At 38.6% G+C, this 144,179-nt stretch overlaps 6 protein-coding genes and 3 pseudogenes across 6 annotated transcripts; 2 read left to right on the top strand and 7 right to left on the bottom strand.

The window, feature by feature from the left end:
• Nucleotides 1-20,988: 20,988 nt before the first annotated feature.
• LOC114218721 (olfactory receptor 51I2-like) lies at nucleotides 20,989-22,000 on the bottom strand (annotated as a pseudogene).
• Nucleotides 22,001-38,681: 16,681 nt separating this feature from the next.
• On the bottom strand, nucleotides 38,682-40,656 carry LOC114218720 (olfactory receptor 51E2). Its single transcript, XM_088017793.1, has 2 exons — nucleotides 40,641-40,656; nucleotides 38,682-39,658 (listed from the first exon to the last, which is right to left on the bottom strand). The coding sequence occupies exon 2, from the start codon at nucleotides 39,651-39,653 to the stop codon at nucleotides 38,682-38,684; it is 972 nt and encodes a 323-aa protein (XP_087873919.1). The 5' UTR covers nucleotides 39,654-39,658; nucleotides 40,641-40,656.
• A 1,425-nt stretch (nucleotides 40,657-42,081) lies between these two features.
• Nucleotides 42,082-47,700, bottom strand: LOC114218618 (olfactory receptor OR51C1-like; annotated as a pseudogene).
• A 20,148-nt stretch (nucleotides 47,701-67,848) lies between these two features.
• LOC114218722 (olfactory receptor OR51C1-like) lies at nucleotides 67,849-68,793 on the top strand. Its single transcript, XM_028115960.2, is given in 1 exon segment — nucleotides 67,849-68,793. A coding segment is annotated over 1 exon segment (945 nt).
• A 9,563-nt stretch (nucleotides 68,794-78,356) lies between these two features.
• On the bottom strand, nucleotides 78,357-79,308 carry LOC114218785 (olfactory receptor OR51C1-like; annotated as a pseudogene).
• A 7,562-nt stretch (nucleotides 79,309-86,870) lies between these two features.
• LOC114218619 (olfactory receptor OR51C1-like) lies at nucleotides 86,871-102,639 on the bottom strand. Its single transcript, XM_028115785.2, has 2 exons — nucleotides 102,522-102,639; nucleotides 86,871-87,859 (listed from the first exon to the last, which is right to left on the bottom strand). Exons 1-2 carry the CDS (start codon nucleotides 102,637-102,639, stop codon nucleotides 86,871-86,873), a joined length of 1,107 nt encoding a protein of 368 aa, XP_027971586.2.
• Nucleotides 102,640-103,633: 994 nt separating this feature from the next.
• On the bottom strand, nucleotides 103,634-104,579 carry OR51F1 (olfactory receptor family 51 subfamily F member 1). The gene is given in 2 exon segments (XM_028116054.2): nucleotides 103,634-104,492; nucleotides 104,494-104,579. Coding segments are annotated over 2 exon segments (945 nt in total).
• Nucleotides 104,580-124,011: 19,432 nt separating this feature from the next.
• OR52R1 (olfactory receptor family 52 subfamily R member 1) lies at nucleotides 124,012-124,955 on the bottom strand. The gene is given in 2 exon segments (XM_028115762.2): nucleotides 124,012-124,541; nucleotides 124,544-124,955. Coding segments are annotated over 2 exon segments (942 nt in total).
• Nucleotides 124,956-141,941: 16,986 nt separating this feature from the next.
• LOC114218767 (olfactory receptor 51F2) lies at nucleotides 141,942-142,882 on the top strand. The gene is given in 2 exon segments (XM_028116031.1): nucleotides 141,942-142,785; nucleotides 142,788-142,882. Coding segments are annotated over 2 exon segments (939 nt in total).
• Nucleotides 142,883-144,179: the final 1,297 nt, after the last annotated feature.

The raw sequence follows: 144,179 nt of genomic DNA, 5'->3' as shown, positions 1-144,179 counted from the left end.
TTTTGGCATCTTAGCCTACATTTGATATAGTCTATATTTTGTATTTTAGCCATTTTAGTAGGTTTGTAAGAGTATCTCATTGCGCTTTCATTATGACCCTAATAAATAGTGATGTTTCACATCTTTTCATGTGCTTATTTGCCATTTGTAAATCTTTGCCACTTTTCTATTGGGTTGTTTTGTTATTGTTGAGTTTGGACTTTTTAAAAATATATGTTGCACATAAATCCTTTATCAGATACTACTTTACACTTCCCGCCAGTCTGTGGCTTGTCTTTTGCTTCTCTTAATGGTCTTAAAAAAATCAAACATTCTTAATTGACAAAGTCCAGTTTATCAAATTGTTCTTTCATAGCATACACTTTTGATGTTGTATTTAAAAACTCATCACCCCAATCCATACACATACACATGCACAAAAATCCATGTTCTTTTTCATCCCCTAGAAACATTATAGTTTTGGGTTTTACATTTAGCTCTGTGATCTATTTTGTGTTAATTTTTGTATATAGTGTAAAGTATGGATCAAAGTTAATTTATTTCCATATGGATATCTGGTTATTTTAATGCCACTGGACCATCCATGGTCAACTATATTGTTTTTGTATCTTTGTAGAAAATCAGTTATCTACATATGTATGGGTCCCATTCTAGACTCTTTGTTCAATTCACTGACCTATTTTCTATTTTTTATGTTAATACCACGTTGTTTTGACTACTGTAGCTTTGTAAGATATCTTGCAATCAGTATTGTTAATCCTTTCACTTTGTTCTTCATTTTCAAAGCTGACTGACTGTACTTTCATAGGAATTTTAGCAGCAGTTTTAAAATTTATATAAAATAGTCTTTTGGAATTTTTATTTGAATTGTACTGAATTGATATAGGTCACTTTAGAGAGAATTGACATTGTTGAGTTTTCCAATTCACGAACACAATATATCTCTTCATTTTTAGGGTCTCCCTCAATTTCTTTCAGAAATGTTTTGTAGTTTCATTATACAGGTTTTTCATGTCTCTCATCAGACTTATCTGTATTTCATATTTTGATGCTATTATAAATGGTATTTAATTAACATTTATGATTATCCATTATGCTAGTGTACAGAACTATAATTGATTTCTTTACATTAGTCCTGAATCTTGAACTTTGCTAAACTCAATCATTATTTCTACAAGCTTTTTGTATATTGCATTAGATTTTCTACATAGGTGATCATGTTGCTTGTGAACAAAGACAGTTTTACTTTTTTCTTTCAAATTTGGATACATTTAATTGATTAGTTTGTTTTATTGCATTGGCAAGACATGCCAGGATATTGTGAATAGAAGTGATAAGTGTCCCATGATCTTAGGGGGAAAACATCTGTTTTACTATTAAGTATGTTCTATTAATTCTTAAGAGAGATATTGAAATATATAACTATAATTTTATATTTGTCTATTGCTTCATGTAGTTATGTCACTTTATCCTTCAAGTATTTTGAAATTTTCTTAATAGGTGTTTAAATATTTAGCATTTTTAATTTTCTCAATGAATTATCATTATGAAGTGACCTTTATTTGTGGTAATATTCTTTACTCTGAAGTCTACATTGTCTGATATTAATAAAGCCATTTTAGCTTTCTTGTAATTAATGTAATCATGATATATACTTCCATTCCATTCCTTACATCTATTTGTGTCTTTTGGTTTGGAGTGCCTTTTTTTATAGACAGGATATTGTCACATCTTTCATTTTTATCTGATTTGATGATATATGTATTTTAATTGGGGTATCACATTTGTTTTCTATTTGTACCTTCTGTTTTTCCTACCTTTTGCCTTTTTTTCTTTCTTTTGGTTAACTGAATACTTTTAATGGTTCCATGTCATCTCCTTTATGGTTTGTTATCTATCACTGTTTTGTTATTTTTTAAAAAATTTTATTTATTTATTTGACAGAGAGAGATACAGCGAGAGAGGGAATGCAAGCAGGGGGAGTGGGAGAGGGAGAAGCAGGGCCTTACCGTGGAACAGGGAGCCCAATGTGGGGCAGGGGCTTAAGGACTGAGCCACCCATGCGCCCCACTGTTTTGTTATTTTAATGGCTGCTTAAGGTTTATAATATATATTAACTTATCACAGCCTACCTTCATTTAAACATTTAATGTATAGAAGAATTTTACAATACTGTATTTCCATTTCTGTGCTCCCAATCTTTGTGCAGTTGTTGTATATACTGCTTTTATATATTTTATAAACCCCACACTAAATTATTGTTATTTTCGTTTAAACAATTATCTTTAAAGAGGTTTGAATAATAAAAAAACAACTTTATGTATTTACCCATGTAGTTACAATTTTTACTGCCCTGCATTTCTTTGTGTAGATGTACATTATTTCTATCTGGTATTATTTTTCTCTGCTTGAAGAGTTTCTTTATCATACGTTGTGATGTAGTCTGCCGATAATGAATTATTTCAGCTTTCGTGTACCTAAAACATCTTTATCTTGAGCTTCTTGCATCTATGAATTTATAGGTTTATAGTCTGTATCAAATTTGGAAAACTTCTGGCCCCTATTTTTTGTCTCCTGCCCTCCATTGAGGACTCCAATCACATGTAATTAGGCCACTTGAAGTTCTCCCACTGCTCACTGAGTCTGTGGTGTTTTTTTTTTTTTTGACAGAGAGAGAGAGTACAAGCAGGGGGAGTGGCAGGCAGGGACAGAGGCAGAGGGAGAAGTAGGCTCCCTGCTCATCAGGGAGCCCAATGTGGGGCAACATCCCAGGACGCCAGGCTCGTGACCTGAGCCGAAGGCAGATGCTTAACTGTCTGAGCCACCCAGGTGCCCCAAGTCTGTGTTTGTTTTTTAAATATTGCTTTTTATCTCTGTGTTTCCTTTTGAATAGTTTCTAATTCTGTGTCTTCAAGTTTACTAATCATTTCTTCCACAACGTATCTCCATCCAGTGAGTTTTATGTCTCATACATTGCAGTTTTTATCACTAGAAGTTTAATTTCAATTTTATTTTTTTTTTAAGATTTTACTTATTTATTTATTTATTTTTCCTCTTTATTATTATGTTAATCACCATACATTACATCATTAGTTTTTGATGTAGTGTTCCATGATTCATTGTTTGTGCATAACACCCAGTGGTCCACGCAGAACGTGCCCTCTTTAATACCCATCACCAGGCTAACCCATCCCCCCACCCCCCTTCCCTCTAGAACCCTCAGTTTGTTTTTCAGAGTCCATCGTCTCTCATGCTTCATCTCCCCCTCTGACTTACTCCCCTTCATTTAAGATTTTATTTATTTATTTGACAAAGAGAGTGAGAACAGGAGTTGGAGGGGGAGGGGCAGAGGGAGAGGGAGAAGCAGACTCCCCACTGAGCAGGGAGCTGGACATAGGGCTAGATCCCAGGATATTGACCAGAGCAGAAGGCAGACACTTAACCTACTGAACCACCCAGGCACCCCTGATTTCAATTTTAAAAAATATCTTTCATGTCTCTACTTAATTTTTTAAGCTATTTAATGCAATTATAGTTATCATCTTAATATCTTTATCTTGTAGTTCTAAAACTTTCAGTTCAGATCAGTTTTAATTCTCTTCATTATGGGTCATTTTTCTTCTTTGCATGTCTGGCAATTTGATCATTTGTAAGACTGTGCAGATTTTACTTTGGTTCTGCGTATTTTTGTATCCCTATAGATATTCTTCTGCTTTGTTCAGGGAATCAGTCAAGTTACTTGTACATAGTTAGGTCACTTGGGTCTTGCTTTTAAGATTTGTTAGGTGGGACTAGAGCAGTGCTCAGTCTAAGGTTCATTATTGCCCACTACTGAGGCAAGATCCTTCTGCATTCTTTACTTAGCACCCTGTGAATCTTGAAGTTTTCCAGTCTGGCTGGTGGAAACAAATCACTATTCTCGGCCCTGTATGAGCACTGGATAGTGTTACCTTTCATCTTTCAGGTGGGTCTTTCCCCAGCTTTAGGTAGCTTGCTCACATGCATGTGTTGATCAGGACCTCAGCTAACGGAGGACCCTCTACATCTCTGAAGTTCTCTCTCTGTATAGATCTCTCATCTTTGATACTCTCTCTTCAAATCTAGCTGGCTTGATCTTACTGAACTCTTCATCTCCATGTCCTTAACTTAGGGTGTCCTCTGGACTCTGCCTGGGTTCTCCTTCCCTGCATTGCAACATGGAAACTTTCTTAGGGCAGGAAGCTGGGGAATCCACAGGGTTTCACCTTATTTGTTTCCCATATCTCAGGGCTCACTTCATTGCCTGATGCCCACTGTCTTGCAAACTATTGTTTATGTATATTGTCCATTTCTTGGTTCCTTCAGGGGGATGTTACTTCTTGCTACTCCATTTTGGCCAGAGGTAGAAATCCCTGGGATGGATCGATCTATCTATCTATCTTTATCTATCTATCTATCTATCTATCTATCTATCTATCTATCTATCTATCTACATTTGAAGTCTTCACACAGCCTAAGTTTGGGAGGTTTAGGGAAACAGCAGAGATGGGGGTGATGGCAGCGAGTGTCAGGCTGCAGGGTCTGCAGGTACATGGAGCTCTTGTTGTCACTGGTTTTGATATGGTTTGAGATGGAATGGCCTGATTTGACATGGTCTATTTTTGCATAGTTTGAGTTAGGGTGCTCTGGGTTGTAAATTTAAAACTTAGAGTTGTAAAGCGGATAAGTAGACAAGGAGAAGCAACTAAAATTTACTTTGCTTTATTTATAGACTTTAAAAAAAGTATTTAAATATGTAAGGTATTTAGTTTTACATTAAAATTGTTCTCTAGCTCTCTAAAATATTCTTTCACTATTTTCGCCCTTGAGAGAGAAACCAGATGGCATTGGTCTTATATGGTTGGTGTTGGAGGTAGGGGAGGGTTAAGGAAACCACATCTTCCTTCCTCAGCCAGAAGTTCAGAAACCCAAGGCCAGGGAGTGGAAGATAGCATGGTCCCCAGGGATCCATGTTATGAGTTAGCTAGACACAGGGCCCAGGGCCTGGGAGACAAAGAAAATGTAGCCGTAGAGCTTTGGGGAAAGGCGGATGGGTCCACTTGGATCCAGACTCAGCAAGGACCCAAGCAGGGGCCACCAACAGGAAGAAGGCAGAGGACAGAGAAAGCTTCAGGAAGAAGAGGGGCTAGTACTTAATTGTGGGGCCTCACTGAAAGCTTGTTCTGTTTTTCCTCTGGCTGAGTTAATGAGCCTGGGAAGAAACTTGGAGAAAAGCTCCTCATGAAGTCCATGGCCACACAAATGAGTTTCTTTTAGCTTTTCTTACTCATCCCCCTAACTTTACATTGGGAACTGGCCAATATCCTGGCTGGCGCAGGGCCCATCTGGGGAGGACTCTAGAGACCCTCTCTACCCGCTGCCCCTCCTTCCCCATACCCGAGGTACACTTTCCCAGGACACAGAAGCCAAGAAGGACACCAGACCCACAGTTGGCTACTGAGGAGTACCCGCTGATAGACCCTCCGGGCAGCACCTCCACCCACCCCAGGAAGGAGAAGCAGAAGGAGGGAGGAGGTAAGACAGAGAATAAATAACCCTGACTAAGGAGGCCCAAAGGAGGGGGTGGAGACAGAGAGTGCTGAACTTCAGCACAGACTGCCAAACCTCTTTGGGAAGATGACTGGAGAAAAAGACACACATTTCTTCCAGGCCATTGAGGTGAGTGCAGGAGACAAGGGGGTATGCACAGGTGTGTGCGTTTCTTGCAGCTAGGGAATTCCCATTAGACTTGCCAAGTGAAGGAGAAAGCAGGCTGTGATGAACCAGAAGTACAGGGGTAGAGCCAAGGAGCATGAAGGAGGCTCCTGACTCAAAGGACAGTGTTAGCAGTTTCTATGTGGGGTGAAGGGAAGCACGGGCAGTGGTAGATGCTGCCTATGGGTAGTTTTCAAGCAATTTTTAGTGATCAGTTTCCTGGGGGTGCCCATCTAGGTCTTGGCAGGAGTTGACCTAAATGAAGGTGAAGGGGCAGAAAGCAGACGGGGTTGGGGTTGGGTTAGAGTTAGTTTGGGGTTTGTGTGTCAACAGGACCAGTCCCAGGTTGTTAGAGTGGTTGAAGCTTAGTTTGTGATTGGGGGTTTAGGGCCCATTCTATAATCTGTATCAGGAGTCATTCTGTGGCTGATATTGGGACTTAGCAGTCCTCCTGCGGCTCTGGTCCTGACTCAGTCTGTGCCTCGGGTCAGGGTCCAGTCTTCATCTCATATAAAAAGTGCATTACCACCTACACTGTGACTTCCCCTGCTGTGCATTCTGTTCCCCAGCCCCACTGAACCACTTGCAGCTTTCCAAACAAGGTGTGTTCTCTCTCTCTGGGTCTTCAAATTTGCCAGTGGCACTTTTTTTTTTTTAAAGATAGATTTATTTATTTATTTATTTATTTATTTGAGAGAGAGAGAGAGAGAGAGCGAGCAGAGGGAGAGAGAGCACGAGCTGGGGGTGGGGGCAGAGGGAAGGGGAGAAGCCCTGCTCAAGGGCTCCATCCCAGGACCCCAGGATCATGACCTGAGCTGCAGGCAGATGCTGCTTGACCATCTGAGCCACCCAAGTGCCCTGCCAGTGTGCACTTTTAACAAATTAAATCCGGTCTGTTGCTTTAGTTCCCCCAGGTGATTCAGAATTACATGAAAGCCCTTTTCATGTCCTGCAAGCCACTACATGATCTGGCCCCTTCCCTCCTTTCTGACCTCATCTTCTAAAACTCTCCTGTGTTCTCGATACTCTGGCTACATTGACCTTCTTTCTGTTCTGTGAATCCCCAGAAGGCCTTCTCCTTTTATTGTCTCCTCAGCTCTTTCCCTAGATCTCAGAATGGCTGGCATGTTCTTTTTTTTTTTTTTTGGCATGTTCTTATCATACAGCTCTCAGCTCATATGTCACGTCCTCAGAGAGGCTGTCACTGAGGCCCTCTCAAATATGGGTGCCCTCCCTCCCTGTGCTTCTCTGTCCTCTCACTCCATCCTATCTGAGGTGCACTTATCTTTACCTGATATATTCTTGCTTATTTATTTGTTTACTTTTTGTTATTTCCCTCCTAGTGCATGAGCTCCATGAAAGCAGTGATCTTTTCTGTTTCATCCACTGTTTTATCTCTAGTTTTGGCACATGGTAGGTACTTAGTATGTTATTACTGTCTAACTGAATGCTGCTATCCCCATACTCTCCACCCTGCCTGGTTAACTGTGACTGGCCCCGCAAGCCTTGGCATAGAGGTCACCTCCTCAGGGAAGCCCTCTGGGCCTGACAACTTGGTAAGCTATTGTCTGCTTTGCTCCTGAGGCCCGTACTTACCAACATGTTGTGATAGCTGCATGATTTGTCTCAATTTCTCTCCACCCCTGGAGTTCTGAGCTGTGCCTTGTTTACTCTGTGTCTCATTATCTCCAGTGCTTAGCATAGGTTCTGGTACATGGCAGTCAATCGATAATTACTGGAAAAACATCAGTATATCAATCAAAGCCCAAGATCAGGCTTTTTCACTGAACCACATTTCCCTGTGTGCAGGTAACAGAGTAGCTCTGATGGGCACTGTTTACCAGGTCAAGCTTTGCAGGTCTGTGGGACTTTTATTGACTCTGGTCCTATGTGGGACGTGGAGGGGCAGGAACCTGAATCCCTGGAGCTCTATTTGGGGGTGATTTTGGAGGGTTGGGCTGACTTGAATGAGTAGAGTGAGGCTCCCAGCCTGTAGTGAGGCTCTACATTTTTTGAGTTGGAAAAATGAGAGAGTACAATTTCTGTTCTCATTTTGGCCATTCTAAAATGAGTGGCCAAGGCCCTGCAAAGGTTCGTATGCTTTATCAAATCCAGGCAAAGAAGGGGGGACAGAGGATGTGGATGATTTGGGGTGGAAGTGATTCTGGGGCTAACACACTCATGGAGTATTAAGGAAAGTGCCCCCCCCCCCCCAATGAACTGAGTTATGAGATCCTACAGTTCTTGCCCACCCCTGAAGTCTACCTTCCCTCTCTGGGCCTGGGAGTAGGAGCCAGAGGCTCCCAGGTATTCTGGGCTCTCTCCAAGGGCATTCTCTTCCAGATGTTCCCACAGAGGCTGGCAGGGGCACCAGAGGTCCCTACCACACTGCTCTAGGCATGGAGCATTCTGTGTGTTTAGCCCAGACAATGGCAATGACTATGAATCTTCTTCCACTCCCTCCTTGTTCCCCTTCCCTGCTGCACATAAGTGGGCAGAGTTGGTCAGGTTGTTCTGAGTCCTGGAGAGGCCCTCTAGACTCATGGGTTCTCCAAGTTTGGATTTCTTGGAGATTAACATTAAAATAGTCCTTATAAAACATTGGTCCATTCTGAAGGAGACTGGGAGAGGGCAGGGCAGTAGCCTGGCCTATTGGAAAGCATATGGATTTGGCACTGAGAGCCCTAATTAACTTTCAACATCCTTATCAGTCAAGTGGGATTAATAATACTTGTCTGACAGGTTGATGAGAGGCTCTAATTATATAAGAAGAAAGTACTGGGTAGAGGATAAAGTTTTTTAACCTCCACTGTGGGACCTACCCAAAGTCACAGCCAGAGGAGTTGGGGCTGAAAGGAGAGTGCCCAAGTCCTAGTCCAGGAGGGTCCTCTTCATTGCCCTCTTGAGTTTCCTTCCAAGGGTCTATCTGGGCCAGGTGTCCTACTTACCAGGCCATTCTACCCTGCCTCTTGGGAAGATTTCATTGCTTTCAGAAGGTGCAGCACAATTAAGGGCAGCCTAGATTAGGAGAAAATGTATAGGCCTTGAGGTTAGACAGTCCAGGTTAAATTTCTGCTTTTCTAGTCAACTGTTCAACCCTGGGAACATTATTTAATCCCTTGGGACCCAGTTTTCTGAGCTATAATATAGAGAAGATACACAGAATTCCTATCATGCAGAATTGTTCTTAGGTTAGAGATCATCTTTTTACGGTGTCCAACGTTTTGTAGACACTCAGTGATTTCTGTTATCATAAAAAGCAATAAAATCAGTGTTGGGAGTGACTTCATTATTATTCTCTTGGATCAGAATAAATAGAGCTTGTAGCCGCTGGTCTACCTCTCTGACTGCCTTTCCATGGGTCTCTGAGAAAGAGGGATTTTGGAGAGCTCTTGGGAAGAACGTGAGGATGGGCTGGTCATGGGTCTGGAAGCCAGGAGGAAGGAATGAGGATTGAAGGCCTCAAAGTGTATTTCTGCTCTGTGTAGCTGGCAGCTTCTGCTCCCTCCATCCTCAAGAAAGGGCCAAGATGTCCTTCACAGCTCTCCAAGGCACATGATTGGGATTTGCTGAGATAGTGTGAGTTTTTCAGAGAAAATCCCAGGCCTATTCCCTGGGGCTAGGGTAGCGCAGGCTTTCAAAAAAAAAAAAAAAAAAAAAAGGAAAGAAAAAAGACTTTGTTTATTTTTCCTTGAGTATGTTTTATTTTCAAAATGGAGTGATTTAGTTCTCATTTCCCCCAGAGCTCCAAATGTTCTCTCTCTGAGTGCTGAGTGCGTGCAAATTGTTTTAAATACCAACAGTCCCATTCAGGCTGGATGACATGGGTTTCCTCTGCCTGCCTCCTGGCAGGACTGTGGGAGATGGGGATGCTTCAGGGCTTGTGCCTTCTGGCTGGTCCCCCTACCATTCCTTCATTTTCCTTTTGCTGGAGTGTTCTGTGTCCCAGCCTGATATTTTCCACCAACAGTAGCTACTTACTTTATACTGCTGAGGTGTCTCCCTTCCTGGGCAACTGAGTCCTCCTGTCTGATATCTCCACATCAGTGCTTTGCTATTGTGAGAGATCGACTGCTAGTTAGTGTGTGTGTGTGTGTGTGTGCATGAGTGTGTGCCTAAGGTGGAGTGGCAATTTAGGTGACAAATAGGGGAAAATGAAATTTTTTGGCAACTTTGTACATACTCAGGGACCTTGTTCCCCATTTTAATGGAAAAAATTTAAAAAGTGTGTTGTATACTGTGATATGGGTTTTACAATGCCTTTTGACAGGTCTTACCTTATAATTTTGCAGCAGCATTACAAGGTTGTTATTGTCCTCTGCATTTATTCTGAGCTGAGGCTTGAGTTTCCAGCCCCAGAAATCTGCTTACCAGATTTGGCTTTCTTGACCCTGAGAGGTAATAGGGTGGAATATGCCAATCCATGATTCTTTCCCAGTTTTTCTTTTTCTTTTTTTTTTTTAAAGATTTTATTTATTTATTCATGAGAGACAGAGAGAGAGAGAGGCAGAGGGAGAAGCAGGCTCCCAAGGAGCAGGGAGCCCGATGCGGGACTTGATCCCAGGACCCTGGGATCATGACCTGAGCCGAAGGCAGATGCTTAACCATCTGAGCCACCCAGGCACCCTTTCCCAGTTTTTCTTAAGGTGGCTCATTGTGATCCCATTCTACCATGTCTGTTCATGTGAAATTTTTGGATGTGTAGATATCTGGCCTTCCGGAGTAGCAGAGCCTTCTTGCTGATGTCTGCAGAGGAGGGATCCTAGGTCATCCTGTCTCTTGGGCATAAACCGTTCTGCATGCCTACTTTGCATTTATGTAGAGCCAAGCCTTTGTACCTGCCTTGTTCTCCACATATTCTTCTCATGTCTTCTGGCTCCCTGAGTAAGAAAGCCCTTTTCTGTTTGATCCTAAAGATTCTTGTTCTAAAATTAAGACTATCTTGCACTGACCTAAACATTCTTTCATTCTTCTCCAGAGTCTCTATAGTTCATACAACTGGCAGTCCTTCTTGCCTCCTTGGCTGTGCTATCCTCATTAGATGTGTATTGAGGGATTCTTCTCACTTTCATTTTCAATAAATGTTAACTAAATACTAAATAATAAATATGGTAGGATTCCTGCCATTCAGGAATCCATAATTCATGGGAAAATAAATATAGCAATAATTATAGTTCAGGACTGTAGATGCTTGAGAAGAGACCTAAACAAAGTTCTTTGGGAGCACAGAGCAAGAAATATTTCGTTATACCCAGGGGTAGAAGCTTAGCAAAACAGCATAGGAGAGACACAGTAGACCAGGGTGTGAAAGATGAGTAAGATTTTGCTTAGTGGGAAGTCAAGGAGGGGGATCTGGGAAGATCTTGATGAAGGGATGAGAAGTAAAAAAGACAAAAAGACATAGAAGCATGGATTGCTTCTATGTCCATAGAATGGACATGCATTCTAATGTGGCTGGAGCACAAGGGTCATGGTCAGCAGTGGTGAGAGAGAAACCTAGGGCTGGATGCTGGAAGACAGACTTTTTGCCACAACTTAACAGTTTGATCTTTTTTTTCTAGAATTAATGTGGAACTTTGAGAGTATTTTTTTTTTTAAAGCAATAGATAGTGAGCTGATTTCATTTGCTTGGAAGATTGTTGGGATTGTACAGATAAAGAAAGATGCACTGGAGGCATGAGAGACAGACTCAGGGTCTCTGAGCTTGTGTGGCTGTTCAGCCCACCCCACAGAAGAAAGGACATACTAGAGGAAAACAGTTAATAACAACAGATGTAAATATTTGCACACTTACTATGTGTCAGGCATTGTGTTAAATGCTTTATACTCATCATCTCACTGAATCCTCATATTGAGCTCTGTTAGGCAGCAACTATTATCCTCATTTTAATGATGGAGAAACTGAGGCTCAGAAAGGTTAAATGATTTGCCTAGATGGCACAATGAAGTTATCCACTGGAATATGAATCCAGGATTGATTTCAAAGCTCATAGTCTTAACAACCATACAATACTGCCTCAGAAAGAGTTTGTGTTTTGGACTGCTTGAGAGAGAGGTGATTCCTTTCTTTAAGACTTTAGAATTACGAATCTGGATCACAAAAGACAATTCAAACTTCCTAAACAGATTTAGGAATCAGTAGTTTATGCATAACAAATGGATTTATTGAAAGGGACAAGATGACCAGGGTAGAGGGTATAGAACAAGAGGAGAACTAAGGATAAAATTCTGAGAGCATTATTATCTAAAAGTATGCTTAAGGGTCAAGGAGAGGAGGCTGAAGATCCAGAAAGGAGACCAAGATCAGAGTGAGATTAGGAGCAGCAGGAGGAGGAGGGAGAAATTTTTAAGAAGGAGGGAACTCCTCACAGTGTCATAGGTTACAGAGAGGTCAGTACAGAAGATTTAAGGCACTGATGACTTTGGCTTCTTTGCCTCAAATTCTAGGTTAAATATGGCTCCTTATACCTTCTCCCTCCAGCAGTTTGAATTAAACTCTCACTCTCTGTTCTAAATCTTGTGCTTCCGATGTTTTGCTCTCTGCCTGGTCTGAGGGAACCCCTGTGTAATAGCTCAATGATGGTACAAAGATTACTGACACATCCTGAGCCCAGTGAATGGTGGAAGTCCTTTCTGATGCTGGCCATGAGCTCTTCTTCACACTCAACTGCTCTCTGGTAACTTGTCTTAGTATTTCACTTGTTTTCAAGATTGACTTTAGAGGTGGGATTAATAATTAGAACTGGGCCCTGAGTTACAAATGGTGGTTAGGTTGAGTTTAGAATAGAATCAGAGTTTGGATAGGCAATGAAGTTAGAGTTTGGGTCAGAGAATAGGACATCAGGGTGGAGGGGAAAAAAGCATGGTATTGAGATCCTGGAGGATCTGACAATGGCTTGTTTTTGTATTCCAGCCTCTACCTGCGTGGCACTGGTTGAGGCTCAGCTTCTTCACTATGGTGGATCCCAATAGCAATGAATCCAGTGCCACATATTTTATTTTAATAGGCCTTCCAGGCTTGGAAGAAGCTCAGTTCTGGTTAGCCTTCCCATTGTGCTCCCTGTACCTTATTGCTGTGCTAGGTAACCTGACAATCATCTACATTGTCCGGACTGAGCACAGCCTCGTGAACCCATGTATATTTTTCTTTGCATGCTTGATATGTTCAGGTGAATGGTGACCAACAGAACTAGGAACATAAACTAGAGTCAGTGCAGGCTTTGGTCATTCTGGATGGAGGAACAGCCTCTTACCCAGTAGTACCCTGACATAGGGATTGAGAGAAAGAGAGAATGAGAGAGAGAGAGAGAAAGAGAAGAGACGGATGTTGGTTCTTAGTGGGAAAGCAGTATATGATGACTGTAAACAAACTTCTATACTCTCAAAATATAAAAGAAAAATATAATAAATTCCAGTAAACTTGTCACGTTAAAAGACAAACATTTTTTTTATTATTATTATGTTAGTCCCATACACTACGTAATTGTTAACATTTTGGTGTTTATTTGTCCAGATTTTTTTTTAAGTAGGCTCCATGCCCAGTGTGGAACCCAATGAGGGGCCTGAACCCACAACCCTGAGATCAAGACCTGAGCTGAAATCAAGAGTTGGACGCTTAACCAACTGAGCCACTGAGGAGCCCCTCTCCAGATTTTTTTATAAGTGTTTGTATGCATGCTTCTGTATGGGCATATGATGAATGTGTGTATCTGTTTTATATTTGAAAAAAATATATTTGAAAGCCTATTAGAGACATGGATAATAAACAGATGAATCAGACCCATTTTAAAATTTTTTCTAAAGATGCAGCAATTATCCTAGATTTTAGAAGGGATTCCAAGTCTGTGATAGTTAATATGCTCAGGATAAGCTTCGTGGATTTGATCTTAATTGACTTAACCATTTTATGAGTATAAACACACACACACCACCACCACCACCACCACCACCACCCCTACAACCATCTTCCTTATGTAATTTCTTAATAAATACTAAATGCCAGATACAGAGACAAAACCATAGCAGGACTCTTTGACTTCTAGATCAGATTTCTGGTCACTTACTTCATGAATACTCACTGAGTCACCTGGAAGGGCCTGAAGTTAAGAACTAGAATGAAAGGGATAGGCTGCCTCTTTTAGGAGATTTGGCTGGAAGTTAGGGTACGTTCTGGACAAAGACCTTCATCATGTGCCTTTCACATGGGTATCCTTTTACCTTCCCCATTTCCTTTGTTTGGACATTGCTGTCTCTGTCCCTACTATCTAAGCCACTTGGATCTTTGTTGGGTCCTGGAGAAGTCTGAATAATATTAAATCTCGTCTATAAGTGACTCATTTTTTATGTTTATTTGGAAATGTTTCATAAACATGCCTTGTGTTCTCCATTCTGACTACTAGTGCTCTAGTCCAGCTACTCACTTCTTGCTTGGAGGATTGCTATACCTCCACATTTGTCTCCTTGCCTTGAACATTTTTGCACTAGTCCTAAATCCCATGTAGTTTGCAGAAGTTTTTTCAAACACAATTTTGATTATCTTGCTCCCCTACTTAAAATCTGCTGAGGGTCTTTTATTGCCTGCCATATAGCATTACTTCTTAGAATGACAATAGGCCATTCTTTTTCACTTTTATACCTGTTCCCATCTTATTTTTTCAGTGTAATATCTCTAAATTTTCCACATAGTGAGTTTTTCAGCTGCTTTATAGTACTTGCTCTCAATGGTTTCATGCACTTTTAAATCCGTTTCACTCTGTTTCCTTTGAATTGCCTTTTGCCATTTTTTTCTTTTTAGTAACACCTTATAAAATGAAGGTCTTTATCATTTGTCAGGCCAAAAGAAACATTTTCTCTTCAGTGTCCCCAGACCTTTTGGCTCATACTTTAAAACAGGACCATTTATAGTTCAGAAAAGTTTGGGTGAGACTTCCGTATCATATATGTTCAAGGCTCCCTTGGGTATGATGGACATACATGTGTAGGGTTTACCCTTCCACTGTCTTGCCTTTAAGATAGACAGACCTGAATTTGGGAAAAGACCATATTAAACCATTGGTTTAGGATTTCAGAGTTGATGTATATTGTTTATCTCTTAAGGTACCGTAGTCCCCCCTTATCCACAGGGGATACATTCCAAGACCCTCATTGGATGCCTGAAACTGCAGATAATATCAAACCCTGTATATACTCTACTATATTTTTTTCCTATATATACATACCTATGATATAGCTTGACTTATAAGTTAGGTACAGCATGAGGTTAGCAACATAACTAATAATAATATAGAACAATTATAATATACCATAATAAAAGTTATGTGAATATGGTATCTCTTTCTCAAAATATCTTATTGTACTGTACTCACCTTCCTTCTTGTGATGATGTGAGATGATAAAATGCCTACAGGATAAGATGAAGTGAGGTGACTGATGTATGCATTGCAATGTAGCATTAGGCAACTATTGACTTTCTGATGACGTGTCAGAAGGAGGTTCATCTGCTTCCCGATGCAGTTGACTGCGGGTAACTGAAGCCATGGAAAGTGAAACTGTGGGTAAGGGGGGGTTACTGTATTCTCACAACAACTTCTTATCCATTCCCCTCACATCTCAGAGCTTTCTTTATGTTAAACTTGATCCAAAGGGAATGAAGCTGATGCAGAATCAGATTATAGTTTGCCTTTTCCACTCCTAAGGAAGCTTACAGGGATACAGGGCTTTTAATTCTAAGAAAGTTAAAGAATGGGGGGATCGAGAATCTGGATATCTGAAATGGAGACTTAGAAGAGGATTCAATTTTTGGTGTTTGACTTCCCCATGAAAACGGCCAGGCAACACTTCATCATGGAAACTGCTAGTTAAAGGAGCCTTCTTGGAAAAATGGACATTCCTGAGAGAGGTTACAGGAAGAGTCAGTGCTGAGGCAGGTGGCACCATATCACCATGTCATGAGCCAGAATCACCTAATTAACACATTTATGTATTCTCTTATTCAATGTAAAGTAAGAACTATTTGGGGGGGGGCATAAACAAATAGAGAAGAATATGACAGAGAACCTCACCTTAGGGAGCTTTCATTTACTACATATTCTCTCAGCAATAACCATGTGAGCTTGCTCCTTGACCCCAAAGTATTCTTTATAATGTCTGTCACTTAGAACAGAGTTGGGGTGGATGAGAGAAAGTCCACTTTAGACCAGAGGTCCCAGGGTAGTTTACATAGGAAGTAGAGCTGCTCTTTTTCCAGGGTCTTCTTCCCAGACATGTCCAGAGCCCTGACTTACTTCTAAACCCATTTCCTCCCTCTCCTTCTCTTATTCTTCCTTTTCATTTTTTTCACCACCATGATTGACAGGAAATCTGTTCCCTACCTTAATTTTTAAGCTGTTCTCATGAGTTACTGTTCTGTATTAAAATATAGACATACAAATGTAGGGAGAAGCCACACTTTCAAAGGTAGGGAGTGTGGAATTTCAAAGGTAAAAATTGCTTCTAGTGAAAATCACCCAGAAAAAGTATCTTTAGAAAAGGGGATGATGGGAAGGAAGATTCTAAGGAGTGAAAGATGTATCACCCTTTCTTGATCCAGACTTAAGATGTTTTTGGTCTTCCAAGAAATTTTCCATCTCATCTAAGTTGTGAAATTTATTGGCATAATATTTTCTTATAATCCTTTTAATATCTGCGAGGTCACCACTCTCATTCCTGGTATTGATAATTTGTGTCTTCTCTTTTCTTTCCTGTTCAGTTTGCCAGGAGGCTTATCAATCTTAATGAAATAGATTTTGGTTTCATTGATTTTCATTATTGTTTTCCTTTTTCTCTTTTGTTGATTTTCTCTCTTATTATTTTCTTTCTTCTGCTTATATTGGTTTTAATTTTCTCTTCGTTTTCTAGGTTCTTAAGGTGGAAGCTGAGGTTACTGGGGTCTTTTTTCTTATACAGGTCCTGTAGTGCTATACATTTCTTTCTAACTACTTGCATCTCACAAATTCGATATGTTTCGTTTTCATTCAGTTCAAAATAATTAGTGATTCCCCTTTTCATTTTTGCTTTGACCTGTAGTTATTGTAGATTCTGATTCAGGAGGCCTGGCATAGGGCTCAGCAAGCTATAAATTTAAAAAGGCTCCATAAATAATTCTGATAGCACGGTCTGGGAGCCATTTGGATGCCTTCAAGGGAATTCAGGCTCAGAGTGTCCATAATCAAGCTCATGATATTCTTTACCCAACTAAATTTCTCTATTCATGTTTCGTATTTCAGTTAATGATACCACCATTTACCTTGAAGTGTCCCAAACTAGCAGTCATCCTTGGCCTTTCCTTTTTCTTTTCTTAGCCTTCATATTTGATCCAAAATCAAGTTATATAATTTCTACTTATATAAGTTTGAACCCATCTCTTTCTCTTTATTTCCACACACCTCATCCAAGTTTCCACAAAATCTCAACTATTTCAGTGGCCTTCTAACTGGTAAATTTGCATGCCAGATAGCTTTAATTTAATCTGTTCTCTACAACACAATATAAAATGCTGTTTTAAAAATAAATGTGCTTGGGTCAAAACAACCCTCATCCATGATTAACACATTAATTATTTTCCATATTTCTCATTGGTTCTCATTTATGTTTTCATACTTGTCTTGAACCATAGGTTCTTTGCTCTTTGACTTCCAGTCACACCACTTTTCATTCCATTCCTTTACTGTACCATGCTTCCCCTTCTACAAGCTCTTTGGAGACAAGGCTTTCTTTGCCTAATATACCTTTCCCTAAATACTCTCCTTTTTCTTACTTTCTCTTCAAAATTTGGACATCCTAATTATCATTTTTTGAGAAAAGCCATTCCTAATCCTTTGAACAGGTCAGGTATCCTGATTGTGTACGTTCATAGAAACATCCATTAATTAATCCATTTATTTAGTCACTGTGGTAGGCAGAATTCTAAACACCCCACGGAAATATCCTGTTCTAGTTCCCCAAACCTTTGAATATGTGAAATATCACTTATGGGATTGTGTTATTATATGGCATAGCTGACCTTAAGATAGGTGGGCTTGAGCCCGTATGAGTCCTTAGAAGAAGAAACATTTCTGCAACTAGCTGGTGACAGAACTCAGAGATACTCAAAGCATGAGAAGGTTGTGATGCATTGTTGCTGGCTTGGTGATGAAAGGGGTCATGTGAGCAGCTTTATGGAGCTGAGGAAGGCCAATAGACAACAGTTGCACAACCTCAAGGAACTGGCTTCTGCCAACAGCCCAAATGAATATGGAAACAGATTCTTCTCCAAGGCTTCAGGATAAGAACCCAGGTGGCTGACACCTTCGTTTTGGCCTTATGAGACCCCCATTTAGAGAACCTCACAAAGCCCATCCATATCTCTGACCTGCAGAATGTTAAGTAATAAATGGATGCTGTTTTAAGATGCTAATTTTTTAAATACTTTTTTTGCAGCAATGGAAAACTAATACAGTCATTGAATACATTTTTAGTGCTATTAACATTAAGTGCTATTAAAATGAGTGCAAACCTTGCCTTGAGAATACAATGCAGAACAAAGGTGGCTCAGACTCTTCTTTCATTGAATTTATAGTCTACTAGGGGAGGAGGATCCTAAATGTCCTTAATGTCATTGCAAATTTACATTTATTTGGGTACATATTTAGTCTAGTTCCCAAAACCTTTGAATATGGTAAAATGCCACTCCTGTGATTGTGTTATGTTAGATGGCACAGTTGAGTTTAAGATAGGGAGTTTATATCCAGATAAGCCTGAGATAATTACAAGAGCCTTTAAAAGAAGACACATTTCTGTGGCTGGTGACAGAAGAAGTCAGAGATATTTAATTGATGTGTATTCCTTCCATTAAAAAAAAAAAAAAAACAACCCCGCATATTGGACCTACCTGGGTGCCATAGAGCAAAAAAAAAAAAAAAACCAAAAAACAAAAAACCCCACAACATTATATTATGCATTTTCAGAGGCTGTTTCATTTGAATTAGAATTTTAGGTAGTTATTTACTCGTGTCAATTTGGAGATTTTGATTTTAAAGTTTTACTATCCATCCGGCTTCCTTTGTTGCTGATGAGAATTCTGATGTTAATAATTTTCTGTATTTTGTAGATGACTTTTTTTTTCTTTCTGAGAATTCAATGAAATTCTATAATAAAATATAAGAAAAAATCGTTTGATTTTGGTACCTTTGTATTCTCATTACCTAGCAGAGTTCCTGGCACATAGGGGTCACTAAAGAAAAAAAAAAACAACTTTTTGTTAAAACGTAAAATGTAAAATGCTCCCAAGTTGGATAGCTGATTAGTATAGAGACAGGTTTGACAGATTTTGAGTAAGGTTTGTTTCCTGACTCTAAATTTTGTGTTCTTAACCACTATAACACATGAGTCTACTTACCCAGTGCAGACACTATATACTAAGGTCTTGTAATATTGAACCTCATACTTTTGGGAGAAATAGGGGGGTGGTTAAGAAGAAAGACACACAACCCCTTTCAGCTTCACTTTGTAAGGTACACTTGAGGTGCACAAGGATGGCTCAGTCAGTTCAATGTCTGACTTGTGATTTTAGCTCAGGTCATGATCTCAGGTCCTGGGGTCAAGCCCCTCATTGGGCTTCATGTTCAGTGGGGAGTCTGCTTGGATTCTCTCCATCTCCCTGTCCCTCTGCCCCTCCTTCACTCATGTGCGTTCTCTCTCTAAAATAGATAAATCTTGAAAAAAGGAAGGTATACTCAAGCAGAAATATATTAACACATCTTAGTAATGTAATTTTTTTTTCCTACAAAAGCTCTTTATGGAGCCAGAGTATTTCACTGAGATGTGAAGGGCATAAATTCTGGGAAAATGGCCTGGGAGATCCTGTACGGTGAAAAAGTAGGAAACCTTCACTAGGTGAGGGACTTTAGTTCAATCTGTTGGTTTGCACTTCTCATATCTCCAGGTCAGCTATCCAAGCTCAACTGGAAACCTTTTCACAGACTTTGCAATTATTTTTATGTATTGTTTTCTCTGAAAGACCAGAGGCTCCTTGGAGTAAACATTTCCAAATTATCTCTTAATTAATCTATTGCTCTTTTCCCCATTCAAATTCATGTATACATTCAAAAGAATTATTAAGCAGCTATTATTCCACAGACACCACTAGAAACTGAGTATATTTTGGCACTCTTGCTTGGGGTTTACAGTCTAGTCGAGGGACAGACTATTGCACATGTACATATATTGCATAGGAGACAAGCACAGTCCAGTGAATAATGTAGAAAAGAAAATTGGACAGGATTTTCTGAGAAATTAAGCTTCTACTTGACTAATGAGAAGCGAAGGTAGAAATGATACATAGATAAGGGGGACGGGGGGAGATGAGAACATTACAGGCAGAGTAAATGGTGTATGAGAAGACCCTGAGACCAGATAAGAGCTTAAGCTGATAGTCTTTTTGGCTCCAGTCTGGCTTATATGTCAACACACTTCTAACCTGCAATTCATACTCCTAACTTATTTTATAGTAAAAAATATTTAATAAATGATTCATACGTTTTTGGACAAACCAATCTACTCAGTATAGTATGCGTAGTTCTGTACAATTCTGTACAATTTGTACAACCTTTCTGGCTTCATCCTGTACCACTCCCTCTTCAAACTCTATGCCACGGTCACCCTTGTATAGACATAACAAGTGGTAGCGGGGTAAAGAAGTTCAGGAATGCTTATCTTTTCACAAACACATTTACTTCTTCGAAACATGGAGTCTTTTTTTTTGATGTTGCTCTTTCTTCCTAGGTTTTTCTCTTTCTTACTGAATTCCTACTTTGCCTAGAAAAACCCTATACATTTTTCAAGATGAAATTAAAAGCATTCTTTCCTTTGTTGAGGTTTGTCTGATCTTCCCAGGCAAATTCTGGCAACTACTAATTTGCAGTTCCTCTAGTAATCTCTTGCACAGAACTTTATTATGGTACTTGTATTCTGGTTCTGTATTTACCTGCCTTTGTCCTGATACAAGATTGTGTTTGTGGAGAGAAAGGATCATGTTTAATATATTTTTCAGTCTAATCCTCAGCACTGTTTCCAGTACAAAGTAAATGGCGACTGTAAATTTGCAACATGAATAATCCTGATGGTCTTCCCACTAGCCTTGGCTAGGAGTTTTCAGGGCTTGCTGAGGGTAGCAGTTTCCTGCAAGGAACAGGAAGTTTCTTTTATGGTACCCAGGCCCTGTTATATTTCATAGTTTCATCAGCCTTGGTCTTTCCTCTTTAGCATCCTAATCATGGCCTCCCTGATGGGCTTGGATTTCACACTATTGATGATGGGGTTGAGCACAGGGGGCATCACCAGGTATGTATAGGCAACCAGGGCATGACAATGGGGGGTAGGTGCCTCCCAAAATGGTGTATCATGGACATGGTAATGCCTGGGATGAAGAAGACAAAGACAGCCAGGATATGGGAGACACATGTGTTGAAGGCTCGGATGCATTCAACACAGTCCTAGCACTGTGAGATGCCAGTCCTAGCACTGTGTGTAGGATGAGAGCATACGAGAGGACAATGAGCAGAGAATCTATGCCACCAGTGGACAATACCACATAAAGCCCATAGAGGATGTTTATGGTGATGTCAGCACAGGCTCTTCTCATCACATCAGGATGGAAACAGAATGAGTGGGACAAGAGGATCTTGTTAGGGCAGAAGTTCAGACGTTTAAGCAGGAAGGGCACTGGGAAGAGAGAAAGGGTAGCACGGGCCACAATGGCCAGGCCAATCCTAATGATGACATTATTGGTGAGGATAGCTGCACAGTGAAGAGGGTTGGAGATGGCCACAAAGCGGTCAAATGATATGGCCAGGAGCACCGACGACTCCACCACAGAGAAGGAGTGGAGGAAGAACATCTGGACCAGGCAGGCATTGAAACCTATGAGCCGATGGTCAAACCAGAGCACAGCTAGGGTGGTGGGCAGTGTGGACAGGGTGAGGCCCACATCGGTGAGGGCCAGCATGGACAGAAAGTAGTACATGGGTTGGTGCAGGCTGGGAGTTCTCCCCACAGCCAAGAGGATCAGGCAGTTTCCAGTGAGGGCCACAGTGTACATGGAGGAGAAGGGGATGGAGATCCATCCATGAACAGCCTCCAGCCCTGGGATGCCAATCATCAGGAAGGCATGTGGCTGGAAGAAGATGTTGACATAGGACTGGGAAGGGAGCATCTTTGGAAAGCAGTTGAGGTCTCCAGAAAGATCTGGCCTCTTCAGTCAGGGAAGAAAAATAAGGATAAAATCATTGGAAAATATACCAGCTCTGATATTAGGTGACATGCGTTACTACATATTAGCAAATATGAAATGTAAAGGGATTTAAAAATGTACTCCATCTAAAAGTCAACTAGAGAATAACTATAATTTAAATCTATTGACTACAACAGTGTCATTTTATAGTATAAAACACTGATTTCTTCATATATTGAAGAAAGCAGTGCTTTCTTTAAGAATGTGAGAAGATCCTAAGAAGCCTAATAAAAAATGCTTTATTTTAAACAAGAAGCAGTGGTCTCATGGAAGTAAATTGCAAACATATGATGGAAGCCTGAAGGGTTGATGGCATGGGCTTGTTATCTTTCTTTACTTGGATTCACTTTTAAATTTCCAAAGAAACAGATAAGTAAATAAACAAAAAACTCTCTAAAGATAGGTCAACAAAAACAACATAAGGGAACAGTCACTGGAATATATATATATATATATATTTTTTTTTTTTTTTAAAGATTTTATTTGACAGAGAGAGAGACAGCGAGGGAGGGAACACAAGCAGGGGGAGTGGGAGAGGGAGAAGCAGGCTCTCCGCCAAGCAGGGAGCCCAATGTGGGGCTTGATCTCAGGACCCTGGGATTATGACCCAAGCCAAAGGCAGACACTTAACAGCTGAGCCACCCAGGCGCCCCACTGAAATATCTTTTAACAAAGATTTAAGAAAAACACCAAAAGTAAATCCGAGAGCTAAAAGGGGTTTTACTATGAATGCTGGGTGTACAGTTTTGCCATATCTAGCCAATGTGATAAACTCACTCTGAAGGTAAGAATGACTTTTTTTTTTTCCTTTGGGGGAGGTGACAGCATTGGCTCTCTAAAAAAGATTGCATATATTCTAGTAGAATATTTTAAAGGAGAATACAATGAACTTTTGTATTCATAATAAATATAGTTTTGACAGTGTCAGTTCTGTCATCCTCCATTTCTTCTCTCTCAAACACTATTTTGAACAAAAATTAATCCCTGGTAGAGCTCATCCCATTGGAGGATGAGTAACAGAAAAATTCCAACATAGAATTTGTGCAGACATGTTATATAAAAATTAAAAGGGATCAACATGTTAAAGATATGTAAAAATACTCTTTGAAATAAGGAATTATTAAGGAAGGAGAAGAAAATTCTGGATAAAAATTTTATAAATAAATAAAGAAATCATGAACCAAATTAAAATTTTTGATATTAGGGTATAAAAATGAGTTGATGATAAAAAAAGTGAATACCAAAATGGTAAGCCAAAGAAAATAACATGAGAAAAATAGTCCAACATCCAGAAATACTTTTATGGGATAATTGGGGAAATATAAATCCTGGTTGAATTCTTGATGATCTTTTATTTTGGTGTGATTATAATACTATGGCTGTGTTTTAAGATTTGAAAATATTTGTAAAATAAGGAAGGACATTATATTGACTTAAAAATAATTGGGGGAGTGGGGGCCACCTATGGTAGGAATTGTGTAGTGCCAAGATGCCAAGAGTGGCTATGAGCTGATGATTTTGGTAGCTAGGGATGGGTTATATAGAGATCAAGTTTGTCTCCTCTCTAATTTTGAGGGACGATTTTATTATTTTTCATAATAAAATATTAATAAATCAACAGTTTTACTCTATGAAAAGTGACAACATTTAATGGGAAAAGTTTTCTAATTAAACATGGTGAATTGCACACAAATCTTTACTCTCTCCAAAATATCATTTAAATGATAGTAAAAATTAAAAAAAAATATCTGACAGTGGCAGAAGAACAGGATGGGATATAAGGTATATCAACAATAGGAAGAGTGGAAAGAAACTGGCAGAAATAGAAGATTAAGTTCGTAGAGAGGAGGTTATGCCACATATCCACATCAAAAGAACTAAGGAGTTGGAGTTGATAAAGGCAAGAGTAAGGAATGGGATTGAAAACAGGATGATTTTCTAGGGAACAGCTATATGATTCCTTCTCCTGTCCCTTGCATTCTTGCAGAAGACCGGTTACTTTCTGGAAAAATTCTCCCAGCAAGGTTCTGGACTCAGAGATGCCAGACAGAAATGAAAGATGGACAATATTGAAAACAAAGGAACTGAGGAAAGGTGAGACTTCCCAGCTGTTTTTCACCACTTGGATCACAGAGTCCTGGTAATCAGAATTACTCTGTACCACCATAGGGCCACTATGGGAAGCCAGACCAGTGTGACAGAGAATGCCTATGGAGAAATGCCAGTCCAGACAAGGAGAAGGACAGCTGAGATGCTGAACCAGAGCTCAGATGACCTCAGAAAGCCAGATGGGAAGAGCACTTGGCACATTTTCTCATTCACTTTCTGGAGAGATGATGAGGGACATCTCTCCCGGAATGTGGTCTGAGCTTTAAACTCCCTGAACCTCAGGTAGACAGCCTCCTTCAGGCCATCTTCTCCAAGCAGGAGATGGGACTAGTATCTCTCATGGTCCAAGACTTATTACTTCTCTTTCTTCTGTGTTACTTGCAGACCCTTCCCACTGTTATCTCCATCTGAGGCTAAGGTGCTGGCGGCCACCCATCTGGGAAGTGGAGAAGGGGATGTGTTGGGGCCCCAGGTTACTCACCCTGACTGTTGTTCCAGGCTGCTCTACCACTCCACATCCTGCAAGAGCCCAGGATATCTTTGTGGCAGAGGGATTGAATTTTATCTCACTACACAGGGACATCTTGGCAGCAGTGCCTATCTCCAAGGGAGGCCCGGCTTGGACCACTGAGGAGTCACTCTGCTCAGATCCCTGGGGAATGGAAAAGTTAAGGTTAGCTTTGGAATCAGGGGAAGCATTTGGCGGAACTAAACAGTAAGGGGACAAGGGAGAGACTGAATCATGGATTCTACAATATCCCACCACGTTGAAATGGTTATATTCAGAGACTATCAGCTTCAATAACCCATCTGCATTTGAGATCCTTCTAAGACGATATTCCTGAAGCCTCCTGTTGACCAGGCCCCAGGATCAGTCCTGCAGAAACTCTTAGTCTTTCTAGAGGGTAGAGATATGGAGTCAAAAGTTGTGGCGTAACCCAGCCTGAGGGAATCAGGGAAGGCATCCTAGAGGAGAGGGAGTGGACTTCTGAAAGGCCACAGACCTGTTCCAAACTCTCAGCACTTGTTCTAGGACAGACACCAGGACTTTGAGCTTGCAGCTCCAGCCTAGGGCTGGCACGGATTCTTCCCACACTCAGCCTGGGGCTGACCTGCTGAATAAAGTTCAAAAAGGAGGGAACTTGGACAGTGGAAAGAACATGTACTACAGAGCCAGGCAGACAAGGGTTTGGATTCTTGCTCTGTTTTCCTCACCACACACAAGCTCTGTCTCCATTCTTTCTTACTTTCTGGAGAGTTCTGCCACAAATTCGCCTCAGCTCCTTCCTCAATCTGACTGTGGTCATTCACCTGGAGCTGCTTTCTAGGGATACCTTGACTTTTCTCCTCTTTGATTTTGGCTGCACTCTCCCAGCTGAACTGGGCCCAGCCTGTCTACCTTTCTCCCCCTGAGATGATGGATAAACTTAGGGGAAAAAAAATCACACACCTTTGAAATCTTTATCAAAATGAATTTGTGGTCATTGACTGAGCTGAGACTTTTGCATCACTCCGTAATTTCTTTCAGTTTTTAAATTGTCACCATTCTTCTCAAGCTGTTTACTCAACCTGCCAAAATCTTCTCCTAGCAGCTAATTTGACATTGCTCCTGACTTCTCATGAGAAATGGAGGCCATCAAGTGTGCCTTCTCTTAAGGTTCTTGCTCAACCCATCTGCTGTCTTACCCACTTCCACTCCAACAGCTACATCCTGGCAGGGAGACCATTTAATGGCACATGGTGCTTCATGTCAGCCTCCTCTCCATCCTCTAACCACTTCGTTGGGTGCCCATCACGTACGGCCCCCCCCCAAAAAAAATTCTGAATGACACAGCATGTAACCTAAAACTCTTTAAGATATTTTTATTATTTATTTATTTATTTTTTTAAGTTTTTATTTTAATTTCAGGTACTTAACATACAGTGTTATATTAGTTTCAGGTGTACAAAATAGTGATTCAACAATTCCATACATCATCCGGTGATCATCACAAAAACTGCACTCCTTAGTCCATGTCACCTATTTCACCCATCCCACCCACCTCTTCTCTGGTAACCATCAGGTTATCAGTTTGTTCTCTGTAATTAAGAGTCTGTTCTTGATTTATCTCTCCTTTCCTTTGCCTATTTGTTTTGTTTCTTAAATTCCACATAGGAGTGAAATCGTATGGTACTTATCTTTCTCGGACTTATTTTGCTTAGCATTATATTCTCAGGTTCCTTCTATGTTGTTGCAAATGGCAAGATATCATTTTTTTTATGCTGAGTAATATAATATATATAATATATATATACCACATCTTCTTTATCTATTCATCAATCAACGGACACTTGGGCTGCTTCCATATCTTCGCTATTATAAATAATGCTGCTATAAACATCGGGTGCATGTATCCCTTTGAGTTAGTGTTTTTGTATTCTTTGGGTAAATACCCAGTAGTATGATTGTTAGATCATAGGGTAGCTCTACTTTTAAACTTTTTGAGGAACCTCCATACTATTTTCCACAGTGGCTGCACCAGTTTGCATTCTCACCAACAGGGCAAGAGGGTTCCTTTTTCTCTACATCCTCACCAATACCTGTTGTTTCCTTTCAGGCATTCTCGCAGGTGTGAGGTGATATTGCAGTTTTGATTTGCATTTCCCTGATGATGAGTGATGATGAGCATCTTTTCATGTGTCTGTTGGCCATCTGGATGGAGAAATGTCTGCTTATGTCTTCTGCTTATTTTTTAATTGGATTATTTGGTTTTGGGGTGTTGAGTTTTATAAGTTCTTTATATATTTTGGATACTAACCCTTTATCAGATATGTCATTTGCAAATTCTCCCATTCTGTAGGTTGTCTTTTAGTTTTCTTGATTGTTTCCTTCACTGTGCAGAAACTTTTTATTTTGATGAAGTCTCAATAGTTACTTTTGCTTTTGTTTCCCTTGCCTCAGGAGACCTATGTAGAAAAAATTTGCTATGGCCAGTGTCAAAGAAATTACTGTCTATGCTCTCTTCTAGGATTTTTATGTTTTCAGGTCTTATATTTAGGTCTTTAATCCATTTTGAATTTATTTTTGTGTATGGTGTAAGAAAATGATCCAGTTTCATTCTCTTGCATGTTACTGTCTTGTTTTCCCAACACCATTTGTTGAAGAAACTGTCCTTTTCCCATTGGATATTCTTTCCTGCTTTGTCAAAGATTAATTGACCATATAGTTGTGGGTTTATTTCTGGGTTTTCTATTCTGTTCCATTGATCTGTGTGCCTGGTTTTGCACTAGTATCATACTGTTTTGATTACTACAGCTTTGTAATGTAACTTGAAGTCTGGAATTGTGATGCCTCCAGCTTTGCTTTTCTTTTTTAAGATTTCTTTAGCTATTTGGGGTCTTCTGTGATTCTACACAAATTTTAGAGTTGTTTTGTTCTAGTTCTGTGAAAAATGCTGATGGTATTTTGGGATAATGATTGCAGTAAATGTATAGATTGCTTTGGGTAGTATAGATACTTTAACAATATTTGGTCTTCTAATCCACGAGCATGGATTGTCTTTCTGTCATCTTCAGTTTCTTTCATCAGTGTTTTATAGTTTTCAGAGTACAGGTCTTTTACCTCTTTGTTTAGGTTTATTTCTAGGTATCTTATTATTTTGGGTGCCATTGTAAATGGGATTGTTTTCTTAATTTCACTTTCTGCTGCTTCATTATTGGTGTATAGATATGCAACAGAATCATAATGAACGTTGGGTATTATATAAGACTGATGAATCACAGACCTGTACTCCTGAAACAAATAATACATTATTTGTTAACTAATTGAATTTAAATTTTAAAAAATAAATTTTATGATAAAAAAAGAAATGCAACAGATTTCTTTACATTGATTTTTTATCCTGCAACTCTACTAAATTAGTTTATCAGTTCTAGCAGTTTTTGGGTGGAGTCTTTAGGGTTTTCTGTATAGAGTATCATGTCATCTGCAATTAGTGAAAGTTTTACTTCTTCCTTATTGATTTGGATCTCTCTCTCTCTCTTTTTTTTTTGTCTGATTGCTATGGCTAGGACTTCTTGTACTATGTTGAATCGAAGTGCTGAGAGTGGACATCCTTGCCTTATTCCTGACCTTAGGGGAAAAGCTCTCAGTTTTTCTCTATTGTGGATGATGTTAGCTGTGAGTTTTTCCACATATGGCCTTTATTATGTTGAGGTATGTTCCCTCTAAACCTACTTTGTTGAGGGTTTTTATCATGAATGGAAGTTGTACTTTGCCAAATGCTTTTTCTGCATCTGTTGAAATGATCATATGGTTCTTATCCTTTCTCTTATTGATGTGGTGTATCACGTTGGTTGATTTACAAATACTGAACCACTCTGCAACACAGGAATAAATCCCACTTGATTGTGGTGAGTGATTTTTTTAAATGTATTGTTGAATTCAGTTTGCCTTTATTTTGTTGAAGATTTTTGCATTTGTGTTCATCAGGGATATTGGCCTGTAGTTCTTTTTTAGTGGAGTCTTTATCTGGTTTTGATATCAGGGTAGTGCTGACTTCATAGAATGAATTTGGAAGTTTTCCATCCATTTCTGTTTTTGGAAAAGTTTGAGAAGAATAGGTATTAACTCTTCTTTAAATGTTTGGTAGAATTCACCTGTGAAGCCGTCTGGTCTTGGACTTTTTTTTGATTACTGATTCAGTTTCTTTACTGGTTATTTGTTCACATTTTCTATTTCTTCCTGTTTCTGTTTTGGTAGTTTATGTTTCTAGGAATTTATCCATTTTTTCTAGGTTGTGCAATTTGTTGACATATGGTTTTTCATAATATTCTCTTATAGTTGTTTGTATTTCTGTGGTGTTAGTTGTTATTTCTTCTCTCTCATTTGTGATTTTATTTATTTGAGTCCTTTTCTTTTTTTCTTGCTAAGTCTGGCTGGAGGTTTATCAATTTTACTGACTTTTTCAAAGAACCAGCTCCTGGTTTCATTGATCTGTTCTACTGTTTTGTTTTGTTGTTTGTATTATCATTTATTTCTTCTCTAATCTTTATTATTTCCTTACTTCTGCTGGGTTAAGGTTTTGTTTAATTTTCTTTTTCTAGATTCTTTACGTGTAAGGTTAGGTTGTTTACTTGATATTTTTTTTGCTTCTTGAGGTAGGCCTGTATTGCTATAAACTTCCGTCTTAGAATCACTTTTCCTGTATCCCAAAGATTTTGGACCATCATGTTTTCATTTTCATTTGTTTGTATGTACTTTTTAATTTCTTTTATTTCCTGGTTATGCATTCATTGTTTAGTAGCATGTTATTTAACCTGCATGTATTTGTGGTCTTTCCAGACTTTTTCTTGTGGTTGACTTCTACTTTCATAGCACTATGTTCAGAAAAGATGCATGGTATGATTTTAATCTTTAATTTGTTGAGGCTTGTTTTGTGGACTAATATGTGATCTCTTCTGGAAAATGTTCTGTATGTACTTGAAAAGAATGTGTATTCTTCTGTTTTAGGGTGGAGGGTTCTGAATATATTTGTCAAATCCAACTGTTCCAGTGTGTCATTTAAAGCCATTTTGTTTTCTCATTGATTTTTGTTGTCCACTGATGTAAGTGGAGTGTTAAAGTCCCCTACTGTTGTATTCTTATTGATTAGCTCCTTTATGTTTATTATTAACTGTTTTCTGTATCAGGGTATTCCCATGCTGGGTGCATAAATATTTACAACTGTTTGGTCTTCTTGATAGAGCTTCTATCCTGAAGAAGAGGTCCTGGAGTGCCCCGCAGTGCAGTGTCCCCTATTCCCCAGAGCCTGGCACTCCTGGGAGTGTCTCCAGTGTGCGTGGCATGTGCTCTGCTGGTGTGTCCTGGCCCCTCAATCCTGCAGGCCAGTCATCTGCAGAGCCCTCCTTGCCTGTTGTGGGCAGTGTTTGGTCCCTGGCCTGAATGTGGTGCATTTTAACTAGGTGTGTTCTTGTCTGTTTGTGAAATGAGGCCTGTTGCCACAGCCACAGGAACCATAGCTCTGCAAAACTCTCTTGTCAGAAGACAAGGTGTGAATAGGGGTTTGGGCAGGTCTTCTGGGGAAAGTGGCCCCCCCTTCTGGGACTGAGGCAAGTGTGACCGGGAAGGGTAGTTCTGGCCGAGTGAGGGGGCAGGGCTTGGTGGAAGCAAGTGTTGGGTGTCAGCACTGTGCTGGTTCCCACTGGTGGCTAGTGCTTATGCTGAGGGGTGGGGGAGGGAAATGGTGCTGACCAGTTCCTTTGTTCTAGCAGGGGTCTCCCCTTGATTGCTGTCTCTCTGGGACATGCTCTGAGAAGAGCAAATAACCTCCCCACTGTGTGCCACTGGCGCTCTTGAGATCGCTGTTTCCATGCTGTATGTCTGTGGGCTGTGTGCCTCTTCTCTAAGAGCACCCCCCCAGTACCCTCCAGGCTCTTCCCAAGCCAAACATGCTGACCTTTAAAACTTCAGGCTTTAAGCCCCACTGGTTGCAGGAACTCATGAAATTCAGCCCCTCTCTCACTTTCCAAGCCAACTGCTATGGGGCTTCATTTTCCCCGTGTGCTGCACTGTGCGCTGGTCTGTCTCTCACCCTTCTCTGTGACCCTGGCTCTCTCCCCACTGCAGCAGCCACGATCTGTTTCTCCCCAGACCGTGTCTCTGCACTTCCTACCTTCTTCAGTGTTGCCTCTTCTCCACCTTTAGTTGTGGAGTTTGTTCTGCCAGTCTTCAGGTTCATTCCTGTGGTATTTAGGATGATTTGATAGTTATCTACTTGTGTTAGTGGGATGGGGTTCATCTAGAGTCCTCCTACTCCAACAGCATCTTACAACTTTATTGACTCTTTAAGATATTTTTTCATGCTTTTTATTTTGAGATTTTGTAGATTCACATGCAGTTGTAATATTTAATATAGAGATCCCATGTACCCTTCACCCAGTTCCTCCAATGGTAGCATCTTGCAAAACAATAATGCAGTATTAAAATAAAGATATCAACATTGCTACAGCGAAGATGCGGAACACTTCCAGAGCCACGAGGATCCCTCATGTTGTCCTTTTATAGCCCCGTCCACTTTTCTCCCTCCCATCCGCCGTTTAGTCTCTGGCAATCACTAATGTGTTCTATAGCTCTATAATTTTGTCATTCAAGAATGTCATATAAATGAAATCATACAATATGTAATCTTTTGAGATTGTTTGGGTTTTTTTTTTCCCACTGCATCATTCTCTGGAGATTTGTCCAGCTTATTCTGTGTGTGAAGAGTTCATTCCTTTTAAGTGCTGAGTAGTATTTACAGGGTATGGTTGTACCACAGTTTGTTTAACCATTCTCCTGCTGAAGAACATCTGTGTTTCCAGTTTTGGGCTATTATGCATAAAGCTGCTATAAACATTTGTGTGAAAGCTTTTGGTGAACATAACTCTTCATTTCCCTGGGATGAATGCCTGGGAGTACAAATGCTCAGCCATATGTTAGTCGCATGTTTAGTATTTTTAGAAACTGCCAAAATGTTTTCCAGAGTGGCTGGCTATACCATTTTACATTCAACCAGCACTGTATGAATGATCCAGTTTCCCCATATCCTTGCCAGCATTTGATGTTTTCACCTTTTTTTTTTTAAGCCATTCTGTTGTGTAGTGATACTTCGCTGTCCTTTTAATTTTTATTTCCTCCTAGCTAATAACTTTGAACTTTTTATGTGTTTATTTGCATCTGTTTCTTTTTCCATAAAATGTCTTTCCATGTCTTTTGCCTATTTCTAATTAGATTTTTTTCTAGTTGAGTTTTCAGAGTTCTTTATCTGTTCTAGATACTCGGCCTTTCTTAGATATGTAATTTGCAAATATATTCTCCCACTCTGTAGATTGTTTTTTCATCCTCTTAACTGAGTCTTTGACACACAAGCAGTTTTTAATTTTAATAAATCTTAATCTGCCAATATTTCCTTAAAAGAATCATACTTTTGGTGACAAGACTAAGAACACTTTGCCCTCTATCCTGAAGATTTTCTCCTAAGTTTTTCCAAAAGTTTTAGATTTATGCTTACATTATTTTTTTTTTACATGCAAGTCAGTGGTCAATTTTGAGTTAGTTTATATATGTATTGAGGTACAATTAACAAATTCATTTGTAATATATTTAAAGGCTACAGTGTGATGATTGGTATATACTGTAAAAGGATTCCCACCATTGAGTTTATTAACACATCCATCACCTCACATATTTAGTCTTTTTCTTTCTTTTTCTTTCTTTCTTTCTTTCTTTCTTTCTTTCTTTCTTTCTTTCTTTCTTTCTTTCTTTCTTTCTTTTTCTTCTTTCTTTCCTTTTTTCTTCCTTTTCTTTCTTTCTGAGAACATTTAAGTTCTATTCTCTCAGCAAATTTTAATTATCCAATATAGTATTATCAACTGTAGTCACCATGTTATACTTAGATCCTCAACATTTATTCTTCTTATATAACTGAAAGTCTATATTCTTTTACCAACTTCCCTATTTCCCCATCCACAGCCTCTGGCAACAGCCATTCTGCTTTCTGTTTCTATGAATTTGACTTATTTTCTTCTTGATCAAACATATAAGTGGTACTATGCAGTATTTATCTTTCTCTGTCTTGCATATTTCATGTAGCATCATGGCCTTTAGATCCCTCCATCTTGTTGCGAATGGCAGGATTTCCTTCTTTTTTAAGGCTGAATATTCCATGCCTTTTCTTGTTTCTGTATCTTAGCTATAGGGAATGATATTGCAATGAATATGGGAGTACAGGTATTTCCTTGAGATAATGATGTCTTTTCCTTTGGATATATATCCAGACAGAAGTGGAATTGCTGAATCATATATAGCATATTATTAAAAATAATTTTTAATTATTTTCATTCTGTTTTTCATAGTGACTGTACTAGTTGATGTTCCCACCAAAAATGTACAAGTGTTTCTTTTTCTCCACATCTTTGTCAACACTTGTTATCTCTTGTTTTTGGATAATATCTGACACCCGCTGTAATATCCACTATCGTTTATTTTTGTATTCCTTTCACCTTTTACAGGGCCCAGAACATTATAAATGATTCTTGAATATTTAACTTTGAATGATATAAAAAATGGACATTGGGCATGAATTTTCACATGGGCTGGGAGAATTGGTGGTGACCACCATCGGAAAGAATCTCAGATATGTGATGCTGGTAATCTCTGGTTGTAAATACTTATTGACAGTAAATCTTTTCTTCTAATAACAAAAAAAGCTTGGGGAAATGTCTGTCCCCAGAAACAAATAAATTTATGTTCTGTCCTTATTTCTTGTCACTCTAATCTGGAGTAAATGATTTGCTGCTCAGAGATGGGGGCTAAATGAAATTGCTGGGGATGGGAGCTGTCCTGCTTATCAGGCAACCTCAGACTCTGGCTCTCAAGGGGAATTGGCTACCTAAACTAGTGCCCTCCACTGACCAGGCCAACATAAACATGACTGGGAACAGGGCAGTGTTTTTATGATCTTCAGTCCCTGGAGATCCTTGTTCACTGGGAAAGATACTCTCACTTCAGTGAGTACTTGCTTAAGACCCAGAGGCCTCTCATGGCAGGCGCTGCCTGGGACCACCTGTATGAACTGACTCACCTCCCCAAGTTCCCAGAGGGCCTCTTCCTGTAAGCCCTTCTAGATCAATGGGAACCAAAAGGCAAACACTCTCCCAGGACTGTGTCCACGTGAACAAGGAATAAGCAATGGCCAGAACACCCCCTTTAGTTTGCCACCTTCTAGAAAGCAATCACATTTTCCTGGGACAGCTTTGAAAACTATGGCCTTCTGTTGTTTTTCCTCCTTTGGTGCATGAGATAAATCATTTCAATCCCGTTTGAATCCCAGTTGAATCTTACTTCCCCCACTCACTACACTTAGTCCTGGTATAGGTGAGAGAGAGAGAGACCCAGTTCTTAAACTCCAAGCTTCCAGGCTAATGACTAAGTAGATGAGTGTTTAAGAAAAATCTGTGGCTTGCTTGCGACAGGCAGAAACTCACATCTCTATCCCCTCAATATCACTGTGAGGCAGGGATTGTCACCCGCCACCTCCTCCATGGTAATAATGAGTACTTATTGAGTTCGTACTATGTACTAAATTCTGTGCTAAGCATTATGTGTGGATTGTTGCACATAATTCTCACAAAACCCTGAAGGGTAGATATGGTTATCGTCCCTAATAAACAGAGGAGGAAAACAAGCCTCACAGAGGGTGAATTGGCTTGATGAGTCAGAACTGTTTGCTCTTCCTATTGGATTGAGCTTCCTTTTAGAGAGTTTGTGCATATTTTCTGGGGTGGAAAATCCCCATCTTTGAGAGCAGTTTTGAGTTTTAGAAGAGCCTTTAATGGCAGAATCAGGGGTAGGAGATCGAGTTGATAAATACTGTTTGGGCAAATAGCAGGTGTGGCCTCAGGGAAGGGACTTGGCTTTCACTTGTGAGGCAGAAGGCTGTTTCCAGGAGTCCCTGCAGGGTTCCAGCCTTGCAGGCCCTTTGGAATTGTTCAAGGCTTCTCAGTGTTCAGAGCACATAATATTCAAAATAGGATGGGATTTAGAGAGTATCTAATTTAATCACCATGTTTTATAGAGTTAATTCAGAGAGATTTATGTTCATTAGAAAAGGTCACCCACCTAGAGGTAGAATAGGAACTATAGCTCAGAGCTCATAAATCCCATTCTAGGGCTCTTTCCTTCCCTTAATACAGGAGATTAAATATTGTCCTCTTTGGGTACTTTTATACAAGGGTATTTTCTTAAACCCAATATATCCAAAATATAATCATTTCAACATGTTCTTTTTTTTTTTAAGTTTATTTATTTATTTATTTATTTATTTAGAGTTTGAGCTGGGAGAGGAGCAGAGGGGGAGGGAAAAGGAAGGGGGAAGAATCTTAAGCAGACTGTGCTGAGTGCTGAGCCCAACATGGGGCTCTATCTCACAGCCTTGAGATCATGACCTGAGCTGAAACCAAGAGTCGGATGCTTAATTGACTGAGCCCCCCGGCTGCTCCTCAACATGTTCTTGATAAAAAATTGATGATGATAATGAAAATTTTACCTTTTTTCTTTCATGATTATTTATTGTGGTAAAATAAATATAACATGAAATTTACCATTTTAAGAATTTTTTAAATTCTTAAAATGCAATTTTGTAGCATTAAATTAGTTGTACATTGTTGTGCAACCATCACCACTATCCATGTCTGGAACTTTCTGGTCAGTCCAAATTGAAACTATGTACTCATTAAAAACACCTCATCCTCCCCCGCCCCAGCCCCTGGTAACCTCTATCCTGCTTTCTATCTCTATGAATTTGCCTGTCCTACATCTTTCATATAAATGGAATCACACAATATTTGTCCTTTAGCTTATTTCACTTAGCATAATATTCTCAGGGTTTATCTATATTGTCAAATGTATCTAAATTTTATTCCTTTTTATGTCTGAATAATATTCTATTGTATGTATATACCGTCTTTTGTTTATCTATTTCTCTGTCGATGAACACTTGGGTCATTTCCACTTTTTTGGCTATTGCGAATATAGTGTTGCTATGAATATTGGCAAACAAGTCTTTGAACTACTTTTTAAAAAGTATTTATTTATGAGAGAAAGAGAGAGAGAGAGGAGGAACAGAGGGGGAGGGAGAGGGACAAGCAGACTATATGCTGGGCTTGATCCCAGGACCCCGAGATCATGACCTGAGCTGAAACCAAGAGTCGTATGCTTCACTGATCTAGCCACCTAGGTGTCCCTGAACTACTTTTAAAAAAATGAAAATCTTATTTCGCTTAGCATAAGTCAGTCAGAGAAAGACAAATACCATACGATTTCACTCATATGTGGAATTTAAGAAACAAAAAAAATGAGCAAAGGAAGAGGGAGAGACAAGCCAAGAAACAGACTCTTAAGTATAGAGAACAAACTAATGGTTACCAGAGGAGAGGTGGGTGGGGGAATGGGTGAAACAGGTGATGGGGACTAAGGAGGGCACTTGCGATGAGCACTGGGTGTTGTATGGAAGTGCTGAATCACTGTATTGTATGCCTGAAACCGATATTACACTGTATGTTAACTAACTGGAATTTAAATAAAAACTTAAAAAAACGAAAGCAGTGTTTAAAAGAAAAAAATGAAAATCTTAGGGCAGAGGGAAGGGTGGGGGAGATGGCAATAGAATATGAATAAGTTGGGCTGCACTGGGATACTGTGAGAGATTTAAAAGCAAAACATGCATGCTTTATTAAACTGTCGATCTGGCTATGCTCTTAGGCATATGGGGGTAGGCAGGAGGGTATGATTTAAGGTTGAGTAATGCACAGGAAGATAGAAGAGGATGGAGGTTATAGGGAGAGACTTACTGAGGCTCAATCTAATAAAAAAATAAAAATTATTTGGGGTAAGTCCTGATACCTGAATCTCTACTTTTATAGAGCATGGACATCTCTTTGTTTCTTTAGGGAAGTCACCCATTTCCTCCATCCTCTCTCTTTCATTCAGCCTATTCTATCTGCGTTGATTAGCTGCATGACTTTGGAGGCCACTTTACTACCTTTGAGCAAGGAATCACAATTGGATGCTTACAGATACATATACTGCGAAGGCCCTTCTGCAGGAGAGAGGTTGAGTGTCTGAGGTTCCTTCTCCTAAGAAAGAGCCCACAGGTTGGAGTCTCCCCCATAGTTTATCCACCCAAGTCCCCCACCCAAGATTTGTTCAGTGAAGCTTCTAAGGGAACCCGATGATTGAAGTCAGATTTCAGCTTCTCATGAAATCTGATTTCAACCATACAATGGAAATATCCCACCTTGATGCATTCAGCATCTTTACAGTTGTGCAAACAGTACCTGGGGTGGGAAAGTAGACTAGGGAATCTCCTGTATCTTCAAATCTGAGTTTATAGGATTCTATAAGTATAAAAGCAGTATGTATAACACTTAGCAAAATTTAAAATAAAATTTTATTATATCTTATACCTGAATTAAAAACCAGACATTCAAAATATTTGACAGGTACAGAATATACTTAAAAAAGGGAAATATGATTGAGAATATATAAGAGATAAATAGACAAAAATATTCTTAATCTGGGAAGAAGCAGGCTGTGGAACATGAAAGGTGGCTATAAAACCTGAACAGTATTCTGGATTTGTTACTCATGAGGGCAGGGTTATGTCTCAACACAAATACATTCATCTTATAAGGCACACAGCAGAGAGAAAACAGGATTTGCACAGGCTGAGGAAATAAATGGCAGATGTTAAAAAGGAAGCAATATAACATGGAAATTAAGTAACTGTGTTTGGTTATCAAATTCAGTTTCAAATCTTGGCACAGCACCCACAAACTGTGTGGCTTAGTTATCTTGTTAATGAAAGTCTCATTTCTCTCACTTGTAATGGGAGGCAAAAATGGTACTTACTCCAAAAAGTTGTGAAAATCAGATAAAACCACTAAAGCACTTAGCATAGTGCCTAGAACATGATAAGCACTCAAGACATGTTCATTGGCATTACTGTGTAGAGCTTAGATAAATTCCCAGATAATGCATAGTAAACCAACAGTGAGGTCTGTGACAAGCTTTGTTTTATGTAAATTGTCAGTTTCATTTTCTTCATTTTGAAAGTTGCACATCAGCTAAACAAGATCTCCATAATAAAGACATTTAGAAAGTAAAAACAAAAATGAGTCACTATTAATTTGAGCACATTTCCTTCAAGGCAGAGGTGCTTTTCAAGTTAGTTTCAATCATGTGTCCTTATTGTTTATTTTTTAACATTATATGCATGTTTCATTTTATAGCAGGTTCTTTAAAAGTCACACAATATTCCTTTTATATAGATTATTCCACATAATATTCCATTAAATAAATGGACCATACTTGAGTTTACTATTCCTTACTTTTATATATTATATCCTAGTATTTTTAATATGATTTCTCTAAATAATTGTGTAACCAATATATTTTATGAAAAACCTGCTTTCTGCACTTAGGGATATTTTGTTAGGATAGATTTCCAAAAGTGAGAATATAGCATTAAAGCATAGAACCTTTAAAATTTCTTGCTACATATGCCAATTATACCATCACCTTTGATGGTCATGAATTTATATTTCAACATTGTGAATTTTCATTAATAAAAACTGCTAATTTAATAGACAAAAATGCTGCCTAATTATTGTTTTAATATATGATTTCTCAGATTACTAGTCAGGTAGAATAATTTTCCCCTTGTTAAAAAGCCAGTTGTATTTTTTGTCACTCTTCTCTATGTTTTTTTACTACATATTGGGATATTGGTGGTTTTTCTAATTTAAACTTTTGGTACAATAATAATATCAATAACATTTTGACCTATGGAAGGAAATAATGGTGGCCTCCAAACTTTCACCCCAAGCAGAGGCAGAATTCGGAGGCCACAGCTGAGAAAATCATCGATACGCTTATAGGCAACTAGAATTAAGCTAGCATTAGGAAATCCTTATGTCACGCCATTAAAAATAACGGAGAGTGGAGTGGTAAGGATCACCTGTTCTCCACAGCCTGAGGGTCCTTGTCATAGCTGATCTTGAACATAGCTAGCACCCGAGTTCTGATCTGTTTGGTCTTGGCACCGTAGATGATGGGATTGATCACAGGAGGCAGAAGTAGATAAACATCACCCATGAGAACATGTACAATGGGATCAAGGCTGTTTCCAAAACGGTGTACCACTGAGAGGCCAATGAGAGGAACATAGAAGGCTAACACCACACCGATGTGTGACACACAGGTTCCAAAAGCCTTGGCCCGCTCTGACTTGGAAGGCAGTTGTAGAACTGTTCGTATAATCAGAAAATAGGACAAGGAGATGAAGAGGACATCCACACCCATAACCAACAGAATGGCAGTAAGACCATAGATCACATTGGGCAACGTGTCTGCATAGGCCAGCTTCATCATATCCTGGTGCACACAGTAGGAGTGTGAGAGCACATTGGAGTGGCAGAAGGCCAGCCGCTTGATGAGCAGAGGCAGTGGGATAAAGAAGAGGGATCCACGGACCACAGCCACCACGCCAATCTGGGCTGTTACTGTATTGTTGAGCACTGCTGCATGGCGCAGTGGGTGGCAGATGGCTATATAACGGTCAAAGGCCATGGCCAGCAGGATAGTGGACTCAATAGCTGAGAGAGCATGAATAAAAAACATCTGGGTAATGCAGGCATCAAAGGTAATCTCCCGGGAATCAAACCAGAAGAGGGCGAGGATCTTGGGCATGGTGGATGTGGACAAGGCCAGGTCAATGGCTGCCAGCATGCAGAGAAAGAGGTACATGGGAGCATGTAGGCTGCGCTCTGTCCTTATGATGAAGACCACGATGCAGTTTCCAAACACTGCCACGGCATACATTGAAAGCAGGGGGAAGCCGATCCAAAAATGGGCTGCTTCTAATCCTGGGATACCAATAAGTACAAAGGTTGTATGTGTGAAGTTGCAGGAACTCATAGCTGGCATCAAGAAGGGGGTGCTGGAGAGGGTGAGGTCACCCTGGCAGCCTGCTAGCCTGCTAGGACATGGAGCACAATCAGAGAGGCCAACCCTGGAAACCTGGGAACTGAATGCACCTTAGCTCTCCCTCTCGTACTCTCCCTTCTCACTCTTCCAAGCCCTTTAGGCTCTTTCATAAGCTCTGAAGCCCTCTTCCAAAGGGAAAGAGGATAGTTCAAACTCATTTATCAATTGCCCCTCTCAAGGTCCATTTACATTAAAATTTTTTATTTATTTATTTACTTTATTAGAGAGAGCAAGCACAAGTGGAGGGAGGAGCAGAGGGAGAGGGATAAGCAGACTCAGCGCTGAGTGCGGAGCCCAACATGGGGTTTGATCCCAGGACCCCAAGATCATTACCTGAGCTGAAACAAAGACTGGAATGCCCAACTGACCGAGCCACTCAGGCACCTCCCATTTACATTTTAAAAACGGAACCTGGGGAAAACAATGCTTATCCCAAAATGTATCCTTTCCAAATTCCTTTGGACTCCTTCTGGCCCACACCTTCATTACCTGGATATTGGGTTGTCCTTTTCTCAGATAGGTGTTAACAGATACCCTACTGAGAACCCTTTCCAGGTATGTTCTCTTTTCTTTTCTTTCCTTCAATTATTCATTCATTTTATAAGCATCTACTTATATGACCTACTATGTACAAGGCTATTTGCTAGATGCTCATGATACAGAGATGAGAGACACATCTTTTGACCTTCAGATGCCCTACCTATCGTGGAAGATAGACAAGTAACCCAATTATTAGAGTTTTGGAATAAGTGTTAGCTTAAGGTGTGCATTTAATGCATGGGAGGGGGAGAGGCATGATCAGGGGAACCTTCCTGGCAAAGATAAGCCTTTTGTTCAGTCTTCAAACATGAGTAGGAATTAGACAGAGAAGGGAATAATGGGTATATGAAGCCAGTGGGGATAGGGAATTTTTTTTTTCCTTCAAATTTTCAGGATTCTGGATCCCCAGGTCTAAGGTCAGCAAGGGGAAAAAGAAACACAAAAATGGCAGTTTTTAAAAGATGAGAAAAAAACCTAAGAAAAAAAGACCACAAGTCAATCTGTTAAGTAAAAAAAAGAAATGCCTTTGGAGGTCATCAAATGAAAGGGAGTGGCTCCCTCCAGTGACTTATCTAGAGAGGAAGGTGCTGGCAGGGTGTGTGGCTTCCAGCGGATCCTAGCTGCCTGGCATGGTCCCTTGTGAAGGCTTTTCTCTTTGCTCATGGCTGATGTGTTTCTCCACACCTGAAAGCTGCCTCCAGGCCACAGTCCTTTCCCCAAGGAGAACTTGGGTCGAGTCTTGATACTCCCAGAGCTTGTCTTTCCTGGAAACTCTGCCAACAAGCCATTCATGTTAGGGAAAGCTTTTCGTTTTTGGAAGCCCAGCATTCCTCTGCCCCTGCCCTGCCACCCAAACACCTAGGATCTGACCTCATCAAACACTTTCTCTTCTAGGCTCCTTAGGTACCCTGGTCTTTAGAGCTAATTGTTTCTAAAGAGCTAAAGGCTTGGCTTTAAGAAGAAGGACCTCTGAATCTTGGGAATTAACTCTGCAGGTGTCTTCATCGGTGGTAGTTATGTAAAACTGTTCATCTCCCCAGGATTCTTCTTCACTCCTCATCTGGGTCCATACTGCAGCTGGGAGATTCTCTTTCATTTGGTTTTAGGGGAGAGGGTTTGGAGACCAGCAGTCTTAAAATATAGTGTGATAAAATAGGAACTAAAAGATTTGACTTGGATTATCCCCATCATGGATAAGCAAGGAAGAACAAATCCAAGATTCAAAGGTCACAGAATTCACACCTCTGACCACTATTTGCTCTTCTCCCTATCCTCAGATCTTATGCAAAGACATAATAGCTTTATGTGAGACAAATGTGAGATCCCAAATTCGGCCACAAGCTGCTATCAGAGAATGAGAAGCCCTTTTAATAGGCATATAATTGCATCCTTCAGTGAGATAAAAGATAGCTTATGTCTTGTATCCATCCAACCATCTATGTATCTGTCATGGGTAGCTTAGGGAGAGAGATTCAGAAATCTAAACAAGTCAGGCTGAAAAGTATGGGTAATGCTAAGGAAACTTCCCTGGAGGGAGGCCAGCTCACTTGACCTCTGTGTCCAAGAGAAATGGGGCCCTTACAGTTTGTTGGCAGGATAAACAACAGTTCAGAATGAACAGTGACGGGTGAAATGATAGATTTAGGACTTTACACTTTACACTGTTCATTACTTCTATTCTTATGTCTCTGTCTCCTCATCTGTAAAATAAAGGGTCAAGCTAGTTGATGTTCTAAATATATTCCAGCTTTAATTTTAAATTTTTGTTTCATGATCACCAGTTTTGTTTTAAATTGACAATGTAGGCCATCTCTAGAATTCTGTGATTCTATGTATCTTTGGAATGGAGAATTTTTATCACAGCTCTGCATATCTGGTCTTCACACTGTAGATGATGGGGTTCATTACAGGAGAGATCAGGAGGTACGTGTTAGCAATCATTGTATGAACATAGGCTGGGGCTCGTTTCCCAAATCTGTGAACAAAGGACAGACTGATCAATGGAAAGTAGAAAATAGCAACAGCCCCAGTATGGGAGATACATGTGCTGAAGGCTTTCTTCCTCTCTTCTGGGGATGCAATGCTGAGGACAGTCTTAATAATCAAAATGTAAGAAAGGAGGATGAGGATTGAGTCCACCCCAACAGTAGAGATCATGGCAGTCAACCCAACTGCATTGCTGATCCTGCTGTCTGTACACGAGAGCTTCATTACATCAGGGGGGAAGTAGTAGGAGTGGTGGAGCACGTGGCTGTGGCAGAAGGACAGTCTTTTAAAAAGAAGTGCAACCCTTGGTGTCAGCCTTAGTGTCCCCCTGATGACAATTGCCCCTCCAATTTGAGCTATTCTGGAATCAGTTAAAATGGTGGCATACCTGAGTGGATTAGAGATGGCCACAAAACGATCAAAGGCCATGGCCAACAGCACTGAGGATTCCATGATAGTGAAGAGTTTAATAAGGAACATCTGTGACAAGCAGGCATTAAAGCTGATTTCCCTGACGTCGAACCAGAATATACCCAGAATATACCCAACATGGTAACTAGGGTGGATACGGACAGGCTGAGGTCAGTGGTGGACAGCATGGAGAGGAAATAATACACGGGTTCGTGGAGGCTGGGCTGGGTGACAATGGCAAAGAGGATCAGGCTGTTTCCCGAGAGGGCGGTTATGTAGAGAAAGCAGAAGGGAATGGAGATCCAGGTGTGGAAGGCTTCCAGCCCGGGAACACCAGTTCACAGGAAAATGGTGGAAGTAGATGTGGTATTCCCGAAGTTTGAAATGCTGGATTAAAAATACAGAGTTCCAAGATGAAACTCTGGAACAACAACAAAACTGCATTTTTTTGTATTAATCCAATTACAAATAATTTTATTCAACCAAAAACTAACTGAAGACAAATATTTATATACTATGTAAAAATGAATTTCTCATTGAAATTGATAAAGGAATCATTAAGATTTCAACTGCTGTAGTAGGTACCATTCTTTTTCTTATATGTACCTCAGCCCATCATTTTTCTTTCCTGGGACCCTTTGCTGGTAGCTACGTTCATACTATGTGACCTTTCCTTCCATTTCTCCAGCCAGAGATGACTGGATGAAGGGAAGTCACTTTACTCAAGATTGGTCAATTATATTTCACCTTTTCTGGATTTTCAAATTGTGATAAAGAGGTAGCAGGTTAGTTTTTCCATATAGTTGGCATCAGAGAAAAGTAGACTGGGACTGTGGAGCAGCAATACTACATTGGCCTCAAGTGTAGAAAGCAGAGAAGCTTATAGACAATTTGGGAAGCCAGAAAATATTGAGAGAGATACTTATGATACAAAACACATATGACACGCTAATAGATGGCTTAGGCAGCAGTGCAGTCATGTGCAGATTGTCTATGGTATCTAACCTTGAAAGTGACACCTGCAGTGTAGCGTCTGGTGTCTCATTTGGGAAGTGGAGTTAGAACACAGACCTACCACCTTAGAGGCCTCTGTCCCCTCCCCCCATATGATATAGCATGCTGCCTTATACAGATAGAGTTCTCTCTTCATCTGCCTGAAGACTGGTTGTTCTCCATTTTGTTAAGACATCCTTTTTAGGAGATATTTAATAGAATTTTACTGTTTTGCCTTGGAGGGAAAGATATACCTTTACTGTGAACATTACTTTTCATTTTTCAGTGAGTACAGAATTTCAGGCTCTTCAGATGGGTATGTATGAGTTGAAAGGGGAGTCTTGGGAAAGCAGACATTAGGGCTGTGACTGGAAAGGGTTCAGTCAGTAAGGTAACTGTTCCTCAGGGGAGCCTAAAAGTTTTCCAGATCACTCACGTTCACCCAGATAAAGTACCTCAAGGATTCCCTAAAGAAATCTTAGTTTAAAAAAATTGGGAAATATTTAATTGAAATCAATGAAAAATTAGAGGAAAAAGAAGTGCTAAGTTACATGAATTGACCCAGTAAGTAAACTATAACTTTAGACTCTACAGTTCAGAGTCGTAAGAATGTCCTCAGGGAACCAATGAAATTACTGTTAGAAATGTATGATCAAACCTCCTAATGGGAATAAGAGTTGACAGAAAGGAAACATTCATTAAGAAAGGGAGCATTTTCTTTTTGGCACTGCTTCTGGTGCCTGTTTATTGAGTGTCATGAATACAACTGACATTATGCTGAAATGAATTGGATACAGACTTGCTCAACTGGCATGCATTTCAGTTAATTATGAAAGTTTGAAAGTTAACAAGTTTTACAAATTTGATGTTTAACAAGTTCTGTTAGCGCTTTTCATAAATATATTGATTTCTGAAAACATTTTTAGTAATTATAGTTTTTAAAAATACATATTGATCAGAAAGGCAAACTAAAACTCTACTTTTTAAATGAATAGTACTTATGATAATTTAAAAAAAGGGGGTTCACCTCTCACGTTCCACAAGTCTTTGACCTGTTTATTTACTATTAATTTCCAGAACCTGGGTCTCAACCTTTGAGGTTAACAACTTCCTGGGGTCCATGGGAGCTAGACTAATTATGAAAAAGTTCATAATTGCACACACAGTTCAATTGTGTGTAAAAGGCTTAGGGTATCTGGAGAAGTCTTCTTAGGAAAATCAGTGCTTGAAAGATTGCTATGTTTTGTGTAAATAGAAATGAAGTATTCCAAGGCTACTAGAATAGCATATGTGAAAGTGTTGAGCCAGAATGAACTCTTAAAGAGTTTAAAATCAAGTGAGGGAGAAAGAATAGCACTGTTTATAAATAACTTCAACATCTAGGGTACAGTGGTGAATGACAAAAAAGGGTTATGGGGTTGCAGAGTGCCTCCATATCTGTCACTTATGTCTAGCTATTATGAAGATTTTCATGATGCTTGTCGCTATGACATGCAATGATTGAGTTGTAACTTTTGTTACGGAGTGCTAGGAAATTTTATAAGAGATCTTTTTTTTTTTTAATTGCTATTGGAACAATTTCTCTTTCATCCTAATTTCTTCATGGCTCCCTTTACATTATTTTATTAATTTAAACAATTTATTCATTACACATTTTCATTCTTGTCAGTTTTTTCCCCTTCCCTTTCTTGTTGAGGGATCAGAAGAAAAACATAATGTGTAGGCTGAACTGATCTGAATTGAGTCTGGCAGAAGAGAACTCCCTAAAATTCCTTCCTTTCCATTGCTCTACAACTGTGTCTTCCCGTACCCTCTCCTCATCCATGCTGGGTGCAAACACAGAAGATTCCTTATTGGTTTTCATAGCCACTAACTCCATCTAAGCTCTTGATCACCCATCACCAACGCTTAGTTCATTTCAGTATCAAACTGGGAGCTCACTGGGTATTGTGTCAGCACTAAGGATATGAAGCAGATAAAATGACAGTGCTTTGGTGCCTGAGAAAACCAGAGAGGTTGTCAACACCTCATCTTTTTAAGGCTGAAAACTGTATCTTTAATAAGAGCGCAGTGACTCCTATGAAAATGAAAAATTACCAGTTTGAGGAACAACTACTGCATGCCAGGCACACTGCATATAAGAGGATTCAGAGACAAATACCTCTAGCTGTAGAGTGCGTTGGATGAGGTATTTCTAAGTGATAAGACAGGATAGTTTGGAGCGACAGATTCTGAGTGTGTGTATACATGAATGTGTCTGTGTGTGTCAAGAAGAATTAGTTCCAAGAACTCTTAACTGAGTAGATGAATTAGAACTGTGTAATATTTTGATGGGTGGATGTGAGTTTACAAGGATTAAAAGCAGGAAAAGGGTGTTCTTGACATAGATAAAAACATAAGCAGAAACCAAATGAAGTAATAACAGGGTTGGTTGGACAACTTACAAGAAAATTAAAATGCTGGAGCCTTAAATATGATGCTGGGTGATGTGGGAGCTGAGCAAGAGAAATCAGCCGGGCCAGGACATGAACATCTTGCATTCCATGGAAAGGAGAGGGAACTTCAATTTTAGTTGCAGAACATCAAGAGCTAGGCATTTCCAAATATTTTATGAATAACTAAACAAATCATTCTTCATTTGTTCCCTTAACCCTAACAAAATTCCTTTCCTTCTTTAGTATCTTAGATAGTACCAGTGGCTCCCTTTCCGCAGCTTCAATTCTCAAGTTATACCCCAAACCATTAATGAAAGCTTCCCACACATTTATGTAGATGTTGTCAACATGACATTCAGTTCAACTAAGATATATTGACCATCTTTCTTAATTGGCCCCTGTGCTTTGTTAGTATGGGAAATAAGAGACAAGCCCTGTTTCTCCCTCAATTTCCTGCCTTATCTTTTATAATGACAAAACGTATTATTTGAAAGACAGTCTGCCTGTGTTTATTATCCCTTTACCTTCAGTAATAATCTGGGTTCTTTCTCTAATGACTCTGAGGAAATTCTCCAACTCATGTCACCAATGACTTTCTAAATACCAAGTCCAAAAATTATCTTCAGATTTGTTTTCCTCTCTCTCATCTCAAATTTTCACAGTTTTAGGCACCTTTTCTTTGTCTTTTCTTTAGGCAATTTCTCCTTCACTAGCTTCAGTGATAGTTATTCTGTGTTTTTATTTTATTTCTTTATTGAACAGTATTTTTGTTCTGTCTTTTCAGTTGTGGTATTCTTTAGGAGTCCTTTTCTTTCAGGAAGCCCCTGTTTTTTTTTTTTTTAATTTTATTTTATTATGTTATGTTAGTCACCATCATACATCATTAGTTTTTGATGTAGTGACCCACGATTCATAGAAGCCCCTGTTTTTTTCTTGCTCTCCAGTATACTCTCCTTGGGATATCTTAGTTTTTCCCACAGCTTTAAATAGCACTTATATTCAGATGACACGTGAATCTGAAATCTAATTATAGATTCTCCTGCGTTCTATATTTCAAAAGTTAACAGGATCTTTGAAGCCATGGCAAAATGTCTGGGCTGAAACTTGAAGGCAGTCATGAATCCTGGAACTAGAGTGAGGTGATCAAGTAGGCGATTTGAAAAACTAATGGACAGCAGTTTGAAGAACAGGTCAAAGCTCTCTGCTTAGTGCCAGTGGAAAAAAAAATGAATAAACTAACTACCCTTGAGGCATACTCCCACCCATAATCCCTCAGATACCCCAATCACAATATGAGCCAAATGGATCTCATTCCTTCCCCCATTCCAAACCCGACTCTCTCTCCTATGCCTCATTTGTCTGTAAATGACATCAAACTAACAAATCATCTAATCAGAGTTACTGCCCTCACATACGCACATACACACACTCTTCTCCCTCTCTCTCATCCCCTACATGCCAATGTTCATTAAATACTTAATGATTTTACTTCTAAAATGTCAAAAACTGGAGAATCCAGAGTTTTCTATTTGAGGGCCGAGTAATAGCAATGTGGTTCATAGTGGGTGCTTGAAGCTGTACTTCATTGTGCTTTCCTTAATTGAACAGACTTACCCGTTCATATCAAAGAATAAAGGGGGACTAATGGATTTATCAGGGGGAGGTACTAAAATTCCCCCAAACTACTCTGTGCTGCTATCACCCTGGAATCTGTTCAATCCCTCCTCTCCAATCCACGTACAACCTTCCTTTTCTCTTAGAAGATATAAGCTATAGTCTCCTAATTAATTTTCCTGTCCTCCCAGATCACAGTGATGCTCTTCTTTCATTGAACTGTTATGAGCTATGGCTTCTATGTCTTTAACTCCTGAACAACCATATAGCATTATCAATATTGTCCAAGCCATTGCTAATGGCATCGCTATAACATGTGACTGATCTGGGTTCAGGTCCTTGCTTAGACACTAACTAGTTTTGAGAATTTTTGTAGCAATAATAAAAAATATTACTCATAACAACAGCTACCATTTATTGGAATTTGTTCTGTGAAAGTTACAGAGCTAAGCATTTGAGAAGCATTCTTTTAATTCATATTACAACATCATTTGGCAAGTAGTACTAAATTCACTTTGATTCCCCTTTTCTGGTAACCGAGTATGAGAGAGGTTATGAAACATATTCGGAATCACACACAGCTAGTGAATGTCAGAATTAGGATTTTAAACCTAATTTTTAAAAAAAAAAATTCCCACACTTATGCTCCCCAAAACTATGGTTTCATGTATAAGTAGTGTAAACTTTCTTTGATCAAATTTCCTCATCTATAGGTAGACTATATACTGCACCTAATACAGTGCCTCGCATGCAGTAAGTGTTCAAAATTGGTATTTTTTTTAAGTTTTAGTAAGAATAATTGGGCTTAGAAATGCGTTATTCAGCTCCTGACAACCTCTTTGGTTTTCTCAAGCACCAAACCACTAACTATGATAACTTATATAGCACCCTAATTAAGCCATTTGCTTAACAAACCACAAACTGTGCAACCCACATGGGGCAGACAAAATGCCCTTTCTCTGCAGGGTTCCTGAGAATAAATAATTCTAAAAATTCTGCTGTCCACCTCAGCCCACCATCTCACTATCTCATCTAATTCTGAACATTGTGAGGAAATTCTTGCTGTGGATAAGAAAGTTTGGCTCACCTAGAGTCAAGTCTTTTCATCGAACAAAACAGTTTTACTTACAGAGTTTGTACAGCAGTTCTACTTGTCCCTCTCAGGCTGACTGAGAAGGTTGAGGAGACTTCAGATTCCAGGGGGAGGACCGAGCTTATGAGGAGACTTGTTCCAGCCTGAATGGAGACAGACACAGAGCTGAGAGGCCCATTCCTGGTGGTGGTGTCACTCACTGTGTCTCCAGGGGTATGGTGGTTCCCAGAAGACTTCTTTTGCCTTATACAGTCTTTGTTTGTTCCATTACGTAATTACTTATTGTGGTCATGTGCTTTATAGGCTGATGTAATTTTTTTTTGTCCTTGTGCCCTTTTATTGAAGTGATTTTTTGTAAAAATAATTTTAAGACATAATTCATATATCATAAAATTCACCCATTTAAAATGTACAATGCAATAGTTTATAGTAAATTTACCGAGTTGTACAAGCATCATCATGGTCTACTTTTAGAAAATTTTATTACTGCAAAAAGAAATCCCATGCCCCTAAGCAGTCACTCTAAAGAGTATTTTAAAAAATGAAATATTATACCAAATTGCTAAAAGGAATCTCCTCTGGTGAGTGCAAATCACATTCCACTCAGTAACTCGTTATCATCTATAACTATTTATGGCAGTCCTGTTTCATTAGTCTGTGCTTTTTAGCAGCCTGTCACTTATAACTAGGAAAAAAAATAATTTACTCATCTATACATATATCCAGTAAATATTGCATAAGACTATCCTATATTCCGAACATCATGCTAACTGCTGGAGATTAAAAAAAAGGGGGCGTACAACATAGTTCTTACTGTCCACGGTCTCTTGGTTTAGTTTAGAAACACACAGTTAACTGATAATTACCAATACTGATAATCAATGATAATATTCTCTTAGAGGCATGAACCAAGTACTTGGAGAATGTCATAGGTAAAAATCTCAGTCTACAATTAGGTGTGCAGAAAATACATTTTTAATTTATTTTTTCATAATTTAACCTATTTTATGTTTTGAATCCCAGACCACTAACTGGAAGGAAACTAACAACAATAATTTGAGATTCTCCCCACTTTTGTTTAAATTTTGAGGATCTTACATTGTACCAAGGACTTTGAGTATGTGGGTGATGGATCTGGCCAACGATGCAATCTGAAAAGAGGTGGCAATTGCTCTCTCTAGTCTTCAGTAAATAGAGTGCCCACAAATTGCTATAGACTGCCATCTTCTCTACTTACGGTCCCTTTAGATCCTCAGTGGTCCCACCATTATTGGACCACTCTAGAGCATATGAGTCTTGAAGTCTACCCTTCATTTCTGTCTCTTACACTCTGCATATAAGTCTTCAGATCCTAATATCTTTGAAACTATTACTGGAATGTAATCACTCTTCATCACCTCCAAAAATACCTCCTTTTTCCAAGGTGTCATTATCTCTTACTTGGATAATTTCAGTAGTTTCCAAACTAGTCTCCTTGCTTCCATCCTTATCTCTCCCTACCACCCAGTCTATTTCACCACAGAAAATATCTTGGCCTGAAATACTTTATTCTTTATAATGTAACAACAACACTTTATCATGCATTCTGTGCCCAAGGTATTATGGAGTGTTTTTGGTAGAGAAAATAGTGCCCCTCAAAGTTGTCCATGTCCTAATACCTGGAACCGATGAATATGTTACGTTTACAGGGCAGAAGGGATTTTGCAGATGTGATTGACCTTGAAGACCTTGAGATGAGATTATCCTGAATCATCTGGGTGGGTTCATTCTAATCACATGAGTTCTTAAAAGTGGAGAACCAGAGAGGTGGCAGCCTCAGAAGGATTTGATCCACCATTGCTAACTTTGAAGATGGCAGAGCGAGGGAGATCATGAGCCAAGGAATGTGGGCAATCTCTAGAAGGAGAAAAGGCAAGGGTATTGTTCTTCCTTATGCCCTCTAGAAAATAATGCAGCCCTGTTGATGCCTTGATTTTAGCTCAGTGAGATTCATATCAGTTTCTGACTTACTCAACTGTAAGATAATAAATTTGATGGAAGAATCCCTTATTACTTTGATTCATTACAGTTACCAAGGATTAGAGAATATAAGTAACTTACTTAGGTCTCTCAGTTAATAAGTGTCACAACCACTATTTAAAGCTTGGGCTATTGGAAACCCGATCAGGTTTTATTTTTTTATTTTTTTGCTTTTTTACTGTTTTATTGTTATGTTAATCACCATACATTACATCAACCCTATCAGGTTTTAAAACTCATTCTCTAGATAATCTTCACATGCTCATTCATCTACCACTAATTCCAATTCAAATTGTTCTAACCCGACAGCATGTGCGCATGCTTATGTGCTAGCCTGGATGTTAACACACGGTTACCTGTGTATGCTTACATTTTGTATATGAAGTTTGGTCTGTTATAGCTCCTTACAGTGGACTTCTTGAGACCTTTGGAAGCATTTTCTCTACTAGTCTGGGCAAATTCTAGGGCAGTGACTGCATTCCCATCAGTCTCAGAAACTTCTTGGGGATTATGTTTATTTATCCCTTGGCCAAAAGAATGTTACTTTTTCTCACAGCAATAGAGTTATAATAATATTATAGTATACTCTGAGCCAGAGCTTGGTGCATGCGCATGGAACTATTGTGCATAGTGGTAGAGCACTGACACACATTGTACTCATACTTCCAAATTACAGTCCTTCTCACTGCCCTACTCTCGTGCCAGCCCAGCAGAACAGTAGCTGGTAATTCAATTCAACCTTCTGAAAGTCTGAGCAAAATACCCCTCAATAAAATCACTTAGCAACAGGAATATGCCGTTATCAATCTGTCAGTATCAATACCATTGAACCTGGGAAACATACCACAGTCTGTGACATTACTGGACTTCATATTAATGTTTTCCAAACTTCGTAACCCAAACAGGGAGAACAGAATTAGAAACAAGAAAAAATGTGCCATAGGGACTTGCAATAAATGTTATTTATTGAATGTCAGTATTTTACTACAGTAAACAGTAAAATATCCTTGCCTGTCAAATTAGCAAAAATTTTTAAAGTTTTTATTTCTTTGAGAGAAAGAGAGAAAGAGCACAGAGGGAGAGTGAGAGGGAGAAGGAGGCTCCCCGCTGAGCAGGGAGCCTGACATGGGCCTGATCCCAGGACCCTGAGATCATGACCGGAGCTGAAGGCAGACACCTAACTGACTGAGCCACCCAGGTGCCCCCAAATTAGCAAATTTTTAAGAAACTTATAATACACAGTGTTATGTTGCTGTGTTATCATGGACTAAGCCCTGTTTTACAGTATTTGTATGAACTTCCTGAAAGTGTATTTTCCAGTATCTTGTTGGCTTAAAAGGTCCATTATGTTCTATTTCTAGAAATTTATCCAGAGGAAAAAAATAGAGATACAGGCCACATTTTATATAGAGGAACATTTATTGCAGTATTATCCACAGTAGTAAAACATGTAGGTAACAAAAATTCTCAATGACACAGAAATAAATATTTTTTCTGGTCATAGGCTAAGACCTTTAAAATTCACACAGGGAGCAGCTGATGTGGATAGTCATCTTGAATCAGGAAATGGGAAAACAGAATTCAGGACTGAGAGTTTTCTAAGGGAGTAAATAGTGTAGATTCTGAAAGAAACAGTCTGAGACAGGAGCAAGAGGCAAATCAGATAATCGAGGGTTAATATATCCAAATTGTAGAAGCAAACCTAAAAGCAAGCAAAGAATAACAATAACAACAAAACCTGGTTCCTGCCTCAGTAACTGTGTTTAGAAACAATCTATTTGCTATTTACAAAAAATAACTAAGGTCCTGCAACTCCTACTGGCCCTCCAGGGTCTGGTGACAGTCTCTTTCTCTTCTCCTGGATTCAGTCATGTTGAATTACCAGTAGTTCTACCCTATTCATTTGGCCAAAATTAACCACTCAATTTTAGTGGATAAAGAAATGTAGCTCTTCCTTTCCTCTCTTTATCATCTCCTTCTGGCTATTCCTATTATTCCTATTTATCCCATTCCTCTCTGCTCTCCCCATGTCTTATACATGCTTCCATCAACATTATTCATGCATTCATTTATCATTACAAAAATATTGTATGCATACTATACATCTGTTACTGAGTAAGATTTGAGGGTGTAATAACAGTGAACACAATGGATATTGCCCCAGATGTTACAGAGTTTAGTGGAGGATAAAATTAAGTATGTGGGAAATTACAGTACTGTGTTATAGTTACTTTAAAGGAGGAAAATTAGTAGATTTCTGCTACTAGGGCTCCTGGGTGGCTCAGTTGTTTAAGCGACTGCCTTCGGCTCAGGTCATGATCCTGGAGTCCTGGGATCGAGTCCCGCATCGGGCTCCCTGTTCGGCAGGGAGTCTGCTTCTCCCTCTGACCCTCTTCCCTCTCGTGCTCTCTATCTCTCATTCTCTCTCTCTCTCAAATAAATAAATAAAATCTTTTTTTTTAAAAAGATTTCTGCTACTAAAAAACCAATAGTATTGGCATCACATGGAAGCTTGTGAGAAATGTAGACTATCAGATATACTGAGTCATCATCTGCATTTTTGCAAGATACCTAAGGGACTTATGTGACATTCAAGTTTGAGAAGCACCGATGTAGATCAAATGGATGTTGAGACCTTGACCTATATGGTCAAGGGAGGCTCGCCAAATATAATTGCTAAAGTGAGATCTGAGGAAATAAGGACCTCCTGAAGGGAGTTAGGGATGAGAATAGTAACATAGAGGGTAGGGTGAGGAGCTGATAAAGGTTAGGGAAATGTTGCGGGCATGGGCAGCAGCTGTGGTGTTTTATTCCATAGGCACCCTGAACATACTATGGGGGAACTGTAACGCAAGAGAGCTAAAAAACAAACACAAACACAAAACAAAACAAAAACAGAGGAAAATAAAACACTCCACAATATTCAGCTTCCATTAATTTATCTTTAATTTTCAAATCATAAAATCTTAGAACAAGTTATTTTAATTTTAATATAATGTAAGCTTTATGTCAGTAAAAAATAAAATCTTTTTTTTTTTATTATGTTAGTCACATCATTAGTTTTTGATGTGGTGTTCCATGATTCATTGTGGATAACACCCAGTGCTCATTGCAACACGTGCCCTTCTTAATACCCGTCACTGGGCTAACCCATTCCCCCACCCCCCGACACCCTCAGTTTGTTTCCTGGAGTCCAGAGTCTCTATGGTTCGTCTCCCCCTCTGATTTCCCCCCCTTTAGTTTTCCCTTCCTTCATTTAGGGAGTTGAAGATAAATTCAACAGGGTTAAGCAGAGAGAGTGGAAAGACAGTGCTTTTAGGTTAGAGCCAAAAGGGCTGCAAAGCAGATTCCTCAGGGAACTGAGAAGCCAAAGGATTGGAAGCAGGGTGATGCCCTAATCAGATTTGTTTTACTATGGTGGCTCTCTTACCTGTCAGAAACGTGATCTTCTTGTGGGTAGAGACTATACCTTTTCTTCTTGATATCTGGAGCATAGTATCTGATACATGTCAGTCACTAAACAATAATTTATTAAGATTGCTATCTTAATGAAAAAAATAATTGTAATGGCAAGCAATAACAATAAATATTAACAGTTGTTAATAACCTATTATGAATGAGTACAAAGTGTATTGTGCTGACTTTTCTGTGGATTGATACTGGGTCACTTAGTTTATTATGAAAAGTACATCTATGAGGCAGATATAATTATTTTCCCCATGTAAAAATGAAGAAATGCAAGTGAAGTGGTTACATAATTGGCCCAAGGTCACACTTTTGGTGACAGAGCTGAGCTTTGGAGCCTGGGCTGGTTCTAAATACTTTGATTTTAACCAATGCTTGTTAACTCTAAATGGATAGGTGAGTGCAGAGAAGGTATTCAAAATATTCAAGCCCTGGGACAGGCCAGTTAGAAGAGACACTCTGTCAACAGAATGAACATTGGTTATTATGCCCTTTGTTTGTGTGTCCACTAATCATTAAACTTGGGTTATTGAATGGTTTAAATCCCTCAGTTTGCACTGGAAAAGAACCAGATGTTCTCCTAACAATATACCATCTCCTGCAGCCCTGCTCATGGACCAGTGCTCTTTAGATTGGAATGCTTAGCATGGCTAGCAAGGTTTTCACATGCATATCCCTGTAATTGCCTGGGCATCCCCCTTTGCTTCTGTATCTTGGAAACATCTGTTTGAATTGTGCATTTTCTTCCCCTGAGTCTCAGTCGTTTCATGGCAACCTTACCCAGGGCTGTGAAAATGTCTACCCCATCTGTTGAAGTGCTTTCTGTGGGAAGACTATTTTTCTATTAGTCCCAAAGATCCTAAATGGATAGCATACTTTATCAGGTTTTGGACGAACTCCTGGAATGAACTGTGTCTTTCCAGACTTTCCTGGGGATCTAGAATCTTGTGACAGAAGAAAAAAAAAATTAAACAGGATAATTAAGGCCTCTGCAGCAATGCTAATCACAATAAATCATTCTCTTTTTCTGTATAGCAGATCTTTGCAAGGCAATGTCCTCTTGGCGCATAGCTTTTTAATGCCAAGAAGTATGTTTAATTAGTTACTGTTCTTGAAACTACCAACCCTCTCAATTTGCCAGTAATTGTGTAAGGTTATATTAATGGCCAAAGGTTGGAGGCTACTTATGAGTATCCACATTTTTAACAGAAGCTGTCTGCCAAACATGGTTAATGTCTCCACCACAGAGCTGAATGTATTAGTGTCAGTTTTAGACCAGTTATCAGAGCACCCTAGTGCCTTTGTAAGATTGCAAGGGACATACAAGGGACTCACAAGATTTTGTGTTCTTTTTTAGTTGCTTTTTGTTTTTTGTTTTTACTAGACCATTTTTTTTTAAAGATTTTATTTATTTATTTGACAGAGAGAGACACAGCGAGAGAGGGAACAGAAGCAAGGGGAGTGGGAGAGAGAGAAGCAGGCTTCCCACTGAACAGGGAGCCCAATGCGGGGCTCAATCCCAGGACCCTGGGATCATGACCTGAGCTGAAGGCAGATGCTTAATGACTGAGCCACCCAGGTGCCCCTAGACTATTCTTTTTAAAAATTTTTTTTAACTTAAATTCAGTTAACCAATGTATAGTACATCATTAGTTTCAGATGTAGTGTTCAATAATTTATCAGTTGTGTATAACACACAGTTCTTCAAAGAAGTTTAGGTTCACAGCAAATTGAGTGGAAGGGACAGAGATTTCCCATATATCGCCTGTGCCCACATATCCATAGCCTCCCACCATTACCAACATCCCCTACCAGAGTGTTTCATTTCTCACAATTGATGAACCTTCACTGACACATCATTATCACTTGAAGTCCATAGTTTACATTAGGGTTCACTCTTGGTGTTGTGCATTCCATGGGTTTGGACAAATTTATAATGACCGTGTATTCACCATTATATAGTATCACATGGAGTATTTTCATTGCCCTAAAAATCCTTAATGTGCTGCCTATTAATTCCTCAAGGACTCTTCCCTAGCCCCAGGCAAGCCACTGATCATTTTACTGTCTGCATAGTTTGCCTTTTCCAGAATGTTACATAGTTGGAATTATACAGTATGTTGCCTTTTCTGACTGGCTTCTTTCACTTAATAATATGCATTTAGGTTTACTTCCTGACTTTTCATGGCTTAATAACTAATTTCTTTTTAGTACTGAAAATATTCCATTTTGTGGTTATATCATACTTTATTTATCCGCACCTACTCAAGGACATCCTGGTTGCTCCCAAATTCTGACAATTATGAATAAAAGCTACTGTAAATATCCGTGTGCATTTTTTGTGTAGATATGTTTTCAACTCCTTTGGGTATGTATATAAGGAATGCAATTGCTGGATTGTATGGTAAGAATATGTTTAGTTTTATAAGAAACTTCCAGACTGTCTTCTTAGGTGTCTGTACCATTTTGCATTTCCACCAGCAATGAATGGGAGTTCTTGTTGCTCCACTTCCTTGCCAGGATTTGGCAGTGTTGTCAATGTTCTGGATTTTGGCCATTCTAAAGTCATTATTGTTTTAATTTGCATTGCCCTGATGACATATATGATGCAGAACATCTTTTCATATGCTTGTTTGCTGAATCACTTTCTTTTAAGTTATCATTTTGTATGCGTGTGTACAAGTTAGCAACACTCCCAAGATATTCTTAATGCCCAGGGACAGTCATGGACTCTGAACCAAATACTATTGCACTAGCCTCAGTGAATGTATTTATTCAGCAACTCCTTTCCTACCTGGTTCAATGTCATGATTTCTGTGACACTGGCAAATGCCTGGTGAGCAAACTCATGGGTGATCCATTAAATGCTGCTTCTCTCTTACTTTTACCCTGTGCAAAGCTTTCCTTTATAAACTTTACAGCTAGCTGTTCAGGGGTCAGAAAGCTCTTGAATGAGACTAGACCCCTGGAATCTCCAGGATTTTTCTTTGGTGCAGTAAGAGTGAAGCTAGACTGCACAGAAATTGCCCTTCATGGTCTGTTTTTCAGGGCACAAAGGGTTAGTGGGACACAGGTGCGTAGAGTTCTCTCCTAGGAGTTTGATTCTCTTTTGGGAAAATGGCTCTTACCAGGCAACTTCTGGGCCCCTTATAAAGGCTGCTTTTCTGAGAGCTGATACCTGAGTATTCTCTATGAGTTTTCTTGGCAAAAGAGAACTTTGGTGTTGGTTTAAGGGGACAGGACTGATCAGGGAGTGTTTCCCTAGCCTTAGGACAGAAGGATCTTTCTTCCCATAAGTTTGTGAGGTTGAGATAATCTCTCTCTCTGGCTTTAAAAGATTCTCTGCTGCCACCTGGGATGACTCTTCAAAGAGCAGGGCATAGGAGCAAATGACCTACCTTTCCAGGCTCAAGATTTCTTCTTTGCATGAGATCAGTGTTTTAGTGCATTGAAATCTTTTCTGAATACATCAAGAACTGTGCAGTCTTCAGATAGTTTATGAAACCAACAGGTCAGAGGAAATTGGTGAACTTGGTAGTACATATTCAACTAATTCATATGTTATATATATTCATGTATTATATCAATATAAAAACAATGTAATAAAATGTACATTAAAGTCATGAAGTTATGAGCATTCAACATATTTTAAAAATTGATTTCCTTTTATTTTTTATTATTTTTTATTTTTATTTCTTAAAGATTTTATTTATTTATTTGACAGAGAGAGAGGTAGTGAGAGCAGGAACACAAGCAGGGGGAGTGGGAGAGGGAGAAGCAGGCCTCCCACTGAGCTGGTAGCCTAATGTGGGGCTTGATCCCAGGACCCTGGGATCATGACCTGAGCCGAAGGCGGACGCTTAATGACTGAGCCACCCAGGTGCCCCCAAATTAAATTCCCTTTAAATAAGTAGTGGCAAGACAGAATTTGAAGTCAGAACAGAGTTTAATTCTTGGATTTGCCATTGTCATGTTGGATAAATGTGAGGAAGCAAATGATCCCTCTGAGCCTTGGTTTTCTAATCTTAGCTTCAGTTTTCTCAAGTGTAAAAAGGAGCTCATAAGACCCAGTGCATTTTGTGATAGTGATGGATGCAAAGCTTTGTAGTGGGGGCAGTTATATGTTCTTGGTAGCCTGGTTACAAGGATGTGTAAGTCATACAAGCCCTTGTCTTGTCTTGGAAGAATTCTCCATTGGGAAGAAAGAGACATTTAAGTATATCTTTCCATGAATAGTTATTTAATATTTGCTCATTAGTTTTAGTGCAAGAAGACCCAAGAGGGGTTAATACTCATAGAATTAAAAAAAAAGTTATTCTTTTCCCACAAGCTTTACTAATGGGGTTTCCTGTATTAGAATAGTCCTACTCTGTTTCCCTTTCAAAAAGAGACCTTTAGAAGCATGCGAAGGAGTGGAAAGAGGATTCAGAGAAAGAAATACAATGAAGTAAATTGTTTGTTACATAGTAGGCATTTAATACATTATCACTATTGGTATTACATAGAAGACTAGTTTGGATACTTAGATAATCCACTGGGGTCTCTTAATTTATTTAACTATAATAAAAAGAGCATTAACTTGAGACCCTGCTTCCTCATCTTCAAAATAAAGAGGATATGATTTAAGGTCCTTACAACTTCACATAGAAAAATTTATTTTTATCACCGGGTCTGTCTTTGAGCAAAGTCATAGTACCAAGGATAAATACCAGATTTTTTTTTTTAAAGATTTTATTTATTTATTTGAGAGAGAGAGAATGAGAGATAGAGAGCACGAGAGGGAAGAGGGTCAGAGGGAGAAGCAGGCAGCCCGATGTGGGACTCGATCCCGGGACTCCAGGATCATGACCTGAGCCGAAGGCAGTCGCTTAACCAACTGAGCCACCCAGGCGCCCAGATAAATACCAGATTAATCAGAAAAATGTTAGCTGATCTCCTGTTTTAATATATGCCCATATGGTTATGAACTTTATTCATAATTCGAAGGGGCTGTCAGGAATCACAATATATGCCTGATATTAAGTGTCTAAGGGCCTATTACTGTTATCAGATACAATGAATTCATTCATTGAACAGATACTCTTAGAAACTGTTTTGCCAGGCATTTTTCCTGGCTCTGAGATCACAGGTCTGAGAAAAACTGATGAGAGCCTTGTGTTTTCTTACCTGGGGGTTATTTTCCCTTAGTGGCATGCCTCTGCGGTCCCATCACTAGGTGCTGCTACTGTCTTTTTTGAAAATACTGCTATTCTCCAGTGCTCTTTCTTCTGACCTCCTTTTCACTGTTCCTGTGACTTTAAACCAGAACATCAGTTAGACAACTCATAAGCCTTATTATCAAGGCAGGAGTCCCTTTGTAGGGAAAGTAAAGGTAAGTACATAATCCAGTTCTTGCATGGAGGTCACAGGTGAAAAAGTCAGGTTTGTCTTCCAACTGAGGTCCAAGCATTGACACAAAACTCATGGATTTTATTTTGTTATACATTGCCCCTCAATTCAAATTTTCTAACCATTAATTTTTTTATTGAACTTTTTTCTCTTTTCTTCTCTTCAAAGGCTGTCTTCATGTAATGAATTATTCCCACTCTAGCCAAAGCCACTGCCTGTTCATATAACAGAATGAAACTCATCAAGTTGACTTACACTTAGATATATTCCTTCCCAGAGTTATGGACAGATGTCTCTTCTTAGAGTACCAGATCTAATTCTAATTCTGTCCACTGCACTCACTGACATTTTGTAGATATTTAAATACTTGTTGAGTGAATACATACATGAATGAATAAAAGAGGAGCGTATACCTTAAAAACCAAGCATTATTTCTGTAGATTAAAATTAGGGTGTCAGGAAACTTAGGACAAGAATCAGTATAGAAAGTATGAACATAAGAGATTCAAATTTCATGAATTCTCAGGAAAAGTTTTGAAAATGGAGAACTTTGAAGATGAGGAAACATATATATTTTTTTCTTTGAGTATAGTTGACACAATATTACATTAGTTTCAGGTGTACAGTTAGTGATTTGACAAGTTTATACATTATGCTATGTTCGCCACAAGTATAGCCACCATCTCTCCTGTTACATCGCTATTGCAATATTACTGATTGTATTCCTTATGCTGTGCCTTTTATTCCCGTGACTTACTCATTCCATAGCTGGAAGTCTGTATCTCTTTCTCCCCCTCACCCATTATTCCAATTCCCCACTCCCCTGCCCCTCTGCCAACCATCAGTTTGTTCTCTGCATTTATAAGTCTGCTTCTGCTTTTTGTTTATTCATTTGGTTTTTTTTTAGATTCCATTTATGAGTAGAATCATATGGTATTTACCTTTCTCAGTCTGACTTATTTCACTTAACAGAAAACTCTCTAGGTTCATCCATGTCATCTCAAATGGCATGATCTCAACCTTTTTTAAGGCTGTGTAATATTTTAGTGTGTGTACATACTGCATTTTCCTTATCCATTCATCTATTGATGGACACTTAGGTTGCGTCCATATCTTGGCTATTGTAAATAATGCTACAATAAACATAGGGGTGCATATATCTTTTCAAATTAGTGTTTTCATTTTCTCTGGGTAGATACCCAATAATGGAGTTATTGGATCATGTTATTTCTATTTCTAACTTTTTGAGGAACCTAAATACTATTTTCCAAACAATCTGATTAAAAAATGGGTGGGGGACCTGAATAGACATCTTTCCAAAGAAGACATCCAGATGACCAACAGACCCATGAAAAAATGCTCAACATCACTCATCATCAGGGAAATGCAAATCGAAACCACAATGAGATATCACCTCATACCTGTTAGAATGGCTAAAATCAGAAAACAAGAAACAACAAGTGTTTGTGAGGATGTGGAGACAAGGCACCCTGCCCCCTCAGTGCACTGTTTGTGGGAATGTAAATTGGGAAACCATATGTTCAAATTTTAAAAACATAAATGTATTAGAGAATGTTTTTAGGAAAGCAACAATGTTGACTTATGCTTCAATAAGAAATTACATATCATTTTGCATGCAAGAGTTATATGTATACTAATAAAATTTAAAGTATATTTCTTTTCCTTCTTTATAAAGTGATATAATTCACAGAAAAATACCTAAGTATACTTTTTTCTTTTTTAATCTTACAGGCAATACTTTTCACTCCTTTTTAGCTGTGCTTTCCTGTGAATTCAACATCATCAAACACAGAGGTCCATGTATTTTCAGATTTTTCTTTTGTTTATAGACTTATGAAACAATGCTTACTCATGACTATCTGAGCCAATGTTGAAAATAATAGTCTGGTTCATCTGATCTTCATCAGATAAACCAGAATATTTGAAAGAGTAAGTGATTGAGTGTTCTGCCAAAACCACATGAGCTCATTGAGGTTCTGTTTGAGAATGTTTCTGATTGATATTTCACTATAACTGATGTATTGTGGCTTACATGTAAAATTTAAGATTTGTATCATTCAGGTTGATATTGTACCAAACAGGGAACTGCAATATATTATGTAGCCTCAGACAAGATGCCTGAAATCTTCAGTTGCTTCTCAAGGATGTAGAAATGCCTTTTTCTAGGAAAGGAGAAAGGTTAAATTCCATTCTGTGCAATTTCTATTACGTTATTTAGACTTCAAGGCTTTAGAATGCCTGTAAGATCTTCTGTGGCATAGATTCTGCCTCCCTATTTAGCTGTACTTGCCACCTGCTCTCTCGTTTGTACACAGGGTTCCAGACGTGCTGACCATGTTACTCCTGGTTTTCCAGTGTTCTCTTCTCCCATGTCTCCATCAGACCGGGTGCTGACCTGGATAATACATTCTCTTTCTTCTGTGGTCTCACTGTAATTATGCCCTGTTGTAATCAGTGAGTTTGATGCCTCTTTCCTCACTAGCTTGTGAGCCCTGGGGAAAGTGACTCTGTCCTATTTTCTGTATTATCAGTAACAAAATCCTGGAATGCGATGGATACTTAAAGTGTTCTATGAAAGAATCAATGGAGCTTTTCTCCCCCCATGAATGAAGAGGTCTCTTAAAAATGTACAAGATTCACACAACTGATGTTAGAGGAAGATACATTCATCTTCTGGGTGTGGAGGTAAGGTAGGGACAGGAGTGAGCTTGTACATAGAGCAGGTGTTTTGTTTTGGAATTTTTACTCACAAATTTACTTTTAGCAAAATTTTACCATGATACAAGGTCAAGCCTCTATAATACTAGTCCCTGCATGGAAATGACAAAAGTAAGTGTAGTAAAGTAGAAAGGGAGGGAAGTCATGAGGTAGAATGAACGCTTGGGAAACTATACTCTAGGGGCCACAGAGAAGTCCACCGGGGGTTTTCTGATTAGGAGATTTCATGCAGCCTGAGTCATGGCTCCTTATATATGCTATCTATCCCTGAGGAGAAAGCCTCCCCAGCTCCTCAAGCCCTTTTCTGGCAAACGGGGCAGGAAAGAACAAGCTCCATACTTTGTAAGTAAAACTGCTGAATTCAGGGAAAACAGCAAGCTTTACACACACTGGTTTCCTTCAGAACGAGGAAGATCTAATTCATTGCAAAAAGCTCTCCTTGGCTTCTCAGGAAAACTATGAAAAGTTTTTTGCTGAAATCTGTATTCAGGTACATTATATTCTGACTGATGGGGTTCAGTCGATCTGTGGACCACATATCTTGGTGCTTGGAGCAGGTTGTTGGCATGTCCTTGCAATTGTGAGTTTTCTGGTTAGTTGTTCTGCATTTCAAAATCATTGAACAGCTGTCACCACCCACCACCCCATCCCTATTTACCTTTCTCATCCCCATTTACCATTGTTAAATGTTTCCCATGTACTAGTTAGCACGTTAAATCCTTCACAAATGCTATCTCACTTAATCCTTACAGTTAATGCTGTTGGTAAACTTAATTTTACAGAGGTAGAACCTAATATGAAGTGCTTCTTTGGAGAACCTCAGCTAGCTGGTGGCAGAGCCAACATTTTTTTTTTTTATTATGTTATGTTAGTCACCATACATTACATCATTAGTTTTTGATGTAGTGTTCCATGATTCATTGTTTGCGTATAACACCCAGTGCTCCACGCAGAATGTACCCTCTTTAATACCCATCACCAGGCCAACCCATCCTCCCACCCCCTCCCCTCTAGAAACCCCAGTTTGCTTTTCAGAGTCCATAGTCTCTCATGGTTCATCTCCCCCTCCGATTTCCCCCCCTTCATTCTTCCCCTCCTGCTATCTTCTTCTTCTTCTTCTTTTTTTTTTTAACATATAATGTATTATTTGCTTCAGAGGTACAGATCTGTGATCCAACAGTCTTGCACACTTTACAGTGCTCACCATAGCACATACCCTCCCCAATGTCTATCACCCAGCCACCCCATCCCACCCACCCCCCACCACTCCAGCAACCCTCAGTTTGTTTCCTGAGATTAAGAATTCCTCATATCAGTGAGGTCATATGATAACATGTCTTTCTCTGATTCAGAGCCAACATTTAAAACTATATTTGCCTTACCCTGCAACCATATTAGTGACTTTCTGTAATTAAAGGAGAGAGTTAACTCAAGGTAGTCCTGCACAGGACCTGCGGAATGCTCTTACAATGGGACTGGAATATTGTTTTCGTATAAGAGAGAATTACTATCAAGAAATGAGGGAGGCACATAGAAAGTTACCCTAAAATAGTAGCACAAGTCTTTCATTAAAAAAAACCCAACACACACACACACACACACACACACACACACACACACACACCCCTCATTTTATAGGACTAAAAGAGTTCACTGAGATTCTTCCAATAGTCACCTGTGTAATCTGAGGCCACACAACCTGAATTAAATGCACAAGGCTGTAATGTGTTGAGATCCTGATATATTTCCAGAATCCCTTGTCGGTTTACAACTCTTGGATTTAATTTTATCAAAAAATACCTATTGATTTCCCACACTGCACAATACAGGGCATGGTAACAGGAATATAATGATGAAAAGCAATGGTCTACCTGCCAGTAGCTGATTTCAGTTGGAGAGGCATATTTTCAGATAACTTATGATCATGCAATGGAATTAATGCTATTCTAGATGTATAAATAAAAAAGAATGTTACTCCAGAGGAATAAGTAATTATTTCTGCCTTGACGTAGAGAAAGTGATGCCACAAAATGCTTCCTAAAGATAATATACTAATGTTGAATTTATGAATGGATCCATGGAGCAAACAACATGTCTAAAGAATTTAGGCTCACTCAAAGAAGAGTGGGAGGTATATGAATTAAACAAAGCACAGCCCTGTGAAATAACTTGCTATATTTGGTAGTTTGGTGAAGTAGGAAAGGTCCAGGCTGATCATATCAAAAGGTCCCTTGGGTAGGAAAGAGGTTGGGCAGCAGGAAAAGTAGATTTCAGTCAGATTGGGAAGATCCTTGACTGCTGTAATAAAGGGGGAAAGAGTTTTGACTTCATGCTGAAGGCAATGAAGGCCTCTGTATGAAGATGTATTTTTGAGAGATCATGCTGGCATCAATATGGAGAAAGTATGTAAACACTTGAAACTCAGGGCAGGGAAATTACATATGAGAAAATTGCTGTAGTTCCTGCAAAAACTAATGAGACTGTTATTACAATAGAGGTGATAGAAGTGGAGGGTAAGGATGGTCAGTCAAAGGACATTTTAGAAGTCAAACCCATAAAGGTTTGTAGATTGGCTGGCTTAGACAGTTGTGGTAGGCAGCATTCTAAAAGGGCCCTCACGATGGCTGTCCTCTATGAGTACAGTGCAGTATGCAACCCACCCCTTGAGTGTGAGTGGGCCTCTGAATGTGATGGGATGTGTTGCGTTGTATATATATGGCAAAGAGACTTTGCAGATGTCAGTAGGGTTTGTGATGACTTGATGTTGAGTTAATCAAAAGGGGGTTTATTCTGCTGGGCCTGCCCCAATCATGTGAGCCTTTAAAAGAGACAAGAAGCAGCAGAGAGATTCCTCTGCTGGATTGGAAGTTGGCCCCTGTCATGTGGTGAGAGGTCTACATGACTGGGTGGACGGCAGTCTCTGGGAGCTGAGAACAACCTCCAGTCCACGGCCAGCCAGAAAGAGGAGACCTCAATTCTATGCCACAAGGAATGCAATGCTGCCAACAGCCTTGATGGGTCTGGAAGGGACGCTGACCTCTGGATGAGCACAGTCCTGGCTGAAAGCCAGATTTTAGCCTTGTGAGACCCTGAGCAGAGATCGTGCTGATGCTCTGCTCAGATGTCTGACTTGCTGAAATGTGAGGTAATGAATGTCTTGTTTCGAACCATGACTGTGCTAGGTTTTTATGCAGCAATAGAATGCAACAGAGTATGCTTCAGTCCGAGAAAAAGCAAATTTCAGTGATAGGTGTGAACCATTTAAGAGAGAAATGAGGATAGACAAATGTTCAGTAAGTTGTTGGTAAAGGGAAGGAGATATGTGCAACAGGAAAGAGGCCATGTTATGATTAGGTTGAGAAAGAAGTTGAAATATTTATAGACTGTGGTAATGGCACAAATGAAAATAAACACATTTTAATAAAGAAGGAAAATTGGTGGGGTTATTTCACAGGGCAGAAAGACATCTATGTATTTTTTATTTTTTCAGTGTTTAGAAAAAATCCAAATTCCTTACCCTTTGATGGTGATAAAATAATTCTGTACTGGATTCTTGCTACCTTTAAACACTTTTAGCACTTTGTATCTCAGATCTTCATGACATTTCTAAGATATCTGAAATGACACTTGGACATGCTTAGGATACTGTCATGGTGATTTTTACTTATCATCCCTGCACAAGTGTTCTTCATGTGCTCAAGGAAGCCTCTCTTGACCTTTCCCCGACATGATGTTCTAATATAGTCAACCTGTGTATTTTAAACACAAACTCATTATTTTATATATCACATTGCATTTTATTTGCTCATTTACATTTTTGTTTTTCTAAGTATCTTATCCTTTTTTAAGTATCCTTGATGGCAGGTGCCATGTTTAATTTGGTTCTGTATCTCTCTATTGGTTTTCAGCATGCATTCAGTAATTTGATGTTAAACTATACAAATATCTAGAATTGATTTAGAGGCAACATAGTAGGTAGGGTTGTCTTTGGAAGTGAGCAAGAGTTCTTCTTCTTCTGAATCATGTAAGAATGAAGAAGAGAATCTTAGCTGTGGAGGAAGAAGGGAATATGAAGAAGAATATGAAGAAGTTATTAACCAGCAGTCATTGCCAAAATCAGACTTAGATAATATTTTCATCTTTTGTCTCAGCTCAGACAATAAGACCCATGACTAAGGGGGAGTGGCATGCAAATAGATGTGGGAGAGGAAGGAAAAGAAATGATTATATAATATTTTAAATTTAATTTTTAAAAATATAATAGCTGGCACTAGGTGACATTTATATCACAGTGAAATACCCCCTGAGTTTTTCATATACATTAACTAATTTAATCCTTATAATAATTCTATGGGGTATGTGTGTTATTATTACTTTAGAGATGGAGAAGTTCAGGGCACACATAATTTAGGAACTTATCATGTGAGTAACTTAGCCAATATATGTATCAGTCCATGTTGTGAATGCATCAGCATGTAGAATATGCAGTCCTAAAAAATTGATTTGGGATGTCAAATAAAAATTTATAACATCCAAGTATCCATAATACCTTTTTTAAAGATTTTATTTATTTATTTTTTTAAAGATTTTATTTATTTATTTGACAGAGAGAGACACAGCGAGAGAAGGAACACAAGTAGGGGGAGCAGGAGAGGGAGAAGCAGGCTTCCCGCTGAGCAGGGAGCCCGACGTGGGGCTCAATCCCAGGACCCTGGGATCATGACCTGAGCTGAAGGCAGACACTTAACTGACTGAGCCACCCAGGCGCCCTTAATACTTACCTTTGAGACCTTCTGTACTCAAATAGTTCTGTTTGTAATTATCTTGATGGCTTATGCTAGTTATGTGATATGAAAGTTAATTAGATACAGTTCAAGTTATGATACTACAAATAAACTGTATGTCCATACAGGATATTATTACAACTACTAACAGCTACCAGATAGTAGGGGCTCAACGAATGTAGGCTATTATGACTGGAGATATTCAACCTACTTCAAAAAACATATCCAGGAGATGAAGAGAACATTCTTTTTGGAACCTCAGAAGCCAATTTACTTGATTGACTATATCAGAATCCCTACATGTACTGTTTGTTGTTCATCTAAGATTTCATACAACCCAATATACATATTTCGAAAAGTATTGACTGTATCCACGTAAAGTCAGGAAGTGATCTGCTTAACAATGATTTTAATTAAGATGGTCATTGCTAGATTTGTTTATATACAAATTCTGTATCCTCACATAATTGTTCATTTCCTGTTTTCTGCTTCTTTATTAGATGTGATCTTAGTTTCCTTCCTTTATTTTTTAACCAATCTTCATAAACTCTTTCTATAATACAGATGTTGTCCTTTATAAATGTTTACTAGGTGAAATAATTACTTTCAGGTCAAATTCATTTTAAAGAAATACAGTTTATCATTGCAGGATGCAGTTTGAATTCAACATGTTAACTTTCCAGAATACCGCGTCCTCTTCCATCATTTTCCTGCTAACTGGTGTTCCCGGGCTGGAAGCCTTCCACACCTGGATCTCCATTCCCTTCTGCTTTCTCTACATAACCACCCTCTCGGGAAACAGCCTGATCCTCTTTGCCATTGTCACCCAGCCCAGCCTCCACGAACCCATGCATTATTTCCTCTCCATGCTGTCCACCACTGACCTCAGCCTGTCTGTATCCACCCTAGTTACCATGTTGGGTATATTCTGGTTCGACGTCAGGGAGATCAGCTTTAATGCCTGCTTGTCACAGATGTTTTTCATTCAACTTTTCACTGTCATGGAATCCTCAGTGCTGTTGGCCATGGCCTTTGATCGTTTTGTGGCCATCTCTAGTCCTCTTAGATATGCCTCTATCTTAACCGACCTTAAAATAGCACAGAGTGGAGTAGCAATCATCACCAGGGGGACACTGATACTGACTCCTATGGTGTTGCTTAAATGATTGTCCTTCTGCTGCAGCCACATGCTGCACCACTCCGACTGCTTCCACCCTGATGTAATGAAGCTCTCGTGCACAGACACCAGGATCAACAGTGCAGTTGGGTTGACAGCCCTGATCACCACTGCTGGAGTGGAATCCATCATTATTTTTTCCTATTTTTTAATCATTAAGACTGTCCTCAGCTTTGCATCTCCAGAAGAGAGGAAGAAAGCCTTTAGCACATGTGTCTCACATATTGGGGCTGTTGCTGTATTCTATATTCCGTTGATTAGTCTGTCCTTTGTACACAGATTTGGGAAACAGACTCCACCTTACGTACATACGCTGATTGCCAATGCCTACCTGCTAATCCCCCCTGTGCTGAACCCCATCATCTATAGTGTGAAGACCAAACAGATACGCAGAGCTGTGCTAAAAGTTCTCCAGCCCAGTGCAACAAAGGAATAGATGGGTTTTTCACTTTTTTTTATTCCTTTTTATTGTATAGATGAGTAAAATGCCCCTCATAGAAGTTAAAATGCTGAGACTTATGTTTGGGATAAAAGCATCTCAAAAGATCACTTTATCTTTAAGTAAGAAGACCATGAGCTAAGAGAAAAATTTAGGCTACAATTATCTATCATTATTTACTCAGGCAACCACAATGATATTAACATTTATTCATTTATGATAAAAGGTTTTCATTTACTTGGATAACCAAAATGTTTGTTTTAAAGAAGAAGGCAGGAATAAAAAGTGTGTTAACAATAGCCAGTTACTGAATTTTATCATCTAAATCTGACACATGAAATTGGCATTGCCCATGGTTATGGAATTGTTCCAAATATTTTTACTTTTTCTCTGCCTCAGACCTCCATAACCTTTTATATAATAGCTAGTGTTATCTTCAATACATGTTTTACTGCTTTGTCAGTAACCTGAACTTTTTTGATCAAATGTTCTTACTTTCCCCCAGCTCTTTAGGGAAGATTTATAGCATAAGCAGCCTATGAAAAATAACTCTTCTTTTTTAAAAAAATTAAATTCAATTAGCCAACATACAGTACATCTTTAATTTCAGATGTAGAGTTCAGTAATTCATGAGTTTTGTATAACACCCAGTGCTCATCACATCAAGTGCCCTCTTTAATGCCCATCACCCTGTTACCCCATCCCCCCACCCACCTCCCCTCCCTCAACCATCAGTTTCTTTCCCATAGTTAAGAGTCCCTGATGGATGGTCTACTGCTCTGATGACTTACCATTCCATTTTCCCTCCCTTCCCCTATGATCCTCTCTGCTGGTTCTTATATTCCTCATATGAGTGAAACCATATGATAATTGTCTTTCTCTGACTGACTTACTTCGCTCAGCATAATACCCATCAGTTCCATCCATGTTGATGTAAATGGTAAGAGTTCATCCTTTCCATAGTTTGGCTATTGTGGACATTGCTGCTATAAACATTGAGGTGCAGGTACTCCTTCAGATCACTACATTTATATTTGTTTCCTGCCATTCTGACTGGTGTGAAGTGGTATCTCATTGTAGTGTTGATTTGTATTTCCCTGATGCCAAGTGATGCTGAGCACTTTTTCTTGGCCATTTGTATATCTTCTTTGGAGAAATGTCTGTTCATGTCTTCTGCCCATTTCTTTACTGGATTATTTGTTTTTTGGGGTGTTGAGTTTGATAAGTTCTTTATAGAACTTGGATGCTAGCCCTTTATCTGATATGTCATTTGCAAATATCTTCTCCCATTCTGTAGGTTGTCTTTTAGTTTTGTTGACTGTTTCCTTTGCTGTTGAAAGCTTTTTATCTTGATGAAGTTGCAGTAAGTTCATTTTTATTCTTGTTTCTCTTGCCTTTTTCTTGATTAAAACTCTCCACAGTATAGGGATAGAGGGAACATACATCAATATCAAAAAAGCCATCTATGAAAAGCCCACAGTGAATATCATTCTCAATGGGGAAAAACTGAGAGCTTTTCACCTAAGGTCAGGAACATAACAGGGATGCCCACTCTCACCACTGTTGTTCAACATAGTAGTAGAAGTCCTCAGCAGTCAGACAACAAAAAGAAATAAAAGGCATTCAAATTGTCAGAGAAGAAGTCAAACTCTTACTCTTTGAGATGACATGATACTTTATGTGGAAAACCCAAAAGGCTCCACCCCAAAATTGCTAGAACTCATACAGGAATTCAGCAACGTGGCAGGATATAAAATCAATGCACAGAAATCAGTTGCATTTCTATACACTAACAGTGAGACAGAAGCAAGAGAAGTTAAGGAGTCGATCCCATTTACAATTGTACCAAAAAACCATAAAATACCTAGGAATTAAACTATCCAATGAGATATAGGATCTGTACTCTAAAAATTATAGCACACTTATGAAAAAAATTGAGGAAGACACAAAGAGATGGAAAAACATTCCAGGCTCATGGATTGGAGGAATAAATATTGTTAAAATGTCTATGCTACCCAAAGCAATCTACACATTCATTTCAATCCCTATCAAAATACCACCAGCATTTTTCATGAGCTGGAACAAACAATCCTAAAATTTGTATGGGAACAGAAAAGGCCCCGAATAGCCAAAGGAATATTGAAAAAGAAAACCAAACCTGGGGTCATCACAATACCAGACTTCAAGCTCTGTTACAAAGCTGTCATCATCAAGACAGTATGGTACTGGCACAAAAACAGACACATAGATCAGTGGAATAGAATAGAGAACCCAGAAATGGACCCTCAACTCTATGGTCAACTAATCTTCAACAAAGCAGGAAAGAATATCCAATGGAAAAAAAGACATTCTCTTCAACAAATGGTTTTGGGAAAATTGCACAGCCACATGTAGATGAATGAACCTGGATCATTTTCTTATACCACACACAAAGATAAACTCAAAATAGATGAAAGACCTAAATGTGAGATAGGAATCCATCAAAATCATAGAGGAGAACAAAGGCATTAACCTCTTCGACCTTGGCTGCAGCAACTTCTTGCTAGATATGTCTCCAAAGAAAAATAACTCTTCTTAATTCAACACAATCCGTATGGGTTTTTTTTTCAGAAGTACTAATGTCATGTCTAATGGTTAATAAGTCTGTTTTGTTTTTGACCAATATAATCTCACAAGTACCAGGAACCAGAGGCAGAGATATTTTAATCTGGTTTGATTTGTGATGCTTTATTGGACCTTCTCTTCAAGGAATGTTGAAGTGGGTATGTTAATCATGCTCTAGTTAGGAAGACAGAAATCATACCAGTGGTTAACACTGGGAGTATTTAATCCAAGGAACTTGATAAACATGTTTAGGTGGACTGAAGGCACAAAAGGAATACAGAAATAATAGAGGTAATAGCTGCAGGATGTCACTTCCACCCGTATGTCTGTGAGAACAAAGAGGAGTTTGAAGTTATGAAAACCTAGAAGCTTGGTGGAAGGTCTTCCTAGAGCTGACACTCACACCCATATGAGAAGGTACTATCCTGCTGGTTGTAGTATCTCAGGAGCTGAGAGAATGGATCACATAGGATCCAAGACCTAAACCGCTGTGAAGGGGCACTTTATAGCTGGAGCTCATGCCTTAGGAGCAAAGCGGTCCCTCAGGGACCTGAGAGTCAGATTCCTGAAAAGCACCCCACTGGTGTCTGGTTCTGTTTCTTCCAAGGAAGGATGATGAGATTTTGCTGGGAGTGTGGGAGAAAAAATAAAACTAGAATGTGGAACCAGTGATGTTGGCATTGTTGTGTGGCATTGACAGGAATAACAAGCAAACATGCTGGGATACTCATCCTTCCAGTAGCTTCCAGTTTCCTTTTAGCATATTCCAATTAACAGAACATAGCAGGAAACCAGCCGGCAAGTGATAATCGTGCTTCCTGATTTCCAGCTTTCATATCAAAGCATAGTAACGAATAGTGATTCTAGAGCTGAGATACAGTATTTTCATAGCCAGCATGGTGGAGTAATATACATGTAACACAGTTAAGTTTGATATAGCCATGACAGGGGCTGTCTTAGTTGCTCTAATCTGGACTGCTGATTATAGCAAAAGTATCTAGTAATTACAGGCAAGTGCTTCCACGGTTCACCACATATTTCTACATATAATCTTCTGGAATGCACCTAGTTGACGATTTCCAGGAAACATTGGACTTGAACTATTTGTTACACCAAATGTACCTACCTGACATATATGAAACATTTTTTCCAGTAGAGCAGAATACATCTTCTCAAACACATAGGGAACATTTTCTGGGATCAATCATATGTTAGAAAACAAGTCTTAAGAAAATTACGTGTCAGCCTTGTTAGGGATTCTGAGGCAACTCAGATCTTTTGCCTGGATGCTACTGCTCACGTATTTTGTTTCCTCTTGGGGAGGGGAGTTGTTCTTAAGATTGTATGCCTTCTCTCTCTTTTTTTTTCAATGTTTGTGGTTTTGCCTTTTTTAAAAATTTTAAGTAGCTTCCACATCCAGCGTGGGGCTAGAACTTCTGACCCTGAGACCAAGAGTGGTATGCTCTACCAACTGAGCTAGCCAAGGGTCCCAAGATTATTTACCTTCTCTTGATCCTGCAGCGACAGGCTGGCTGCTGCTAGCCTCTCATCACTTTCTCTAGAATGGTGCTTCTAGTTCAGTTTGTGTGCTTTCTCCCAATCCTGCAGAGTCCATCCATTGTTCTTTGTGTGTTCACTGGCCATCTGCAAAAAGCCTGCACAGTCTACCCATGGGGATGCATATAGGGACCTAGTCACAGAGGATGTATGGTGAGGTATATGCAGTACTGAGAGTGTCCATAGGTCAGATAAGGGGTCTGAGGTAAGGCATCCCCACTAACTTGTGGGAAGTTTTCCCAATAGAATCCACAAAGTGGTTAATAGGATCTGTACCTGCATCCCTTCTATGAGTTCCAAACCCTGGCTGCAATGCTCCCAGCCTCTCCCTGTCCCTAAATCATGCAGATCACCTCACTATTCTGGATGGGTTGAGAAAGACATGGGCCTTTTTGGCAGCATCCTACACAGATGGGAAAGCTAGATGCTCCCTCACTATCCTCTTACTTTTCCCTGCAGAAGAGGGGATCTCTCTTGGCACTTAGTTGTGCCATCATGGGATAGTGTGATGCAGGTAAGGTGAAACCATTCTTATCCTTTCCAATGCATCTATTTCCACTTTTTTTGCTCCAGTGGTGTAGTGGAACTTCTCCACTGGACTCCTGGACTCCCATAAAGTTACTCTTGTCTGTGGGTGACTATCAAAATCAGTGTTCTTTGGGGGGAAGGTGGTAGAATCAACTATCTTGCTTACATTCATGATCTTGATCCAGAGCTATGTTGTCTCTCCAGACCTCTTTCATATAGTCTGAAGAGACCTGGAGCAATAGGACATCCCATAGGGTATCACATTGCCCATTATATTGATGCAGTGATGAAACCGTGCTAATCAAGTGGGATGGACACGAAGTACACTGCAGAGGGTGGCTGGCAAACCTACAAAGATGCAGAATCCTGCCACATTGGTTACAACTATTAGTGGCCCAGGGTTCTGGAGCATGCTAGGACATCTCTGTCACCACAAATGGAAAGTTACTGTGTCTTGCTCCCACCATGAGGAGCATGCACAATGCTTAGCAGGCCACTTTGGGTTCTGAGGCATGCACAATGACTGTGCTTCTCTCCCCATCTCTTTCTACACATAATTAGGTGTGGCCTTGCTGACACTGAGCTTTTCTTGACCACCAAGAGGATCCTCAGACATTTCTATGCATTTTCTGTTAAAGGGTTAGCGTATCTGTGTATATTCCTTCTGAATAAAGATGAAATCTCTAAGTATTCATGGGCCTAAGGACTATGACTGGTGAAGAAATGAGGCTGTGGTCTGACCTTACCCTAACATGTGCAGACAGTTGTCAGCAGCTTTGCTTTCCCCTCCCTTCCCTCCACATTCATGTTTCTGGGGCATAAGGGAAGGTACTGTAAGATATGCTACATGTATAGCCTGATATGGGGACACTTCCAAAAATATTCTGGATTTAATATTCTGTTACTTAATCTACTGTATGTTGTGTGTTAGCACAGGTGTGAGTGTTTGCAGGTGTGGGTGCACATACATGGGACTATTTTCTGTCAATTCATAGCCACTGAAATGATGTCTTTAGAGATATTTCACTGTATAGTCTTCCATATATTGAATATATTCTGTTCATATTTTTATGGCTATTGTTTATATAATATAGACTTACCACATCCAGTATCAAGAGGAAGGGATGACATATCCTGTCATGGAAAGGGAGCGACAATACATGACTAGTTCTTCATCTGGGCACATGGATTCTCTATTTCTCCTGTATGTTGGCGGAACTATTCATATTTATTTTTTCTACCCTTAGGCAAATTACTCTGTGGCCTAAAATGTGGCACAAAGAAGGTCAGGTTGTGGCCAGTGGGACAGAGGTAAAATGAGTATTTCAATGGAATTCTCCAGTCTAACCCGCAGAACTTGGAACATCCCTTAGAGTAGCCTCCTTCACGTATTCTGCATGTATTTTGAGCTGCAGTTTCATTGCTCAGTGTTATTTTATCCTTGTTCTATCTTTCATGGATTCCTGAAATTTACAGATCACTGATTATACGTATATACCAGGGTTACTATTAATTTAATCTTTATTCCAAATGTATTTTCTCCTTTTCCTAGAATGAGAGTAGTTTGGACATATGTGCTCTCTCCACCTTCCTTATGTAATCTCCAATCTTCTTCCTTTTTGTAAAATATAATAGTTTTGTGATAGAATTCATATATAGTACAATTTTCCTATTTAATATGTAAAAGTTTAATGATTTTTAGTATATTCACTGAGTTTTGCAATTATCATTACAGTAAATTTTAGATCATTTTTATAATCCACAAATGGAACACCCTATCTGCAGTCTCATCTCCATACCTTCCATCCCACCCAGCCCCATGCAACCACTAATCCACTTCTGTCTCTGTAGATTTGCCTGTTTGAGACTTTTCATATAAATCGAATCATATACTATGTGGTTTTTTGTTATTGGCTGTTTTCAATTAGCACAATATTTTTAAGGTTCATCCATTTTGTCTTTTTTAAATTTAAATTCAATTTAGTTAACATATAGTGTATTAGTAGTTTCAGGGGTAGAATTAAGTGATTCATCAGTTGCAGATAACACCCAGTGCTCATTACATCAAGTGCTCTTCTTAATGCCCATCACCCAATTACCCCATCTCCCCACCAGCCTCCCCTCCAGCAACCCTGTTTGTGCCCTATAGTTAAGAGCCTCTTATGGTTTGTCTTCCTCTCTGTTTTTATCTTTTATTTTGCCTTCTCTTATGTTCACCTGTTTTGTTTCTTAAATTGCACATAAGAAAGAAATCATATGGTATTTATTTTTCTCTGACTGAATTATTTGCTTAGCATAATACCCTCTAGTTCCATCCACATAGTTGCAAATGGCCAGATTTTATTCCTTCTGATGGCTGAGTAATATTCCATTGTGTATATATAACAAATACATGTGTGTGTGTGTGTATATATATATATATATATATACACACACACCACATCTTCTTTGTCCATTCATCTGTCGATGAACATTTGGGCTCCTTCCATATTTTGGCTATTGTGGACATTGCTGCTATAAACATTGGGATGCATGTGTCCCTTTGAATTACTATTTTTGTATTCTTTGGATAAATGGGTGATAGTGCAATTGCTGGGTGGTTCTATTTTTAACTTTTTGAGGACCCTACCTACTGTTTTCCAGAGTGGCTGACTTCTGGGCATTGATTTTGTATCCTGTGATTTTGCTGAATCCTGCATCAGTTCTAGCAATGTTTTTGGTGGAGTCTTTCAAGTTTTCTACATAGAGTATCATGTCATCTGTGAAGAGTGAGAGTTTGACTTCTTTGCTGATTTGGATGACTTTTATTTCTTCTTATTGTCTGATTGCTGAGGTAGGTTAAGGACCTCTTGTCCTGAGCTGCTTACAGGATTTTCTATTTATCTTTGTAATTTTCAAGCTTCTCTATAATATGTTGAGATGTTGACCTATTTTTGTTGATGTTGAAGTGGGTTCTCTCTGCCTCCTGGACTTTTTTAAAATGTATATTAATGTATATTGTTTTTTTATACTCTAATTAATTTCCAGTAGTCTAATCATTATTATTATTTCTTCTTTTGTTGTTGATTTAAGACCAGTTTGCTCTTTTTTTTTTTTTCCCAGTATTTGAATGTGGATGTTTAGGTAACTGATTTGAGATATTTTCTTTTTCAATAGAGGCATTATGGCTATAAATTTTCCTCTAAGCACTCTTTAGCTTCACCTCACAGTTTTGGTAAGTTGTGTCTTTATTTTCATTCATCTCAATGTATTTTCTAATTCCTTTTGAGATTTCTTTTTTGGCCCATGTATTAGGAGTGTATTGTTTAATTTTCTAGTATTTGTGAATTTCCAAATTTTTGTTATTGATTTATAATTCAATTCCCTTGCAACACACTTCTTTGGAGTTAATCCCCTGATTTACATGCATAGAATGGCAGGATAGCATATGGCCTTTTCAGCTTGCCTCTCTTATCTTGAATTCTGTTCCTTATGATAGAGCTAAGGAAAGGCTGATTGAAGCCCCAATATTCTCTGATTCCCATGCCTGGGATAGATCTTCTGCCATATGAGTAGGGCTGGGTGCATGAAAACAGCCACTGACCTCTTAATTGTACTCACCTAGAATTTAGCTTCCACAACTAGAGCTGAGGTGGGAAGAATGAAGAATATGGTGGTCTGCCCTTTCTGGGAGATATCATAGCCTTAGGCTGAGAGCTGGTGGGGATGAGGGTGGGGAGGGGGCTAGGGAACAAAGCCCTGTGTTCTTGACTACACCTATCTGGAATGGAGTTATCAATATACTGCACTGTGGGGGAAGGGAGGAGTGAATGCTGGCTCTGATTCAAGTGCCACCGACTCCCAGTCTTCTTTTTTTAAAAATTAATTTATTTTTTAAAAAGTAGGCTCCACACCCAGTGTGAGTTCAGACCTGAGCTGAGCTCAAGAGTTGGACACTTAATTGAGCTAGCCAGGTGCCCCGAGACTCCTACTGTTCTTACAGTAATTTAATATATTTTCTTGAATAGTAGTTTTTCTTTTGCTGTATGCACTTAGGGTAATTTTCAGAGAATTTAAATGTTTATATCCATGTCTATATAAATATTTACTGTTTATGGTTGTTTCCCTAAGGGAGAGTGTCCACAGATCTCTTCATGCTATCATTCTGAAAGCTGACCTCTCCAGTTTTTAACTTTACAGTTTAAACAACACATTGTGATGGTTTCCTGATCTTCCCAGGTTGGACTAAATGTTGTTCTTATAAATTCTATTAATCCTTTTGCTTATATCTATATGTTGTAACATATCACATAGTATATCAGATTTTGATTGGTTGCTTTCTTATCTACATATTTTACTAATTATGACAATATCTTCTTGTTTGTCTCTGCCACCCTATCATATTGTACATTGTCTAGCAATAGTAGACAGCAAATGAAAGAATGAATCAATGGTGATTAAATTGAATGTAAGAATAATAGAGAGCTGTGTCTAATTGAAAATTAAACAAAACTTAATAACTATTATATGTACTTTAAGAAAACAAAATGAGACAGAAAGATATGAGTTACTGTTTTAAGCATAATTTTGGAGGCTTGGTGTAATGGGCAAGGTGTTCATTTTAGCCATTGTCATTCATGCTTTCAAAACTTTATATTAAGATATATAATACCCATTATATTAGTATATTTTATTGCTTATTTCTAAAGAGTACATTAGTAATAGTTCTATTGAAAAAAATTTAAATTTCTGTCAAACTGCATCTCCTATCCATCCTACCCAGATATCTAGGTTTTTGGTGTCAGGCCACTGATAGAAGAAAGCATATTGATTAAATGCTAGGTCTTCAAAGTGATTACTAAGGAGTAGATTTTACTATAGACGTATTAGAGTCAGACCTCAGATCCTTTGGCAAAGAGGATTTTTTAAATGGCCCTATGGATCTGCTTGGTCTTCACACTATAAATAATGGGATTCATCACTGGTGGAATAAGCAAATACACATTGGCCATAAGAGTGTGTACATAAGGAGGTGCCTTTTTCCCAAACCCATGAACAAAGCACAAGCTAACGAGAGGAATGTAGAAGATGGCAACAGCACCTGTGTGGGAGATAACAAGTGCTGAAGGCGTTATGCCACTCCTCTGGGGAAGCAATGCTTAGGGTGGTCTTAATAATCAGAGTATAGGAGAGAAGAATACAGATGGCGTCCACTCCTGGAGTAACTGCAAGGGCAGTAAGTCCTAAAACACTGTTGATCTTATTGTCAGAATATGACAGCTGGATTATATCAGGATGGAAACAGTAAGAATGATGAAGCACATAGTTTTGGCAGAAGGATAAACATTTAGGAAGCAGGACCAGAGGCGTTAAGATCACTGTCCCCCTGACAAAGATGGCAAACCACACTTTGACAATTCTGGAATCAGTCAAGATGGCAGCATATCTCAGTGGGTTACAAATGGCAATGAAGTGGTCAAAGGCCATTGGTAGGAGCACTGAAGACTTCACAACAGTAAAGAGTTGAATGAAGAATGTCTGGCCAACACAGGCATGGAAACTGATCTGTCTTGCACTGAACCAGAATATGCCCAGCGTAGTGACCAGCATTGAAATACACAAGCCCAAGTCAGTGGTTGAGAGCATAAAGAGGAAATAGTACAAAGGTTCATGGACACTTGTCTCAGTGAGGATGACAAACAGGATTATACCATTCCCAGAGAAGGCAGTCACATACAGACAGCAGAAAGGGATGGAGATCCAGGTGTGGGCAGCTTCAAGTCCTGGAACTCCCATCAGGAAAAAGGTCAGAGAAGTGGAAGGGTTGTTAGGAAAAGATGACATGATTCCTTTGGAGAAATAATTCTTTTTTAAATAAAATATCCTAGAAGGAAAAATGAAAACACCATTCAGTGATTTCTTTGGGATTTCTATTAACTGTAACTAGATCAATCAAATTAGAGATTATTCTTAGGACTTTATCCTTTCCTTTTTGCTTCTCAATTATGATTTTTCTTTTTTCTTTTTTTTTTGCTGTATTGAACGTTCCCTCTATGATTTGTATTTCCTAATTTACAAAAGAGAATAGGAATTTTTTTTTCATCTCAGCAGTACTTTTTGTCATCTTCCACTTTAATCCAAAGTATTTTCTCTCCTCCCTCCTTATACTTCCTACTTAGAGAGAGAATTGTAGCAAGGTAATCTGAAAATGTCAAGAATTTAATGAATATCTCAAAGTAATATTAATTTTTAAAAGATTTATTATTTAATAAAGAATATATGTGGGTTTGAGTGTTTGTGTTGATACTAGTGCATTATCATGAAACTTTATCATACATTTTAAAGACATAATCTTTTCAGGAAATAATTTAAGGAAATAATTTGATACATCAGTTCAAAATAGCCTATTCATTATTTCTTGGTCAGTGGATCTTATCCTTGTCTTGCTAAGGTTGTTTCTAGTCTGGGGTTACGTTTCTGATATTGATTTTTTATTTTCTTATCTGTTATCACTGTAGTGTTGATACATAATTGTTACAGAAGATTTTTCCTTAGCATTGTCTTTGGCAGTTAGTCCCTTTCAGAGACAACTGTATTAAACTTCAAGGCTAAGAGTGAATGGTTTGTACAGAAGCCAGATATTAGATACTTCCCTCTGGAGTCTGGTGTTGTTGCAATCATTGCCACCTGTTACTTATGTGTAGCCTCAGTAGAGTACACTTACAGAGGGTATCTTCATCAAAGTAAATACACATTTGAGCTTTCAGCTCCACCATTAGGTAGCATCTGAAATGAGACTTATGTAGATGAGGTCCTGGGTAAGTTTTCTTCTCCTTCCTTTCTTCTTTCTCTGTATTGACTTAACTCTTTTATGATCTAGTCCCCTTAATGTACTGGAAAGTCTTGATGAGATGTTCACTAAGCCAAATGGTAGTGCTGTGAATACCCTAAATTGTCTTCTCTTTGGCTTCTCAAAGCCTGGTTACTTTTCTCATAGTCCTAGTAATTGGCTGGAATCCCATTGGTCCTTCATGGACATTTGAGCCACTATGCCTCCAACCACTTGATTTGGAGAATGTATTCCTGCAGCTGTGTTATACCTACACAATTTTACCTCCTTAGTTATTGAAACATTCCAGCTCCAAGTTTATGATACCTCTTGTGACTACCTGTTGTATTGTTGACTACTTATTTTTATTTTATTTTTTTTTTTAAAGATTTTATTTATTTATTTGACAGAGAGAGACACAGCGAGAGAGGGAACACAAGCAGGGGGAGTGGGAGAGGGAGAAGCACGCTTCCCGCTGAGCAGAGAGCCCGATGTGGGACTTGATCCCAGGACTTTGGGATCATGACCTGAGCCGAAGGCAGACGCCCAACGACTGAGCCACCCAGGCGCCCGACTACTTATTTTTAAATCTCTAGCTACTATTGCTGTCTAGTCTCAGCTTTATTCCTGCTCTCACAGGCTGCTGAGATTCCAACATATCTTACATCTGAGGCTGCTCAGTTTGGCACATGTCCTTGGTCTTGTCATTTAATGTTGATATTAAGGATGACTGAATTAATCTCCATTATTTTTTTTCTTACTCTATGCAGTTGCAGTTTAAAAAAAAAACCACAGAAACAAGCTTGTGGGCATTACTTAATATCCTTAAATATTTGAGAGATTATGGAAAGGGTCCCATGCAGAAATTTCAGTTGTGTAGTATGGTCATTATGGAATAGTTACTATGGTGATTATGAGATGATTGATTCATGCTCCATAACTATTTGACTGAAAAGTGTATTAGGTGGAATGAAATCAATCTCTCAGTTTTATGGCATCATTCAAAAATCAATATGCAAAAATAAAAATAAAAATCCCTGTGTATCAGATAATTTTCAAAGAATATTTTAAAGGCTATATGTATATATATAGAAGGATTGGGAAATTATTCGAAAAATAATGCCCTTATGGCTGGAATTATCAATACAAATTTAAGTAAATTTAATTTAAATAAAATAAATACTCAAGAAAATTAATATTGAAAACCAGTGTCCATTGGCAGGACAGTAGCAGCAGTAGGGTTCAAGAAAACATACTATTTTGGTTTTCGAAGTTTCTTCTAAGGCAGCATAGGACATTGGCTTTAATTTATAACATTTTAGAGTAATGTAGAATTCTAGAATTTCTATTTATTTATTTATTTATTTATTAAAAAGATTTTATTTATTTATTTGACAGAGAGAGACACAGCGAGAGAAGGAACATAAGCAAGGGGAGTGGGAGAGGGAGAAGCAGGCTCCCCGCCAAGCAGGGAGCCTGATGTGGGGCTCGATCCAAGGACCCCAGAATCATGACCTGAGCCGAAGGCAGGCGCATAATGACTGAGCCACCCAGGTGCCCCAAATCCTAGAATTTTTAAATTGGAATGTACCTGAGAGATATTTTAATTTCTTCCATAGAATGACATTATATTTATCACATGGTCTTCTTATGATAAAAGCAACTGCTTAATTTTATTAGTCTTATTCCTATCAAGTTGAATTGAAGGGATGGGTGTATAAAGAAAAAAAGAATGGTTGGAAATGATAAAGTTTAGAATCAGCCAGGAGAAGAGAAAACCAAGAGCAAACACATGGTTGTGTTCAAATGGCTGAAATGTTATATTTGAGAAGAATTACATTTGATCCTGTGCCATACAGAAGGCAAGCCTAGAGCCAGCAGGAGGGAACTTATAAAGCACTAAGGAGTGCTTTAACACATGGAATGATCCAGAAACAGTGGAGGACTGAGCTTCCAGTACTACATGTCAAAACAGTCACTTTAAGCACAAATAATGAAAATTCATTCAGTCATTCAGAAAATATGTACTGCACATCTACTATGGATCAGAAACAGGAAATTAAATGTTAAGCACAATGATGTCTCCGACCCTGAAAATTCTTAGTTGACTAGGAGACACAGACAAGTAACATGGAATTACATAGTGTAAAGAATAAATCTAGAATGCTATGAGAGCACATAAAGAAGACACCAAGCTCACTGTGAGGGATAAGGAATGGTTTCCAGTAAATAATGTCTAGATTGAGACCTGAATTCTAAGCAGATTTGGCAAGAAATGGATTTAGGTATGTGTATGTGTGACAGTTAGTTTTATATGTCACCTTGACTGAGCCACAGAATGTCCATATATCTGATTAAATGTTATTTCTGGGTATGTCTGTGAAGGGATTAGCATTTGAGTCAGTAGATTGAGTGAAGCAGATTACCCTCCCCACTGTGGATGGGCCTCATTCAGTTAGTTGAGCGCCTGAATAGAACCAAAATGCAGAGGAATGAAGAGTTCTCTCTCTTTCTGCCTGACTGCTGAGCTGGGATATGAGTCTTCTGCCCTTGGGCTGGGACTTACACCATCGGTGCTCCTGGTTTTCAGGCCTTCATATTTGGACTGGTACTAGAGCATGGGCTTTCCTGGATCTCTAGTTTATAGATGGCAGACTATGGAACTTCTATCTATCTATCATCTATCTTTCTCATTGGTAAATTGGAGATAATAATATAGTTGCTTGGAAGGGTAACTATCATTTATGAAATCCCCTACAATCTGTCAAGCTTTACATGAATTTTGTGCTTTATGTGGATTATCTTAATTAATTTGAAAACCATATTGTATATAAGCTTCCAATTCTTCATCCCAGGAAGGTAAAAATTAGATAAACAAACTGCAATGTTTCATACAGTGGGAAAGCTAGGATTTGAATTCCATTTATGTAAATTTAAAATTGGTTAAAATTCTACTATGCTGCATGTCAATACTTCTTGATGTGGTGAAATTTGTAGAATAACATTAAAACAATAAACTTTTGGGCGCCTGGGTGGCTCAGTAGGTTAACCATCTGTCTTTGGCTCAGCTCATGATCCCAGAGTCCTGGGATCGAGTCCTGCTCCCTGCTCAGTGGGGAGTTTGCTTCTCCCTCTCCTTCTGCCCCTCCCCTCTGCTCATGCTCTCTCTCTCTTTCTCAAATAAATAAATAAAATCTTTTAAAAAATAAACTTTTATGTTGCATATGCATGTGAATTACTAAAATGTCAAGTATTCATGTGATATTTTCCCCCCTTCAATAGTCTTGCACTACCACTGTTCCTTGGCTCTAAATACTCATATAAATGCATATGTATTAGGGTTTCAAACACTTGATATTTGATAGATTTGTTTTTCACTTCCTGATTTTTGTTGCTTTATTTAAAACTTATTTCCTTGTCAATTGAGGAGAGATGGAAAGCTATTATTTCCTTACATGCTAAATTATTAAGACCACTGGTAAAATTAATCATGTATGTTAGATAATGATGTCTCCTGGAGTCATGGATTTGAGCTATGGATACTTCTATTAGTGCTGCTCATTTTCATAGCCACTGCTGACATATTTAACCTAACTTAATTGACTTCAAATGCATCTCTTCATTATCAGTCTGGCTTGAATGTCTTGATCTCTTTAAGAATATTATAGTAACACTACATTAAAAACTTATGATGTACTATATGCTGGCTAACTGAACATAATAATAATAAAAAAGAATATTATAGTCTGTTATTCTGAAAGGACCAGCATCATCCCTACTATAAGAAAAAGAACTAAAATCCCATGCCTTACTAATAATAAATCTCTATTATTTTTGGATGAATTATTTATCTCTTTGAAATTCAACATTGGGATTTGGGGATATCCCATATTTTATGTTTTTGCTTAAAGAAATTATATTGTCTTACTTTTTATGACAGAATTCTACATTGATGACTCAAATTCAATTTTGGGGTTATTCAGACTCCCCACGTCTAGTATCATGGACAAATACACTTTGGATATTTTATCTTATCTAGGGAATCCTAGCCAGATTTTAAACTGACCACATGTTCTGGATTTTTTTATTTTCAGAATTTTACTGTTTATGAGTTTTTTTTTTTCAGAATTGAGATTCAGTGCATTGGAAAGAATCTCTGTTTTTTATTTCTAAGCTTTGTTGACAACTCTACAATACTAGGACATTTCCAGAGTAAATGCTTAAATCAAAGGCAGTGCCACAGAATCTTATGTTTGCATCTTAGAAATACTTCCTCTAATAAAGCCAGATTTCTTGTTGCAAGATGAGCCCACATAAACCTAACATTAATGTATATCCACTGTCTTTCTGTTGCCCCTGTACTTACATCAAGTGAAGATGATGAGGAAGAGACAAGGATCTGAGGTATCATTCACATCTGAGGGGAGGGTATCTATGAGAAACTCATTCTCAGGAGAATCATTTGCCTCTTAGAAAAATCTGTTCCTAAGGGATCTCTTTCTGGTCAGCTGTATTTTCTTGTTTTGCTTTTGTGCTTCAAAAATACTCTGCATTGCCTAAATCTGCTTGCTGTCCCATGTGGTTTAACGTACTGCAATTGCTAAGGTGGTTTTCTTTTTAACTTGCTATGAACAATATTGAAATATATGCCAGGAAAATATAAATATTGAAGAAACATGGAAAGTGTATGAATATAGTTTTCACACCTACTTTGGGAAGGAGACCACTGAAATCACTTGATATACTCTGGTATTTTAGATCCAGTTTTTCCACAGAGAGAAAGATTTAAAGATTATTCTCTCCCCCCACCATTCCCTACAGAGATCAAAACAAATAAATATTGTATTGAAGATAATAAACAAACAACAGAGAGATATACAGTTATATCTTGTTATAGTTCAGTGGCTTCCCAAACCGGCTGAGTATTAGGCATACCTGGGGATTTTGTTATAAATACAGGTTCATAGGCCTCATCCTTGAACTAGAAAATAAAATATTTTAGGAGTGGGGCTCAGGAATCTGCACTTTCATAGATTTGGGGTTTTTAAGAGCAGTTTTAGGTTCACAGCAACACAATTCAGTGGAAATTACACAGTTCCTGTATACCCCTCACCCCAACTTATGCATAGCCTCCTCTATCATCAAAATTTCGGATCAAAGTGGTGCATTTGTCACGATCAGTGAACTTGTCTTTGGCACCTGGAAAATTTTTTTTAATTATGTATAGTAGTTGGTTCTGTGAAACCATTCATGAAAAAAAAATTGGCTTAAATTACTCTTAGTCAAATTGGGCCATATCCAAATTGGCATAAATTCCAGAGACTGTGCTCTCAAGTTCTAAAATAGCCCTTTGCGTATGTGGTTTGGAAAGTCAGAACTATGATCAGTTGCTGGATAATATAGGTAGAAAAATTGGGATCACTTGTAAGAAAATGTCTTACACATGCAAAATGAATTAAATGACACTTAAATTGTTCAGATGGACTATTTGATAGTCTGTTATGTTCAGTTCAATTCAACAATTACCACTGAGTATCTGCTATGTGAAAGGTATTCTGCTTAGAATTGTAGAAGCTTTAAGGCTTTTTTTTATTTAGGGAATTTATAAACTTGTGACATCCTTTGTATTCATATTCATATTCATATTCATATTATCCATATAATCTAAAGTCTATAAAGGCAAAAAAGATATTGGAAAAGTTCTATAAAAGGCAAAATATGGGGCACGTGCATGTCTCGGATGGTTAAATATCTGCCTTTAGCTCAGGTCGTGATCCTCGGGTTCTGGGATGGAGTCCCTCATCAGGCTCCCTGCTCAGCGGGGAGTCTGCTTCTCCCTCTGCCTCTGCTTCTCCACCCTGCTTGTTATTTCTCTCTCTCTCTCTCTCTCTCAAATGAATGGAGTCTTTTTTTTTTTAAAAAAGGCAAAATATGGGAAGGAGAGATCAAGTGTCATTGGGGAAATCATAAAAAAATTAATGAAGAAGATATTTAAAGATGAGCCTTGACATATAAATAGACTTTGGAGGTGGAAGATGGGTGTCAAGGTTGAAGTAGAGTTAACAATGAAGCTCACCATTAAGAAAGTTGCATGTACTTGAAGGAACAGTTAGCAGACTGGTATTCTATGACTGCAGAGTATGTGAAAAGAGAAAGAGGTAAATTTTAAAGGAAATTTGAATCCAAATTGTGGAGGACTTTGTTAGAGATAGGAATGGTGTATGAGAAATAAACATGGAAGAGATGCTTATTGGTTTCTTACTAAATTTTATTTGTGCTGGATATTTGAAAAATTAATTCAAAATGAATGTTGTGTAGTTTTGATAGAAATAGCAGAGAGATAGGAAGTCAGTTAGTAATCTGTAGGAATAGGGTAACTGAGAGGTACTGAGAATCTGACTTAGTATTTTGGTGGTAGGAAAGGTAAGATTGCCTTAGGTAGGACTAACAGCACCGTGGAGATGTTTGAATTAGATGACACCTAGTTCCACCCAACTCTAAAATTGCATGGGTTATAACTCCAATTTATGATCAAATTTCACTGACTTTGAAATAGGTCTTTATGGGCCAGTAATTGTTAAATATGAGTTCCCTTAGAACACACAAGTTTGAGCACAGCTTTTTCAATCTGCTTTGTTTTCACACTGTAGATGATGGGATTCATCAAAGGGGGAATGAGCAAGTAAATATTAGCAATCAGTGTGGGCACGTATGGTGGAGAACGTTTTCCAAATCTGTGAACAAAAGACAGGCTGATTAAAGGGATGTAGAATATGGCCACAGCCGTGATATGAGAAATGCAGGTGCTGAAAGCCTTTTTCCTCTCCTCTGGAGATGCAATGTTGAGAACTGAATGAATGATCAGGACATAGGAAAGCAGGATAAAGATAGAGTCCACTCCAGTGGTAGAGATGATTGCAATTAGTCCAAATGCACTGTTGATCTTTGTGTCTGAATACAAGAGCTTCATCACATCAGGGTAGAAGCAGTAAGAATGACGGAGCACATGACTTCGGCAGAATGATAGATGCTTGAGAAGCAAGACTAGTGGTGTCAGAATGACAGTCCCCCTGGTAATAACTGCCAAACCAATCTGTGCAATCCTTGCATGAGTTAGAATGGTAGCATATCTCAATGGGTTGGAAATGGCCACAAAATGATCAAAAGCCATAGCCAGGAGCACTGAAGATTCCATGAAAGTGAAGAGGTGAATGAAGAACATTTGTGATAAGCAAGCATTAAAGCTGATCTCTCGGGCATTGAGCCAGAATATACCTAGTACTGTCACCAGTGTAGAGATGCATAAGCCTATGTCAGTGGTGGACAACATGGAGAGGAAATAGTACATGGGCTCATGGAAGCTTGGCTCAGTGAGGACTACGAACAGGATCAGGGTATTCCCAGAAAGAGCAGTTAAATAGAGGCAACAGAAGGGGATCGAGATCCAGGCATGGGCCCATTCAAGTCCAGGGACCCCAGTCAAGAGGAAGGTAAGGAAAGTAGAATTATGGGAAATTTGCGTTATGATCCGCAGGAGCTGAATTCTCTTGTTAAGATCTTGATTTTCTAAATTTAGAATTTAAAAATTACTTTTCAATTTTAATACATATTTAGTCAAGTGCTCAAAACTTTAGAGTATAGCTTAATTGAGTACAGCTTAATGCATTTGTATGCACTCGTATAACTACTTTCAAGATAACCGATAGAACATTACCAGCAACCCAGAAGGCTTCCTAATGCCTCATCCGCATCAATATCCTCTCATATTGTAACCATTATTCTGACTTCTGTTACTATAATGACTTTTCTCTGTTCTTGATCTTGATATAAATAGAGTCATGCAGTATATACTACTTGCATCTGGCTCCTTTCACTTGGTGTTATGTCTGTGGGATTCATCACTGAAATAAGATATTTAATTAAGTTCAATTTAATTTCATACTCAGCTAAATTTGTTGTTTCTCACTAATTTGGACTCTTATCAATATTTTTGTTACATTTTTTATCCTTCAACTAGATTATAAGTTTATACTTATTAATATGGTCTCATGAGAATAAGAGTTTATTTTTAGCTAAACTTTGCTTAGAATAATTCTTTGCTCATAGAAGATATTCAATATGTTTTTGCTAATTTCTATTTTATTTGCCCTTCCTGAAATACTCTAATGATGAGTAGGTCTAAGCCTAAGAAATAATTGATTAATTTTGCCTTGCAATTTTAGAATTATTAAACCCATATTCTAAGTGAAAATTTATTTTAACTTAGCAGGGAAACATTTCTTTTCAGGGATAACCTAAGAATCCACCATAGATAATGCCAGCTCATCCTGTCTCATGACATAAGTTTACTATAGGGAACTGAGGGAAGATGCTTCAGTTCCATGGATCTGAAGCTTGATACTCTTCTTAATTTATAAACTAAAATACCACCTTGTTTACCATTATGGAACCTGCCCCTGTCATGGTAAAAATCAATGAGGAAAATGATAATCTTCTTTTGTAGCATGTATACCCTGGTCTTTAATCTGACTTTTGATTTCTTATAGGGTTATTTGGATATATATTATATGAATGATAAGAAGATGTTCCATACAATGATCTAAGTATTTTACATAGATTACTTCATTTGAGCCTTGGACAAACCTAAGGGAGAAGTATTTTTATTTGTTACAGATGCATAAGGTGAAGTTTAGAAGTTTGGATAAATAGCTGAAGGTCATAAAAGCTGAAAGAATTGATGCTGGGAATCAGAGAAAATAAGACTTTAGAACCTGTGCTATTAACAATTACACTGCACTTTTGGGGGTGGGGGGATGGGTTAGCCCGGTGATGGGTATTAAGGAGGGCACATATTGTACGGAGCACTGGGTGTTATATTATAACAATGAATAATGGAACACTACATCAAAAACTAATGATGTACTGTATGGTGACTAACATAACATAATAAAATAAAATTTAAAAAACAAAACAAAAAGCAAACAAACAAAAACAACTACACTACACCTTTCAATGATAATAATAATGATATAATTCTAGTTCAATAATAATATAATACCATATCAATAAATAAGACCAATGCGTTAGAGATATCTATGTTTGTAAATCTTCTAATTATTTAATGTTTCTATGGTTCAGAGTCAAAACAATTTTATGTCAGGATTGCATATGTATTGTATAATATGTAAATAAACTAATGAGGCTTAATTTAATTTAATTTTATTATTTTTTTAAAGTTTTTATTTATTTGACAAAGAGAGAGACAGAGAGAGCAGGAACACAAGCAGGGGGAATGAGAGAGGGAGAAGCAGGCTTCCTGGTGAGCAGGGAGCCTGATGCGGGGCTCAATCCCAGGGCTCTGGGATCATGACCTGAGCCGAAGGCAGACGCTTAACAACTGAGCCACCCAGGCACCCCGAGGCTTAATTTTAGCAAATTATAAGTTCTTAAGCGTATTGTCAGATGCTATAATTTAAATTAATTCATTGGATGTTATAATTTAAATTAACCCATGGTGGGGTGCATGGGTAGCTTAATTGGTTAAGTGTCCAACTTTTGGTTTCATCTCAGGTCATGATCTCAGGGTTGTGTGATTAAGCCCCGCATCCAGCTCCATGCTCAGCATGGAGTCGGCTTGAGATTCTCTCTCCTTTTCCCCCTCCCCCCATTCATGCTTTCTCTCTCTCAAATAAATAAATAAACCTTAAAAAAAAAAACCCTCTTTAGGATATCTGTTGTTCCTTTAGAGGCCATCCATGATAATTTCTTTTTTTTTCCATTTTTATTGTTATGTTAATCACCATACATTACATCATTAGTTTTTGATGTAGTGTTCCATGATTCATTGTTTGTGCATAACCCCCAGTGGTCCACGCAGAATGTGCCCTCTTTAATACCCATCACCAGGCTAACCCATCCCCCCACCCTCCTCCTCTCTAGAACCCTCAGTTTGTTTTTCAGAGTCCATCGTCTCCCATGGTTCGTCTCCCCCTCCGACTTACTCCCCTTCATTCTTCCCCTCCTGCTATCTTCTTTTTCTTTTTTCTTAACATATGTTGCATTATTTGTTTCAGAAGTACAGATCTGTGATTCAACAGTCTTGCACAATTCACAGCACTCACCATAGCACATACCCTCCCCAATGTCTATCACCCAGCCACCCCATCCCTCCCACCCCCCACCTCTCCAGCAACCCTCAGTTTGTTTCCTGAGATTAAGAATTCCTCATATCAGTGAGGTCATATGATACATGTCTGATTGACTTATTTCACTCAGCATAACACCCTCCAGTTCCATCCACTGTTGTTACAAATGGCAAGATCTCATTCCTTTTTATGGCTGCATAATATTCCATTGTGTATATATACCACCTCTTCTTTATCCATTCATCTGTCAATGGACATCTTGGCTCTTTCCACAGCTTGGCTATTGTGGACATTGCTGCTATAAACATTGGGGTGCACGTACCCCTTCGGATCCCTACATTTGTATCTTTGTGGTAAATACCCAGTAGTGCAATTGCTGGATCGTATGGAAGCTCTATTTTCAACTGTTTGAGGAACCTCCATACTGTTTTCCAGAGGGGTTGCACCAGCTTGCATTCCCACCAACAGTGTAGGAGGGTTCCCCTTTCTCTGCATCCCTGCCAACATCTGTCGTTTCCTGACTTGTTAATTTTAGCCATTCTGACTGGTGTGAGGGGGTATCTCATTGAGGTTTTGATTTGGATTTCCCTGATGCCGAGCGATGTTGATCACTTTTTCATGTGCCTGTTGGCCATTTGGATGTCTTCTTTGGAAAAATGTCTGTTCATGGCTTCTGCCCATTTCTTGATTGGATTATTTGTTCTTTGGGTGTTGAGTTTGAGAAGTTCTTTATAGATTTTGGATACTAGCCCTTTATCTGAAATGTCATTTGCAAATATTTTCTCCCATTCTGTCAGTTGTCTTTTGGTTTTGTGGACTGTTTCTTTTGCTGTGCAAAACCTTTTTATCTTGATGAAATCCCAATAGTTCATTTTTGCCCTTGCTTCCCTTGCCTTTGGCGATGTTTCTAGGAAGAAGTTGCTGTGGCTGAGGTCGAAGAGGTTGCTGCCTGTGTTCTCCTTTAGGATTTTGATGGACTCCTGTCTCATATCTAGGTCTTTCAACCATTTGGAGTCTATTTTTGTGTGTGGTGTAAGGAAATGGTCCAGTTTCATTCTTCTGCATGTGGCTGTCCAATTTTCCCAACACCATTTGTTGAAGAGACTGTCTTTTTTCCATTGGACATTCTTTCCTGCTTTGTCGAAGATTAGTTGACCATAGAGTTGAGGGTCCATTTCTGGGCTCTCTATTCTGTTCCATTGATTGATGTGTCTGTTTTCGTGCCAGTACCATACTGTCTTGATGATGACAGCTTTGTAATAGAGCTGGAAGTCCGGAATTGTGATGCCGCCAGCTTTGCTTTTCTTTTTCAAGATTCCTCTGGCTATTCAGGGTCTCTTCTGATTCCATACAAAATTTAGGATTCTTTGTTCCATTTCTTTGAAAAAAGTGGATGGTATTTTAATGGGGATTGCATTGATTGTGTAGATTGCTCTAGGTAGCATTGACATCTTCACAATGTTTGTTCTTCCAATCCATGAGCATGGAACGTTTTTCCATTTCTTTGTGTCTTCCTCAATTTCTTTCATGAGTATTTTATAGTTTTCTGAGTACAGATCATTTGCCTCTTTGGTTAGATTTATTCCTAGGTATCTTATAGTTTTGGCTGCAATTGTAAATGGGATCGACTCCTTAATTGCTCTGTCTTCTGTCTCGTTGTTGGTGTATAGGAATGCCACTGATTTCTGTGCATAGATTTTATATCCTGCCACTTTACTGAATTCCTGTATGAGTTCTAGCAGTTTTGGGGTGGAGTCTTTTGGGTTTTCCACATACAGTATCATATCATTTGCAAAGAGTGAGAGTTTGACTTCTTCTTAGCCGATTTGGATGCCTTTGATTTCTTTTTGTTGTCTGATTGCTGTGGCTAGGACTTCTAATACTATGTTGAATAGCAGTGGTGAGAGTGGACATCCCTGCCGCGTTCCTGACCTTAGGGGAAAAGCTCTCAGCTTTTCCCCATTGAGAATGATATTCGCTGTAGGTTTTTCATAGATGGCTTTTATGATATTGAGGTAGGTACCCTCTATCCCTATACTCTGAAGAGTTTTGATCAAGAAAGGATGCTGTACTTCATCACATTTTTTCTCTGCATCTATTGAGAGGATCATATGATTCTTGTTCTTTCTTTTGTTAATATATTGTATCACGTTGATTGATTTGCGGTTGTTGAACAAACCTTGCAGCCCAGGGATAAATCCCACTTGGTCGTGGTGAAGAATCCTTTTAATGTACTGTTGGATCCTACTGGCTAGTATTTTGGTGAGAATTTTTGCATCCATGTTCATCAAGGATATTGGTCTGTCATTCTCCTTTTTAGTGGGGTCTTTGGTTTGGGGATCAAGGTAATGGTGGCCTCATAAAAGGAGTTTGGAAGTTTTCCTTCCATTTCTATTTTTTGGAACAGTTTCAGGAGAATAGGTATTAATTCTTCTTTAAATGTTTGGTAGAATTCCCCTGGGAAGCCATCTGGCCCTGGACTTTTGTTTGTTGGGAGATTTTTGATGACTGCTTCAATTTCCATAGTGGTTATAGGTCTTTTCAGGTTTCCTATTTCTTCCTGGTTCAGTTTTGGTAGTTGATACATCTCTAGGAATGTATCCATTTCTTCCAGGTTATCTAATTTGCTGACATATAGTTGCTCGTAATATGTTCTTATAATTGTTTGTATTTCTTTGGTGTTGGTTGTGATCTCTCCTCTTTCATTCATGATTTTGTTGATTTGGGTCATTTCTCTTTTCTTTTTGATAAGTCTGGCCAGGGGTTTATCAATCTTGTTCATTCTTTCAAAGAACCAGCTCCTAGTTTCGTTGATCTGTTCTACTGTTCTTTTGGTTTCTATTTCATTGATTTCTGCTCTGATCTTCATTATTTCTCATCTCGTGCTGGGTTTAGGCTTTATTTGCTGTTTTTTCTCTAGCTCCTTTAGGTGTAGGGTTAGGTTGTTTATTTGAGACCTTTCTTGTTTCTTGAGAAAGGCTTGTATTGCTATATACTTTCCTCTCAGGACTGCCTTTGCTGTATCCCAAAGATTTTGAACAGTTGTGTTTTCATTTTCATTGGTTTCCATGAAGTTTTTTAATTCTTCTTTAATTTCCTGGTTGACCCATTCATGCTTTAGTAGGATGCTCTTTCGCCTCCATGTATTTGAGTTCTTTTGACTTTCCTCTTGTGATTGAGTTCTAGTTTCAAAGCTTTGTGGTCTGAAAATATGCAGGGAATGATCCCAGTCTTTTGGTACCGGTTGAGACCTGATTTGTGACGTAGTATTTGATGAATTCTGGAGAATGTTCCATGGGCACTAAAGAAGAATGTGTATTCCATTTCTTTGGGAGGGAATGTTCTGAATATGTCTGTGAAGTCCATTTGGTCCAGTGTTTCATTTAAAGTCTTTATTTCCTTGTTGATCTTTTGCTTAGATAATCTGTCCATTTCAGTCAGGGGGGTGTTAAAGTCCCCCACTATTATTGTATTGTTGTCAATGTGTTTCTTTGCTGTTGTTATTAATTGCCTTATATAATTGGCTGCTCCCATGTTAGGGGCATAGACATTTACAATTGTTAGATCTTCTTGTTGGATAGACCCTTTAAATAGGATATAGTGTCCTTCCTCATCTCTTATTACAGTCTTTGTTTTAAAATCTAATTTGTCTGATAGAAGGATTGCCACCCCAGCTTTCTTTTGGTGTCCATTAGCATGGTAAATGGTTTTCCACCCCCTCACTTTCAATCTGGGGGTGTCTTTGGGTCTAAAATGAGTCTCTGGCAGACAGCATATCAATGGGTCTTGTTTTTTAATCCAATCTGATAGCCTGTGTCTTTTCATTGGGGCATTTAGCCCATTTACATTCAGGGTAACTATTGAAAGATATGAATTTAGTGCCATTGTATTGCCTGTAAGGTGACTGTGACTGTATGTTGTCTGTGTTCCTTTCTGGTCTGTGCTGCTTTTAGGCTCTCTCTTTGCTTAGAGGACCCCTTTCAATATGTCTTGTAGGGCTGGTTTCGTGTTTGCAAATTCCTTTAGTTTTTGTTTGTCCTGGAAGCTTTTGATCTCTCCTTCTATTTTCACTGAGAGCCAAGCTGGATATAGTATTCTTGGCTGCATATTTTTCTCGTTTAGTACTCTGAAGATATCTTGCCAGTCCTTTCTGGCCTGCCAGGTCTCTGTGGATAGGTCTGCTGCCAATCTAATGTTTCTATCATCATAGGTTACTTATCTCTTCTCCCGAACCGCTTTCAGGATTTTCTCTTTGTCTCTGAGACTCGTTAGTTTTACTATTATTTGTCGGTGTGTTGACCTATTTTTATTGATTTTGAGAGGGGTTCTCTTTGCCTCCTCCATTTTAATGCCTGTTTCCTTCCCCACATTAGGGAAGTTCTCTGTTATAAATTGCTCCAATATACCTTCTGCCCCTCTCTCTCTTTCTCCTTCTTCTGGGATCCCAATTATTCTAATGTTGTTTCGTCTTATGGTATCTCTTATCTCTCGAATTCTGCCCTCGTGATCCAGTAGTTGTTTTTCTCTGTTTTTCTCAGCTTCTTTATTTTCCATCATTTGGTCTTCTATATCGCTGATTCTCTCTTCTGCCTCATTTATCCTAGCAGTTAGTGCCCCCATTTTTTATTGCTCCTCATTAATAGCCTTTTTGATTTTGACTTGGTTAGATTTTAGTTCTTTTATTTCTCCAGAAAGGGTTTCTTTAATAACTTCCATGCTTTTTTCAAGCCCAGCTAGTATCTTTAAAGTCATGATTCTGAACTCTAGGTCTGACATCGCACTAATGTCCGTATTGAATATGTCCCTGTCAGATGGTACTATCTCTTGTTTTTTTTTGTTGAGGTGATTTTTTTCATCTTGTCATTTTGTCCAGAGGAGAACAGTTGAAAGAGAGAACAAAATGCTAACAGGGTACCAACCTCCCCAGAAAATATACTCTAAAGAAATCAGAAGAGAGCTGAAACCAGGGGAAAATAAAGGGAAAGAAAGAAAAAAGAAAGAGAAAAAGAAAAAGATAAAAACAAACAAAAACAACAGAACAAAAAAAACCAGAATATGATCAAATATGATCAGGCTGGTGCATAGATCAGTGGCACGCACTAGATTTTGGGTGTATTTTGGTCTTTTAGAAGAAAGTTCCTCCCAAGTTTTTAAAGAAAGAAAGACTTATATATGTACAAAATAAAGGTTGATACAATGCAGGGATGGAATATGACTGTAAAGATGAAAAGTATAAGAAATTTTATAAAAAGAATCGAGAAGATAAGAAGTTCTTTGAAAAAAGAAGAGGATATAAAAAAAAAGAAAGCAAAAAAAAGGAGAGAATGTGATCAGGCAGGAGACTAGAACAAAGCCATACACTAGAGATTTAGGGTATATTTTGATCTGTTAGAAGAAAGTGTATCTCAAAATTTTAAAGAGAGAACAACTTTTATATATATATATATATATATATATATATATATGCCAAAAATAAGGGTAACTACCTTGAAGGGATAGAATATGAAAATGAAGGGATAGAAAAATGAAAAATAAAAATGTTTTTTATAAAAGGGATTGATAAGATGTTGGTTGAAAAAGGGAAAAAGGAAAATTCAAAAAAAATTAACTTTGACAGACTAAAGAATCATGGGAAGAAAGCCATGAATTCTATGTGCAGTTTTCCCCTAGTGCTGGAGTTCTGCTGTTCTTATTGTTCGGTAAACTTGGTCTTGGCTGGTTGTTCATGTTCATCCTCTGGGGGAGGGGCCTGTTGCCGTTGTTCCCAAATGTCTTTGCCGGAGGCAGAATTGCCCCGCCCTTGTCATTTGGGGCTAAGTAATCTGCTCAGGTTTGCTCTCGGGAGCTTTTGTTCCATGGAAGCTTTACCTACAGCTTTGGAGGACGAGAGTGAAAATGTCGGCCTCCCAATCTCCGCCTGGGAGGAGCCCAGAACTCGGGGCCCTGCTCCTCAGTGCACCCCCAGAGAAAAGCAGTCAATCACTCCTATCTCCACAGTCTCCGGCCGCACTCCATGCTCACCTGGCCTGTGACTGAGCGTTTCTATCTCTGGCACCGGACTCAGTGTGGAGTCTCCAAACCTAGCAGATCCCTGCAGTGTGCTCCGGTGCCACTTCTCCCAGGGGAGGAAGGAGAGCCTCCTCAGATCTGCCGCTTGTTGGGTCCCTGCTGGAGGAGCAGTGGCCCGACTCTATCCCCGATCACAGTTTATGGCAACCCCGAGCTGAGAGCCCACACCTCAGCTCCCTCTTTGCAGCTGGCTTCCCTGCTCCGATACCTGGCGCTCTGCTGCACTCAGGCACCCCTGGTCTTTCTGTGACCCCGAGGGTCCTGAGACCACACTGTCCCACGAGGGTTCCACCCCCCACTTAGCCACTGGAGCGACGTCCCTCAGCGGAGCCGAGTTAAAGTTCCGATTTTGTGCTCCGCGGCTCTATCACTTGCCAGAAGCGGCCGACGGAGGCCCCCTCCCCTGCCGTCTATCCTCCCGATTATTGCCTCGGATTTACTTCTCTGCATGTCCTACCTTCCAGAAAGTGGTCACTTTTCTGTTTAGAGAGTTGTTGCTATTCTTTTCTTCGATTTCCTGTTGAGTTCATAGGTGTTTAGAATGGTTTGATCCCTATCCAGCTGAATTCCTGAGACCAGATGAAATCCAGGTCTCCTACTCCTCTGCCATCTTGCTCCGCCCCCCTGTAAACTCTGTAATTCAAAGATAGGGACTGTTTTATTTATCATTTATTTTTTAATTAATTTTTTTTTAGGATATGTTAAAGATTTATTTATTTTAGGGAGAGAGAGCGCACACATGAGTGGGAGGGGCAGAGGAAGAAGGAGAGAGAATCTCAAGCTGACTCCGAGCTGAGCGTGAAGCGGGATGAGGGCTCCATGCCCCTTACTCCGAGATCATGACTGAGCCAAAACCAAGAGTCAGACGCTTAAATGACTGCACCACCCAGGTGCCCCTGTTTTATTTATCATTTTAATCTGTTTCTGGCACACTAAGTGTTCAGTAGTAAATTATGTGAAGTATTATACCAAATACAAAATGCTGAGATTTCTCCTATGATAAAAACCTGTTTTTACCACCTAGCCTATCTGTTCCATTGCTCCCCAATTCCTTCTCTTACCTAAAAAATAGTTTTCCTCCACTTTTCAGCCCTTCTTTGATTCCAGTCTACAAGCTCTTTATCAGTCACGTTTCCCTACTGTTTGAAACCCTACATTTTATTTCCTTTCTTCTGCCTGTTACTCACTTATTAACTCAGTATAAAGAAGACTATTCTAACAGAGTTGTTCAGAGGTGGCATGAGCTTCCTGGGGGCAATACTGAATTTCCTGTTTGATTGTATTCAGCAAAGTTAGATCTCCATTTAAGGAAGGTGAGGGTATTCAACTCATGTGTTTAGACTAGATGTTTTTTTAAAAAACTTGGAGATATAATTCATATACCAGGCAATTTATCTATTTAAAGAGTATAGTCAGTGGTTTTTTAATATAGTCAGAGTTGTGCAACTATCACCACAACCAATTTTAGAAATTTTTACTACCTCTCCCACATACACACAAAAAATTCCATACCCATTAGCAGTCACTCTCCTTTCTACCTCCGTCCCCTCCACCGCCAGCCCTAAGCAACCACTAATCTACTTTCTGTCTCCATAGATTTGCCTGTTCTGGACATTTCATATTCATGGAATCATGTAATATATGGTCTTGCATGACTGGCGTTTTCTTTTTGTTTCTTTTCTTTTCTCTTCTCTTTTTTTCTTAGCATAATGTTTGCAAAGTTCATCCATATTGTAGCATGTATCAGTACTTCATTCTTTTTTATGGCCAAATAATACTCCATTGCATGGGTATACCACATTGTATTTATCCATTTATTGTCAGTTGATGGACTTTTTGGTAATTATGAATAATGCTGCTATGAACATTTTTGTACAAGTTTTTGTGGGAGCCTATTCTTCTTGGGTATATACCTAAGAGTAGAATTGCTGGGTCATATGGAAACTTTGTTTACCCTTTTGAAGAACTGCCAGGCTGTTTTTCAAAGTGGGAATTGTACATTCCCATCAGCAGAGTGTGAGAGTTTGATTTTCTCCACATCCTTGCCAATACTTTCTCTCTTTTTTTTTTATTATAGCATCCTAGCCGGTGTAATATAGTGTATCTCACTGTGGGTTTAATTTGCATTTTTTGATGACCAGTGTTGTTGAACATCTTTTCATGAGCTTATTGGCCATTTGTATATCTTCTTTGGAGAAATGTCTATTAAGAGGCTTTGACCTTTTTTAGTTGGGTTATTTATCTTTTTATTGTTGAGGGGAAGGAGTTCTTTATCTATTTTGGATACTAGAACCTTACCAGATGTATGATTTACAAATATTTGCTCCCATTCAGTATGTTGTCTTAACTTTCTTGATGGTATCTTTTTTTTTTAAGATTTTATTTATTTATTTGACAGAGAGAGATAGCAAGAGCCAGGAACACAAGCAGGGGGAGTGGGAGGGGGAGAAGCAGGCTTCCCGCTGAGCAGGGATCCGATAATGGGGCTTGATCCCAGGACTCTGGGATCATGACCTGAGCCGAAGGCAGATGCTTAACAACTGAGCCACCCAGGTGCCCTGATGGTATCCTTTGCAGCCGAAAAGTTTTAAAATTTGAAGTCCAGTTTACCTATTCTTTCTTTATTTGTTTGTGGTTTTGGTGTCCTATCCAAAACCATTGCCTAATCCAAGGTCACAAAGATTTATGTCTGTTTTCTTCTAAGAGTTGTATAATTTTCTTACATTTAGGTCTTTAATCAATTTTGAGTTAATTTTTAAAAATAGTGTAGGTAGGGGTCCAACTTCATTCTTTTGCAGATGGATATCTCGTTGTCTCCATACTACTTGTTGAAAGACTGGATGATTTTTTTAAGCCTCCTTCTGACTCTGAAGATTACATGATGCTTTGTAGTACATTAGTTTCTGTTATTGTCTAAATAGGTGGATAGTCAAGATTTCATAGGATGGCCATCCTTTTCTCAAGAATACATTGTGTCTAAAAACAGGGATTGTCATTGGTCTTATATCAGTTTCTTAAACTTCTCATTTGCTTTCAATTCTGCCCTTCTTTGATGATGATTTATTTATTTATTTTTAGGATTCTGGTTTGCTTCTGGTCTTTGACAGCTCCATTTTCTTTTCTTCCTCTTTTTGCACATAAGTACACCTATCCCACCAACACTTTTAATATGGGAATAGTTCACTCACTTTATTTTTTAATTTTTTCATTTAGGTAACTTGGAGTTTCTTCTCAAGCCTGACTGTAGCCTAATAAAAATTTCTTCTGAATGTCCCACCAACACCTGGATCTTAGTGTGTGAAAAATGTGTACTTAGTCTTCCCCTTGTCATAAGCCTACCCAGTTTTTTCATTATCTTCTCTTAGTGTATTAAACTCCTAACCTTGGAGTTTTCTGACCCTTTCCCTCTTTAGTTCTATATTCTGTTCAATAGTAAATGCTGCTGATCATTCCATGCTCAGAGCCCTTGGATCTGTTGCTTCCTCCTTATTGTTATAGCCAGCCCCTCAGGCCCTTACATTTTAGAGCTTAATTACTGCCTTCTTGTTGATTTCTCATACCCTAGTTTGTCTCTGCATTAGGCCCTATACTCAAATGCTAGATTTAATCCCTTTCAGGTACCCTTTTCATTAAGTCATTTCCCTGATCTTAGACCCAGAGTATCAGATTTATCTACCACAAGTTAGCATTTAAACCCTCCACCTCCACTTCCCTCTCCTTATCTCTTGTTACTTCCCTAAATGGGGCCAAACTAATTTGGTAGTTAGCCTTCTTTATTCTTTATTCTTATTTCTTTTTCCTCATCTCTTTCTTGTTGCAGAGTTCTTCTTTCCTTCTGGCATGCCTTTGCTTCTTTATTCTATGTCTAGTTCCCTTCAATGATTGATCCCATTTGACTCCTTTTTCTTTTTCTCTCTTTGCATTCTTTTAATGCTTAGACGTTTGGTTTATCTAGTAATGTCCATGATACCCTGTCCTTTTTTGTTGGTGTTTGTTTTCAATATACTATTTTTTTAAAATTCAGTGTGGGAACTGTTGTTTCTATTTTATTTATGGCTTGCTCCTAGAGTCCTGAACATAGTACTTGTCCTATAAATCTTCCTGGCTGACAGACTATAGAAGTTTTGGGGCGAGAGGTATAGTGTTTAACATTGTCAGCATTTTTTAATTTTAGAAGTGCAAAAAAATATTTTTGTGCCATTACCTGACTTTTATTTTTAATTTTCTTTTGTTTTATACCAAGTTTTGGAGACTGCATTCTCAGTACAGTATAATGAAGTTGAACAACGTATATTACTACAAATATTAAATCTAGTTTATTGAACACTAGCCATCTGATCTATCATATTCTCTCAAGAGAAAGGTTAGCTTTTTGGATGCTGGCTAGGCATTTTTTTTTGAAGGTGCATTATAGCCTTAAAGCCATTACTCACCATTTAATATATTAAGATCCTTGACAATTTAATAGCTACATAGTCACCACCCAGAATAAGGAGTGTTGACCTGGTTTTCTTCTGTCTGAAGCTCTACTTTTGTTGCTGTCCTCTTGAAAAGCACTTCTTCCCATAAATTCCGTGTCTTCCAAAGTCAGTATTGGGAGGGAAAGGAGGATTATCGGAGTGGAGCTGGCTGAGAGAGGGATACAAGATGGAGAGCAGCTCCCAAACCTAGTAGGGGCTGGCTGTCCTACCTCCCTGCCTGCCCGCCCGCCTTCTTTCTTACCTGAGGAGCACCGTTGGCTTAAAGACAGTCATCAGTTTATGTCACCTTATTAACATCATGAGTGCAAGTTTCTTGTTCTTTTCTCTTTAACCCTTTATCTTCAGTCCACATGCCCATTCCCTTTCCTGTTCATATGTACCTACTGTGTTTATGTCCCTATACCTACATATTTGCTTGGAAGACCTGTAGTATAATTATGATGTCTTCAGCTTACATAATGGTATTTGCTTTTTACTCAGTGCTGTGCTTTTTAAGAGATTCATGTTGGTGTAGGTACATCTAAAGTGTGATTTCTAAAAGCTGCATAGAATTCCATATTTGTATCCACTCCATTTTGATTTTTCCATTCTTCCAGTTACTGAAATCAAAGTTTCTTCAAGTAACTGCTACATTATCGTCACAGCAAACCTTCTCACACAGTCTATAAAGTCTGTAATTTGTACATAGGCCATTCTATTTGAGAATGTCTCTGAAATTTACCCACCAAAGTGGGCTCACGGGCTCACACAGGACAGAGACATACTTAATGGCACTAAGATCTCCTAGCAGAGTGGCTGTGTCTGTTTACCCTCTTCCAACATCTTTGCCGACCTTTGCTGTTATCCACCATTCTAATTTTTGCCCTTCTGATCGGTATGAACAATGCTATCTCATTATCTTAATTTGTATTTTACTCATTGCTTTTTCTTTGAATTTGATCATCTTTTCATTTACTTGTTAGTCACTTCAGCTTCTTTTTCTGTAGGTTCCCTACCCATAGCTTTTGACCATTTTTCTTTTGGGTTTCTTGTGATTTTCATATAAAATTGTAGGAATTCCTTGTCTATTCTAGACATTTAATCTGTCAATTTTGGATGTTGCAGGGGCTTTTCCTTGTCTGTCATCTATTATAGCTCTGTTTGTGGTATTCTTTATTGTACAGAAATCTGTAATTTTGTTGAAATCAAGTCTAACAGTATTTCTCTATATAGTTTGTATTTTTGGAGTCTGATTTATGAAGTCTTTCTTCTCTCTCATGTCTTCTGCTCTGCAGTGTTAGCTCCAGTGGTTTTTCCCCACAACCCTGTTTACATGGCCTTTTGAAGAGCGGTCTTTCCTTTCTTACCTGTGGCTCTCAGGTGGCTTGGCAGTTGGTGTTAATGCGCGACTGCCCCTGATGCAGGAAAAAATGCAAGACAATTGATGCACGCTTTCTCTAAACCCTGTGCTTCTACTCACAGAACCCTGTGACCCTGTTTGTGCTACATGAATCCTGTCTGCCCAGCAAAAGCTGATGGGAAAGGGATGCATACTTCCCCAAGCAGAGTAATCAAAATCTTTCTCCAAGGAATTTGAAGTTGTGACTAGTCTCTGCTGGCCTCTTGAAGGACATGCAAACTGAAGGGTTTTGGGGTGCCCATCTTCATCCATGTTCACAAAGAAGCTAGAGAAATGGTCTGCCAGAAGGGAGAATAAAGATCTGCACAGAGAAGCACAGGAAAAAGCCTATGGCCCAATAGAGAGGGAGACAAAAGTAGACTGTGAGAGTAGCTGTCCTGGATCCTGATGGCTTTCCAGTTTCTTGTTCTTTTCTCTTCTGAGACCAGATTGCACTTCCTTTTCTGTAGTAGTTAGTGATGGCTAAATGCTGTAACAGATTCCAAAGTGTATAATGGCCCTAACACAATAGAAGTTTATTTCTCACTCACATAAACAGGTCCAGATGGTTCTAAGTTGGTTGGGTGGCAACACTGGAGGACTCTGTACCACACAGTTATTCAGGAACCTAGATTGATGGAGCCTCTGCCATTTTCATCACATGACTTCAGAGGTCTCCCTAGGTCAGCATGAAGCCTGCAGATGAGAAATGAATGTGGAGTTTAATACATGGGAAGTTTTATAGGCCAGGCCTTGAATCAGCACATATTACTCCCATTCGTCTGGCTGGAACTCCGTTGCATAGCTACATTTAACTGTATAGGAAGCTGAAAAGTGCAGAGAGCCTGGATTCAAATCTCAACCCTGAGCCAAGTTAGATGTCTGGTTGATGGTCTACATGTCTTTAGGCCTCAGTTTCTTCATCTCTAAAATGTAATTAACATTATTATATATTTCATTGAGCTGTTTGAAGATTAAATGGAATATGTCTTAAAAGCTGTTGGTAGAACAGATAGTATAAAGTAGTCACTAAATGTTAATTACTTTGAGTACTTTTATTATTGTATTACTAATGTTTTCATGTTTCCCTTATTGGACTATAAAATTCTTGGGGTGTAACATATTTTATGACTGAAGACACAAAAATGCCCTCTAAATATTTGTTGAATAAAGGAATAAAATGACAAAAACATATCTGATAGACAGTAATGTACCAGAGTTGCTTTTCTACAGTGAAAGTCACTTTTTTCAGATTTTTCTCAAGCAGTTATCTCTGTTTATTTTGTAAGGAGAAGACTGAGTATATAGCCTTGCAAATCTGTTTTGTTTTTACACTATAGATTATGGGGTTGAGCATGGGAGGCAAAAGCAGATATATATTGGCCATCACCGAATGGACAACTTTGGGGGCTGATGGACCATAGAGATGTACCAAGGACAGGCTCATCATGGGGATGTAGAAAACAGCCACTGCTCCAATGTGGGAGACACAGGTGTTAAAGACCTTATGTCGCTCTTCAGGGGAGGCAGTACTGAGGACAGAGTGAATGATCAAAATATAAACCAGGACAATGCATGGTGTATCTACTCCTGTGGTCAGGATGAGATCAATTAATCCACAGATGCTGTTGGCCCAAGTATCTGAAAATGCTAATTTAATCACATCTGGGTGGTAGCAGTAGGAGTGGGAAAGGACATTTGCCCTACAGAAATAGAGGGGCTTCAAGAGCAAAAGTAGTTGTACTATTAATACTATAGTGCGTATAATCATTAACAGGCCCATCTGAATGATTCTAGAATTAGTGAGAATGGTAGCGTACCTCAGAGGATCACAGATGGCCACATAGCAGTCAAAGGCCATAGCCACCAGCACCCCAGATTCTATGAAGGTAAATCCATGAAGAAAAAACATCTGGATAATGCAGTTATTTAGATTGATTTCAACTGCCTCAAACCAGAGGATACCTAATGTTGACATTGTAGAAACAGTCAAGCCCAAGTCAGCAGCTGAAAGCATGGAGAGGAAATAGTACATGGGCTCATGAAGACTCTGCTGGGTAATGATGACAAATAGGATCATGCTGTTCCCAGAGAGGGCAATGGCATAGAGACAACAGAAGGGGAGAGATCCACACATGGACAGACTCTAGGCCAGGAATGCCAGTCAACAAGAAGGTTGGAAATTTAGATGTCAAGTTGCTTAAGAGATCCATGTTTTTCTAGATTTGTAACATTTGTCCTCACAATTATCACATCCTATAGAAATAATAAATTACATTGTCACACACAAATACCTAGATAAATTTTCTTTTGGTTAGGAAAGCTATCTAGGTCATGGATAAGTACTCTATCATTGAGAAAACTCCAAATCAAACTCTATTTTAATTATATATATATATATATATATATATTTTTTTTTTACTCTTAAATTCAAGGAAAATGTCTAAATAATCTTATATATTTTGATGATAATTACATTGACAGATTTATTTTTTTAATTAATTTATTTTTTATTTGTCTATTTTTTAAATTTTATTATGTTAGTCACCATACATTACATAGTTTTTGATGTAGTGTTCCATGATTCATTGTTTGTGTATAACACCCAGTGCTCCATTCAATACGTGCCCTCCTTAATAACCATCACCAGGCTAACCCATCCCCCCACCCACCTCCCCTCTAAAACCCTCAGTTGTTTCTCGGAGTCCCTAGTCTCTCATAAAATCGGAAGGGGAGACAAACTGTACTGATAGAATTTTAAATACCATTAGATCGTAAGAGTCTATGAATAGACAATTAATATATAATAAATAATAAAAATCAATGCATTCAATTTTGAATATGTTGTTTGTGAATGATTATGGGAAACCCACCCAAAGATTTCCATGGATCTTCAGTGCCCACGTGGGTGTGAATTTCCAGGCAAAAGTCTCCAGAACATTTCAGAGTTATCACTATATGTGCCATTTTAATTCAACAGTGTGGGTGAACCACCTCAGAGAGTACATTTACAAGAGAAAACCAATGAAGACAAACTCCACAGAAATTATTGGAAAGGACTATATACACTAAAGCAAGATAAGGCTAGACAGCTTTACAGGAACCATTAAAACCAAAAGAGATGGTGTCACGACTGGGTGTTACATGAAAAACAATGTCAAATTGCTTAAGTGGTCAGGTCCTCCAAGAATTAAAAAATTCAAATGTTTATACTCTATGTGGAAAACCTAAAGACTCCACCCAAAAATTGCTGGAACTCATGCAGGAATTCAGTAAAGTGGCAGGATATAAAATCAATGCACAGAAGTCAGCTACATTTCTATACACCAACAACGAGACAGAAGACAGAGAAATTAAGGAGTTGATCCCATTTACAATTGTACCCAAAACCATGATACCTAGGAATAAATCTAACCAAAGAGGGAAAGGATCTGTACTCAGAAAACTATAGAATGCTCATGAAAGAAATTGAGGAAGACACAAAGAAATGGAAAAACGTCTCATGCTCATGGATTGGAAGAACAAATATTGTTAAAATGTCTTTGCTACCTAGGGCAATCTATACATTCAGTGCAATCCCTATCAAAATACCACCCACTTTTTTCATAGGACTGGAATGTTGGAAAAAGAAAAGCAAAGCTGGTGACATCACAATTCCAGACTTCAAGCTCTGTTACAAAGCTGTCATCATCAAGACAGTATGGTACTGGCACAAAAACAGACACAAAGATCAATGGAACAGAATAGAGAGCCCAGAAATGGACCCTCAACTCTATGGTCAACTAATCTTTGACAAAGCAGGAAAGAATGTCCCATGGAAAAAGGACAGTCTCTTCAACAAATGGTGTTGGGAAAATTGGACAGCCACATGCAGAAGAATGAAACTGGACGATTTCCTCACACCACACACAAAAATAGACTCCAAATGGTTGAAAGACCACAGTGTGAGACAGGAATCCATCAAAATCCTAAAGGAGAACACAGGCGTAAACCTCTTCGACTTTCGCTGCAACAACTTTTTGTTAGAAATGTCTCCAAAGGCAAGGGAAAGAAAGGCAAAAATGAACTATTGGGACTTCATCAAGATAAAAAACTTTTGCACAACAAAGGAAACAGTCAACAAAACCAAAAGACAACCTGCAGAATGGGAGAAGATATTTGCAAATGACATATGAGTTAAAGGGCTAGTATCCAAAATCTATAAAGAATTTCTCAAACTCAACACCCAAAGAACAAATAATCCAATGAAGAAATGGGCAGAAGACATGAACAGACATTTCTGCAAAGAAGACATCCAAATGGCCAACAGACACATGAAAAAGTGCTCAATATCACTCGGCATCAGGGAAATCAAAATCAAAACCACAATGAGATACCACCTCACACCAGTCAGAATGGCTAAAATGAACAAGTCAGGAAATGATAGATGTTGGCGGGGATGTGGAGAAAGGGAATCCTCCTACACTGTTGGTGTAAATGCAGGCTGGTGCAGCCACTCTGGAACACAGTATGGAAGCTCCTCAAAAAGTTGAAAGTAGAGCTACCCTATGACCCAGCAATTGCACTACTGTGTTTTTACCCCAAAGATACAAATGTAGGGATCCGAAGGGACACCTGCACCCCAATGTTTATAGCAGCATTGTCTACAATAGCCAAACTGTGGAAGGAGCCAAGATGTCCATTGACAGATGAATGGATAAAGAAGATGTGGTACACACACACACACACACACACACACACACACACACACACACACACACACAATGGAATATTACGCAGCCATCAAAAAGCGAAATCTTGCCATTTGCAACGACGTGGATGGAACTGGAGAGTATTATGCTAAGCAAAATAAGTCAAGCAGAGAAAGATAATTATCATATGATCTCACTGATATGTGGAATTTAAGGAACAAGGCAGAGGATCATAGAGGAAGAGAGGAAAAAATGAAACAAGACAAAACCAAAGAGGGAGACAAAGCATAAGAAACTCTTAATCTTAGGAAAGAAACTGAGGGTTGCTGGAAGGGAGGGAAGTGGGAGGATGGGGTAACTGGGTGATAGACATTGGGGAAGTTATGTGTTGTAATGAGCAGTGGGTATTATGTAAGATTGATGAATCACAGACCTGTACCCCTGAAACAAATAGTACTTTATATGTTAATTAATTGAATTTAAATTAAAAAGGAATTCTAGAGAATGTAAAATAATCTAAAGTTATAGAAAGCAGATCCTGGGCTACCAAAGGGAGAGTTTGGAGGGAGGTACAGAGAGGGAGGTATAGAGAGGGAGGCTTTATAAAAGGGCACAAGGAAACTGTTGGTGATGATCTTTATTTTCATTATCATGACTATCGTGGTGGTTTCACAGGTATGTGCATATGTCAAAAATTGTCAAGTTATACACTTTAAACACGTGTAATTTATTGTTTGTCAATTACACCTCAATAAAGCTATTTCAAAAGAAAAAAAAAAGTAGAGTAGGGGTTGCCAGGGCCTAGGGGTAGAGGGGAATGGGGAGTGATTGCTAAATGAATATGGGTTTCTTATTTGGGATGATAGAAACATTTTGTAATTAGTGGTGATGCACAACTTTGTGAATATACTAAAAACTACAGAAAGTGAATTGCATACTTTTAAAGGTTAATTTTATGGTGTATATATTATGTCTCAATAAAAAATATTGTCAATTAAAAAAATTTTAAATGCAGCTGAGAGCATAGTGGCCCTAGAAACACAGTGAAGTCTAGTGATGAAAGCTGAGAACCTACAACAGTGGCTTGAGGATGAAGGGACAAATAAGTGGTAGAGGCACAATGTGTATTATTTCTGGAAACTCATCAGTGAAGGCAAGGAAGTGGGCCATCACTAAGAAGACCATAGCTAGATGGAGATTTGTACAAGATTGGACAGACTTAGAGAAATGTAAAGTTATAGAAGATAGAGATTGAAAATATAGAACACTAGGGATTAATTGGTATAGAAATCTCGTTAAGAAAGTAATAGGTGATTGAATATAGAGTGTGATAGTAATTAGCCTTCAAAAAGATGAGGATTATCATTTTCATTGACCTTTGAGGATAAGTGGCAAATGGGTAGATTGGTGGAGGCTTATGTGAGGGAATTATAATGCAGTGCCTACTTGGTGTTCTTTTTTTCTTTTTTAAAAATTGTGGTCAAATACACCTAATATAAAGTTTACCATCTTAAGTGTTTTTAAGTGTATAGTTCAGTGGTATTAAATACATTCATAATATTGTGCAACCATCACTACCATCCATATCCATAACTCTTTTCATCTTGTAAAACTGAAACTGTACACCATTAAACATTCACTCCTCATTCCCCAGTTATCTCTTTATAGAGTTTTGACTACTCCTAATATCTCACATAAGTGGAATCACGCAGTATTTGTCCTTTTGTGATTGGCATATTTCACTTAGTGTAATATCCCCTAAAACCATTCGTGTCATATCCTATGTCAGAATTTCCTTCCTTTCTTTCTTCCTCCCTCCCTCCCTTCCTGCCTTCCTTTCCTTTGTCTTTATCTTCCTCTCTTCCTCTCTTCCTCCCTTCCTTCCTTCCTCCATTTCTCCCTTTCTCTCTCTCTCTTTCTCTTTCTCTCTTTCTCTCTCTTTTTCTTTCTTTCTTTCTTTCTTTCTTTCTTTCTTTCTTTCTTTCTTTCTTTCTTTCTTTCTTTCTTTCTTTCTTTTCTTTCTTCCTTCCTTCCTTCCTTTCTTTCTTTCTTTTTCTTTCTTTCTTTCTTTTTTCTTTCGTTCTTTTTCTTTCTCTTCCTTATGAATTAAGAGTGGGAAATTTACTGCTGTTCAAGGAATATCAAGTGATAGATGCTGGTTTGAGAATATGATAGAGGTTTTCAATAGACATTACAGGGAATAAGGGAGGCAGCTAAATACACACAGAAATGTTATAAATGTTACAAAGCCTTGTTCAATTAAAATGTTAAAAATAATTTTGAAAGCAATACATTCAAATTCTTAAAATCAATTCTAGGAAGACTTAAATAATAGCAATATTAGTTATTATAATATTAATATTTTTCAATCAAGCTTTTAAAAATATTAGGTAAAGTTTATTACCTTAGAGTAAATACCCTGTAATTAGCATATATGTCATCATTCCTTTTAGATTAGTTTTCTGTAGTTCCTTTTTAAACTCCAGTTCTCAGGTTTTCATTCAATCTGTGAAAAACTCTTACAATGTTTATCTATAAACTAGCCTGGGTCAGATATCTGTGTGTTACGTGGATCCCTGAAGACAAGGTGAATCCTAATATTGCCTGATTTTCAGGAAGTTCGTATGAATATTTGTGAATAGGTAACAATCAAAGCATAAAGTCAACACAATGAACACCTTTCTGTACTTTCTTACCAGCTTTATGTGGAAAGGGGAGCCTCCCTTGTCTTTACCACCAGAGAGAGAATAAGTTACAGTTCTGGAGCCATGGACTTTATAGCAAAGTGGAATTGAGCTGTGGGGCCATTGTTAAAATGTGCATCTCCCTGGGGCCATATTCAGAGAAAAACTGAAATCCCTCTTTCTCCATCTGTAAATACAGGACAACGCTACATAATCTCAGAAGGATTTTAGCTACTAACTCAAGTGACTAGTGATCCACAGGCATTAAATGCAAAGCAAAAAACCTAAATTATCCATATAAATGGAAAGTTTAGACATGCTCTGGGCATTGTAGAACAGAGATGCATGTTAAGGGGTATGAATTATCAGTACACTGGGAAGATAGTAACTGATGTTCACTGGAATAATAATTATGGTGACAATGAAGGGAGAAATTATGCACCCCAGCTTCCAGGCCCCTGGTCCTACATTATCACATTGACACATGGGGAGGATGATACATCCACTCCTCAATCCATCTCTGTCCAGCCACTCACTAGCTTTTCCCCAAGAAATGGGTCAGCTCCTTTTATATTAATTGGGCCCCATCTAGCTAGTGGCCAGGTCACTGTGAGTGAATGATGAGTTCTTGTGTGCATGTGTTCTTGCTCTCATAATTGCTATTTTCCTGTGATAAGTTCAAGGACCTAAGATTCCTGGGGAAGTTTGGCCATTGTTGTCAATGTGGACAGTTGTATAATGGAGGCAGGTTGCTTTTCAGACCTGGCAATTCTAGATTCATAGGAAAAAAGAAGACCCAGATTTGAACATTATGTTTCTCCATTATAGAGAAGTCTCACATTGGCAAAGAGAGTCTTGTGTTTACCTAGATATCAATAAAACCAGTAATCTGTTACCCATTTAGCTATTTTTCTTTAATTTCTATTTTTCTATTATTTCTATGGTTCCTAGTTTAGACTCTTTGTTTATTTAAGATTTAATTTATTTATGTGACACACACAGAGAGAGAGAGCATAAGCGGGGGGAGCGGCAGGCAGAGGGAGAGGGGTGAGCAGACTCCCCGCTGAGCAAGGAGCCCAATGCAGGGCTCAATCCCAGGACCCTGGGATCATGACCTGAGCTGAAGGCAGATGCTTAACAAACTGAGCCACCCAGGTGTCCCCCCGGTTGAGACTCTTAATCCCAGAAAATGTAAGAGGTTCAATTCAAGTATTATAGCTCTACCTGGAACACCTATCAAGTGTCTGGCTGATACTTCAACAACAAAAAATGAGCTATGAGCAAATCATTGCACCAAATTTTATGAGTCAGTGTAAAAAAATTTAAAGTTTTACCACTGTTGCCTTCAAAAAGCTTACAATCTAACTAGGGTTTCCATCCAAATCTTTCTGTGATGGACAGATTATAAAATAATAAATAGTCCCTGATTATCCCTGCCTCCTTGAACCCTTGTGTAATCCTTTGCTCTTGAATATGGGTAGGGCCTGTGATGTGCTTCTAACCAATGATATAATGGCAAAGGTGATAGGATATTACTTTCATGCCTGTGTTACCTAAGATCGGCTCTGATGAAATGTCAGCATGTTGCTTTGCTATATGGCAAAGAACTGAGGGCCATCTGTAGCCAACAACCAGCTAGGAACTAAACATGGCCTCCTCCAGCCAACAGCCAGCAGGAAACTGAGTCCCTCAATCTAACAGGCCACAAGGAACTAGATGAATCTTGCTAACAACCTGGTGATCTTGAATGCATATCCTTCCCCAGTTGAGCCTCATGTGAGACCCTGGCCCTGACCATACCTTGATTACAGTCTTGCAGACTCAGCTAAGCTGTACCCAGACCCCTGCCTTACTGAAACTGTGAGATAAACATTTTGAATTCTTTGAAGACAGGACATATGCGGTAATTTGTTACGCAGCAATAGAAAATTTCTGTATGAGGTCTAAAGAAATCTGTTTCAGTCGCTTTTCACTGCTCGATTATCTTGTGGTTCCTCATGAGCACTCAAGTACTAAAATACAGAGTGACATTTACTTAGTTCCTGAGTGGTATGTCATGACTCTTCATGGAGGTTTTGAAGTTACTGAGGAAAAAGATGGAACTTTTTACAGCTTATGCATTATATAAAGCACCCAGAACACATCTGGATACATCATAGGAAGCAAATAATGGCTTGTTGAATTGGAAATAAAAGTCTAACATAAAGATAATAACATACGTTCAGCAGAATATGCATGTGAATGTATAGCTCAATGATTTATCACATAGAATTGCAGCCCAGGTAATGATGTGGGATAGAGGCCAGCACGTTTTTTCTTTTCTATAAGGAATAGATTGTAAATATTTTAGTTTTTTTTCAGGCCATATAGTTCTCTGTCTTAACTATGCACTTTTGATATTATAGCATGGAAATAGCTATGGACAATTTGAATTGATATGGTTGGGTTCAAATTAAACTTCATTTATAAAAATAGGTGGCAGGCCAGATTTGGCTTGCTGGCTACAGTTTGTTAATTCTGATCCTTACTACATATTCTTTTTTATCCCATCCCAGTACTGTCCCCTCCTTCTACACCGAAAGTTACCACCATCCTGACTTCCATTGGTTTTGCCTATAACTTGCATTTATAATATAATAAAATATAAATATATAAATTAAAGAATCCAGTATCAATACTTATGTTTCTGGCTCATTTCACATTACCTTTGTGAGATTTTTCCATGTTGTGTATGGCAGGTGTTTCATTAAGATTTATTTATTTGAGACAGAGAGAGTGTGAGCAGAGTGGGGAGCAGAGGGGGAGGAGCAGAGGGAGCTACTCTCCAGCAGACTCCTCACTGAGCGCAGAACCTGATGCAGGGCTCGATCCCAGAACCCGGAGATCATGATCTGAGCTTAAACCAAGAGTCAGATGCTTAACTGACTGATTAACCCAGGTGCCCCTGTTCATTCTTTTTAATTCTTGTAATTGTATGAACACACCAAAAGTTATCAATTTTTCTTTTCCTAGACACTTTCATTGTGTTCTGGTTTGGTTATAATTATATTGCTATAAACATTATTATGTCTTTTAGAACACACATATATACATTTCTGTTGGTGAATATTTTAGGAGCTAAACTGCTGGGTCAAGTTTGAGATACTACCAAACAGGATTTAAAAGAATTTATACCAGTTTACATTCACACCAGCAGCATGTGAGAGTTTCTGTTAATTCATATCTTTACCAATATTTGATATTATCAGTATTTTTAAAGCTAACCATTCCTATGGGTGTGTTTTCTGATTTTGGTATTAGCATTTTCCTAACTAATGATATCATATACCTGTTCATATGTTTAATGGCACTTTGAATACAGTTTCTTATAAGCCTGTTCCAGGCTTTTCCCCATTTTTTCATTGGCTTGTTTGCTTTTTCTTTTGATTTTTATAGAGTTCCTTATATATACAGGATACAAATCCTCTTTTTAATATTCACTTTCTTGAAAAGTGTCTTTTGTTGAATAGATTTCCTGTTTTAATTTAGAGCAAGCTGTTTTCCCATTATATTTAGTGACTTCTATGCTCTAGTTAAAAAATTGTTGTTTACTCCAGCAATGTAAGTATATTGTCCAATGGACAATAAATAGGAACCTGTTGTCCAAATGGGAACCTAATTTTTTTATTTTCCACATTTAAATCTATATATCATTTGGAATACATTTTTGTTTGTGGTATGAGGTGGAGGTCAAGTTTATTTTTGTATGACTATAAAATTAACTCAGCAACTTCCATTGAAGAGACCAAGTTTTCTACATTGCTCTTTGGTTACACATTTATTATAGAGTGTCCATATATTTCTTGTGTCTGCACTGGACCTACTCCTCTGCCTCCTTATTCCATTTGTCTAATTCTTGGCAAAAACCAAATTGTCTTAATTATTGTAGCTTTGTAATGGTTCTCTTTTGAATTCAGTAAGTCTTCAAACAATCTAAAAAATTTCATTATGGATTTTAGAATCAGCTTGTTGGGGCGCCTGGGTGGCTCAGTCAGTTCAGCGTCTGCCTTCTGCTCAGGTCATGATCCCAGGGTCCTGGGATCGAGCCCTGCATCGGGCCCCCTGCTCATCGCGGAGCCTGCTTCTCCCTCTCCCTCTGCTGCTGCTTCCCCTGCTTGTGCTTGCTGTGTGTGTGTGTGTGTGTGTGTGTGTGTGTGTGTGTGTGAAATAAATAAATAAAATATTGGAATCAGCTTGTTAACTCACCATACACACACATACACACATGCACACATGCACGTACACACAAATCCATATAGAAACTGAGATTTTGATGGGATTGCATTGAACCTATAAACTATCTTGAGGAGAATATTTCACAATACTTTAACATACTGAATTATGCAATCCTTGAATATGGTTTGTTTCTCCCTTTATTTAGGATTTCCTTAATTTCATTGCTGTTTTGTAGTTTTCAGAGTAGAGATACTTTTGTAAAATTTATTTTTAGGTGTTTGATTTTTATGTATTTTAAATGGTAACCCTTTAAATATACTCTTCTAAGTGTTTGTTAGTGGAAAATATGAAAAACACTTGTATGGTGACATTGTGTCATAAATCTTGCTACATCCACTTATTAATTTAAAAATTTGTCCATTCTTTTTTAAAAATTCTATTTATTTATTTATTTATTTATTGAGAGAGAGAAAAGAGAGAGAGAGAAAGAGCACACAAGAAGGGGGGAGGTGCACAGGGTGAAGCAGACTCCCTGCTGAGCAGGGAGCCAGATGAGGGGCTTGATCCCAGGACTCCAGTATCATGACCTGAACCTAAGTCAGACGCTTAACCAACTGAGCCAACCAGGTGCCCCAAAAGTTTGTCCATTCTTTTTATATTCTGCATAACCTATCAGGCTTCCTATAAATAAAACTATATTTTTTCCTTTCTATTTATTCTCTAAATGTGTGTGTTTATGTTTATTTTTTTACCACAGGTACTTGGTTTTAATGCAATGAATTATAAGAAACACATTGATTTATTAATGTGTTTGGGAAATGAAAAATCATACAATGATTATACATGTTGATTATGAAATACATCCTTAATTCATACACTTTAAATGTAAAAAATTAAAGTTAGCATATTAGAAATAAGAATACTCTTCTTTGATTGCAAATGAAGAAATGGTCATTTATCCAAATTCCATAATAACTGCATTGACATTGGCAAAATAGAACATGTTTACTAGAATGCAGTCATCTTCAGTCCTCACTGTACATTAACATCAACTGGGAAAGTGGGATTTTTGGACTTGAGTTCTATTTGATTTTGATGTAGTGGAAGGATAGACAATTACTCTTGAAGGTTACAGTCCTCGGATGGAATTCTAGGGACATCCCAGCGTGATTTTTCCAATATTTATTTGGAATTCCTGGAACACTTGATAAACATCTCTGGATCTCCCCTTCTTAAAGTGAAGGTAGGGCATAGTAATTGCATTTACTGAGCACCGAAGTGTTTAATTATCTCACTGATTCCCATAGCTGCCTGCAAATAAACAGCAATATCTTCACTTCGTATGTTGAGAAATAAAGAATCAAAAAGTTAAGGATCCTGTCAAATTTTATATAGATAGTATCAGAGGTAAAATTTGAACACAGATATGTGTAAAGATTCTAAAATTTTTGCCCAGGTTGAAAGTTTAATGGCAAGGTTTTAAGTAAACCTTTTATTGAGGTATAACATACATTACAGTGCACCCCTTATAACTGTACAGCTTAGATTTTCACATTTGAGCACTGGTGTAACCACAACCCAGTTAAAGAAACAGACGATTACTAGCACCCCAGAAGCCACCTTTCCAGATCTTTTAATCTTTCTTCCTCTCCTCAAAGGCAACCACTATTCTGACTTCCATCAAAATAGATTAATTTTGCCTGTTTCTGAACTGTAAGTGAATGGATTAGTGCTCTATTTAAATGTAAACTTTTATATCTGGCTTTTTAATATTTTACTGTTATTTTTTGCTCTACATTGTGTTTGTGGCATTCATCCACAAAGTTATGTCTAATTATAGTTCTTTCATTTTCATTGCTGAATGATGTTCTACCCCATGGCTGTATGTCACCTCAATTAATTTATCCATTTGGTTGTTAATGGGTATTTGGTGGTTTTCTATTGCCAATAATTCTGCTGTGAGCATCATTTTCCTTGGCATTCAGGAAACATATGCATGCACTGCCATGGTTGCAAGCCTGAGAAGGAAATTGTTGGGTTAAGTGCTAGTAGACATGACCAAGAAGTTTTCCAATTATAGCCATTTGCACCTGCACTAGCATGGCAAGGAAGTTGAGTTAATTCACATTTTTCTCTATAGGTGGGCTTGCTATGTTTTTTTGTTTGTTTTAGTCTTTCTGGTGGATGTTTATTGGTACCTTGCTAATGTTTTAATTTGCATCTTCTTTGTGACTAATCAGGTAGAAGCTCGGATATATTTCATCTTGTTTGAATACCTCCTTTTAGGAAATGCCTTTCCCAACTTTGTTTCTGTAATGACAAGTTTAATTTTCTATAAGAAATACTTGCAAACGATACAAATGACACAGTTAGAATGGTGAGCAAAGCAAAGAGATAGGTGCTACTTGTTACTTATTCCCACAACAGAAAGTTCCTTGTTTCTGTGGTTGTTGACCAAAGTCTGACCTTCCCAAGTCTTTTGCTTATTTTCTACCCAGTGATGTTCTTTTACCTCCTCATTACTCATTCATGCCTTTCATTTCCATGTGGCTATTCATAGATCAGGCAGCACTTACTGAAGTAAGCATTCTTTTGCCATCACCATGGAATCCCTTTTAGTACTTATCAAATGACTATGGTTGCTTCAAGGTTTTCTGTGGTGTCTATGCCTGGTAGGATTAGCCCTTCAGTTTTCTCCTTCTGTAATAGTGCCTTCGCATTCTAGATCCTTTCCATGTACAATTTAGCATAAGTTCCCCAGGAAAACCTCCTAGGAGTTGACTGGGATTGAATAAGATCTTTTGACCATTTTTGGAAGAATCTGTCTATTTAAAACGTAGAACCTTATAATTCATGAATACGATAAAACCCTATATTTGTATATCTTCTTTAATTCCTCCAACTGATGTTTAATCATTTTCCTGTTGATGCCTTTCAGAAAGTTTTTTGATGTATTCCAAGTTGTATGATTTCTGATGCTATTTTATTATAAGATATCATGTGAGAACTTTATTTTCTAATTAATTGTTAATATATAGAAATACAATTGGTGGGGCACCTGGGTGGCTCATTAGGTTAAGTATCTGTCTTTGGCTCAGGTCATGATCCCAGGGTCCTGGGATACAGCCCGCATGGGGCTCCCTGCTCAGCAGGGAGTCTGCTTCTCCTTCAGCCCCTCCCTCCATGCTCACGCCCCCATGCTCTCTCTCTCAAATAAATAAAAATAAAATCTTTTAGGAAAAGAAATACAATTGATATTTTAAAATTGTTCTTGTATCCAGTTATCTTGCTTAATAATACCAATCACTAATAATGACTTACATCAATTATTTTATCTAATGCTATGCCTGTTTGTTCTTTCTGACTGTGTAAATGCACAATCATGTCATCTGTAAATAATTTGTTTTGTTTTGATTCCTTCACAATGCTACAGTCCTCTGCTTTTCTTGCCTTCTTGTACTTCTTAAGGACTGTGATACTAAGTTAAGTAAAATAGTGATGGTAGGTATCATCATCCTGTGCCCAAACTCAGGGAGAATATTTTCAGCGTTTTAACATTAATCATGATTTTTGATGAGGAAGTTTCTGTCCAGTTTACTAAGTTAACATGAATATCTATTGGAATTCATCATTTTTTTTTCAAATTTACTACAGAATCACATAGTTTTTTCTTTCTATTCTATTAATGGGTTAAATACGTTCAATGATTGTTCTGTATTCTTGCTGGATTATTTTTAATAATATTTTATTTGGTAGTTTGGCCTCTATCTTAATGAGAGATTTGATTTCATTTTTTCTTGTTTTGCAATACCCTTTCAAGATTTTGGGCCTCTCAAAATAGCTAGGAAATGTTCTTTTTTCTCTCCCTCTAGAGCCATCACTTCAGTCTCTGCCTTTGTGTTCATGTGTTCTCCATGTGTGCATATCTCCGTGTTCAAATTTCTTTTTTTTTATGTAAGTTTACTAGTCATATTGGGTTGGGGCTCACCAAAATGACCTCATTTGTACTGGACTACCTCTGTAAATACCCTATCTGCAAATGAAATCACATTCTGAGGTACTCCAACATATCTTTTTCTGGGGCACGGTGTTCACAATTCAACTGATACCATTGAATGCTTTTGATATGGAAGGCACCAGTAGGAGGCACTGAACAGTGAGACTGGAACCATTCTGGGTGTATGGTGGTGAAAGCAATGGAAGGAGGAGGAGAGTGCTGAGATATCCAGGGACAGAATGACACAAATGTGAGAGGCATGTGTGCCAACCATCTTGGGCAGGGCTTCTCCACAGGGCAGTTACAGCATGGCCTGCAGTATCATAACATATGGTGTTGTAATGACAAATCTATCAAATCCAACCAGAAAGGCCACAAGAGACCATAGGTATGGTCTGGTGTCAGCATTTGTCAGTGTTAGCATAGCCACATGCTCACAGTAGGTCTTAGGGGATGATGTGGTTGAGGCAGAGGGGCAACCAGGAGCTCATGAAGAAATGGGGGCTCATGCACAGCACGCTTTGTGGTTTCACAGTTTTCCCCAGCTTGACTGCCAGTTACTGGAACAAAATGAACACGGTGGGGTGGAAAGCAAATTGGCACATCTAGTACCCAACTGCACGTGGCCACCCTGACTGAGAGAGGAGAAAGTATAGATGAAGCAGACCAGCGTAGTAGAGGCAATTATAGTAGTTCATTTTATGGGCTTGCAACCAATAAAATGGACAACCTCTTAGGTGAGGTGGAAGTAAGAGGACCTCTACTATGAAAGCTTGCAGGGCCAGGAAGAAATACATGATGTGCAGGCCACATCAAAGCAGGGAGCTGTTTTTCACAACAGCCACAGGATAGCTGATAGAGAACAGGAAACAGATCCAGAATTGAGAATCGTCCTGCTTGGAAGGACACAGGAAGTGTGTGGGAGCCAGTCCCTAGTGGTGGCATCTGAAGATGACTGCTGTGGGGAAGGGTCCTACCCTCTGAAGGGACTAACGAAATCATAATCGCACGCTGTTTTTGAGAAGTCTGGGAACTGTGAGAGCTGAGTGATCAGAAGCTTGTCTTAATAAGAACCCACTTATCATATGTGATAAATATACATATTTCTCTGAAACTAAGTTAAAAAAAAATTGGGTTATATCCAGTTTCTCCTGATGGCAGTGTTTATAAATCGCAGGCCCAGATTTATAGAATGAAGAATAAACATTGCAAGCATTAAGGTTCCAAATGGAAATGAGTCACAATAAATGCTGTGTTGATCCTCATTCTTTTCTACTCATTAAAGTCAATTGCATCTAAAGAAAGAAATTACTTTTTCATAATGCCTATGGGCATATCTGAAGACTCTGATCTTTTATACAGGTTTAGTTAAGGTAAATTTGAAAAATGAAGAGAATGGGTAGAAGGAAGGAGAGTGTGAGGTTGTGATTTATACTCAGAAGTATGTATTTAGTCTTTGTCCCCTTTTCTGGCACAGAGCTCCTAAAACTCTTGGAATTTACTAAGTGGTAAGAGCCATTAGGTGTCTTGTTATGTTAATGAGACAACATTTGGACCCCACCCAAGATGGGGGCTGGTTGCCAGAGGAACCAACCTTGGATTAGAGAGTTGGAACTTTGAGTTCCACCCAGACCTCCAAGGAAGGGAGTGAGGGGCAGGAGGTTGAACCAGTTGCCCATGGCCAATGATTTAATCAATCAATCATGCCTAGGTAATGGAGCCTCCATAAAAATCCCAGTAGGACAAGGTTCCCAGAGATTCTGGGTTGGTGAACAACATATGGAGACTGGGGAGCATAATGGAGAGGACATAGAAGTTCCATGCCCTTTCCCACCCCTTGCCCTAGGCATTTCTTCCATCTGGCTCTTACTGAGTTATATCCTTATAATAAACTGCTAGTCTCCTAAGTAAATTGTTTCCCTGAGTTCTTTGTGTTTCCTTAGCATATTACTCAAACCCAAGGAGTGGGTCATGGGAACCTCTGATTTATAGCCAGTATGTTAGAAGCATAGGGAACAACCTATTCCTGTGATTGGTATCTGAAGTGGGTGGGAGGTACATTCTTCTAGGACTGAACTCTTAGCTACGGAATCTGATGCTGTCTCCTGAGTTGTGGGATAGTGTCCTGCTAGTGTCCTGAGAATTGCTTGTTGGTGTAGTGTACCCCCATACACAACTGGGATTTGGTCTTGGATTACCAATTTAGAGGGAGGGAGAGAGAGACAGAGAAAGAGAGAAACAGAAAGACCTAACTTCAGGGTCTTGCCCATCCTTCTTCTTGTGTTCTCTGGTGGAATGGGGGTACCCCTGGGCCTTGAGGCCTCTGCCCAGCCTGTCTCAGGACTTTGCGAGGGTGAGAGTCGGGGGAGGTCTTAGTCTTATAGCAAGAAAAGAATTCGAGGACTGACCAGACACAGTGGTTGCATGGTGTAAGTGAAGAGTTTATGAAAGAGAGAGCACATTCTAGAGCTGGAAGAGTGGCAAGCTCAAGGGACAGCTGTATAATTCGGGGTTTTGGTTTCTGTCTTTTACTGACAGTTGTTAACAAGGGGGTGGCAGATTTATTTCTTTGGGAGGGGATTACTTGGGAGCAGGGCTTAGTGCCTTTTCTCCCTTACTTTGGTCAGGGTCTCTGGCGTTCTTTTCTTGGGCCTGTCTGGTTTGATCTAGCTTCTTGTGGAATGCTGCCAGGACAGGCCTCTGACTTTTCCAATAGCTGGCCATGATTTCTCCTTTGCTGGCCTCGAGGTATCCTCTTAAAGCTTAACTAACTACTCCGGAACTGACCCCAGACAGCATAGATAGGCTCTACGTAATGCTTAAAATCCAGGAGAAGCTGACTTGCTCTTGTTCAGTTCTGCCTGGCCTCTCCTAGTCAGTGTGTGTGTTCCCTGAGAGAAGAGAGGCACTGTGATGACTCTGCCCATCTCACAAGTGGAAAATCCAATCCCTCACTCAAAGTATACCCTTGATAGTTTTTGGAAATGAGTACACGCATGCTGGGGTTAGTTACAAATTTGATGTCCTGGACCCACTGTCCACTGATTCTTCAGGTTGTAATGAAGGCAATCATCTGTTTTCACTGATTTGGAATACTTAAGGATACTTCTAATCATGACACAGCTGCACGGCTTAGGGAATTAGTTTTCCTATTGGAGCTGGGATTGTAGGTATCCAGTGTGCTTCTTTTGCTCATTTCTTACTAACTACATTCTCTGATTGCCAGTCTCTCTTGTTCTCAATGCTATTCCCATCCTCTTAGAGAATGTTTGGAGCAACATAATTCCTCAATAGATATTTCTTGAATAGAAATTTAAAATGTTGCAAATATTTTACATCTGTTATTAAAAAGAAGCGAATGAGGGACAAATTGTTATTTATATATCAAATTTATCTTCTTTGACAAACAACATCCTTCAGAGTTTCCATGGGAAAACTGAAATGAGGCCTTAGGGCTGAAAGTCTGGTATCCCATTTGGGAAGAATGAGGCCAAAATGGACCTGCACATGCCATCTTGTGGTCAGCATTGGAATTGTTGTGATGATGGTACCAGGCACACGTAGACATTTAATCATTCCTGTAAGTAGTTTTTTGTAGGTGAGCATGGTCTGGGGATAGAATAGTGAACACCTGTGCTATACTTTCATGGGAGTTATATTCCAGTCAGAGGAACAGATGGTGAATAAGTAATTTAAATAAATTGCGCATTGTGTTAAGAGAGGGAGGAAATAAAATATTTGTGTTGAGAGAAAATTACAGGGGGCAAGAACCAGTTGAGAACATAGGTTAAGAAACCACTCACTGATAAGGAGGGTATTAGTTGAGACCCAAGGATGTCGAGAGGAGCATAGAATGTTCTAGAAAATAACAACTGGGGGAAGTGGGAAGACTTAGAGCAAAGCTCTAGACAGATAAGAAGTGGATATGTTTGGAAAAAGGCTAGAAGGGCTGAGGCAAAGGAAAAAGGTAACAATTAGTATGGTAACAATACCTCAGTGAGTATGTTGAAAAGATAGAATATACTACTCAGCAATAACAGGAAATGACCTACTTATCTTACATGCAACAGTATGGCTCAATCTGAAAAACTTTATACTGAGTGAAAGACACCAGACTCAAATGAATGTATTATTTATTCCTTCATTTATGAAAGTGCTAGTGAGAGAAAAATTAATCTATAGTGAAAGACATCAGATCAGGGTTTGCCTGGTCGGGGTGGAGAGGGGGTAGTTGACTCCAGAGAGGCAAGAGAAACTTATGAAGTGAGGGCAATGTTCTATGTCTTAATCAGGCTGGTAGCTACAGAGGCAGGTATATGTGTCAGAACTCTTCAAACTGTATGTGAAAATATTTACATTTTATTGTCACAACTTATACAGCAACAAAGCTGATTTTAAAAAGTAAAAGAGGGACTCGCAATCATTAACTAATTTGCTGATAGTAGGAACACGGTCGATCCCTTTACATGGCTAGTATTTGGGAATCATGAAAATGCTCCTTCAGAATACCCATTCATTTCTGGGGACACTTTTAGGCTCCTCTAGCTATTTCTTCTGGGAGAAGCAAACATGTTTCCAATTCCTCTTCAAACACCTTCATCTGATGTGTTGGTTTGAATAACTTAAGAGCCTGTGTTCTAGAACCTTCTTCACTATTGGCTTTGACAGGAGAATGGTGAAGGAGAATAAATATACAAATGCAATAATTGTGATGGATGATTTTTACCTTATTTGTGGTGATGCTATCATGTGTGTATGCATATGTCCAAACTCATTAAAATGAATACATCAAATATATGCACCTTTTTGTGTAAGTACACCATAATGAAGTTGAAAAAATCAGAAAAAATATGGTTTTCTAAAACAGGTTAACATTTTAATGGAAAAGGAAATTAAATATTAACAAATACTCAAACTTCTATTGACTTTCTCACTACCTTTAACCATACAATATAGCTATTTTAGAAGAGAATGTCCTTTTCCATTTTTTTCCAAAACTTCTTCACTGTGCAATCCATTGTCATCAGGGAATAAGCAATTTCTGGAAGGAGAGACCAACACTCAGCATACAAAATGCTCACTGTTACCAGTCTCAAAAAGTTGTGATTCTGGCAGCAATTTTCATGGAGATTTTTAAGCTTTTCTGGGACTTGCTGTATTCTGGAGTCCTTCATCTTCTTGAATTGCCCACTCCATTTCCCTAGGCTTTGGCACTGAATTAACCTGTTCCGTACACTTTTGTTATTGTTTGAATTACTTTTTCTCATACTAAAATTACATCCTCAATCAAGGATAATTTTTACAAATACATGAAAGTGCAAAAAGAAAATTAAAATATCACAAATCTCACTACTCTGAGTTGCTATTATTAGCAGTTAGATGTATTCCCAGAATCTTTTTCTATGCATATGTATTTCTTTTTAGAATTGGTTTCAGCCTTATGGGTAAGTGTTATTTTTCTTTTTTCTTTAATATTATATCTTGATCATTTTTCACATCTTTACATGCTCTTTGCAAATACATTACTTAAATGCTACATGATATTCAATTGCTCATTCTTCATATAGATCAGTATATGTATTTTCCTGTTTTTGGTTTTATAAATAATGAATCTATACATGTCTTTGTACTTTTTTTTCCCCTCAAATTCTATTTTTATAAAGAGATTCCAAGAAGGGAAAAATACATGTACTTTTTAACTGTTTTGATGGAAAGTTCTAATCTCCTTTTTATAGCAACTTAGACTTCTCCTGGCAGAGTAAAAATCATTTTCACCTTAGTGGTCTGTTGGAAGATGGCATTCTGTTCAAATCTTCACTAATTGGATAGATGGACATATTTTTTACTGTTCTCTTGTGACAATGAAGATTGGTCAACTCGGTATTTATGATCAATCACATCGTTCAGAGAGCTCTTGTTCTGGGCATTTTCAAAATTGTTCTTTTGTTCTGGAGTGTTGCTAACCTCTGGACCCTTTGTTCACAGATGACTTTGTTCTGATATGTGCATCCCAGATCAGTGGGGTGATGGGGTTGGTTGTGATGCCATGACCCTTGGCTTAGGGATCTTTTCCACAACATTCTGGAATAACCCTGTCCCTGATCTGCTTGGTCCTAACTCCATAGACAATGGGATTGAGCATGGGAGGTACCAGTAGATAGAGATTAGCGAACATGATATGTACCACCTGGGGCACATGATGTCCAAAGCGGTGGGTGAGGAAAGTAAAGAGGGCTGGGATATAAAAAGCCAAGATGACACAGATATGGGAAGCACATGTGCCAAAAGCCTTGAGCCGGGCTTCATCAGAGGGCAACATCAGAACAGTTCTCAAAATCATCACATAGGATGTACTGATGACAGTCATATCAGAGCCAACCACAGAGAAGGTGGTAAAGAGCCCATATGCATGATTGACTCTAGTGTCTGCACATACCAGCTTTAGCACAGCCATGTGCTCACAGTACGACTGTGGAATGATGTGGTTGGGGCAGAAGGGCATCCTGGAGACCATGAAGCAGAAGGGACTCACCCACAGCAACCCTCTCATCATCACAGCTGCCCCCAGTTTACCCACCACAGCTGGGTCAGGATAGTAGAGTGGTGGAGTGGGAAGCAGATAGCCACATAACGGTCCAAGGCCATAGCCATGAGCAACCCAGACTCCACAGAAGAAAAGGCATGGATGAAGAACACCTGGATGAGGCAGGCATGGTATTCAATTTCATGAGCATGAAACCAGAGTATAGCCAGGATTTTAGGTTGGGTGGAAGAAGAAAGGGCCAGGTCAGTGATAGCTAGCATGGCTAGAAAGGGGGACATGGGCTCATGCAGAGTGTGGTCAGTTCGAACTAGATGAAGGGCAATGATATTGCCAACTATAGCCACAAGATACATAGCACAGAGAGGAAGGGCAATCCAAAATTGGTAATTCTCAAGTCCTGGGATCCCAAGTAGGATGAAGAACACAGGATGCAAAGAGCTGTTCCCTGAGGCCAGCATCACTGGCTGGTTAATTTGTTCTCCATTGTGAAGGTAATTTACTCTCTGTAGGTGATAATAATCAAATAAGTAATTATTGTTATTTTTAGTATTTTGATAGGTTCAACTGAATAATAGGGTAATTGGGCTTAATGGTAAACTGGAAGAATTTCAAATGTTTTAATGAAAAATTTTTGCAACATAAAGTGATGCTACTCTTCATTCCTCCTTCATATTTCTGTCATTCAAAATGGGATCAAAACATACTAGCTGCAAGTGTGATTTTTGTCGAAGAATCAGTATTTTCCTTGAAAGTAGAATCTGCTAAGGGAAAACTATCCTGACAAATAATGTCAGTAATAGTCATTCTTGCCCTTCTATTCTTCAGAACTAACTGACGTGTTTAACCTTTCCCACCGGTTCTTTTCAAGCTTCTGTTTAAGCCACTTAGGCAACTTTTCAGGGTAGAAGCCAGGTTGGAAAACACTTTGGCTTAAAAGTTCATAGCAAGTATGTAGTGATGTTGAGTTAGCTTTTACTCTAGGAGTTACCAGGGGAATTTGGGCTGGAGGATAACTGACTGACGATTGTACACCTGTAATTAAACCTATTATCTGTAGTGTGTGTCCTACTAGATTAGAGGCCAGCAAACATTTTTCTTAAAAGGTCAGATCATACATATTTTAGGCTTTGTGTGCTATACAGTCTCTGTTGCAACTGGTCAGTTTAGCCACTGTAGCATGAGGGCAGCCAGTCAGTACAGAAATGTGTGAGTGTGGCTACATTCCAGTACAATTTTATTTATAAAAACAGCTTGCAAGCTAGATTTGGCCTGCAGGTTATAGTTTCCTAATTTCTGTCCTGATGATAAATTTTCATGAGGTGAGCCCTGCACAGTGCACCATCCTAGCACTGTTTATGCTTGGCACAGAATAGGGTTTTTTTTTTTTTTAAAGATTTTATTTATTTATTCATGAGAGACAGAGGGGGAGAGAGAGAGAGAGAGAGAGAGAGAGAGAAGGGGAGGGAGAAGCAGGCTCCCAAGGAGCAGGGAGCCGGATGCGGGACTCGATCCCAGGACCCTGGGATCATGACCTGAGCCGAAGGCAGACGCTTAACCATCTGAGCCACCCAGGCGCCCAGAATAGGGGTTTAATAAACATTTGCTGGAGCAAATAACAAAGAAATGTCATTGTTCAGTGGCAATGGACTTTTTAACTGATTAGCCATATCATAAAATCCTTGGAGAAACCTTTTAAACACTACTTTTTCACCATGGCTACAAGAAAGTTATACATAATTCTCATAGTAGAGTCTGCTCTGCTGGCCAGTGAAAGATGTGAATGCCCTCCTATGCCTATACTTGTTTACATGGTCGATCTTGTCTGATCCCTCTGGTGCCTAACACCTACCTAGGAGTCCATGACACAAAAGCTTACCTGGTTCTTACTTTTCAATATTTCATCTCAGTTGACCTGAGCCTTTGAATCTCCTCTGTAACAGAAACACACAGACAAGAACAGTATCTTTTCAAATCTCCCATAACAAATCACCTGTTGGAACTAACAAATGTTTCATTCAACCAGACCTAATGGTTCCTAAAAAGGGTTTCTTCAAGATCCCAAATAGACCTAACCTCTTTCTGATTTTCCCTAGCTTTATAACATTATGAGAGTAATGGGGCTCAGACTTTATAAATCTTGCTCTACATTGCAAACTTTGCTATCCTACCTTGATAATAGCCATAGGTTTGCTCAAAACAAATACTCCTATCCGGGGTATGGTGAAAATTCAGACACACACATTATCTGGGCTCGAGGACTCTAGTTTTATCCTCTGTTGCCTGGCTTGTTCTTCCAGTTATATGTGCCGTTTGAACAGAGTTCCTCTCTCCCTCCCTTCTGCCTCCTGTATGTCACCCTCCATTTGTCAGGACGTGGTCACTGAGGCTCATGGGCACCTGGAAAACATACTTAGACCATCTTCATTCTTGTACTGAGCACTGGTGAAGATGCCTGCTAAACCTACAATTTTTCAAAGTGCATAATAATCTCTTTAATTAATTGTGGAAGACATTGCCATTTTTGTAAATATAGCACCATAAACGTTTACATTTTATTGTTTTTAACTCTCACAAAGTTTCTGCCCATGAGCCTTCATGGGGAACTCACCTGTTCTCCATACTCCTTTTGGAGTGGTGACTCGTCTCAGGTGGTGACCTGGACCCAAGTCTGAAATAGGAGAGTGGGTCTCTGATGGGTGCCTTTCTTTCTTCTCTATACCTACAACCCCATGGAATCTGGTGTCCTCCTTCTGAGCAATTCCCTTGCCTCTTCTTCCCTCACTTATGTACTCAGCCTGTATAGAATGAAGGCTCCAAGTCGTGTGGAGTGGACAGGGAGTTAACCAATCTTAGATCATTTTTGTGAAGTGTGTGAGATTTGAAATCCTATTTCTGAGGGAGGCACAGGTTATCAACTCTTACTGCTGGGTGGAGAGATGGATATGTGCATTCCCTCAAGAGTAGGAAAAGAAGAGCAATATAATTTCCCTTCTTTCCCAACATTCCTTCTCCCTTTTCCTGCTTTTACATATTTCCCTGTCCCTGCACCCCCATGGGCTAGACCTCTTGTGAGCCTTATGCATACTGAAAGAAGAAATTAAGTCATCTTTTTCAACGTTATAGCTAGGGTGATCACACACTGAACTTTAGAGTCAATTTTTCTGTTCTCCAAAGTACAATCTAACTTGTGAGAACTTGGCATAGCTTTTGATTCAGGAAATATTGTTACAAGAATGATGTTCTCAGGATTTCTGGGTGGATCAGTTGGTTAAACCTCGCCTTCTGCTCAGGTCATGATCCTAGGGTCCTGGGATCAGGTCCAGCACCAGGCTCCTTGCTCAGCGGGGAGCCTGCTTCTCCCTCTGCCAGATGCTCCCTCTGCTTGTGCTCTGTCTCTCTTTCTCTCTCCCTCTCTCTGACAAATAAAATCTTAAAAAAAAAAAAAAAGAATGATGTTCTCACACTGATGGAGCTCAACTTTCATCTATGAGTGTGGGTTTGAATTCCGTGCTGGTACCACCGGCTCTGTTAGGCTTCAATTACTGCACTTATTATGTGGAGTTATTTATGTCCATCAATTTAACCATATTGCTCAGGCCTGAAGGTGTAAAGGGTAAAATGGGCTGTGATCTTGCTAAGGAATAGTTTCAAGAAGATTTAGATCACTTTCTCACTTTGGGGTATCTAAAACCAAGGCCTAGAATAATAATGCTGAAACAGGGTAGGGTTCAAATCCAGCGTCCTTCATGGAGGGATTGTGTGTGGAGGCAGCCTTCCTACTTTTCTAGAATTCCCTGGAGGACATGAATGTGAGCAGAGAATCTTTTCCCCATCTCAGAAGGAAATCCATCAGTCAGGGATCTCTGGACCTGGAGCACCCAGTGAGTCAGGCCATTGAGCACAGTATATTGCGTTGTCTTCCAGCTTCTTGGAGCCTCTGTGAGTCCTACCTTTCTCTGGGAAGGGCAGAGATGACTGTGGCACAGGGAAACGACCCACCTTGAGCTCTGCTTCATCTCTGACCATGAGCAGCTCTAACTGGCTCCTGTGACTCAGGTTTTAGCAGAGACTAGATTAGGACCTATTTAGAGACCTGTTCAAGGCTGGCCTTTCCCTTCCCCAAGCATTAATGCTCCCCTTCCTGATAGGCCCCCCTGTCTCCATCTCTGGTTTCCTTTGAGACTAGAAACTAAAGCTTCAAGCATTAACCCCTAAATTGTCTCTCTGCTCTGTATACACAAATGCAAAGGCTGAGGGATTGAGTGCATGGGCAAGAATGAGTGTTGTTGAGAATACACAATTGTGAGCTTATCTGTATGCATGTATTTTTTGTTAGTCCAGAGTATGTATATTTACAATTGAAAAGAAATTTTATACAATGTGAAGGTGTGTTGATATGTTTGTTGATGTGTGTATTTGAGAGATGTGTTAATAGACATGTGTGTAAGGATTGGATTTGAATGTGAATGATATGTTTGTATAATGTGTGTTTGTGCAGGTGTAAATAACCATTTCATTAAGTATACATGTTTATTGGGATAAATTGCCTCTCTGAGTACAAGGGCACTGCATACACATATATTCTGAAAGCATATGCTGAGCTCCAAAGCCGATAGTGTGAAATTATACATCAAAATGTGCGGGTTTGAAGAGGTGTTGACAATCTCTTGGTGCCTTTGTATGTACCTAGGTAGCTCTCGTTCTGAGGCTCTCCCACTTCTTATCAGGAGAGGCGGGAGGACGTCCAGATGGAGGTCTTGCCATAGTTCTTTTTGAAATTTGGTGAAGCGGGAAAGCCCTCCTCACTCAGCCTGAACAGTTAAGCTTATGCAGAGCTTCCTCTCACTCCCCGTGTAGGGCCTTGCTGGTTTTCTCTTCCTTCTTTTTTCTCAGCATTCCCTGATGTATGATATGTCAAATGAAGATTTGAGAAAAAAAGTATTTAAAAACAGAAAGTAAGGACTTATTTGTAGAGTTCGGACTTCAGAAGCTATGCCTCACAAAATCCACAACCCAACATACATTTATAGGAAACAAATCACACAAAAAGTTTACAGTAATCTGTTTATGGTGAATTGCCATCATCACGTTCACAAAGGTCAGGATTTATTTTAAGATATAACCATAACAAAAATCTGGGAGAGAACTGTTTTTGTTAGGGAGTCCAGGTTTACAGGAAAGATTCAAGGTTTTATTATTTTGGGGATCAGACTGATATTGTAATTCTGGATTTATCTCTGGTTGCAATTTCTTTTTCTTTGTCTACTTCTTTTAGCTCTGGTAAGTTAAATATTTGGTATTAAGAAAGTGGAAAAAAGTGCCAGGCTTTCCTCCTCTCCCTCTTCTTCTTCCTTTCTCCTCCTTCTTCCCCTTCCCCTCTCGCCCCCATCTTCCCCTTCTTTCCTACTTCCCCCTCACCTTCCTCTTCTTTTTGTCCTCCCCTTTCTCCACCTCCTCTTCCTCCTAGTCATCATCATAGTTGTCTTCTTCTTCTTCTTCTTCCTCCTCCTCCTCCTCCTCCTCCTCCTCCTCCTCCTCCTCCTCCTCCTCCTTCTTCTTCTTCTTCTTCTTCTTCTTCTTCTTCTTCTTCTTCTTCTTCTTCTTTTCTCTTCCTCCTCCTCCTCCTCCTCCTTCTCCCTCTCCCTCTCCTCCTTTTTCTCCTTCTTCTTCACTGGAGGAACTTTTTTCCCCAAATGAAATCTGACATCTAGGGATGGGACCTGAGTTTCCTCCTCTCTTGCATCTTCCACAGTCCCAAATGCCATGGTGGCTCCAAGCAGGCATGACATCCAAGGTCTTGTGGAAGTTACTTGTTAGGCCAACCACAGTTTTTCAAGCTTAGGTGGGTATGGCTTGCTGAAATGAGTGTACACTAGGCAGATCAGTCCTTTCCCGATTTACCCTCCTAAAGTTCTCCTCATTGTTTGTCTCTTTCAAAAGCTGGTATATGCAGGATGCACTGAAGACTTGGGCACCTGGCTCAGAGCCCTGCTCTAAACTTCAGTCTCTAGTAGAACGTTCAAAGATTTGTGAGCTGTATTGAGAGGCTAGTTAGGGTTGGTTACCATAGACTTCTAGCCACACCAGTGTTCTGTATAGATAAATGTTTTTATGATATATCCCACATAACTGACCACACGTACCTGCATATACATAGGGAGGTTAAAGAATATTGTTTGTGAGACTTGTGCTGTGTAAATAACCTTAGGAGCAAGGTTGTTTAAAATCTATTATTGGGCCTCTAGGTCAGAACTGGCCCTTCTGTTCTGGATGCCAAGAACTTCAAATCTTGTCATTTGACAGCCTCCCGCTGCTCCAGGCTGGGTTGGGCCACCGGAATGGAATCCAGGAGGGGAGGTAAACACATTGAGCCCAGGCTCCTTGAAATATAGAAACATGATAGCATGGAAATGCAGCTCACTCCAAACTGCATGTAGGTGAACAGATGTTTAATTTCAAACACTCTTATTTGTTCTACAAATATGGTGCTTATGGGGATAGTCATTTGGAAGTGTCACCTGAGGGGAGGACCCTCCACCCAGGCCTCTCAATCAGGACTGCACCCTGGCTGTTTCCATGGGTATTTAAGTACCCAATTTGATGTAACTTTGCCTTATTCTCATTTATTGCCTACATTCATTACTTTCATCTATGTGTAGCTTCCTTCCCTCTTCTGTTTCTATTAGGTTTCTACAATAATAATAAAATTTTCTTTCCTTTTTGAAACTGAAATATGGCTGTTGTGAATCTCTTGTGCAGAACAACCATCTGTGACTTACATTTTATAGGGTTGTGAGGGGAGAGACAGAGAAAATGTTTGGAAAGGAAGTTTTGATGAAAGAAAACATTGTTGAGGATATTGACATGAGAATCCTGGGACACTTCCGTGTAACTATGTTGAAAGCTCATCCACATTCATAGCTTCATAGCTCCTATATCCTCTATTGTGTTGACCTTTATCTTCATTGTCGATACTCAGTCAATCATGACAGGAACTTGTCACAACTCAGAGCTACTCAATCTCTGAATTCCTGAGCATCTCACTCTAACTATACCATCTTATCTTTCTAGTTTTTTTTTTAACTCATTCCATGTTTTCTACATCATCAATTCCTTCAAACCCTATATATATATATATTTTCCAATCATTTCAGCCCTCTTTTCTTTTACAGTTCTTGTCTATGAAACCTAGTCCTCATAGTTCATCATTTCAACCATACTCATATGAATAACCTTAACAACTATCTATCCATCTCAGCTACTACTCCCAGTGTCATTGTCTCTTGCTACCCCTGTACCACTGAGCAACCTCTAGAAGCAGTAACATAAATGATCAGATTGGAGCCATTGCAAGTTCGTGGTGACTGACTTTACCTGAGCTCTCAAAACAGCCCTAACTATTTTCACATTTCTCTCCCTTTCATTGTGCTGAGACATGGTGTTAGGAAACTATAGTAACTGACCTCTGTACATTGTTCAGACTCTGTCCCCTAATTATAGTGAAAATCTTTTGTTACTTTCTTCATCTCTTCAGGAAGCAGAACTTCCCACCATGATGTTGAAGAGGAAAGCTCCTTCTATTTGACTTCAGAAAGTGTAATGCCAGATGGCTTTTTCCTGCCTCATTTCTTACTCACCTGAACAAGGTACTCTCACTGCCAGTCACTCCACCATGCAGGGTTCATTACCACATTCAAATAAGGAAATCAAATCTGAGTAAAGGGGAAATAATTAGGTCTATGCTCTGCTTCTTCAAACTTCAGGGAGAACCTTGCTGATGTCAACATTGTAGTGAAGGTCCTACACACAGCAAAAAGACAAGACAATGTATGTGCACTGATTGGATAATTGTTAGGAGTCGAATTTTGTCCCCCCCCCCCAATTCATATGTTGAAGTTCTAACACCCAGTACCTCAGAATATGATCTTATTTGGAAATAGGGTCATTAAAGATGTAGTTAGTTAAGATGTGGTCAGAGTGGAGTAGGGTGGGCCCTACTCCAATATGACTGGTGTCCATATAAAAAGGGCAAATTTGGACACAGGGACATATAGACAGAGATTGAATGCCACAAGGACATGAAGGCAGAGATCTAGATAATGTGTCTACAAGCCAAAGTTCCAGCAAACCACCAGAAGGCAGGAGAGTGACCTTGAACAGATTCACCTTCATGGTCAACACAAGAAACCAACCTGGCTGATACTTTAATCCTGGCCTTGTAAGCTCCAGAACTATGACACAATACATTTCTGTTGTTTAAGCTATTCAGTTTATGGTACTTTGTTATGGCAGCCTTAGTAACCTAATACAACAATAAATATCTTTTCATTCATTATCTTTATTTATCTATAAATAAGTGTATTCCACATGAGCCAGTGGATTATTAAATGTAATTTTAATTAAATTGTTTATGTAATTGTTAAATATTGTTTAATTCATCTATTTGTTTACATAATTAAATTGTTATCTATCTAGGCAGGGATCCTACAGTGTCTTACATATCTTAGGGGTGACCTTGTATTGTAAGGATAGATCAATACATTATTGAAGAAATGATAAAGAAAGCAGAAATGGCTCCGAGCACAGTTAATTTTCAACAGAGATCAATGCAATTCAGGGACAGAAAAATGTCATGGCGCTAAACTAATTGTATAAAAACAGAAAGAGCCTCAACTCTTACCTCAATGTGAAAAATCTTTATTGAAGTTTTAATATTAGCCTAAATTTGAAAGCTAAAAGTATAAAGATTCTAAAGGGAAAAAATAGAACAATATTTCATGAACTTGAGGAAAGCAAAGATTTCTTAGTCTACAAAAAGCATAGCTATAAAAGAAGAAAATCAAAGATTGTACTTCATTGAAGTAAGAAACATCAATTTCAAAATATAGCATTATAAATTTGAAAAGGCAAGTCAGAGATGGAGAAAACATTCACAATGCATATAACTGAAAAATAAAGTCCCACAATCAATTAATGGAAAGACAAATAACTCATTAAAATTTTAAGCAAATGATTTAAATAGGCACTTCACAAAAAGCAGTAGATGAATGGCTAATACACACATGGAAAGGTGCTCAACATTATTATTCATAAGAAAAATAAAAAATCAAATCAGAATGAGATTCCAATGCAAACTTATTAACATAACTAAAATCAAATACTTTGGTAACAGTAAGTATTGGCAAAATTGTGGGTCAATTGGAGCATTCAGACACTGAGTACAACCACATCAGGAACCTTTGGCAATTTCTAATAAAGGTGAGGATCTTTTTGGCCAAGCAACTCCATTTCTAGTTCATACCACAAGTTATTTTTTTTTATTTATGCACCAAAAATGTCAAAGAATGTTCATAGTAGCTGTATACATAATAGCTAAGATGTGAAAACAACTTAAATCTGTCAATTGGAGGTTAAACAAATTTGCTACATCTATCCAATTGAATACTACTGAGCAAAGAAGGAAAAAGAATGAAAAATGAAAAAAAAAGGTATATACAGAAACAATATTGTGGAATTTCAAGGTACCAAAAATAAAAAAAAAAAGTAGAGCCTAATGCATTAGAGTAGGGAAAAGATGACTTATAAAAAAAGGCAAGAAAGTTCAGTTTTGGTTTACAGAGGCCTAGTTGTGAATAGGTGAGATTTGTTTAATTGTTTCTACATGCTAAGTTGTATTCTAATGGTTTAAAAACTACTGAATTACTGATTGTATAGAACAACCCAATGAAATAGGTATCAACATTTTACAGGTATAGAAACCAAGACACTGTGGAGTTAAGTTTTTACAGTGTAGGCATATAGAACCAAAATTTTATCTCTAGTTTTGTTCACTATATTAAACTACCTTAAAAATGTTCAGAGACAATTATTACAGCCTAACAATTCTATATACAGCCAATCCATCAATAAAATGTAAAAGCAAAAAATAATTTTTTAAGGCAGGAACAAAGAAAATTTATCATTTTCTGCATCCTTTTTTTTTGTTTGTTTAAAGATTTTATTTATTTGAGAGAGTGAGAGAGAGATAGAGAGAGAACAGCAGAGGGAGAGGGAGAAGCAGACTCCCCATCGAGCCGGGAGCCTAATGTGGAACTTGATCCCAGGACCCTGGGATCGTGACCTGAGCAAAAAGGCAGAAGTTTAACCGACTGAGCCACCCAGGCGCCCCTGCATCCTTTTTCTTTTTCTTCTTTTTTCTGAGTAAAACCAGAGTATGTACTTCAGCAAAATAAAATACATATCCATTGCCAACCAGGTACAAGTGGAAATTATTCAGGGGTGCCATGTAAAGTAATCCCAGGAAAGCAGCACTCAAATATGCCTTAAAAAAGTGCAGAATGGGAGGGGGAGATGAACCATGGGAGACAATGGACTCTGAGAAACAAACTGAGGGTTCTAGAGGGGAGGGGCTCGGGGGATGGGTTGGCCCGGTGATGGGTATTAAGGAGGGCACGTACTGCATGGAGCACTGGGTGTTATACGCAAACAATGAATCGTGGGACACTACATCAAAAACTAATGATGTAATGTATGGTGACTAACATAACATAATAAAAAAAAGAAAAAAGTGCAGAGTGTATTAAAGCCTTGCAAAACGGAAGATGATTTGAATTTCAGAGAAACAGAAAGTTGTCCTAGAAAACCATGGTCCAGTGTGAATTAAATGGAAATTTGACATAATTATGGGCAATTGAATCAGTGGAAAAGGAAAGAATTGATTTTATGTTGATGAATATGTGTTATTGATATAAGATGCTATGCCATTCTTTTTTAGTCATACCATATATTTTAGATTCTGTGTTGAATAATGTGTATTTCATATTTCCAATCAAAATTTATTTGTTTTAAGGTTCAAACAACTGAAATGTGAATGGGTAATATTTAATCATAGCTATAAGACTGTATGTAAATTTATATATCTTATCCAGGCAAATATTATGCTGTAGGTGACTGAATTTGGTAATGGAGAAAGGAGAGAAGGAGGAGGTATGAGAGTATTTCTTGCCTGCAGCCTACATGGCAATAAATGGGATCTAAAGGTAATGATTATGCTAAGTGAAATAAGTCAGCAGAGAAAGACAATCATCATATGGTTTCACTCGTATGTGGAACATAAGGAATAGCTGATAACACCATGGGGAAGGGAGGGAAAACTGAATGGGAAGAAATCAGAGAGGGAGACAAACCATGAGAGACTCTGGACTCTGGGAAACAAACTTAGGGTGACAGAATGGAGGGGGTTAGGGGTAACTGGGTGATGGGCATTAAGGAGGGCACATGCTGTGATGAACACTGGGTGTTATATGCAGCTAATGAATTGTTGAACACTACATCAAAAACTAATGATGTACTGTACTATACGTTGGCTAATTGAACATAATAATAAAAAATAAATAAAATAAAGGTAATGGGGAAAAAGAATGTTTATGTTTATTGAAAAATATTATAGATTTTTAAATAATTAAAATTTAAGTAATTAAACATTAAAAATAATTTTAAAAGTAATTGAAAGAGAGATGGCAAACATATTATTTAGACTGGCTTCAGTCTAGTGTGATGAGCCTCCAAGGGAAGCCTAGTCCTCACACCTAGAATTATGCTGCTCATCTGATTATATTATCTCTAAACCCCAAGGGTCTCTTGACAGCCAGGCTGGGTTACATGCTGAGCTCCTTATAGAAGCCCAGGTCCAAGAGCTATCCACATGCATACATGGCTGGGCAGTGAGTGGGAAGGGCAATTCCCCCTCTGCTGGGAGCAAGGTAAGATGCTAGGAGCAGAAAGAGCAGACCAGGGAGAGGGACTATTGAGAGCTAATCTGGAGAGCCAGGAAAGGATGGAGTAGTGGGAGGCATGGAGCAGGGCAGGTACTGAGAAGCCCAGGACTGAAAATCAGAGGTAGAAGGGTACAGATAATGGGAAGAGGGGTGAAGAGTGGCAGGGACAAGCTAAATGTTGTGGAAATTAAGTGAGATATCAACAACAAGTTTGCAAACAAATATTTATTCCCAGGAGAAAAACACTCAGTTATGTCAAGGAAATGGAGTGAGTTGTGATTCTGTGTGGCCCAAATTTGACATTTATTGTAAATTTTATTGTTTCAATCAAATTTTAAATTTGACTGATTTCCATATCTCCATTTTCTAGGAAATAAGCTTTTTGAGTTATTTTACTTAGCATCAGCTCCACCTTTTTACAGGATCCTGGTAATCTGAGCTTTCTAATAGCTGTCTTCACAGAAGCCATTTATATTTAGAAAGAAGTACTTCAAATACATCTTGGTATTTGACCAACCATCACAGACAAACTGGAAATAGGCAGATCAGGGATATTTTTAAAGTTCAAGGTTTACAGATGAGGCGTCTTAAATGGGAATGGGTCACCAGGGTTTCACCTCCCATCAGTGCAGGAGGAAGGACACCTAACTTCATCTTTATTATGCTATTGGACTAGAATAATACATCCCAATGTCCACCATGTCCTTCATGACCAAAACCTCTGGACACAGAAATCTACTTAGTGTTATGTTTCCTATTCCCAACTCCCTCACCATTGATCAAACCACAGACTGTCATCAAACAAACAACAGACACATAATCTAGTTTGAAGTGCATGCAGCAGTATTCTTTGGTCTTGTCCTTCTAATGCATGTATGATGTGATGTACTTTTTATTTTGTTCACAGGCATCTTTTGCAATCAATGGCATTTAAATTTGATGCAGTGTTTTATATCAATATTTTACTTAATAGCTTTAATTTCATCCTACATAGAAGGCCTTCACTAAAAAAGTCCTAAATTCATTTTCTCTTATTTATTCTAATATTACTGTAAGGGCTTTGTTTTACCTTGAAATTCTTAGTCCAAATGCAGAAATCTGTGTAAAATAGGGATATTTTAATATTTTTATAAATTGTTAGCCAATTGACCAAACACCATTTATCACATATCAGTTCTTTTTTCTAGTGATATAAGATGCCATTGTCATCATATTCTTTATCCTCATTCACACAATTTTTTGAAATGCAATTTTTTTCTGGGGATATATATTTTTAAACTTTTGACAATATTATATTTTGTTATTATAATAACTTTATATTACATTTTGATATATCAAAGAACAAGTCCCCTCCCTTCATCATTTTCAAATTATACTGAATATATTTGCACATTTATTGTACCTAATACATTTTAGGATCCATCTGTCACTACCCATTAAAAACTCTTTTGTGTTATTGATTGATAATGCTTTAATTTATGAGAATATTCATGGGAGAATTCATGTCTTTTCTCTATGGAATATTCTTATATTTAAGAAAGAAATAAAGGACTTTTTTTTATGTTCTTCAGTAAATTTTTAGAGACCTATTCTCTCCCTGCCAAACACAGACATTGTGTTATACTGATACAGTTTATAGTTTACGGCTATTATAAATAAATACTTATTTTTATAAAATTTCCTCAGTGATTAATTCTTATGAACAGGAAAAAGTATTAATTTGTGATACTGATCTATGTGGGCAATTTGGTGAACTCTATTTTAACAATTTGCAGTCTGTTCTTTGAGATTTCTAAGGTAAAGAATCAATTAAAACCTAAATAAAGACTTTGAAAAATTTTCTTTTCAAAAGTAACACTCTACTTTCATTTACTTGTTTTTTCTCATTTACTAAGACTTTTTCATAGAATGTTGAATAGTAGTTGTGATAGTAGGTATCTTTATCTTTTAATGACTTTAATAGAAATGTTTTTAATAGGTCACCAGTAAATATGTTTGCTCCAAATTTCTAGAAGATGTCTTTCATTCAGGAACTCATTTCCTTCCTAAATATTAAGAATTTTATCTTGAATTGCCATTGAATTTTCTGATTTTTTCTCATTCCTTGACCAGGTTTTTTCTCCATTAATCTTTTTGTATAGCCATACCATTAATAGATTTCTTAAGCTGAATAAATCTTTCATTCATAAGACAAAGTCCACTGTTTCAAAGTGCATATTCTTTAAAAGCACAGTTACATCTGACTTGCTAAAAAGTTATTTATAATGTTTGCATGTGTCATTCTAAGTAATTAGATAACTAGCTTTCCATTTGTTTATATGCTCGAGAATAAGGCTTTTCAACCTCAGCCCTGTTCACATCCTGGGTTGGATAGTTCTTTGTTGTCTTGTGTATTTTAGGATGTAAGCATCCCTGGCATAAACCCACTAGATGCCAGTGGCACTCCCTCCCCAGTTGTGACAACCAAAACTGTCTCCAGGCATTGAAAAATGATCCTTGCTGGGGAAGCAAAATTCCCTCTTTTCCACTCTACTAGAATTTGTGAAAGAGAGAAATACTCTACTTTTTTTTTTCTTTAAATTTGGGTGTGGGAGTTTTTCCCGTCATTGACATTTCCACTGCTGCTTTTGATTTCTTGAATGAGTTTGGTGATTGATGTTTTTCTATAAAGTTGTCCATTTTGTATCTGTTGCCAAATATATTGTTATACTTATGCATACTATATCATTATATTTAAAGTTTTGTTTCTCAATACTTTGTTTTCTTTTTCATTTCTCATGCAGTTAATCACACTTTTTCTAAAAATTTCTTGACCACTCTTGAAAAAAGTTCACTTATTTTCTCTTTAAGTAATCAACTTTGGTTTTATTGTTAACTCATTCGTTTGTGCTCTTAACCTTTGTTTACTGCTTCTTCTCACATTTATTTAAATATTTTCCTAGCATCTTATATTGAAAAAAAATAATTTATATCCTTGTTTTCCTAATAAATGTATATTCTTCAGACTACACATGCACTCCAGTGTCTTGCTGTACAGATTTTCATATGTGGTTTTCCCATTTTTATTCAGTTTAAAGAATTTTCTCATTTTTATTTTTCTGGCATAGAGAAGATGCTTAATAAATGGATGTTGTTATTGCTTTGGAGACCTTGACATCTTATATTTATAATACATTATTATTTGTAGGTTAATTAATAGACTAGGTTATACAGTTTGAAGATCTGAAAGAGATTATTTTGTGCTTAAATAAAGAAGAGGTGGAAGAAGAAAGTCATTAAAGTTTAAGTACGAGGGACTCGGTGATTGATTGGGAAAGATATGTGTACAGGACAATTCCCAGAGTTCTGACAGAGAATTGGTTAATTTTTACGAAAATTATAAGCTTTATTCAGAATATATAGGAGTAAGAAAAATTGTAGGGCAAAATGATCAATTTGGTTTTTGAAATATTGAATTTGATTTACTCATGAGAAATATGTATGGCAACGTTCAGAAGGAAGTTCTAATCTTTAAGAACCTGGAAACCACAGCTGCCTTCAGATATCTATTTGAAATTTTTCATTAAATAGGTGCAAGATGAAACTGTAAAAATGGGTGAGATAATTATTTAAATGAATTGAGAATGGACAAAGGGCAGGTGCCTGAAGGATTCCAAAGTTAAGGTTCTTTGGGTGCGGGGTGGGAAGCCAGAGAGAGAAATTGCTGAGTGGTGGGAGACAAGTAATAGAGACTAGTGCCAATACATGAGGAGAGAGAATTTCCAGAAAGAAAGTATCCTCAGCATAATATGTAAGTGTTGGATAAATGAGAGGACCACAAAAATGAGTCAACCGAATCTGGCAATTCTATTTTGCTATTATTTTCCATAGTGGGTGTAGCCTCAACACCTGATTCTTTGGCCCTTTGCACACAGAGACTATCAATGATAAAATTCCTTTCCCTGGAAGCCTAAAAAGCTTCATGTTTACATAATTCATAGGGAATTAACACCTGAAACTGAAGACTCTACTCCAGAGATGCCACATTGACCAAAATGTGTCTCTGGAAGGCACAAATCTGAAAAATGTTTGTCAGGGACATTTTGTCAGACTGGTTTAGAGATTCCTCCTATGATTCCTCAGCTTTATTGAATGAAGGTGTTGGAGTCCCATATGCGGGGTTCCGACTGCAGCTTTTCTGAGTATTTGGGAAAATTACTTAATCACTTTAAACATCAGTTTCCTCATAAAAATATTAGGGAAAACAACTTTTTGTATTTTGTTGGATGATTGTGATGATTCCATGAGATTATGGGTATGAAGATGGTTGCATCTGGCACATGGTATGTGTTCAAGAAATGATGGCTGTTGTAGTTCTTTGTGGATTCAGGAGCAGCCTATGCTATGTATCAAAATGTAATGCTTACTGCACTACGTTAAAATAATGGCAATGTTTGCATTTCTAGCTTTCTTTCTTCCTTCCTTTCCTCCCTTCCTCCCTCCCTCTCCTCACTGTCTCTCAATTTCTCCCTCCCTCCCTCCGTCCCTTCCTTCCTTCCTTTCTTTCTTTCTTTCTTTCTTTCTTTTTCTCTCTTTCTTTTTTTCTTTCTTTCTTTCTTTCTTTCTTTCTTTCTTTCTTTCTTTCTTTCTTTCTTTCTTTCTTTCTTTCTTTCTTTCTTTCTTTCTTTCTTTCTTTCTTTCTTTCTCTTTCTCTCTCTCTCTCCCTCCCTCCCTCTTTCTTTCTTTCTTTCTTTCTTTCTTTCTTTCTTTCTTTCTTTCTTTCTTTCTTTCTTTCTTTCTTTCTTTTCTTCCTCCCTTCCTCCCTTCCTCCCTCCCTCCCTCTCTCACTCCCTCCCTCCCTCTCTTTCTCTCTTTCTTTCTTCCTCCACCTTTGTGTTATATATGGTTTCTCTCAACAATTACGTAGTGCTATATAAAGATAAACTTGGGCGATTAATTTTTGAGTCTTAGTTTCCTCATATGCAAAATATACTGCTATCTACCTCCTAGAGTTAGTGTATGGATGAAATTACATAATGCATATGAAATATCAATAACAGAGAACTTTCAACAAATGGGAGTTATAATTATTTTTGTTAGGGTAGTTCTTTGGACCACCTTGAATTCACATATGTAAACATATGTGTCTTGGGGATGTCTTTGGCATTCTTTGGAATATTTCCCTGGAAAAACTAATAATATCCACATTTCAAATGTGACTTGATTTTTTCAGTGCTTTATTTCAGGATTAGTAATTTATTTTCAAAAAATACTGAAAATCATTATATTATTATGTTGTACACCTGAAACTAATATAACACTGTATGTTAAATTATACTTCAGTAAAAAAAATACTCTAGACCAATTTTCTCAAATTGTTTAAATATTTTACTGGGAACTTTTATAGGCAGGGGTGACTTAATTGTGATGTTGTTGTCACCAAAGGGAATACAGACTTAAGAAAATTTGATGTGGCATAATTCAGAGAATCTTCTCTTTTTAATAAATGAGGAGAAGCATGGAGGGAAGCATCCAGTACTAGAAAGCTCAGAAAAAACTAAAATTCTTAGAAAATCAGCAGTAGTAATTCAGTGAATGTGAGAGTGCCAGAAAGATGTTCTAAGTGATAGCTACATATTTATTATGCGTTCAATTATTCAAATATCCCTGTCTTCTCAGCCCCTCATTATGCTGGCCCTCAAGAATACCAATGCTCAACCTCTGACCTTCATCCTGACGGGTATCCCGGGCCTGAGAGCAGCCCAGGTTTGGATCTCCATCCCTTTTTGTCTCCTGTATGTCATTGCCCTCTCTGGGAACAGCATGATCCTATTTGTGGTCCTCTGTGAGCCGAACCTCCATGAACCCATGTGTTATTTCCTCTCTATGCTTTCAGCCACAGACCTGAGCTTATCCCTATGCACACTTTTCACTACCCTTGATGTCTTCTGGTTTGAAGCCTGAGAAATCGCCTTAAATGCCTGCATTGCCCAGATGTTCTTTCTCCATGGATTTACTTCCATGGAGTCTGGGGTCCTGCTGGCCGTGGCCTTTGATCATTTTATAGCCATCTGTGATGCATTGAGATACACCACCATTCTCACCAATGCCAGGATTGCCCGGATTGGAACGAGCATCTTGATAAGAAACGTTGCTGTCATGTTACCAGTGGTGCTCTTTGTTAAGAGGCTGTTCTTCTGCAGTGCTGTGGTCCTTTCCCATTCTTATTGCTACCATGTTGATCTCGTTCGACTCTCATGCACAGACAACAGAATCAACAACATCTTCGGTCTGTTTGCAATTTTCTCCACAACTGGGTTTGATTGCCCTTGCATCTTGCTCTCCTATGTACTGATCATCCAATCTGTTATCATCATTGCCTCCTCAGAGGGGCGGCAAAAAGCTTTCAATACCTGCATATCCCACATTAGTGCTGTTGCCATCTTCTACATCCCCCTCATCAGCTTGTCGTTTGTCCATCGCTATGGCCATTCAGCACCTCCATTTGTCCATACCATCATGGCCAATGTCTTCTCATCCCTCCTGTGCTCAACCCTATCATCTACAGTGTGAAGACTAAGTAGATTCGAAAGGCTATTATCAAGGTCTTAATTCAGAAGCAGCAATAAATCTAATCACTAGTTCCTAGTTAACTCAGAGTAGAGAGAAAGCCATTTATGAATGAATGCTTTGGTAGAATGGGGTAATTGCCCCAAAGGGCCTAGATATTCTTCCAACAATCTTAAACTAAGTACCTTACAGTTTGTGTGATATTTGCTTGGTTTCCTTGTCTGTGAGTTCATATTAATATCACTTAAATTATGTTTTGTTTTCAAGGTAAAGTGAGATAACGTATGTAAACAACTATTCGTATTTGCAAGTAGTATGAGACCTGAATAAAGTATTCATTCAGATTGCATACAATTCAAAAAGTCCAGATTTAATGTAGGAAACTTTGTTAATAAACCTGTTGTTCTTTTCTGAATGATATCCAAAAGGCACTTTAATTAATTTTTCTCTTCTTAAAATTCTTGGTTAACTCTAAAAATAGTCATTCTATAGAGTGTATCTTATAAGCATATCAATGTAATTCAACATTGGATCATATATAGGTAGTTATGTTGCCCTTTCTTATATCTGATATACATACAAAATGCCATATCAAATGCTCAGGATCAGTTCTTGCTGCTGTTAGCTGAACTTTAAAAGTTGGTAATAGCATTACTAACAATCCAGGAATGAAGATTATACAATTTCTCCAAAATTAACCTTAATAAAAGGGAATTCATACTTTTGGCTCATGTTTTATCTCTATCTCTGCCATTATTACTCCATCTGTGGGCCCACTGGATCAGCAGTAGTGTAGCCAAAGCTTGCTGATATTTACATGTAGTTTCTTTCTATCTGATTATTGAGTTTCTCCTCTGAGGTGGGTACTGTTTGATGGGTATTAGCACGAGATACAAAGATTTTCACCCTCTGTGTCCACTTCAGTATGTATTTCACATACATCTTCTATAGACTTCCTTATCTCTCTTCTTTCAAGTTTGCTAGTTCCATTCACTGACCAACTATCCAAGCCTTTCAACAAAGTACAGAAGTCCATGTATATCCACATACCTTAGACAACCTCTCTTTCTAAGTTAACAACCAAGAGCATTGTCCATTATGGGAATTTTCCTTCAGCACTCTCTCTCTTTTTTTTAATGGCCACCCATGTGTGAGGCTGTTGTGCCACTGTATTCTACTTCTGGTTAGTACCAACTTGCCCACCAGTCCATCCATAAACCAAGCCTGAAGTTTTCCTTCTCTTCCAGTAACTTAGCAGAACCTTCAGTGAGGCCATGAATGTGAATTAATGGAGAGGCATCTATAATACAGTGATAAGTGTCATGGAATTCTGGGACAACTATTCACAAAATTTAT

Source organism: Eumetopias jubatus, unplaced genomic scaffold (genome assembly GCF_037043125.1).
Source record: "Eumetopias jubatus isolate StellerSeaLion01/CBP00866 unplaced genomic scaffold, mEumJub1_p1.0 scaffold_13, whole genome shotgun sequence".
NCBI classification, from domain to species: Eukaryota; Metazoa; Chordata; class Mammalia; order Carnivora; family Otariidae; genus Eumetopias; species Eumetopias jubatus.
The sequence above is the reverse complement of the archived record's forward strand: the minus strand, read 5'-3'. Positions and strand labels throughout refer to the sequence as shown.

Excerpts from the sequence above, each read along its gene's own strand:
- LOC114218619 (XM_028115785.2), bottom strand. The coding sequence starts at position 102,639 with ATGGATGAAGATGGGCACCCCAAAACCCTTCAGTTTGCATGTCCTTCA. Across the intron at positions 87,860-102,521 it reads TGATTACTCTGCTTGGGGAA|AAAATCAAGATCTTAACAAG; the intron begins GTATGCATCCCT and ends TTCTAAATTTAG.
- LOC114218720 (XM_088017793.1), bottom strand. The coding sequence starts at position 39,653 with ATGCCAGCTATGAGTTCCTGCAACTTCACACATACAACCTTTGTACTT.